The sequence below is a fragment of the Argiope bruennichi genome, chromosome 3, assembly GCF_947563725.1.
Source record: "Argiope bruennichi chromosome 3, qqArgBrue1.1, whole genome shotgun sequence".
Lineage (NCBI taxonomy): Eukaryota > Metazoa > Arthropoda > Arachnida > Araneae > Araneidae > Argiope > Argiope bruennichi.
The window spans coordinates 138,910,785-139,032,680 of NC_079153.1; the positions used below are offsets into that span (position 1 = coordinate 138,910,785).

Below are 121,896 nucleotides of genomic sequence, written 5' to 3' on the forward strand. Positions count from 1 at the left end.
AATCCAGAAATCAAGAATAAAGTGAATCTCTGTGTGTGCCTAAGTAGTGCATCGTATTACCATGGCCCTGTTTTTTTAAAAAAATGTTTTAATAAATAGACCCGAATTTCTTTTTAACGCCTTCAGAATTAAGCTGTGAAAGTCATATAAGATGGAAACAAGTAGTATTTTCTGACGGAAATATTTAAGCAACATGCATTGGGATATCGGGTAAGACAGCATGAATTGTGTTTTTTGCAAAAGTAATCTGAAATTCTGGCAAGACAGCGTGACATCGACCTATTAAATGCAGAAAATGTCATAATGCGATCTCAAGTTGTGATAGGTTCCTAAAAGGTGGAGTAGCGAGAGAGAGGGGCGTTTTACTGGTTGACTGGCGAACATTCGCCACATTCCAAAATAATCTAGGGAAATTCCCAAGGAAATAAGACGACACTAAACTTCGAGTGATAGAAGAAATGAAAATAGGCTCATCTGCGTATACTGTGTTCATCATAGCATCCCATCCATTTGACCTACCTGCCGATCTATCAACCACTAGACCATTCATTTGATTTACCTACTATTTGACCTAAAATTGGCAGCACAATTTTATTATAAAGCTCTGCGGCTTCTCAGCCAAACATTTTGAACAAAATGATCCAACCTGCGAACTTGGAAGGATTGATGTTTACATTCCTATACTCTGTCTTGGTCTTTCGTGAATTTTCCACCAAAAGTCACGGTACAACTCTTCCCTTGGGAAATACGTCCCGTCATCAATGGGAAGTAACCGATCCTCACCTTTTTCTGTATCCGCCAGAACGACGAGAACCTGCCAGCATACCAGAATCTTCTCATCCTCGATTATGCTTTCCAGCAGAAGTTCCTTATTGGTAAGGGGAAATTATAGAAAGCTGTTAAATTTTCAATTATTTCGTCTTATTGGATTCTTCTCACGACAAGATCAAGTCATAATAATTCGCATTTGAGTGGTGGGAGAAAAGAGAAAAGCCTACATGACGTAGAAGTTTAAATATATATATTTTTAATGTTTCATCATAAGTGGTGATAAAAATTATGAGTTGTTAAAAACGAGGTTGAATTAATTTAATTATATTTAAGCTCCTTTTTGAAACAACACGAGTGCTATTTTGTGAAGTTAAAATCGAAAGAAAATCTATATTTATCACATCTACAAATTGCTCTCTTAAAATAAGTTAAAAATGCTATTACTTGATTCCAAGACAGTTAAGTACTCAATTTTAAGCAGAAAAAAAGCATTAAATAAATTAAAAGCGTTATCAAAAATAACTTTAGTATAATTTAGATCCACTGCATTATTTTTAGGCTTTCCCTATAAATTTTCAGTGCCATTTGATCTAATTTCATAAAGAAAACTGCCCATTTTGAAATGGGCATTAGAAATCGTCATCTCTCCCCTCCCTCTTCTAAATAATAAAGCAAGTAGCACTTAATCGTTTACAAAATACTTAAATAATTTTTTCGGTAGAAGCCTGCACCTTCATATAAGACTGGTTCTGAATTTAATAACAAAAGTCCTTTTGAAGAGATCTCTTTGTTTGTTTTCATCCTATTTACTTAAGTGTGAGAATAGGATTAAGAGAAACAATAATAAAAAAAGACAAAAGAACATACAAAAGTTTCCACTACAATCGGATGGGAGGGAATAAAAAAAGAGAAAAAAAGAAGGGGGTCTGCAAACGATTACGTTAACAAAGCGGTCAATAGCTCTAGTGGTTCCAAAAGGGAAAAACTTTTATTGGAAACACTTTTCGGAACATTTGTTAGGGAGTAACAACTCTGGGAAAAAGAAAAGAGAACTTTTTTCCCTTTTTCTTTCCTGTCTTTATTTTAAACAGGTGTTTTTTGTCTCGTTTTTCCTTTCTCTCTTCCGCTGACGAGAAATAAAAGAATAAGGGAAATAAAAGGGAAAATGTTCTTAGGAATGATGACATCATTTCATTGTCGTGTAACTACTGGTTGTTTGTTAATAAAAAAACACGATAAAGAAAGAGATGAAACACAATAACTACGAATTATTCTGTTGAAGCAGTTATTTCATTCTGAATAATTTAATTTTAACTTACAACTGAGTGGGCTAGTTCAAATGTATATCTCAAACAGGATTTGTTTTTAAAATACTATGGTTAGTTTTAGAAGTGAAATGAATTTCCAAAAAATATTCTGTTCAATGAAAATGAAATGATTTTGTATGTAGATACATGTCTGATTTTGTATTGAATTTATTTCATTATTAAATTATTGTGATAGTTTAATTTTTATAGAAATTTATTTGAATACTAATTACTATATAATCGTTTACTTGCATCAGATTCTAGTACTTGCTGATTGAATTAATATGCATTTAATCGAATTTGGATACATTTAAATAAAATAAATATATGGTTTTAAGGATTTACGCCAGAAATCATCGGTTATATTTATTATAAAAAAAGAAAATTACTGAAGATAATTCATATCATAGTAAATATTTCGAAGGTTTGCAAAATTATAATTTCTACTATAAAAAAATATATTTTCCTATATAGATATATGTTTATAAGAAAAGGAGTTTAACCTCTGAGAAGTTGTTCTAGTTATTGGAAATCCTTTTTGAAATGTTTTGATAGAACCCTTAGTTTCAAACGGTCCGACCTATTTTCTTTTCCCTCTTCATTGCCCTCCTGGATGGAGTCTTAAGTCATTCGAAATCCGTTGGTTATCAAGCATCATTATCTGTGGATGCACTCAAAAATGCCATACCTTTTCTGAACACAAACTTTAATTTTGCACCTTTCTAAGGAATATATCTTACAGTCGATCAAAAGATTTCTTTTGATATTTTTTTCGGAGTACTCTTATAGTGAACAATTAAGCCTGCTGAAATTACATCTTTGGGACTTTTATCAAGTAATTGGCGAGAAAATTAAATTTTCAGAACACCAAAAAAGCATTTACGCTTCTGAACTTAAGCTTCATGTGAAAAGAATAAATATCAAAAGGAAAACTCTTTGTGTAGTGTTCATATCACTTTGCAGAAATATAAAATAATAAATGTTTCTTAACTATAGCCTGCATGTTTTATAAATTTTACGCATAAAGAAATTTCTTAGAACTGAACGAAGGAAGATAAAAGCAGAACATTTAATACTTTATTGCACTCAGTGACAATTCTTTCCTAGAATCATACAAAGGTGAAACGAATTCGAACCACCCACACGAGATCTAAGATTGGATCTTCCTGGAGAGGCGATGTAGGGACTAAATCACCTTTCCATATCAAACAGCAAAGCTCTAATAATAGAATCCTTTGTTTTGTATTCTTTTTTCGTGCTTTTAAATTGGTTTATAAAGGCACGTTGATGATGATGAAGCTATTCTGTTTAAAACTTCTGACCATCTAAATAGAAATAAGTTTCGGGTAATAAGAAATTCAGAGAATTTCTGTCAAAAGACGATTCACTGATTTTACAGGCTTACAGATGAAACTTCAAGTTCACGAAGTCAGAACTCCGTGGCAGGCAAACATATAAGAGGGAAAATGAATTTTGGTGTGATTCACGCTAAAGAGGACGCTAATAAGAAAGCTTTTAAAATGCTGCGAATATTGGGGCAAAGAAATATTGGCCATGGAAGCTCAACATGTATTCATGGTCTCATTCACTCGCAAGAATTGTATTTGACCCACTCTTCAAACTAGTATGGAACAAGGTTTTCTTTAATGGTCTGGCAAATATTCTTCATTCCAGGCAAGTAAATCGATTATTCTTTTAAAGAATATTTCTGCATACACAAATGCTGTTTGATAAATACTTGAATAAAGCATATGTCAACGACATATCGTTAACATTGTGTCACAAATAAAGTACTATATAGCATGATGATATGAATATAGTTTAATTTGTATTGGGTAGGGTTTTTTTTACGATTTTAAAATTATGAAATATTGTCATACACTGCTACAAACGATCTAATCAAAAGAAAAGAAAGTTGATGTAGAATATCATCAGTGTACAAAGAAAAGTCACCCACATTAGCATATGATAATGATGGACGCATTTTGATATGATGTACAATTTTTTTTCTCTTACGAAGATGGCATTTTAAAAATGCACCAACGCATGTTTCGTTTTCTCTTGATTTAATTACTATAGCTGTATAACAAAAAGATTTTATAATTTTAAAACATCCGTTGCAGAAATAAGAATTATCCATTTCAAAATTACCATATTCATAGAATTCCATTTCGCCATGCCATATGAATAGTGCTGAAATATTGCTTCTCAATTTAAAAATATTAGATTATATATTTCTAAAGATATTTCCAAAATAAAAGTTTAGCAACGAATATTGGATCTTATTAAAGGTAAAAGGAAAATTAATTTAGAGATAACTGTTGTTTCATTTTCTTTTCTTATATAACATTGTAAAAATAATGTATTACAAATATATCAACCTTTTATGATATGAGAATTTTTCGATAAGTTTCAACGCCTTTATTATTGCTAAACAAGAATTTCACAACCATAATACATTCATGTACATGAATTTTTCTGATTTCCGAATTCTCTCTCACTTGAGTGGATTTTGTAGAATCGCTTGATTTCTATTTTCAAGCAACCTGGAATTTCGATTCGGATAACGCGCGCTCTCTTCGAATGGACGGTTCACTTCAATATTCATATGTGCTGATAATGAAAGGGAATATGGCACATGATGATGAAATGTTTTTTAAGCCATATCCTCAAAAAATATTAAGGCATAAAGTAGTTTTAGAATGTAATAATAATAAAAATTTAAAAAATTATTTTTTAATGTTCGTTTAAATGTCATTCATTTTTTTTTATTAATTTTGAAAATAATTTTATGCATAATTTGCAATAATACATGTTTTGTTCCAATGAAATTCAACTCGTTTCAGCTCTTTAACAAATGTTTAATCATGTGCTTTCCTTCCACAATTGAAATTCGCTCTTTATATTTTTATATTCTTTAGCAATGTATCAATATATCTTCGCTTTCTAATTTAATTTCATTTAATTTATTGTGGAATCTATAAACAAAGCTTACTAATATTTTTAGCATATTAAGAAATCAAAAGGATGAGCTGAATGTATTTATTTACTATCCTTTCTTGTTGTTGCTGTTGTTTTTATTAAACATGTTTCAATCCAGCTTGCATGTGCTTTATCATCTTCACATAACTAATTAACCAGTTGGAATCAGCAACACATAAGAAAGTGAAGTTATAACACTGCGTAAAACAATATGATACATCAAATTAAATTTTCACGCCGTTTTGATAAGTGATTTGATTCAAGCACAGGTGTAAAGAAATGAAAGTAGTGCCAAGGAAATTCTTATTTTAATTTGAAATTTAATAGAAGCATGTAGAATAATTCATGAATATCAAAATTAATTGAAATTTCGTATTTATTAAAATCAAGCCTAACCAATATTTCAAATGAATTAGCTGGTCGCTCAAGACGACAGGTAATCAGTATATGAAACCTTTCACCTTTAAATGCCTCGGGCATGAGATAGTCTGAATCGCATTCTTTTGCTTGAAGGTTTTAATTGCAACTTCGAAATCAATCGAATTTTAACAATTTTCTGTTAAAGCTCATTCTGATCAGTTTTTGCAGTTAGGTGTAAAATGTTGTTTATTTAAATTTCAGAGGTTTTTCACAAAATCCAGTTATAATGAGTAAAAGGCAGAGGAGTTGGAGCTCAATCAAGCAATCAATAAAATGATATATTTTTTTTTCTCACGGTATCGTTTGCATAATCAAGAATAAATTTGTAAAAACAGAATATCAAAAGCTGAACAGTCGTAAAACATTTCCATGTTTTGATCTTTAGGACTAGAGGCTAAAATCTTCTCTCATTTTTTTTGGTAAATTTGAGATAAATTTAATGATTTTTCTCACACACGTATACTGAAATATATTATATGTCATCTTATATCATTTAAAATCCATAATACGCATTCTATCATGTAAATAAAAAATATATATATATGTGCTCTTAGAAGTGAAAAAAACACACCTTCAAAAACATTCATTACTCTTTATTGATAATCATTAATCTATTTGATACAAATACAGGACGGATACAGCATTGCATTGAAAAATTAAGTTTATCTGATGCATTCAGAAACGATTCGCGCAGACAATTTTTCCCAAACACCAAAACCGGATTGTATGAATCACATGCAACAAAATGAGCCATTCGAATTTCATCTCCTTGAATCTGCACTTCGAGTTTTCTGGCATTGAATGAGAACGTATTTATTTGATAAATGAACGCTTTATTAAAAGGTTCATTATTAAATAATTATTTTTTATGAACAAAAAAATTTAACAATTTCTATTTGTTCAATATTTTAACACATTATGTAAAAAGAGTAAAAAAATAATTTCACCCAAGGAATATTTTTAATACTTTGTTTTTGATCTAGACAAGAAAAGAGACATTAATAGAACAAAAAAATAATTTCATAACCACTTTGATTCGTATTTTGTTTCTAATAAAGGAAGCGCTCTCTAATTATTCAAAATAAATGATGAGATAGCTGAGAGAGAAAAATAACTTTCGTCTTAATTCTCGTAAATATTAAATAATGAAAAAGAAAATTTATAATGAGTGCTTAGTTAATGTAAAAAATAAGAAGATGGCAAAATGTGATGCCATCTTCTTATTTTTTTAAAAACTAAGGAACGTTACGTTTTTTTCTAATATGACAAAAAATAATATTTTCGTTTCTTTCTTTGTAATAGCTAAATGATGTATTCAGGCAAAATTTTGAATCACTAGAAAATGAAGTATTTATCGAAATTTCGCAAATATTGGAATTTATTTATCATCTTTTAGAAATCCATTTTCGACTTTTTTTAATAGACAATAATCCATATGAAAATATGGCGGATTCATTTTACAGAAATGTAATTGTCTTTTCCAAATAAAAAAAATAATGAAATTAAACTCAAATGTTGAATGCATATGCATCAATCTTTTAACAACAAACGTGAATGAAGTCAGAGCTTCATCCTAATGTCAAGAGAGAACATTTTAGATAGGTCTTACATTTAAAGGAAACGATTGTTTTGCTTGTGGTGTGTGTCAGACTTTCAGCACTGTGTCTGCACGTACTTTTGATGTGCTGATGGATTTTGCACTGTACAGGAGTTGACTGAAAAACAATGGATTTTGAAGAAAACATTTAAGATCCATTAGATGATTGATGAATAGTAGCGTGAGTCGGAACAAAGGAGCCAAGTTCTCTGCATACCAGTGTTTTCATTAATAACGCGAATTAATATGCGCATCGGTGCGTACACAGCCTTAAATTGTCAGCTACGATTATATTCGAAGAAGTTCACAAGGAGCAGTATGTAGAAACAGTTAATCTTAAGTTTATGGCATGTCCGAATTTCAAACATTATAGAATTTGCAGAGAATAGCAATATTTCTTAACACTTACAGAATTTGGATGGATGGATTATAAAAATGAATACACTCATTCCTGATGATGGATGCAAAATTATTTTGAAATGAAAGAGAAAAAAGAAATGATTCCTGTTGACCAACATGGGCCATAACAACCATTTCTGACTTGGAACATTTTAGCATGCAGGGAACGAAAAAAAGGACATCATTGAATGGTTCAAGAGGCTGTGGTTTGGGATTTTGAATCATCGGCCTTACATCCACTGTGCAAAAAGCACTGAATGAGAACATGCCATTTTCTGTACTTAAATGGATATCAAGAAAGGTTGGTCAGCTGATATCTCTTGCCAAATTTCATCGAGATGTGCTATATAAGCTAGTAAGGCAAGATATAAATGCCAAAAAAGACACAATAGACCATCTCGAACTTATTCCACAAGTGAAGCCTGGTCCTTCCATTGTCTCTTCAAGAATTCTTGAATGTGAGGAGCCAACAACTGACATCTTCGTCCACTGCAGACTGTAGCTCTGGACTCTGGCACGGCAGAAGAAACGAATGGATGGCCATTGGTTTTTGTTCACTACTCTTGACAATTATTTACTTGTTCAAAAGAATAAAAACTCTTAAAGATTTTTCAAATTATATTTATAGCCATATATTTGTCAAATACATTAAGTCATTTATGAAGTTGTAAATCATTTAACAGACGGCGGCGAAAGTGATTTTGGCTAATAGTAAAATCATCACTACTGTATAAATTTCTGTCTATGTTAAATTTGAATCCAGGGGCTGCACTTAAATTGGCTAAGTACATCACAGCATTTCTGATCTCCAATTTATTACATATTTTTTGCGTTTTATTTATTTCTGAGACAGAAATAAAAGGTTACTTCCTTCAATGTCATTTTAATCTCTTCAGATATCGGTAATAGCCAACTGCAATTCAGTACCAACGGGAATCAATCGCAATTTCACCGATTTAAACTGAAAAATAATTTTTACAATCGGCATGAAAGATGGGAAATTATGTTCCAAAATATATAGAGCTGACATTCACATTCTGAAGTAAACTCTGCTTATTCCATTAATGAAAAGATATGTGTTCTGCTCAGTTTTTTTAGAAATGAGTGCTGCAACAAAGGAAAAACCATTCAAGTCGGAATGCGTTAATCAGTATTGTTTATAAACATGATGAGATCGGTTTGGAAGGAGGCAAAAGACAGCGGGACAGTTCAGAAAATTGCCTCAACAGGAAGTGGGATTTTTTTTTTTTTGTTCTCGGCCGTATTTCTGAAGAACCATTAATAATTAAATGGATTGGCCTTGCGTCGCTCACGCAAAAATTTATATGGCATCCATAAACATTCCAAGTGCACTGTGAATTTTTCATTGAATTAAAAAAGCAATATTCCCGAAACAGAAAGTGTCATCCAATTGGATAAGAGAAAAAAACCCACACAAGTGTATGAATCGCTGACTCTGCAGGCGGTAAACTTTCAAACTCCTGTCATTTAAGGGCTGAAAATGATAAACGCTGTAAATACTGAAAGCGAAAATGTTCCGAAGCAAAATCACAAAAGAAAAAAAAAAAACACCTTTGTTCATAAAAACCAATTATTTATATATTCTTTTAGACAACTTAAAGGACTGTTATGCGTATTTCACCACATTACAAGGAATTTCTCATTTAAAATTTTAACTATAAAGCAGTGTTTTAATTTCTTTTTTTCCCCCTATTTATATTGTTTACCACAGTAAGTCTATAGTACAAAATCGCGTGCACATAATTTCTTTTAAATCGAAATAATCCTACGATGAAATGACACTGTTTGCATTATTATTTCAGCTCGGTATATTTGGGTCCGTATTTTTTTAAAACTAAATGTGTCTTCAGCACTCAGTTTCATAAGTTGAAGATACTTTTTGGTTCTCCGGCTGCTTCGAGGCTCCGATAAATGATGAAATGATGAATAGCATCATTCGAAAAGGTTCTTCGAGGAACTGAAAAACTGAACTCTAACCCGGACCGATATCAAAACTATGAAAAAGCTGCTTAGAAAATTAAGCTTAGATTGGTCACTTTGAAAACGAAAAGCCTATTTCCTAGTGTCTGCGGTCACTGGCAGACGATTTCATCCGCTTGGCAGTGTCCATCGGGCGCGGAGAGGAACAAACGACCGTTTTCGCAGGAGCACATGGCGTAGATTCCCTGATACGAACGACCCCGGCTCGTAGGCAGCGCTGTTCGAAGGTTGCGCAGTAATATCTGATCAGAGTCAAGCCAGATCTGCAGAAGAAAACAATTTCAGTATAAATAAAAACCATAAAAATTGAAAGAAAAACATTGGAAAAAGAAATACTGATAAAAAATGAGTGTTTTTTTATTTTATTAATAAACACTACGATTGACTGTCGAGACTACTTTTTAATGAAACCTGAGCCGATGTCAGCTTAAGAAGCTGAGAATAAAGGGAATGTAAAGAACTGTCACCTATGTGCGATATCGTATTGGTGCAATGAACTTATTTAGATCCGAAACTGTATATAACTTAGAATATTATAATTTTGTATATAACTTAGAATATAACTTTTGTCGGACAAGTTATTAGCTACAGAAATATTTGGGGATGCGTCATTAACAGTGCTGAGCATATTGATAGCAGTTTGGTAGTGCATACTTCCTGTTATGTTCTAATTTCTTTCCAACCTTTGGAGAAAAAAAAATCCTGAGCCATCGGACCTGTCCGATATCTAAATTAGACGCTCAGACTATCCAATTGCTATCGATGTATTTTTATTCGCTAAAGATGTTTCAAGTCTATTGCTGCTGATGACTCTTACAATAAAGAATTAGACGTATACACTGGACTTAACACTCCAGTATTGTTCTCGTTTTCTGAGTGCGATTCAAATTAATCTTAGAATAGTTTTGTGTTCAATAATAATTTGTAGCTGTATAATAAGGAACAGATCTTTAGAGAACAATCAGTTTCTTGGCATCTGTGAACTATTGAGTTAACTGTGTCTAACATTGATTGACTGATAATCTGACAGAAAAAATTATTTAATATAAGCCTTAATGTCAGTAATACTGATACTTCAACTTTCAATCTGAATAAATTCATGCTTTATAAGACCTGAAACTTGTAATTAATAAAAAGGAATTTTAGTATTCTTTCTGAGAAAAATTTTCTTACTCTGCCTTCTCTCGATTGAAGATGGAAATCTTTCAAACAAGTGGCGCTGATGTCACTTGTTTTGGACTCTATACCAATCCCTTCAGGAGCCTGGACCCGTAATGTGCGTGTTGGGGACTCGAGTCTGTACAAAGAAACAAAAGAAAAGAAAAATACTGGAACTCAGTGCTGTTTTTCATTAATTTAATCAGAAATTATTAATTCAAATTATTTGAATAAATTTATGAAGAAAGTGTGAAATAGGAATACAAAAAACTGAGGTTTTCCTAACCAAAGAATATTGAATGATACTCTGATAGAAGTATAATGCAAAGAAACCACAAAAGTATTAGCATTTTGAATCAAATTTAATAATGATCAAAATACTTCGTTAATGGCTGATTTACTAAAAGATATATATTTGAACTGCTTCATAACTGCGCTTAAACTTGAAAAAATATCCTTGCTGATTTTTAAAGTCATCAATAACAGTCTAAATTTCTCATTTGTTAAATGGCTGCCCCACAGTAAGAACATAGGAATTTTACAGGAAGAGCATTTCAGCTTACAAATATTCCATGTGGGCCCCGGAATCACAAGACACGGGCCAAACAGTAGCTAAATTCTTTCTACACATTTTACAGAGCCATTCTGTCTATATGGTTATTACTGCGGCATCAGTCTTATTCTTAGCTTTCCTAATTTTTTTGTTATGAAAAATATATAAAAAATATCCTTAAATTACAAATACAGAATTCACTAGAAAAGAAACAAAGCCAGGTACTTCTCATCAACACACCCTATCTAGAAATACGGAAGTTCATCTTTCAGGTATCGGCAAATTTGAATGCTCCAATGAGAAGAAGCCCCATCTTCTTGGAAGACAGGACCTTGTTGAAGTAACCCCCTCTCCACCATTATCAAACACTTGTAAAGAGCTCTGCACTGTCAAAATCACTGACAGAATGATGTTACAAGAAATGTAGAAAGGACGTACATGATGCGACCCAGGAAGCGTACATAGAACATTTGTTGCGTGTACAGAAAATCTGTTCGGCCTGTGTCCTGGTTTAGGGGTAGCGCGTCTTCCCCGTGATCTGGGCATCCCGGGTTCGGGCAAGGTTGTTCTTCCCTTGTGCTCTATCTGTGAGGTGCCTGAAAGAACCCCCACCCCGAAAAAAAGGGGTTCTGGAAGCGAGTGCGTGTGTGTCATCTTCTTGCGGGTGAGTGAATGAAATGCATCAATGAAGTCCGCCCCGTAAAAAGGGTTGTGAATCATGAGTAGCGACGACGTACTCTTGGCGCTACTGAAAACAAGAGACGCTCTCTCGGCTTAAAATCGCAGACTTTGTCAGCGGCCTTGATAAGTGCCTTAAGAAACAACAACAGCAGAAAATCTGGTAAGATTACGAATACTTTCAAGTATCATTCATATTTGTACGTGTAATATTTTTGAATACATAGCACTTTGAGAAGGAATGATGTTTTAAAGTAATCCTGTACAATAGTGAAATAAAGTTTGATTAAAAAGACAGTATATAAAGATTATTTTATGCAATTAGGAATGACTTCTTGAAAATAAAAGAAATTTCGAACACATAATTTTATTAATAACAACTGAAATCATTGTTATAAGACATTACTCTTTTCTCTCTTGATAAATAAAAAATAAATCCTGAATCTCTATTAATGACAATATCTGCAATTCAGAGCCCATTTAGAAATGGAAAGCAATCGAATGATTTAAAGCTTGTTTTACAGTTTATTAGTTTGCTAATGTTCTAATATTTTTTTTTATTTTTTTTTTCTCCATCAGAATTCCTTATTTTCAAACAAAGTACTCCCAAAGCAACTTGAAACCTTAAGCAATGAATAACATCGCCGTTGCATGCACTATTTACTTATCATATCTCTGCCTATTAAGATAGTGCCATATCGGTGAGACCATTTCATTCTTTTGTTGGGAGAGAAACATCGACAGATGTCAAAAAATACGTCATCCTCTGTCGATCATTTGACAGCTTTATTTCCTGCAGCTATCCGACCTGGAACGTGAGTTATGGTATTGGATTGATGTATTAAGCTTTCCTGCAACAAGTAATATTCATTTCACCAAAACAAATGTCATGGGGAAAGGCAACAAGACTAAAACGTTAATGCATTGCATTCTCCTAAATATGTCCGCCGAATGATCGAACGCGGGAATATGAATAGATTCGTATGATGCTCGACATGCCTGACAAAATGATGCACCAAAATCGGAATTCGTTAGAAGGTAAATTTTTTAAATCATCATTGAATAACAATTTTAGAAAGAGAAAAATGAAAATGAAGAAAAATTGCGACAAAGAAACGGGACAATATGATTGCAGATTCTAATAAAGAGACCCTATGCAATGTACCCTTTCCAAAAATGATTCATCAGTGCATAAGATGTCTTTTTTAAATTTTGTATAAGCCTTCAAATGAATGATTACTTTTCACAATTCCTATTTATGAAAATCAATTTTGCCTGCAGAAAAGTAAATACCAATATTGAAGCACCGCATTTTTACTTGTAAGGTGGATAACTTTCATTTCCCTCCGCTGCTTATTGCATTTTGAATGGCAGAATCCCCAGTGATGTCTTTTCAACCATTTAAATGATAAAACAAATGTTTCGAAACCACTATTATTTTGATAAAAGTCACATATTTTAAATTCAGTAAATCTAATGACGTCAAGTCACTCATATTCATTTACTTATTTTAATTTTTACTATTTTTTTATTTCTTTGATGATTAAGGAACTCTGGATTATTTAGTTTTAGTCTCCTAGATCTAACTTATTATTTCACATAATCAACATTCATTTAATTATTTAACTTTATAAAAATTATTATTATTATTTAGAATTTCAATTTCTTTGATGACAAGTAAATCCAAGAATATTCATTTTTGCTATTTTATGTTACTTATTATTTCACTTTATAATTTCACATAATCAGTATTTATTTAATCAATTATTTTAACTTTCATTATCTTTTAGAATTTCATTTTCCTGAGATTTAATTAATTTTGCAGTACTTCTTTTTTACTCCTTTATATTTTTCTGATTATTTTGTATAATTAGTATTCACTTTATTATTTTAATTTTTGTTTCAATATGTTTTAGAGTTTCAATTTCAATGTTTAGTTAATTCTGAAATATTTAAGTTTGCTCGCTTTTCAAATGGCCAAAGATAAATTGCCGAATATTTCATTTTTGCTATTTCACATTAATCTTGATAATTATTAGATTTAATAATGGTAATTTTAGTCACTATTCAAAATATCGAATTATGTGTAATTCAAAAAAATACATTTTTCTAAAAAATGTTTCCTGTTAAACGCATTGACTAAATTCAGCTTTTATCGATCCTTCGTTATTACAATATAAAAATTTTGATAAAGCCCGTTGCTTTCCCAGAGTAATAAATGATTGTCTAACTTTGATCATTCAAAATCAGGGACTTCGTTTATAAACCATTTGCTTTCAGAAATGGGCTTACATGAAAAAAATATATATATAATATAAATATAAGGAAGATAATGAGGATAAAAATATAAATATAATGAGGATAAAATGAAACGAAGATACTTTTGTTTGAAATTAACGAACAAATTTTAAGGGCGGTATTATTGGTGATCAATACCTCAGTTAATTGTCTTATATTAATTCAGTTATTAAAAATTAATTTTTAATTGATTATCCGTCAAAAAATGATAAATTTGCTATTTATTATAGTGTTTAATTAAATTAATATGAACTATTCTAATAATTAATTTAAAATAAATTCCTTCATTAATACGTTGGAAACAACAGAATTTTATTTTAAGGATTTATTTCATTTAAAAGAACTGTCACTCTCCATCCTACTACGGATTTATCTTTTTATCAAATTTCTTCGATCAGAGACTTGATCTTGAAATTTCTTAAAAACGGAATTTTTCTTAATTCAAAAATATGATTTTGAGAAGGGGGTGCGGTAGCGAGCAAAATCTACACTAATTTTTCTACTGAAACTTTATTGTCTTCAAACATAATGCGACAAGTAGAAAATAGTTCCCTTTTCGATTATTTATAATTTTTAAAACATAGCAAGTAAATAGCTTCCTGTAAGTAGACAAGTAAATAGGCCATAATAAATTCTATAGCAGGTAAATAGGTATTCTTGCCCAAAAGAATTTTTTTTAAAGCAAGATTTAAAAAGAAATCTCAAATTTTGTATCTTTTTTTGTTTGAAGATTTATTTGGAAAATAAAAAAGCCCCTCTAGAATATCTTATGAGACAAAATACATTTTTTATTACAGAATAAAACATTTTGGGTAAAGATACATTTTTTTAAAATAATTAACTTACTTTTTATAAGTTGGTTAAGATTATCTCAAAATCCAGTGAAATATTTATTTCTAAAAAATTAGTATGAAAAAATATTAAATGAACTCATTTATCCATGTGGTATGAGACGTGCTGATTATATAGGTGACATAGCCTTCTATATTTTTGTCATTTATTATTTTCATTTATATAAGACCGTAAAAGGGCTTCCGAGAGATTTTAGATTGTCTAAGAACTTTTCTCTCCTAAATTAGTTGCTAATTAAACTTAAATATTAAATATCAAAAGTTCTATAAATGAATAAGAGAGTAAAATATGTCACGATATACGAAAGAATAAATTTAGTTTTATCTACACTATTATTAATTTACTTCATTGAAATTATTAGTATGTATGACGGACTGAGTTGAATTTATTTTCATCAAAGAAACACGTTAATATCTTTTTCAGTTAAACTCTTAGCATTTTAGTCGTTTTGGAACTGCCAAAATAAATGCGTTTCAATATCAGAATTTTAAAAGAGGAAATACGTTTTCCTCCTAACTTGTTGGGTACATTTGACAGTTGAGACCTGCCATGCATTTATTTATTTGTCTAAGTTACAGCTGAAGAGTTTAATTCTTTATTGAAAATTACAATATCTACTATATTTACATTGATACGAACCTGTGATATTGTTTATTTGTCACATTCGAGATATTGCTAAGAAGAATGAATTAAAGGATTCTTAACAGAGACAGATAAATGAAAGAACAAGAGACCCACTTTTCCAGATATTTGAAAAAAGAGGAACTTGTAACAACTTACTACAGTAAGAACTTCGGTAAGCATGAAACAAATAATTATGTAACAAGTAAGTAATTAATAGCTCTTGTAAATTCTATAAAACTATGTCAAACTATTGCATCCCTCTTTCAAAGAATATCAATTTCTTATTTCTATTAATGAAATTCCTGTGGAATGGCTTTTGAATTATAAGGAAAATTTCGAAATCCAGCATCCTAATGCTGACATTCTCTCTAAAACACCCAGTATTGTAAATAGAATATTCAGTATCCACTGTACAGCGCGCCTTCAAAAAGTCTGGACAAGAAATAGACGTTTCAGATCCGTATTAAGTTCCTTAAAATTCCGTTGCCTCCCGTTTAAGGCATACAGTGACGCCTCTTCGTGACGGAAGGGCGTTATTAACTTTCTTCATTTGTTTCCTGTAATGAACGCACAATCGTGTTGATCAATCAATCTTTCTTGTTAGCAAGCACAATAGGCTAAGATTGTTCGATTATTTCATTGCAAGATGCTCATCTTATTTCTGTGTAGGAGGAAATTTCTTGAGCTTCACTTGATTGGAGGAGGAGGCATTTATTTTATGCTGTATCATATTACAACCGCTACACAAACAGAAAAATAATCTAAGAAATTATTTAAATAGCTTTCATGTTCCTTTGCATAGCTATTTGCTAAATTAAAAAAAAAATAATAATAACTTTTAAGATCCTTATTAGATACCCTTCTTAAATCAAAGAGTTTTCACGCCGAAAGGACACCATTCTAATAGATCTGGGCATGAAAATCTGTTAAAGCATACTTGAGAACTTTCAGGAAATCCTTGGATAATACATCCTGATCTCTTGTCCTCTTCTTTGAGATTACAGGACATAACTTTGAATAATGTGCACTAGTTGTAAATAAAGTAACCGTTGCTTCTTGTGCCTGTATTTCACTCTTCTCCAAGACTAAAGCAAAATTAAATTTTTGAAGAAAATTCTGTGCGAAATACATGGATCGGTAATATCAACTTTGTAGAACTTGCGTTTAAATTTTCTGACTCAGCATTCGTATGATGCCTTCAGTTTCCCTTGTATTTCTGTTTTTTCACCAGTGGTCATATTTAGAGAAACATTGAAGGTGCTGCAAGTGAGTTTTGCTTTTAATTATTTGAACAAGAATAGCTGATTCCTTCATTATTAGCACCAGTTCAGACACTTCAGTAGCAAGCAAACGAATACCTAACACGGATGTGTCATACAGTTTCCTTAATCTTTTAGTGTCGTCGCTGGAAAGACAATTTTAAAGATCCGTAGCGATACACAATTATGTGCATCAGTAAATGAAATTCGTTTCCTAGTACAAAAGTTTTTCAATTAAGCCAGTACCCAAGGGTTCATTTCATTATTCGAATTTAGTCTGATTCTCATATTTGATTAGGAAGAATTATATTTGAAGTTTGAAATTGTACTGTATTTATCAGATTTGTCGTTAAATGAAATTATTTATGCTTTTTTAAAAATAAATTTTATAACTTTTTTTTATCATTTGTTGTAATTTTAACTGAATAAAAAATATATAAAGGAATGATCACATTGTTGTCTAGCTTCTATGGGAAGAGTGCACTTACTTCAGTTGTCTCGAAGGCTCTGATCTAATCAAAGGTGTTTGAATAGAACCAGTGAATGCAACTCCTCCTTTCCCTAAAAAGAAAAGTAAAACATGCAGCGAAGAAAATAAATACGTTTTTATTTCATTTGTTAGAGGTCTGTATGTTGACTTCCATTACCTTTCGCATCTTTATCTTATTGATTTCTTCCCTGTTAGAAAATATGTCAGCTCTTTGATTCATTTTATTTGGAATATGAAAAACTTTATTCTTTTAACGAAAGGTTTATTTGTACAGACACATGAATATGAAAGTCGTTTCATTTCAGAATTTTCTCATTTAAAATGAACAAGTTTTATAAAGTCAGGTAAAATGATTTTCAAGAGAAAATATTTCAGGGAATACAGAGACCGAAAAATCACTTTGATAAAACATTTATGTCAATTATATATTTTTAATTCCTTTTTCTTATTGATTCAGAAAAGTTTATTTTCTTTCACATATACTTCCAACAACTAATTCTGTGAGAGAGAATTATTTGAATGATTGTATTTTTTAGAACATTTAAATGAATTTGCTTCATTCTCTTCCTCAAATACCATAAAACATACATTTTCCAAAAAACAATTCTTTTGCATTTACCTACATCTTAGGCAAGAACACACTAAAGATAGTTTATGTTTGAGCTTTATTTTCAATAGTAAGCTATTTTCCAAAAGCATACTTAAATAGAAAGTAGCATGCTTTATTTTTGTTTATAAACAGTCTCACAGTTTAAGAAAATATTGAAATTTCTTGTTTATTATAAAAACAAATTATCTGAAATCCTTTAAATCTATTAAGATAGGAAAATAAGTCTTCCATTTTAGAGATTTTCAGCATGCAAAAAAATTAATTTTCATTTTCCTTTATATTTATTTGTCCATTTTGAAATATGCACCTTGTTCGCTTAAAAAACTAAAATATACTCTGTACTTGAATTTGAGTACGGAGCTTTCGAATATTTTACAATGCAAACTGGCAATTTCAACTTAGAATTAATGAACTGTTTGAATGTTTTTTATATTTTTTGATCCGTAACTTTCATTAACATCCAATTGCCATTCTTCATATTTATTAAAATACTATTCTTAAATTCCCAAACAGTCATTTTATACTCATTTAATTTAATATAAGATAACATAATTTAGATGTGGAAGCATCTGTCAGTTTTTGGTCGCTCTACAGGCCAAATCACTTGGTATAAAATTTTCAAAAATAACTTTTGAATGATGAGAAAATGCACTTGTGCGTTTTTAAAATTTTAGTTGAACTTTTAATCAATTACAAAGTAAATTTTGATCACGAAACTCTCGAAAACATTTTGATTTTTACATAGCATCAAAATTATAAAAAATATCTTTTTTTTATGATATTAATTTAGTTGTACAAACTTCTCATAAATTGTTTAATTTGTATGTAATAAATACAATAACTTTTTGTACAAGTTCTTCGAAAACACTTTGAATAACAAACATAAGACAAATATATTTGCGTTGGTAGGAGGAACCTCAGCACTCGCGTTTTGACTATGCACAGTTATACTCCTCCGATTCATTTTCTAGCAGTCTGTTGCTTCCACAGTTCTGTCCTGGCTGCACTGACACATTCGAAAGCAGACGAAGGAAAAGGAAAATGCAGACTATTCTTACCTGTTACTCTCATTTTATCAGCCGCCATTATTACCTCTTTGCCATCTGTTTTTAAGAGAATGTCTCCTGATGGTTTTCTAATCGTAAATTGAGATGTCAACAAGTCTAATCGCCCATCACCTAAATTTGAAAATTTTTTAAGCTAACTTTCGTATATGAAAGACAATTAATAATTATTTTTTAAATATAGGGAGAATATTAAGAAACATTAAAAGAAGTATTTAGGAAGTGTTGTACGGTACCTAAATTTAATCTACTTGTTATTTTTCCCTTTGAATTCCTTGTATTGATTGTAATATTTCTGGCTGATTCAAGCCTAAGAGGCTGGTCCTGAAAAATGCCAAGAAATAAATCATTTTAAAAATATCATTGATTCTAATATTAATTAAAAAAACAGGAAAGTAATAACACAGAAATGAGATGAATAGATTTCATTTCTGAACAAAGATAAGTGCAGTTTTATACTAGTTTCGAATTCAAATTTTTAATTTGTTTAAAACTATAGGGCAGGTTTATTACTTCAAATTAATATTAAAATAACATTTACTTTGTGGAAGAAGGTATTCGTTGTCTTCATTTTTAATATAATTATTCAACAATTATTTAAATTGTGGACTTAAAATAATTCATCATGATTTTTCTTCCAAATAGTTCAGCCGATGATCGTGCAGCTATCTGAATGCTCTATCTTTATTAAATTTTTGGTTATATATTAATGTGTCATTCGGATACCTATGACTGTCTTCTCAGAAGTATAAATGAAGAAAATCAATGAGATATCTAGACTATTATGAATTCCATCTTATTTTCTTAACAATCATGCATATGTTTTTATTAAAGAAAAGAGTCAATTTCGTATATGTTTTTCTTATGCCTATGCAACTGTCAGATACAATGATAGTAAAAAACTTTTAAAAATAAAGTTCACTTTAAAATACAAAGACATAAATAAGGAAAAACATATCATGAGAGCTAAAAAAACATGCAGATAATTGTTACATAAAACAAAAGGATTTTATCATATCAGATCCATAATGTTTTATAATTCCCGCAAAAAATTTCATTTTCTATTATTTAAAAAGCTCATCTAGTAATGATATTATTTTGATCGTCTTTCGAATAAATGATATTCATAGTCTATGGTTCGAACTTTGGAGGGACTCACGAACACTGATCATCTCTAACACCGCATTTTTATAACGTTTTATAACAGAAAGAGCAGAAATCCGATAAATCTCTGAATGACATTAAGCTAACCAGCAACTTCACAAGGTTTCAGATGAGATATATAATTATTAGATTATGATTAGATCCTAATAATAATTTTAAATGTCAATGAAGAAAAAATAAATAAACAAGAAATCATAAAACTGCAAAAATGTTTTTTGTTCTTAATGAATGAATGCCCTCACGGACCGTAAAACTAAAAACTTTATATTACTTTTTTCCAATGCAAATATTAAGAGGCCAAATAAGGCTCCACTTCTGCAGTGAAAAACAGTATGCTTAAAGTGTTTCTTTAGTATTTTAAAACCGACTGTTTTCGATTAAAGAAAAGAAAAAAGAATTTGTAAGCAATAAAGGATAAATGAAGAGATATGAAAGGGGGAAACAAAGCTAGCAGTAAATTTTGGCAAGTATCGAGAAGAATGTCAGAGGATAAGACGGAACCTGAAAATACAATCCTATGTTCCAACCTCATAAGACATTGCATCTTCCAATTTCCTTCACCTCTGTTATTCATGTCCGTAAAAGCTTCTGAAGTCTGTGCAGAATTCTATTTGAAAACAGAGAGCACTTATTGCAATCGAATGAAAATATCATTGATGGAAATAGTTGACCAGTTTTTCTGTTGCAAGTAAAAAGCGAACGAAAAAATGAAAATGTATCCATTAATTTTACGCAATGAGCATTTGGCTTACAGATAGCATATTTTTCGCTAAAAAAGAAATCAACATTTTATTTGTTATCATTTAAAAACAATTCTTTCAAAAATTAAATTTATTACGGTCGAGTACAGTATCTTTTTGATTCGTCACCATCATTTCTTAAAACTTATTAAAGAACTACTTTTCCGACATAATCCGAAAAAATCCAACAGTATTGTTCCTCACGATGTCAAAAGCGAAAAGGTGACGAACCCATGCCAAATTCTGTTAAATATTCAAATCTTGACAAAATGTCTCAGACAGCAGAAAAAAATTATCCCAATCAGCAAGATTATTGTGACTGGTTTTGGAAACGTTTATTTCATAGTGATGAGAAGCAAAAAGTTTTTAATTTGTATATTTTTTCGGCTATTGGAAAATCTTGTTTAGGGAATTATTTTATCGCATTCACATATGTTCTATATATAGTTGCATAAAATCCAATAAATTAATTTCATTTCAAACCTTAGCAATAGATTCTTTTTTCAAATGGTGCCAATAAATTCAAATGTAGCATAACAAATTCAGACTTGATGTGTACAGCCAAATAATTAATTAACGAAAATTTTGGTATAAAATAAAAATAAAGTTCAATTTGCAGGCAAAACTGACAACTACTGCTTGCGTTTGGACAGAGCAGATTTCACTTTTCTTTCAAATTATAATGAAATACCAGGTTTTCTTTGAAAGGAAAATAAAAAAAAAATGTTTTCGAAATAATTGCAGCTTTTGTAATATTATCCAACATTTTAATTTGGGTTTTTTATTTCTGTTTTTTTTCACCCACTGTTCATTAAATTACTCCACAGTAAAAAATTCCGCGAATACCAACAGAACATTCTAAACAAATATTACAACTTTTTTTTTTTTTTTTACTTCTTCCATTCCAGTTTCGCCAGATGACAAAATTCCTGCCGGTCGCAGTGAAAGAGTGTAAAGAACGAAGCAAAAAAATATAATTACTCTACTCAATTTGGCAGGGTTTCAAGGCGGCAGAAAAGACACGAAAATGAAAGAAAAAAAAAACGAACTTTCAGGGGTGGACATTTATGAGTTATTTTTCTTGCCTTTCCCCGAGAAACGATACGTTTTCTGGAACCATAGTTGTTATTACAGGACAATTCAGAATAATAATAACAAATGGAGGGAAAAAAAGAGCAGAACAAGAGCCGATGGTTAGAAATTAGTGATCATTTATCGTTTGCACAAAGACTGTGCATTCTTGTCGCCAGAGGGCGTGACAGTAGTTGAACGAGGCAAATTGAAAAGACAAAACGCAGCTTCAAAATAAGGTTGGGGGAAGTCCTTCCATTTTAATTAAATACTTTCTGAGTGTGCGATTAAATTCTTTGTCTAAAAGATGGAGAATCTCTGCAAATTCACATTCATTTCGCAGTTTGTATTCCTCCCAAAATAAGTTTGAAATAAATGCGCAAAGATTAAATAAAAATTACAGGAATTATTTCATTGACTTTAACTTAATATCACAAAAAACTCTAGGGCGCATCTAAAAATTTAAATATATAAAATTTAGGAAATTTAACGAATTTTGAAAAATATTAAAATTAAATTATTTATAAATCACTGATAATTTATTGAAATATACACATATTAAATTAATTTTATTTAAAATTTATGCACTTTTTAAAAACAAAACTAACATGAATTGAAACGAATTCCATTTTCTATTTTATTTTTATGAATAAACCAGATTTTTCGAAATAATAGTGACTTAAATTGATCTGAATTTTTTTCTGTAATATATTTCAAAGTCTGTTACTTTAACCCATAGAAAGTTTCCTCTGTTATTGTTCATTCAATTTTTTTAAAAACAGCAGCTAGCATCCATTTTCAATAAATATTCAGTTCAGTAGTGCTTTGAGATTCATGCCTGCCACTCGACCATTAGCATGTAATGTTGCATTGTTTGTTTAAAAGTATTTTCATTCGATCACAGTTCATATTAGAGGAAAATATATGTCCAGTTTCATTTTCATTTCTATTATGTTTGGTTTTCATTCTACCTCTAATATTTTTGTTAAAAAAAAGTGAATATAGAAAAGTTTGCTTTTTTTAGTTTAAAATTCATTTAAATGATTACAAATATTTATTTTGTAATGTCTTAAAACAAAATTATTATCAGTGCAAACTGTATGTGAAGTTTTCTGTTAGGTTATTCAATATATCGAGTAGGTATAAAGTAGAATATTTATTCTTAGTAAACTAGAATATTAAGAGAAGACAATTTTCTCACAATGAAATTTTACATCAATACATTCAGATTTTTGATTCAAAATATTTTTTTCTTTCTTTTTGCTCTATATATATTACGCAATATTCCATTTCAAAAATATTTGGAATGCATAAAACTACAGCAGAAAAACTTTCCATCATACATATTGAATGGTATAAATTTTTATGTAATAAGATATTTAGTAGATTTTCAGAAAACATTTCCTTTCCATATCCAGTTATTATCGAGTGTCGGTTGTCGGTAGGTGCTATAGATTCTAATCTTGTATATGCTTAAACTGAGTTTAAAACTTTCATAGATTTGTAAATTAAAATGATTCCCCACTCAATTTAATGAGTTAGATTTTTCATTATGAAATATAATTTGGATTGGAAATGCCAGTTGTTACAATGGCTTCTTAAATTTTCTCATATGTTTAATCTACGAATATTCACTATTACATTTTTTCCGAGAACTTCCTAATATCATTTCACATTCCTCTAAGGACGTAATAGGAGAAACACTGACTTAATATGACACAAAAGTCTTTTTCGAGGAAAACTACATATGTATTTATAAATTTTAAAATTTTAATTAACGATTTTATTCAATAAAAATTAAATTTTTGAAACTTTCTTTTTTTGGACTTGTTTATATAGGTTTGCACAACTTTTGTTCAAAAACATTGCAAAATCAAATACTAAAGAGTAAATTAAAAGAAAGCATCGATTAAATAAAGGAAAGAATTACCTGCCTAGAGCGTATTTTTGAAACGTAAAGTGATTTTAAGAAGACGGACTGTCCTTCTAGTCTTATGCCATCTTTCCTCACTCTTAGATTCCCCATTCCATCCTGTAAGAACAAATAACCATTTTTTTTTTTTTTTTTTGTAATTGATACTCTTTAATACATTACCAACAAGTTTTTAGCACTTTAAAAAATCATCGCTTTATTGTTACATTACAAAAATAAATCATATTTACAGATTTATTTTTGAAAATAAATGAAAGCAATAGAATAGGAATAGGAATGCTTTTTGTACAACTCCAGAACTGAGATAGAAATAAAAAGCTTTACAACTATCATGACTACTTGAGAACGAATAAAGTAAACTTGATTTTTAAAAAAAATGAAATTATTCCGGTTGACACAGAATAGAAAAATTCTAAATAAATAGTTTAATTTAATATCAGTTCGTTAATAACGTTTGCTCGTAATAGACATATTCTTAATTAGCTATCAAAAGTTATGTAAATGGATATTTTAATATTATTTCTCTGATTTATCTCAGTATTGAATTAAAATTTTATTTTCAAATTTATCTTTTAATTTTTTTTATATTTATTTTTTGTATGTCTAGCAAATCATACCAAATAGCTGGATAATTTTACAAGCCTTCTTAAAGTAACCCATTCGAACCCAATGTAATTCTGAAAGTGCATACATGAAATATTAATATAAAGTCAGCTTCTTCAGCAAACTATTTACAATTCAAATTCAAAATTATTAGAATGATCCCCATTTATCTATTAAAAAAAAAAACTTTTTTTGCCTTTTAGAAAGTTATCAACTTATTAAAATATTAACTCAGCTTAATTAATTCTACAAACGCGATTCAAAGTTTTGAAAAACCTTTATTGATAACTAGAATGGATTGGAACAAAAAACTGGTAAGCCGTTCTAAAAGTCATGATAACATTTAGTGTTATTTCATTTGAAATTTTAGTAAAGCTTCTAAAGTTTGTTACTTCGTACACTTCATTTTGCTATTAAACTGAAGTATTTATTTATATATATATATACGTATATATGATACGCATCTCATAAGTCTGAAACCTGGCCAGAGAACAAGGAGGGTATCAAAAGTTGTTACCGCCGATCTGCAGTCCAAACTTCTACACAATACGAAAGAGGTTTGAACTTATGATATAAAGGTTCTCACGCACTTATAATACCAAGGCTCTTCGACAGAATCAAGTTTTAAATTCTAAAATATTCCGCACCCCAAACTGAGGCCTCATTACTAGGCCTACGTAAGCCTCCAAATATATTATAGAAAGTCCCCATCAGTGGATGTTCCGAGCTTACCATGGTGAAGTCTAATACTTTGATGATCCACACTGTGAGGGAGAGGTTGATGACCACTAAGGAACACAGAAGGATGATGAGGAAATACAGGCATCTTTTCCTCCACCCGTAGATGCCGATTCGGAAGAGATAGTGACTGAAGTAGGGGTCGAGACACACTTCGTGCTCGTTTGACGTGGGTCTACAGGTTTCATTCTCATTCCATTCCGTCAGATGGTGGGAGGGCATATGTAAGGCATGCCCCGAGGCCATGCCTGAAAAGAAATCAAAAATTCATTCAACAGGACTTTTGATCAAAGCTATGCATTTCTGCTATTTAAATGCTGTTTCTTTGTGGAGTCCACATTTAATGCAACTTTTTCAGAACTGCATCAGACAGAAAATGGAATGCAAAAATGTGATGCAGAAAATTTTTTCCATCAATGGAAAAATGAATCTGCATCACCTATTTGCATCATAAAAGGTAAAAAATGAGTCCGTTTCAGAAAAAATATGTTTTGTTGTATAAAAACTCACTTAACATATAATAAAACTATAAAAAAATGTATTAAACAAAGAATTCATAACCTTCTTATTCTTCATAAACGCATATAATTTATTTGCCTTAGGCTGCTATGCCGAAAAAATTGTGCACATGCAGTAAGTGATCAAAAGTATTGAGAGAGTTTCCAAATTCCTTCAGAAAGCTGTAGAAACTGACTTTGAAGTTCTACCATGTAATATATGTAACTCACATTTTACTTTGAACATTCGATCACAGGAGGCATTTGTTGAACTAATAATTAATTTCAATGTTGTTTTTTTTCATTGCTAAGCTACGAAATATCTCTGAATTAATATTTCAAGTCATTGTTTGTCATTGATGGCGGAGTCTATTATTTGGTTTTACACTCATGTCCATAAGTTCAGGGTCACGCGGAAATCGAACTCTAAAATACATATATTAACCGTAAAATGACTACACACATCTTCAAAAATCATATGCAAATTGAAGAAAGTCAGCAGATGACACCGATAGTACGTCACAATGACGAGAGTGTAAGAGAGTGATGTATAAGGAATACAGGCAAAGAAGTAAAATTATTCGCTAGCGCTTTATAAGCCTCTCAGGGCAATAACCGCAAAATTATAACACAAAGGACGCATTTGGATGATTTTTTACGTGGCAGAATTATCGGCCGTCTGGAATGTGGGCGTACCCAGCTGGAAGTATCCGAGGAACTTGGAATCGCCCAGAGTGTCATCTCCAGGCTTTAGCAACGATTCCAAGATGATGGCAATGTGAGTAGACGTTACAACATAGGTCGCCCCCGAGTTACAACGCCGAATGAGGACCGGTATTTGGCAGTTACTGCCAAAAGAAACAGACGGAGCACAGCATCAGACCTATCTCGTCAGTTCTCTTCAGCCACTGGTACGACAGTTTTAAGACAGATCGTGTACAGACGCTTAGGGCAGATTGGTCTATATGTTCGTTGGCTGTCAGATGTGTTCCACTTACTGCACCTCACAGTTACCTGCGGTTAGCTAAGAGTAGAGAGCATGCATTGTGGACACCGCAACAGTGGGCTTGTGTGATGTTTTCCGACAAGTCCAGGTTTAGCTTGCAGCCTGACCATGTAATATTGGTTTTTGTAAATAGTTTTTTTTTTTAATTTGCTTAAAGGAGCAAAAAATCGCAATTTTTATTAATGATATCAAACATTTAGCATCTTTTTTGCTCTTTACCTTTTGTTTAATAAATAGGCTTTACAAATAAGTCATCCTTTATTTATGGACATAAGTGTATTTAACCCATTTGAAAATCTGATCATCGCCTCTTTAATTTCGGATCACCTAGTGCAAAAACATTTTGAATGTTAGTTTTTTTATCATTCATAATGTATTTAAAGGTAAAGATGACATTCGAAATAACACATCAATTAATTGAACTAAACTAAATGATAATATATAATACTATCAAATAATTTGTAAGAATCAAGTAACAGTACTTTTGCTAAAAACAGACTATTTTCATACGTTCAATACTGATATTCATGGTTCATTTTTATAATTATTAGTGAGTTCTTTTAATCCATACAGTATTACCACGTTTGCAAAAAAATGAACTTAATTTTTTTTAATCTACAAGTAAAATGCCTTTATTCTTAATTTTTTTTCTTTATTTGAATATAAAATGCATAAATATGAATTATCTTCTTAATTCTGAAATTTAAATTTTATTTATTTAGATTGTATATATTCCTTACACACTTTTCATAAAGGCTTTTCCTGGAAAGCTTTCATGTTATCTAGGGAATAATATAGTCTTTTCCTATCACAATTTTTTTAAAGTAGAAATGCGAGAGAAAACGATGTTATGGTCGCATCGCTTTTCTTTAAGAAAACATTTATTGCGGGCTGAGAAAAAATTCCGAGAAACATACGCAATGTTATGGAGACTCGAATGGCAAAATGTGAGAAAAAAGCGATAAACGGAGTTTCATTCAGTTGGAATAGCGGTGGAATAGTCCCACAAACCACGTCATTCCATATTCCATTTACATTTAAATCACATACCAAACAACACAGGTTGAGAAAGAATAAGTATTCTAGAAATTTTGAATTGGCTTAAAGTTTGTTACAAAAAAAAAAAAAAAAACTGTACATAGAACAATAAGTGGCACATACTTCTCCCGCATTTCGCATTATTGTTGTCTGCTTCTCAAAAAGTGTTTCAGATGGAAAAAGAAAAAAAAATGCAGAAGAGGAAAAAAGTGGATAAATTTTCTTCACTTTCATCTATTTTTATTCTCGTATAATATATATTTTTATTTTTCATTGACCGTCGGCTCATGCTCAAATTAAATTGTATTTGTGAAATCAATTTCTATTATTTTTAAGATTTTCGAATAACAATTAAATAAATTCGAAAGGAACTTTTTATTTTAAATGCAAAAATTAATTAATAGTTTCCAACCAATCGATGAGACATTTGTCAACCCATCTATAAACAAATAGAATGAATAAATATAATAAGAGAATTTTTCACATTTAAATCTGTCCAATGAACAAATAATTAAAAAGAGAAATATCACTTGAACATGGCTGAGTATCTCGCGTGTTAATAATAATAACAGAAAGAAAATAATACTCGGAATCTAATTGGGAATTAGTAGGTTAAATTAGCGAACAATTCAAGCAATGAACAAATAAGATGTTTTAAATTAAATTTTTGTATTTAAATCAGCAAAAATATTTAATTTTGGAATACTTGACAGATAAAAAAAAAGCAGAGAACAAAAAAGAAAGAAAAGAAACGGAATGTCATATATTGGAGGTCCTCATAAAAATGAACAGACGAGTTACTATTTTGTTTTGCAAGAAAGCTTTGAAGTGCTAGTTATGATTGGAGTTTAAAAGCACACGGTGAAATACTGAAAGTTATCGGAGGAAAAACGTCATTTTTTACGAATGTAAAATTTATTAAATTGAAAAATAATATAAAATTCATACAGATTAAATAAAATAATGAAAACCAGTTTTTTGTTCAAAAAAATGTAAGAATTCGGATGGAGATATTCTCGGATCAACTTAGCCAATATTTGAAGATGATGTACCGAAAAGAAATCGTCATTAATAACATGGGATATCGTTTACCAACAGATATTCACGGGTGAAACGAGTATAACTAATAGCTAATCCATATGACATCAAGCTCGCGCACCACATTAACAGGTAACAAAATAGTCTCAGGGCGAAGAAAGTACAGTTTTATGGACTACAAATCACATGATTTATACCGTAAATAATCCACATGTCCGAAAGCTGTTAATAAGGAGATGTTTTATGTTAATAAGGAGAAGAGGTCATTACAAAGTAGACGCTGCTTTTGCAGCAGTGGCTAATTCACTGCCGATAACCCGACATGCAATATCTCAAGGCATGGTAGAGTCCCGACGGAAAGAACACCGAAATTTTCTTTGATTCTTATAAGTGTTCGTAACATGTCATTCTACAACATTTGCCAAATTTTCTGGAAGAAGTGAACATTTTCAAATTGAAGCATCACCAGTCAAATAATGCACTGAATGACATTTCGTTCGACAGATGAAATCATTGCTTAACAATCAATTGTCTTGTGATTGAGAACTACAGTATCAGTGTGAGAACTACAGTATTAGTGCATGCATAATAAATGTTGCCCAATCAGCTCTCTGAAATATATCCATAATTTTTCTATCAACATGAAAAACAACTAAATAAGGAAAAGCGAAAGCTGTTATAGAATTTTCACTTCAAAATTTTATTATGATAAGAATACTGTAGAGCAAAAACAAGATCAATAAATTGGAAAATATGAGAGTCCATGGAAGTACATCTACTCGTAATTGCTAAATAGAGAGAAATAGTTATCAAAATTCAAATATTCTATCTGTTGCCCACGAATAATTGATACTATCCGAACCCCAGTAAGTATTATTACCTTTAAAATCATCCATTAGGATGAAAAAAGCTGGATGTTGACCAATTAAAATATTGTGAATTTTGTGAGATGAGATCATTTGTTAGCGAATTAATGCAGCAAATAGTAAGTAAAGTTTTCACATAAATTTGAACAACCATAGTCTTCAAAATAGAATGTAGGTTAAGGGTGGTACTGCAATAAAGATTGGGATACACCTGAGGATGGATGATCTGTCAGCACTATTATCTTTCGCCACGCAATTGCATCCTTGTAGCTTCATATAAACATTTGGATTCAAAGATGTTTCTTGAAACATTAAACAAAAAGGATTTAAATTCTTAAAGAGAACTTTGATTTCAAATTTTATCTTATGCTACGGAACATCCAAGAAACCAGAAAAACATTATTTAAGAACTGGAGAGATATTTTTTCAACGCAAGTAAATGGAGTTGCTGACAATTCGTAACTCATTGAGAAATCACCATCATCATCCTCAAAAGAATAGATTTTAGAAAGCTTGGAAAATGACGAATTTCCAAACTTAGCAGATAAATGTTTGATGGTAAGGCCAGTTTTTCCTAAGTAAAGAACAAGTTATCGCCTAGATTTAAATATTATGATAGAAGTGTTTTTACTTGAAAATTTCAAAGTTAAGGTTTTTTAAAGATGTAGAAATAGATTTTTTTTTGTAATTGTTATATTATTTTTCTTTTATTAGATGGAAAGTTAGTTGACTCAAATCAAAGCCCGTAGTTAAAACAACAGGATTTGTTTGACTCCAAATGTTGAAAAAAAGTGTTTTCTTCAACCTTTCATAAGCATTGAGATTCGTACTTGATATCGAGTCTCAGGATATGTTACACCTTTTCTATAATAATAATGTTATGACTTCTATCTCTAGCTTCTATTTAGAGCGGAATTGAGAGAAAGGTAATTTTCCCTTGAAGTTTATGGCGTTTTCTTTTTTTTTTTATTTGCAATCAGTATTCTTCACAATTATTTCATTCAATTTAGTAACGGACACAAAACAGGAATTTGTAGCAAGTAGTTACTGAATGGCAGAAACGTTGATATTTGAAACATTTTAAAAGTTTGAGAATAAAGGCTTCAAAAGCTGCTTACATTTTTTGTTGAATTTTTTTTTATTTCCCTTATGTATTGTTGTAATACAAATGCATTACTCCTTTGAATCGTAGATCTTAACTGATTTCCTCCATGAAACATTAAACTACTCAATTCCTAAGATTATAATACCTTAGGAAGAATTGGGTATTCGATATGCTTTCACACTTACTGGAATAGCCATCAAAGTTTTTAATTTTAGTATTTTCTGGGCTTTCTTGCAATAATTCTACAATCAAATACCCTGAATGAAGTTTCTAAATTGATGAAACATTTCTGATCGCACTTGCCATTGCTTTGAGGAATAGCAGCGGCGATATATTTTCAAAAATCTCCATTGTATTCGAGATACGATTGATGATAAAAAAGGAATCAAATGACGTTACGGATGACTTGAAAGAGTTATTGGTATGTCCTCTGAAGGAACCAGTTCTCATTTACCCAGACCTGAATTCTTATCCGTATCTTGTGGGCAAATATGATCGTATATGGTATGAATAACATTCCATGATATGGACAAAAATTCATATCGTAAAATCCAAGGATGTGATCTCTTTATTGATTCCTTACAAACAAGCCTCCGAAATGGATATTTACCAGCCAAAATATTACACGAGGGACATAGCGTGCCATTTATCTAATGGATCACGCATGACCAACATATGATGAGTTGTGTCATTCACGGGAAGCAAGAAGCACACAGATCGACAACAGCTTCTCAAGGACAGCTTCCTCGTATGCCATTTTTTCATGACTCGCATTTTTATAAGATTCTCTTAAAAAACAAATCATATTAGGAAAATGAGGCTATAAAGCGCAGAACGTCGAGAACTGTGTTTAGTAGCGAAAGGTAATATCCAAAGTAGAAACCGAACAGATATCGGAAGTTGCAAAGTACTGCGACATAAATAAAAAAAGTCATTATCTCTGGTATTAATGGTAACATTATACCATTATCGCATATAAAAATACATAAAAGTTTTCATTTAAAAGTCGTAAGGAAGTAAAAGAGTATTGGAAATTACACCTGTAAAACAAAGATGTTTCTGTAATGAAAAAATAGAAAAGATTCTTTTTATTTCGATAAAAGAAAAAGATATGAAATTAGATGCATTTAATTTAATTCAAGAAAAGATTGCAAAAATTTACGAGATGAGAAATCGATTCCATTTTCGATCTTTGATGGAAAAAGCGAAGCTACTACTATTAAATTATCGAAAATTTAAAAGATATGATAGTAAATCATGTGGTAATGCATGGTAAGTCTGTTAAGGCAGATAAAGAAAAAGCCGAGTGCTTCAAATTCGAAAGTATCCTTACCCTTTTTGATTACACATTTATTTGAAAAAAAAAAGTTCGTATTTGAAGCGTAGTTCATTTTTTGAACATGTGAAAGCAGTAGCTTTTATGTTCAATTCATTTACTTTTTATTATTCAGAATATATACTACATGATATTGATATAACTTAAGCTAATTAGAATTACCAATGAGGAACGTTCTAATACTTCAAATGTACCCAAAGGGTTAAAAGAAAAGTTATTTCCCACAAAGAACATTCAGTTATGAGGAAACTGGTTTATTTTTCACATTTATGTTATTGTATGGATCATGAAAGACCGGATCATTATGCCAGGGAAGATCGTTGACACTGCTTTTGGAAGTTAATACAAATGGCAGTATGATATTTAAATGACTTTTCTATCAGTTTCAGAACACCGGAACATAGAAAAAATAAAATCGATAATTAGAAAAAGAATGGTTGTTATTTAAAAATTAAATAAAGAGCGCGACTGCTTAAAACTTGCATTTCCAATAAATTGCCATTCAGGTATAGTGACAGAATAAATAATACGCCAAGACAATAGAGAAGTTTTGCAGATTATATATTGGAAAATATTACGTAATTTATGGTAAAATGCCTGCTTCCGAAACATAATCCTTCCTATCCAATAAAAAAACGCAAGGGATTTAGCAAGTTTAAAGAAATTGTACACCCTCGTTGTGTTTTGTCGGTGTTTTAAACATGCATTTTTACACAATTATGACAACAAAAAAAAAAGCGTTTTGAAAACATGAATTTTGTATCTCTGAAGTTACCAGACTAATTTAATAGGAATGGTAGGATGTCACTGAAACATCTAAACTCAGTTTGATTAAAGCTTCATCTACCACGCACTCAGGACGTGGAATTGTGTTGAGGTAAGAATTGGAAATGATTGAAGAAGATTTTATAGAGATTATTGAATAAACAGAATGGCGCCAATACAAAACCGAACTGTACTTCATGACTTTTGCAATAACATGCCATAGATCGTATCTGAAAAATCCTGTTGAAGAAAAGAAATCGATGATGCACAAATTTGTTTACATTTTGAAGATTGGGAAAAACGCTGAATATTTAAAGTTATACATCTTTGTGCGAATGTACATACATCTTTGCAGGTAGGTGCATGCATTGTTATTTCAAATGTATAGATGGCATTATTAAACAAAGTTTTGGTAATAATTTTATTCGTTATGTATTTCACGCTCATTTTAACAGGCCTCATTTAGTCTTTTATAAATAAGCCTGCTTATTTCATACTATGAAATGAATTCATCAGTTGCATTCCATTAGATTTTCTTGCATATTCACAAACAGAAGCACTCCTGTAGTAAAGACATTCTTAAATATTTAAGTTAATACATATTTTAAAGATTTATTTAATATTCAGATAAAATTTTCTGGGGCTCGAACAGATATCCACTCAAGATAGGGAAAAAATCCAAAGTAAAATGCTCCTTTTACTTGGGTAAAGGCGATCATCCACCAGATTTCGTTTTTATTAAACATAGTAATAAAAGGACTACACATAAAAAAATGTAAAAACGTTTTGAGAATACAATCAAAGAAAAGGAAATTATTTATCGAACCGTTGATTAAATGCATTTTTTTATAACTGAATCATTGCTGATAATGTAATGGGGGGGGGATTAACATTGCGCATTAATTAAAAAATATATACAAAATGAAATTTTTTAATAAATAGGATATTTCGATATTGTTTTAATATATGACAGACTTTATATTTCAAAAGAAATTTTTATAGCAATCAGAAGGAATCGCCAGTGTAATATTAGATTGAGAATTTTAGAGGAGAGTCGAATTCCGTCATTTTAGAAGAACGCGCATGAAGAATGTTTGGAATTGTCTGTGAGAACACGTGTGAACTTACTTCTGAGTGGAATGTTTCGTCTTATAACAGAGTCGTTTGATAGGAGGTTGAACTCATGATTCTTCCAATCATTTTTCAGCAGTTTTGTAGAAGGGACATTTTGGAATATTAATTGCTACGATGTTAGGTTCAAATTTCGGAATTTTTCGTTATTTTAGTCCCATAGAAACGAATATCAAAAGATAAATACAAATGAACTTTATTCATCGCGATTATTTCTTAATATTTTCCATGTTTTTAGAAGCCCCTTTGAAGCCGTCTTTTCACTTTTGACCATTGAATTTTTCTAACTTCCTAATTAGTAGATAATAAATGCAATCCTTTCATAATAGAACACAAAATGTATCTCATATACTTTGAATAATTTTGGTCTTTCAAATTAAATGCTATTTTGGCTTACAGCTTTTTAAAAAAACTAAGCTGTTTTAATGAATTAAATTCATGAAAAATCAATGTAGTTTCATCAAGTATTAATAGTTAATATGGCATCAAACTTATCAAAGTAGTTTAATTCATTCTTAAAAATTAAATAATTTGGTTTTTAAAAATATCAGCATTTCAATGCACGTCAGATACGCCATTCTATGGGAAGGCATGATTCCAAAGTGTTTAAATATGACCCCTCAATAAAATAGTTGACAAAGACAAAATTTTCGAATCCACATTAACGCTAATGAACTAGTTATTTTGAACAGTTTTCAGGTAATGAAGACGGATCTGAAATGCCCTCCACCCACTTAAACTGTTACTCCATTCCAGAAGCATTTAATGAAGAATTTACACGCGCATTAATGGCAGATTTTCTTGAAACACGAGTGATTTATATATTTTCCAAACTGGCAAAGATGAATTCTACTAAAAACCTACTATTTTCCTCCAATTATATGCTTATACAATAGATATTTAATGCTCAATAGATATTGTTCAAAACCATGCTTCATGTCTTGATTATTTAGAGATTCCTTCAGAAATTGTATTTAATATTTTTATGATATTTAGAAATTTCTTTATATATATTTCAGTATAAATAAGAATATTTTATGCCAAATATTTCTGTAGGAAATATTTTGAAGTGTTGGCATAATTTGTGTTTTTTATGTCTGTATGTGCAATACAAAAATATGAAGAAAGGTCTTGAGATGCTACATTGAAAAAAAATTATTTTATTATGTTAAATGATGTTAGAAGTTGTTCAATTAGGCATTTTAAGAGCTGTTCAATTTAGCATGTTTCTTTACACATCCAGAAGGAATCAAATTTTAAAATAATAACCAATTTTCGGACTTATAGAAAAATACACATGACTATTTTTTGACAACATATATTATTGACTAATCCCTTTATTTAATAAAAATTTATCATACAACAGCGTTGCCACCTCATAGAGAAATTTTAGGTTCAATAATATTTATACTATTTTAAAATGATATACAAAAACCAAGAATCAGGCATCTAGCCTAAACATCCGGACTGATTTCGTCAATTTTTATTTTGTATGAAAACTGTTAAACCTTAAATATTTCCTATATGGTTTTCTGTTTTGTTAAAATGTAAAATTCTCGACGTTTTTATGTCGAACGCATATTTCTTAAAAAATATAAATCTAATGTTAGTAGTTTTTCTCCATAATTAATTGATGTAATAAAGACAAACTTTATTAATTAAATGAAACATAATCTGTAACTATTATGCAGAAAAGAAACTACTGAATTCTATTAAAAGTCTTTTAAGAAAGGATTTCTCTTTTTAAAATAAAGGCATCAATAAAAATATTTCATCGTTAATCGTGGAATTATGTTTAGTTTAAAACAAGAAATATTGTTGCTTTAAATTTTGCTCTTTATTTTAAAAATACGTATAGAATATATTATAGAAAGAAAAAGAAAATGTAACTCTTAAAATATTAACAAAGAATCCACATTTCAATTAATTTAGTACCAAGAAAAGTAAATATTTCTAGAAAGTAATTAACAAATCTTTTAAATTTTGCGATTCAATTTAATTAACTTGCAAAATAATTATATTTAGTTCATTTTCCATTAAGGAAAAATGCAATTATTCACAAAGAATTGTAACATGTTATCTCAAAAATTTATCTTTGTTTCCTTTATAAATCAAACAATCGTATTGGAAATCAATTTCTGACAGTTTTACATAATGGCAAAACGTTTTTGATCAAAATTGAACATTTAGAGATTACATTCATAAGTAACAAAAGGAAATTTTAGCAACAGTGGAATTTCATAAAAATGAAAAAAAATCTATAAAAGTTTTCAAATTATTTCTTCTTTGAATAGATTTTTTATAAACTACCTGCAAGTATTTGAAATCATACTTTGGAAATCTTTTTCGAACGGAAGAAAGAAAAAAAATAGTTGATGATTATGAAAGACCAAAAGATTTCGCCTCTTTAATCATCTCAACTCCTCTCTAATCATTCTTCTCTTTGTTCTTTTATTTCGTCACTTCTTTGTTCTTTACTTTCAGTTAAAAAATGAAATTCAATTCCGTGAGTGAAAGGAAAAAAGAACAGTTTTTTTCCACCTGCGACAAGATATCCAACTCTTTTCTCAGAAAAGAAATCTTTGATTAGGAAAATTCGATCTTGTGTTAAAAATTGAAAGAATAAGAAAATCAGTATTATAGTTTCTTTTTGAAGCCGCAAATATGCAGACTAATGAACCCACTTTTTTCTAAACTTTTTTTTTCGCGCTATGTTAGTAGAAGGTTTCGGCTTACGATTTTATAAGTAATCATGTGTTTTAAAGTTTTTTAGCAGTCAGAGTAAAGGATACCTCTTCGTATACACAAGCTTAATAAATAATTAGAATTGCGTGAAAAAATTTTCGATTAATTTAAAACTTCAACTCAGTTGCAAGAAAAAAATTTAATCCATGGAAAATATGTTCTTCCTTTCAGAGAAAAAATCCGAAAAAATTAAGACAAACAAATAGAGGTAAAATTACTTAGATGTGTATAATCAAGTTCATAAAGCAATCATAACATAAAAACTACAATTCATTTTTTTCAGGAAAGATATTTTATAAATAATACACACAAAAAAAATTTCTAAAATTCTTCATTTCATATAAATTTGATTGATTTTGAAATCGCGACTCTTTCAAATTATTGGTTTAGGGGAAATATTTTACTATCTTTAAAAAATAATCTATAATTTCTATAATTAAATTCGTGGGAATTTAATTTCCTGGGTTCCTTTTTAAATAACTTTTAAATAAATGTTTTTAATGTATTCAAAGTAAAATTTTTATAATATTTTTTTAAAAAAATAAGATTGTTGTCTTCGACATTCTTTTAAATTGAAAGTGAACGGCTGTAACTCTTCATGTAACTATCAACTAAAATGCTTACTAAATGAGAAAAATAGATTAGTAAGAATTCTGAGTCACTCTTATTGTTTAAAATCTCATTTATAAAAACTGAATTTTGATTGATCAGATTTCTGATAGATATTTGAGATTCATAAATAGCAATGCTACACATTTTAGGAAAAACGAAAGTATGAGAACCACGGGAAATGCAATAATTCTTTTAAAGTACATGTCTCACCCATACTAATTAGCGGCTGCTTGTTCCTTCATTATCTTGCTGTGCTTTTAATTAGTACTAATCAAAAATTGATCAAATGATCTGCTACAATATTCCTGGTTTAAGTCCACATGAAACACAAATACAAGTGCATTTCCCTGAATGTCCTTTAGAAAGGCAACTTATTCTTTTTCTATGTTAAAACAAAGTCGAAATTCTATCTCGGACATTCCAATATCGCTTCGACCAACAGAAAATGCTTCACTTCCTCTTTAGTAAGCGTTCGTATCACTTAACCGTTAAGAGCCACATAGCTAATCTGCTGATACTTTAATCATCCTGTAGAGGATAATTTTACTCCCATGCCTTTTTGTATCATGAAAGTACGTTTGCTGTATTTATTGTTAACAGAACAATTTTACAAAAAGAATAAAAAGCAAGAACAGTTGTGGTTCATTCTCGGATTCAAAGTTCTTTGCGCATGCATCCGGGGGCATTCATTTCTTCAAATAGGGGGTAGGGGGAGGTAAAGAAAAGAAGTTCGAAGATCTTTGCATTTAGCAATAGGGTGAACTTCGATTATTCACAGAATCAGAATCTGCTCATCTTTATCGCTCTTTAGTGTACCAGTCTAAGGAATTCCCAGAATTGGTTGACAAAGATAATGCGAATAGTAAAATTAGGATAAAACTACTTAAGAAATGCAAATTAAAGTTCTTATAGAAAGGCCCAAGAGAGAAAGTCCCTGTGATGTTACTGGGAAAAAGATAGTTGTCGGAGTAGCGTTTAAATGGATCTCAGTAAATATTAAGGAATTTTTGGGGCCTTCGAATTTGGCTCAAATGATAATTATTTGAGCAAGTTCTCTTGTCTTTCCCTTCTTCTCATCCCTACTATGTTTTTCTGCTCATTCCTATTAATAGGAATGGGAGGAATGATAGTGAGAATAAGCTGCTTCATGTAAAATTTTCAAATTTTCAACAATTAGATGATTTTTAACTATGATATTGCACAAAATACGGTCAGCAAAACCATGCATGAGCACATTGTTCAAACAATATTGAATATTATCGATGTATTTGGAACATTGATCAAAGTCAGTTAACCCATTTCAATGAATCATTTGTAGAATATAAAACATGCTGACGAGCACGCGCGCATACATACACATACACACACACACACACACACACACACACACACACACACACACACTCAAAGACATGCAATCAAGGAAAACATTTTTTAACGTTGTCGTAAAATCCTTCTTAACAGAAATTCTATGATTTAATGCCTTATCTTTGTATCTACAGTAAAAATGATTTGTTTCTGCCAGTCTAAATTACATTTCGAGTTTGTCTCACAATTTTCAGAATCTCTCGTATTATCAGAAATCGATTCCTCAGTTTTTATGCATTAAAATTATTATATAAAACACTTTGAATGGCATTTCTTGAGCAAAGATATTTGATCGAAGAAATAGATGTTGATTTTATTTTTCGTTAATAATCTCACAATTAAAAAAAAAAGCGGCCTCAAATTTATTTTTGTTTCTACCAAACAATAGAGGCCAACCAATCGGCGGTGCTTATCGGTGTTGACATATCTGGAGCCGATAGAAAAATAGAATCCAAAGAGAAGCTTCTACATTAATGTAATTGTTTGAGAGCCGTTAAAGTTTCAAACGCAGTTAGTGCCCTATTACTGAGAAGCGCCGCCAAGCGGCCGTGCTGCAGCGTTAATGGAGCCAATCTGTCACGCGCTAACAATCGCCAGATGTCGCGTCCGCTGCGAGCGAGAAATAACTGCTTGACGTTATTATCGTGCCGCCGACCGCAAGATGAGCCAATCGTAAGGGTCGAAAATTGGACTCATTTCGAATCCTATCCTTTTTGTTTTTGTCTCCTCACGATTGGCCAGTTTCAGAAGCTGTGCAAATTGTTTCTCCCTCGGCCGGGAGGGCAGTCCTTCTTCCTGTTTTTGTTTCGCTCCGAAAACTTGCTGCAACTCAATCCGCGACAGGAAATGAGGCGACGAAAAACACGATCGAGTGATTCGAACGTCCTCCAATCAACCGTCCAAACTTAGTTACCATTTTCTCAGAAAGAAAAACATGGCTGCAACGATTTTCATTAAATTTTCAGATCGTGGCCCCAGCTCAAATGAAGGGGAAAATATTTGTCTTCCAATATTTGTTGATAATTTCGAACAGGCTTAACACGTACCCAGTTATTGCAAAACGAGTTGCAGTTGACTATCATTCTTCGGACGCATACTCTGATGATTCATTTAAGCGAATGATTTTACATTTGCAACGGATGATGTACCGTTGCATATAAAACGACACTTAAAGCAAACAAATCTGTGTAGGACACGAAGATCGATAAGGGGTTCTTTCTCAGTATAGCATAAACACAAAATATTTTACTGATTCAATCTCTGCGTATAGTCACATTTAACATTATCATCAATTTATCGCAAAAATCAATTGGCCCTTCCAAAAAAATCCCTGACTTACTCGTATAGTGTGGGGTGTTTTGATGTTAGCCTCCTCGTTGTGTGATTTAAAAAAATACATATATTTTGGATTCACATATACATTTGAGGTATGCATTTGGACCTCTTCCCCCGCTGTCTGATTCATCCATTCAAATTTTTATACCGTTATACAAGACCGGGGATAACTGCAGTTTTGATACATCGTATTCGCATGCCATTGGATCGGCTAGAAGACCGATGCACCTCAAACGTATCGTGCAATCCGACTTTTGGCGTGAATTTGTGAGCGTTGCAGGAACCTGACCAATTCTATTTTTCCAAGCATTAATGATATTCATACATTTTATAAATCATAGAATTTGCATTCTTGCAAATTCCTCTTAGTTGACAACCAGTCTGTTACCTCTTCAATTGAACTACTTGCGTCCCAGGGCAAATGAACTTGACTGGGCAATCAAGCTCCGTGACTTGACTTGGATTCATAGTTTTGGGGATTTCTGATTCACTCTGTTTTTTTCTTTTTTCGGTTTCTCATTGTTTTTAATTTGAATAGTTTTGTTGATTTTCGATGCTTCCATACGCATTGATTAACTGTTCACAGACATGTTTGAATTTCCATGAATTCACTTGAAAATCTGTCCACGGTAGAGAAACCCGATCATTCCAAAACGTATAGGCGGGTAGATTACTAACAGTCGGGCCAAAGTCGGCATAGAAAGAACAAATCAGATAGGAACAGAAGGGACTTTCATAACAGGTCATATAAATTCAAACAATATCCATAAAATATAATACAAAATTTACATATAATAAGTAAAAATTTAGAAACTACGAATTCTACAATTTTAACAGAATTTTGAAAGAATAATGAAATAATAAAATAAAATGCAGAATAATAAACATAAGATGACACTAAAAGTATAAGAGGGAAAAAAGGAATGTATAAGTAAATATAAAATAGGACATGCCATAAGAGTAAAGAACAAGATAATAGTATACATAAAAGATTATTTAAAACATTATTAATAATAAGAAAAGTAGCGTATATACGATTAATATATGAAATTTCGAAAAACATAGAACCGCAAAAAATCTCAATATCTAAGTATTTTTTTATGCAAATGTTCTTGATCCCAGTTTTTCCGGTCTTATGCAGGATCAATTCCAAAATTTCCATAGTTCTATAATCATTCGGAAAAACATTTTCTGGTATTAGTTTGTACTTTGGACATCCATAAATATAATGTTCAACATTTCCCTCATCAGTACCGCAGTCACAATCTGGTGACTTTTTTCCATAGAAATGACTTTGATATATTGAGAAACAAACTATGAGTAGTCAAAATTTTATTTATATAAAAGTCTTCTTAGCATTTTTTTGAAATAATTGGGACAACAAGCCAAAAAAACTCTTGAGTTATTAGATAACTCCCATCTAGTTTGCCATTTTCGCATAACTGATTTTCTAATTTTAAGTTTAATCCGTGAATTAGGAATTTTTAGATGACAACCTATCGTTTCTGTCTCAATTGGCATGTTGGCTAGAGAATCTTTACCCATTACACCAATATAGGCCTTTGTCCAATGAAGGTTTGATAACCTATGTCAATATAAAGCAGTCAGTGATAATGATCTGAAGGACATTTCTCATAGGGCTCAGATTATTTCATTACGGCTTTGTATTTTACCTCAATAGAGAAAAAAGTAATTTCCGTTTTCTACTAAGAATGAAATTGCATTACAAACAAAGTTAAAACCTGCAAAATACATTGCATTCGGTTAGAATTGCATCATCTCTATCCGAGATGGATAAAAAAAAAATTCCTGGAATGATTAAATTTATGTTTGAGTTGGAAGTAGTGAAGCTAAAAGTAATTCGATTTGTCCACGTCTCAGTCGGATATAAATTCTTCAGTTGCCATGGCTACGAAAAGATAAGGTTTATTCAATAGACCGAATGATTTTGTTTAAAGATGAAGAAAGCAAATATAAAGCCATGAAATGATGCATTAAGATGAAAAAAGTACATACCTTTTGTAAAGTGAAATGTTCTAGAAAAATTAATGAAAAAAATAAACCAGATTTCTACATTGAGCAAAAATATCAGTATAGAGCGGTTTTAGAAAAATATCTCGGATTTATTCAAAAATGGTTTAGAATTAATTGAAGGCGAATTCGCATGTCACACATACACATGATCCCATTTATATCAATTCACGCGTGCCACTCCAATTTAATTTCGGAATATGTCGGATATCAAGTAAGATTTAAACCTAAGGGAAAATCGCCCCCCTCCTTTCGACTTTCTCGTATTCTTCAAAATACAAATATTTTCGAAAAGCGAAGTGAAGCGAATAGGCGCTTTGCAACTGTTTCCCTTCTCTTTGACTGATCTGTTCTAAAATTTGATAAGTATATGTCATTTTGATACCATGTTCACGCACAAAAATTTCCTACAAATACTTTGAAGTATTTTTGAATGAATACTCACTTAAACGCAAAATAGGTGCATAAAAATTGATGTTAGTAGTGGGTCCAAAAATTTGAAAAATGTCTATAGTTTTAGGTTTTCACAATTTCTTAAGTAGAATTTTCGGTTGCATCTTTTGAGTAAGCGAATAATCGGGCCTTTGGATGGATTGAGTGAAAAATTTGATGGAAATCAACAGTTTTTGTGTTATGACCTCGCATCAAATTTCGTTTGTGCAGTTCATTCCATTTCTCTAAAATTGTACCTTGATTTAAATAGACGTGATTTTCTTAAACTTAGAGGACTCTAAAATGTGGAGACTCCTAAAAATACTGCTGTCGAATTTTCCGACATTGCGAAATGTTTCCTTAGGATCTCTATAGTCGGCTGTTGAGTGTTTTCAGATCGGGGGAAAAAATCGAAAAAATTTCAATTAAAATCCATTATATGGGGAGACTGTTACTTGTTAAATCCTCGATGTAACTTTTTTATATTTTTAATTAGACGAGACTTTCTGCTTTGAAAATGTGTTGTCGATTTGATTCAACTGAGTGTCCACAGAACACTTGAAATGTTCATTGAAGTTTTGTATCGACTTTTGTATGGAACTTTTGTATCGATGACGATCTTTGATTATAAGCTTAAACTGTAATAATTCGATTTACAAACTACATTCGGCCAACACAAAACTATTAAGGACTTGGAAGGTCATACACTCTCCCATTGGTTTGTCGTGACAATCTGGAGAGGGAAAAGCTGCCCAGTTCAGATCTGTTCCCTATATTCCACGAAGACTCGAAACAGCTCTCATATTCTATCAAAACTGTACATTCATTTTACTAAATGAACCCGATATTCTCTTTGTACGCGAAAATCACTGCCAAAACAAAGTAAATGGTGTCAGGCAGTTGTGCATCAAATCCAATTATAAATGCAGAGAAAAAACCTAAACTGAGTTCATCGTTAAAGTAATCCTTTTTTTTTTTTTTTTTTTTTTTTTAAGTTCAGTTGTATCTTTTGAGTGAGTGAATAAATTTGAGAATTTTATTATAAATAAAATTTTACGAATTTCATGCACGTGTGAGATAGAAAATTGAAGATTACTGATTTTTTTTGAAGTCAAAGTTATATTGGCCGTAGTATATTTAGGAATTACCTAAAACCTAATTAATTACCTAATAACCTAAAATTACCGAATTACCTAAAACCTTGAAATCAACAGTTTTTGCGTTATGACCTCGCATCAAATTACCTAAAACCTAATTAATTACCTAATTACCTAAAATTACCGAATTACCTAAAAACTTTGAAACAGTTTTTGGAAAGGAACTACTTTGACAGTGTGGAATTCCAGAAAGAACTGCTGACTTTATAAGTAGACTTATAAGGAACTATAATTAAAGACTACTTTAAATAGTATAATGTGAGTAATTGGCCATTCGGTTGGTAACAATAAAAGTTGAAAATCTTATTCGGCATCCTGTTGTAAAAAAAAAAAAATCATGAATTGATATTATGGTTCAATTTTTTTGAATTGAAAAAAGGTCGAATCTTGATTGGGGCTTGTTGATCTTATCTTACTTTCCCTGGACTAATTGATTTCATTGCATTTTCTTGGAGAATCTTTCAAGAAAGCATATATAATTCGATAAGCATTTTTATTTGCAAAGAATAATTCAGGAGGGAAAAAATATCGCAATTTTATATAATGGTGAAACATGTTTCGTTAGGGCATGCATATTTGAAAGTGAATGAAACACTAAATATCTAAACAGAACTTCTTTTAGATATGTTTTCAAATATTATTTAAATGAACAGTGAAGTATAGTTCTAAACTGACTAGACATAATGAATTACACGAATGTTTTCAATCTATGGTTTAATATATTTTTTGAAAATGTGTCCATGGCCAACACATTTAATTAATTTATTTTGCTTATCATTCAAATCTTTATAATTTTAAAAATTCTAAGATGAAAATTTATTTAATATAAAAATATTAGTAATGAAACATTCTTGCTGCAATTCAACCCGCAAAATTCTTTGAATTCGGGCTTATACCGATTTACAGTCCAGAGAGCTGACGACATGCTAATTTCCATTCATTCAGCTCTTTACATTTTTGTATTTACGTTTTACGACACACATGGACAAAATTCTAAAAAATACTTTTCAGATTTAGAGAAGTTAATAAAATAGTTAAATAAATAAAAGGTTGCGACAATTATCAAGATCTTAAAATTGAATGTCTTGATAAGAATCTTTGTTGTGTGTTCTTCTTCTGCAAGAAATTATAATGATAAAAGCAAATCCAACAGTTTTTCAAATCAGTTGTTTTAGAAAACTTTATCATCAACTTTATTTTCAAATCAACATTATCAAAAATCAACTTTATTTTAGAAAAGTGTGAGCAAAATTTTTTGATAAAATGTGTAAAGTAAAAATTATGGATTTATTTTAGAGGTACATTGAAAGAGGAATTAGCGGCTTTTATTTAAGATTCCATACCATTTTCCCTAGTAATGGCCATTCTCCCAATTAAATGCTGAAATCTCGAGCCCAGTTCTCAGGGAATACCCCTCCTCCCCAAATAAGATTTGAAAACTTCTTAACAAGAAGTCAATCCATTACTGTTCTTCCCCCTACTGCATTGAGCTCACGATAATGACATTTAAAACCATACAATGATAAGAATTCTTGGCAATTTTGCATTTGAATGACGGAGGAAAAAAAATCAGATCCAATCGTTCTGATTAACCTAACCCTAATTCCCCGCTCATCAGAGCGGCAGCGAATCAATTAGGATTCTGGCCCGCCACAGAATCGGACAAAACCTGGGGAAAACTTTTCCGAATATTACTCTCTCGTATTATAAGAGACATTAGTATCAATTAGCACGTGAATGGACCCTCCACGATAGCTGTAATTAGGCTAATGGTTGAGTTGATCATTGCTAATGACGCGAGACCTTTAGATTCGTCTGAGCACGGGGGAGGACGGAAAGTGTCGTCTTTGCCTTCATGGCTCCCCGCTCCTTCCCCTTTCGAGATATTAGTGTAGTATGGTATATTGATTGGAAAATGGGCAAGGGGGGCTGCAGTTCGATGGGTTGCAGTTAAGGGGAGAAATGTTTTAATTTGAAAAATGGCAGGAACTGAAATGAAAAGAATGAATTGAATAGATGGATGGAAAGGCGCGGTAATCCGTTCGAAATCTTAAAATGATATTTCGGAATGGTTTTAAAGAGCATTTCGCTGATGGTTTGAAGTTTCTATACAAGTGTTTTTTAAGAGATTATTTCTGTCGTTTCTTATTTTTCGCCGCTTTGTTCCATAAATGGTAAATGCATTTGCAGAAGTTTCTTTTCGCTCATAAATTTAAAGTGAAATTTTGTTTTCCTCTTAGAGTGCATTATGTACCTGAATAGATAGTGTCTAATGAGCTAAAATGGAAACTATGACTATTGAACAAGCCACTGAGAATCATTTCTCATGGACCGATATTAAATATACCTTGGATAATTTGTATCTACTTGAAAGAATGGGGAATCGGATAAAATTCTCATTTAAGATTAATGCATGTTTGTAAATTATTTCATACAATTTCTGTCCACTCTTCATAAAATTTGCCACAGAGCTCTTCAAAACGAAGAAAGATCATTGGCAGTTTTTCAAAATCAAAAAGCTGATTAAAATATGAGTTAATTAAATATTAGATAAATTTAAAATGTTTTTCAAATGCATCATTCCAAAATTTTATCTTAAAAAATGTTTATTTGAGTGGATAGGGGCACACGCTGTTTCCCAGAAGAGTTGTAAAGAAATGTGGAGGAAGAAAAATTGTCAAGGAGGGGAAGTATTCATTACAATTTTCAGTAAGTGTAAGACAGCAATATTAGAATCTTACAACCGCAGAATAAAAGGCTTAAACAATGTTAATCGTCTTTTAAGCGATCTTTAATTGCTTTTTTAGCATGTATGTCTTCACGGGTCTTTTATTTTTACGTTTAGTGATGATTTGAACTTCATGTTATTAAATTTAAAAGCATATCTTTCCTTTATTGAAATGGATATTGAGGTTTAGGATTAAGTAGAAGCAGTTTTTATAATGATGATATGGGAATTATTTTTGAAAGAAAAATAAAACGTAAATCAGCCCTTGAAAAATTTTTAATAAGCTTCTAAAATCGTAATTATTTGCCAGATGCTCAAAATAAAATCCCTGATGTAATTCTAACTGATGACGATCTTCCTCTTTCATTCAGTCTCATGAAATCTTTTTCTGCCAGAGGCTTTAATAATAATCTATAATAGACTAGCGTTGCGCTGTAAAGTAGGGCGGATGTTAAAAATATTCCAACTCTTTTATCTGCGCGCATATCGGATGCGCAAATCTCAACTTCTTTTTGGCTCAGAGGGCGTTTTTTTGTTTTTCTTTAAAGCGACTGATTCATCGGTATGTGAATAAAGCTAAGCACGAATAAGAATTAGTCATGGGATGATAATCTTCTCGTTTCATCTATTATTGCTGGATTATGATGAATGTCAAGACGATGAGATCTTATTATTTTGTATTTATGCTGATTCGTTATATTCTCCCCTCGGAGACCAGTTGGAGTTATTGAAAATATTTTCTTTCAACATTTTTTTCTCAAATTTTGTATTTCTTATTGTGTTTTATTTTTTTCTGTAATAGATCACTCTTTGTTTCCATACTTTCTAGCAATTATTTTTGATTTGCGTGCTCGCGAAGTTTCTTAGTTCATAAAATTCAAAGCCTTTGATGTTTATTTAAATGTTTCTATATATTTACATCTAAGGTGGGCTAGAAATATTTTTTTTTTTTCATTTCTTAAACACTTTCCAAGGAGCATGAGATATTCTACAATTTTCACTAGTTAAAGTTTAAAATCAAGAATTATCTCCAATTATATGAATGTTAGAAAATTACTAATGATCTGTAAGGGAATTACAATTTTTGTAATTCCCAATCACCCTCCCATCCTCTAATGGATTGCGGAGGACATATTGATGTAGAGGATGCAAATAGCAGAAACACAAGGACAGGAGATGGAGGAGGAATTTTTCTTCGAAAGGCTTTGTTCTTTTTGAAAAAAAAAATGATAAAGGATTATTAGCAGTGAAATCTAAAGCTAAAGTAAAATGCAAATGAAAATCCCCTTTTTTATGATTATGAATTTATTTTTATGATTGCGATAAATTCTTATACAAAAGGAATGTGTTGTAGAGAGTGTTTAGTTTATAAGGAATTGATTATAAAGAAACAGTGCAATATATAATATATTTAGGCGATATTTTTTTTAAAAATTTATTTGTATAAAATCTCCAAATATTACATTTTATTTTGTATCAATATTAATTTTTAAGTAGCTTTATTGTTGTGCGAATTCTGTCCTGAAAGCATCTGTTGTCATCTATGGGGTTATAAGTTCAGAAAGAGAGCATTTTCGAACTTTCTACATTATTGAATCGCCATTCAAATCGAAAACGATTGGTTCAGTCAGACTTTGAGGAACAAGAGTTTCGGCGAGCTTTTTCTAATCCTCGTAAAACCTCTCTTAACCCATTTCGATGGTCAATAACAAGTATCAACACACAAAAGGTTTTTCTCACTTTGGAAATTCATCCGTGTGCCTTTTAAATATACTGCTCCTTGAAAAATGGGAAAGAAAATCTATGGTGATATAATTTATTAGAATTAAAAATCTTAGCAATATTTTCTGCGTCATACGATATATAAAGAGAGAGAAAGCTTCAGTTTTAGAATTATCTTAGGATACATTTACTAAAAAGAAATTTCAAAACAAATAAAGTGATTGAATATGGAGTTTCTGATATCAAAAAAACTTGTGAGAAAGGTTTTTGAAATTTCTGTCTGGTAGAATGAAATTTAACCGAAGAGGTAAATAGAAGACATAGAAACAATATAAGAACCATTTAACTTTACGCTCGTGAATTTCCATTTGATCATGAATAAAGATTATCTCACTTTAGCATTTGAATTTTACCAAACAAATCCAGTGTTAAGAGAATTTGTCCCCATAATTGAAAATCGTTTAAAATTTGCTCAAGCCTTCCCTTTCAAAATGTCTCAACCATTTCGTATGTGGCATCTAATCATTGTTAAATAAAAAACGGTTGCATGGCGAGATGCATTTCAGTAGAGAGCTTCGAAAGGAATAACCGATCTATCAAATCAAACAGTGTAGAGATTGGCTGTTTTGAAATTTAGAAGACAATCTAAGAATCTAGGTAGATGTTATCATTTGAAAAATAAAATTTAAATTAGCTGGTTCGTGTTATATGAAAAAGCATTTTTTTAGTCTGCATTCAACTCAAGGTGCCTCATGTACATTCATAATATCTGGTTCTGTACAAAATTAAAATGCCATTACCATACCCGATGAAAATATGTCGACGAATTTTTCTCATCAAAAGAAAATAATTATATAGATAGATTCTGTCTCAAAATACCACATTTTTGTTGATGATTAAGTTTGATAGTGTAAAATAAATTCTTTTATGGGGTACGGTGGACTCTAATAGGCGTTTATGTGAATTATTCACTTAGAGTTATGAGATTTTTAATGCATATGTGTTGAATATAAATAAGACAAATTTCTTTTTAAAAAACTTTTTAAAACAAACTATTAATTTTAAAAAATTAAAAAATGTACAATTTTTTTAAATTCAAAATATTCCAGGCGACTCAGTTTTTAATTTTTAGTATTATATTTTCCTTATTACCCAATATAAATTTATTTGGAATAAAATTTGGTTCTTCTATTAAATGCAAATTTTTTAGAAATATTTTTATGCCCACTTACCGAATTTTTCATGTAAATTTTATGTTTCAGAACTAAAATTGACTAATTATCAAAAAAATTCAAAATATAAAATGTATACCCTATTTTCTTGTAATGCTTAACCAAAATATTTATTATTAATTCTATTTAATTTCTGCAAAACTTAAGACATTTCAAAGACTCGGAGCATTTCAAAGATATTTAAATCTAATTTGACTATTATTTTGAGGAAAGTAATTAAAATGGGCTTTTATTCTCCTTAACTTTTTAAATATTCATTTTATTGAACAATAAATCTTATAAAACTATTTCGGTTTAATATAAATATATATTTTGGTGAAGAAACGATAAAAATAAAATTTCATGTTTCTGTCCATTTTTGCTTATTTTAAAGTTCACTGACCCCTTAAATGTTTTTTCATTCTTACTTTCTCAGAAATTTATATTCTGTCTTAATGGAAATATATTCTTTGTGTTTATTTTTATGTGTATGTTTCTTGAGAATGAAATTTCGAAAGTTCTAGAAAGTATTTATATTTGGAAAATTATATCCATTCAAGCTAAATTATTCATGGACAAAGCTGAACATAACTAACTGTATATTTTATACTCTTATTTGAACTGTATATCTCATGCAAATACTTTGAATTGGTGCGAATCAAAAAGTCAAGATTGCTCATTTGTCTTATTTGGTTCAATAAGGCTATATAGCAATGATTAGCATTAAAGAAAAACAGTTTCGAAGTGAAACTCAGGTTAATCATGCACTACTCTCCAGTGTGGAGAATTGCTGTAGCTAGTTTAGTTATCCCGGCCATTATACGATGGTCATTAAAAATGTTTCGTAACTATTCTGCAAAGTTGATCCGAGCAAATTCCATCTTCATGGTAAGTTAATGATTAATCCTTTGCGATTATCAAATGACACATTTATTTTATAAATCAGAAGAGAGATCACGAATTAATAAGTGGCATCTAAATACAATTTCAGGTGACAATTAATGTTAAACAAGATAATTTGTTCTAAAAGGATTTGTTTTGCAAATAAAGCAACTGACTTACGAATCCTGAGAAGACTTTCACTCTTTTCTCCCGAATGGTAAGCTAAGTGAACAAACAGAATAAATGAACACTTTATTAAACCTTGGACCTGTTTATTTGGAGTAAACAAGCAATTAAAAAGTGCAGCATTCTGTATTGCGGGTTGCTTTATATTTTTCTCGAGTTCAAACTTTGAACAGATCCAAAACACCGCCCCATGGAGAGATCTCGGCAGAACAAAAATGAAAACGAATAATGATAAAGAAGGAGGAAAGTTTCCCGCACTCTGCGGTCGTCAAAGTCCCTCTTGAACGCTTTTCATTTCATACATGAAGGACTCCGGCGGCGGAGACGGAAAGTAACTATTCCCGGAGCGCTCGCAAAACCGTAACCATCCTTAATCCAGGGGTTTAATTTTGTGTTTCTTTTTACAGTCGGTAAATGCCCTCTTGGCGCGTTTATCGCCTCTCCAATTTGCAATGGAAATAATCTCCCATCATGGCGTCTGACGGTAGAGGACACAATTTCCACCTGGGGGGATGGGAGAACAACTCTCTTATTTGCAAAGAGTAATATGATTTGTGAATGTGTTGTATTAGAATGTGAACTGGGAGAGGGGAAGAAGAACTTGGGGAGGTTTTGATTTATGAGGGATTAAAGAAGTTCGGAAGTTTCTGTGAAGTATGTCACTTTCTGTTTGTAATGATGTCAGAGAAATATGATTAGAAGCTCACATTTTCTAAATATATTCATTTTTTATTTTTTTTACAGTTTGAGAGGGCAAAAATTATGTTTAAACTTGCTTGGCTTTCAGGGATGTACTAATGAAAATAAACGATTCAAGATGAAACAGCAGAGAAGAAATAATAATTAAACCGCAACATTTATTCTAAATGGTAATATGCATCTTATTGCTGGAACAGGTCAGAATTATTTGGACGATTTTGCAATGCAAACTAAATAAGTGGTGTTGTGTCTAGAAGAGAAAAGTAATGTAATTAAGAGACGAAGAGAAAAAGTTCAGTTGTATTAGCATTTCAGTCTGATGGGATATCAGGAAGATCTCGTCATTTTAAACCGCGGTCAAATGAGGAGAAGAATACTTGAACTAGAACCCCATTCCAAATATTCACACGACATCAACGAGAAGAAGTCTGATCCACTAATAAGCACTAGTTCAATGACCCACTGGGATACTGGAATTAGATTTCCAGCTTGAGTTCCAGAACCAAATCCATGCCGCAAAAAAGTGGCAAATAAGAGATTGGAATATAAGATAAATAAATCAAATTGGGAATTAATGTTATATTTGGGGCTGAATTTAGTTATTTGAACTACGGTGAAATGAAAAAAACATAATAATCCTATGTCCAAATTTCCGCTCCAGCACATCTGTATGGTCAACAAGGCAAGTTGGATTGATTAGGATTGGGTTAATAGGTTGATTATCTAAACGACCTACTCATTCCAATGTCTTTATTTATTGAGCTGGATATCATGACGCTCCCAATGCCGAGAAAATTAATTACCGAATGTTCGATCTCTTTCAAGTAAAAGAATGCTTGATATTGAATTTATTCAGTACTGAAATCGAAATAATAGGTGCCGTTTATAAATGCTGACGCACCACGAAATTCAATAGGCAAAATGAAGTATTGTACTTTTTGCATGAACTACAACCAATACAAATTTCACAACATTTTCATCTTTTTAATTGAAATATATGGCAATCTGAAGTTTCTGGTGCAGATATCTAAAATTTGAGCCGCAAAGCCTGACAGAAGATAGAAATTAAAGTGATTTTTGTCAAGAACAAAAATACTATAAAGTACTGTCAAGAAAATGATACCTATTCAAGAAATCTTGATCTCATTACAGAATTTTATAATAAAATCAGAACATATAGCAACAAAATGCTTTGAATTATGACAAAATTCCTAAATCTCGATGTGAGACGCGTTGGTTGCGTTTAGTATTTTCAAATAATACTCGATTTCATATCCTGGATTTGAATATTTCTACTTATCAGACATATTCAGTTAACCTCAAATCTGTTATGACGAAGCATAAAAAAAATTTGTAACTTGTAATCATTTATAGCCAAATAGAAGGTTTAATCAAAAGTTTTCGAAATATTTAACTATTAATTTTACACAAATTAAAATAATGAAGTTACAAATATTGGAATCTTCATGGCTATTTTAACTCGAAGTCTAAAGCCGCAATCGATTTAAATACAAATATGAAAAATATAATGGAAAATATAACGAGATGAGAGAAATTATCTTCGTCAATGACTCAAAATTAAATCTTTCTGTAACTTTCCTAAGAAATTTATGTTTGATACTTGATTTCGTACATTGAATTCAAAGATAAATGTAAAAAATATATGAACAGAAAATTTAAACTATTTCTTAAACATCAGAGTTTCCAAGATATTAAAACTCATTTCAAACAATAAATCTGCAATACAAAATTTATTAAAGTAAAAGATTCCTGCATGGTTTTAATAAGGCAGTAATTTGCATATACAGTGGTGGCCAAAATTGTGAACATCTTTGAAAATTTTAATGTTTTCTAACTTTGTATGCAGAAATGTAACGTAAAATGTAATGTATAGAAAATGTAACGTTCCACAAAATGGAAATACTTGCATATCATTTTAAAGGGAATTTAATGGTGATTTCAATACCAAAAGCAAAATTAAAATATTTGCAATACAAATAAAAGTTGAGAGGCAACAATTATTGAGATACATTAGATGCTGATGACTGCAGTGAGTTATCAGTGCTTAGTAAGGTAGCCTTTATTTTTTATTACAGATTTACACTGATGTTTCATTGAGCAGACTACAGTTTTAAGCTCTTCCTTCGTTATTGCATGTTGCCAGGAAATAATTATAGACTCAATTAATCCTCTTTTATTTGATGAACGCTTCACATATATAAGAGTTTTCAAACGGTCCCATAAGTTCTCAAGAATTTTGAGTTTTAGAACTGTTTTCTGGCTATGATAACAATTCAATGCTCTTTATACTAAATCACACTTTCGATATTTTTGCTGATGGAAGGTGTAAGTTTTGGCTCTAGAATAGTGTCAATGTATTTTCTTGCATTTAATGTCCCATCGATAACATGAAAGAGACCAATACCATCTGCTGACATGCAAGACTAAATCATTACACTGAGTTCTTCATAGTTGCCTGAATGCAATCAGGATGTAGCTCTTCGCCTATTCTATATCTTACTTATTTTCGCCAGCGCTACCAAATAACAATATTTTTGTTCCATCACTCCGTATAACTTGTTATCACTGATAATCTGACCAATTAATGTGTTCTTTTTGCCCACTGTAATCTTCTTATACACTGTTGCAAATTTTTTTCGTTGAATTCCACCTCTTAGGTTAACATCTAATAATCTTCTCCTGATTGTTCTCGAACTGACATAAATGCCAGCATCATTCAATTCAATTCTGGTTGGCCGCTGATGACGTTCTTCGATCATGGAGACATACTCTTTTTATTTTTCTGTCGCAAAAAGATGTGATGTACCTTTTTAAGCCATTTCCTGTTTTGTTATTTATTGAATTTGTCTCCTGGTATCGTAAACAAAACTTTCGGATGCCATATATAGTCATTGAACCACCCACCTGTTTTGCAATTTCAGCATTGGAAAGACCACATTCATGTAACACAATAATCTTGGTTCTCTTTCTAAGTGTCCAATCTATACTTTTATTTGATGGCATTGCTTCATGACTAAATATTAGAAATATTTACAACAATTCCTACTAAATATTAAAAAGCTTAGCAAAATTTCTTACTTGTGATTTGATTACATAAAAAACAGTCTTCCTTCTACAGAAAAAAAGCACAATAATGACCTGTTCCAACTTTAAACATGATGTCATCTTCTTTTGGCAGTTATTAACATTTTATTGGTTCCCAGAATAAGAACAATGATTGGTCAGGAAAGTTAGAAATTACAATCCACTTCATCACTGCGTTTGTTATTCAGATTAAAGTAAGAATAATTTTTTTTTGTATTGAAAATATTTGAATTTTGCTTTTTGTATTGAAATCAGAATTAAATTCTCTTTAAAATGATATGAAAGAATTTGCATTTTGTGAAATGTAACATTTTCTATAAGCACACAAGTTTAGAAATCATAACGAGTTTCAAAAGTGTCCGCAATTTTAGCAACCACTGTATATATTTATACATGGATTCTCGAACTAAAAGCATTTTTCTCCGATTTAAATAATTTTTAATGTTGAGATGAAATACTCTACAGCTATAGAAAATATTTTAATGACATTTACAGTTGCAAAAAGTTATTTTTAACTTTATTTTTGTACAATCTGACGCTTAAACAAATCTTGTTTTACAATTTTCTTTGGTATAATGGCTCTTAAATACTTTATTATTTATTTACGAGTTTTCGTCAAAAAGATAATTCAAAAATGAAAATTGCATATGTTTCGAATATAAAGCATTCTTATTATCTTTACAAGAGGGTTATTTTTGATTACGTTAATCACCAACAACTTGTACGCTAGTTATCCAAAATCCTGAAGAAAAGTGTGCATTGCTTTCTAATATCACTTATTTAGCATCGTCGCTTCAAAAAAATTTTAAAAAAGGAAAGAACAACTTCCATATATTTAGACGCAAATTTAAATATTTTTATTACTTTATTACTATTTTATTTTATTACGCTAATTTAATACGTTTACTATGATATTATTATTTTATTACGTTAAACGTCTGATTTAATATTTATATAAAGGAACTATGATTTTAAAATTGTTTCCACACTTTTGCGTCCCTATGTATACAGTAGTGAAATGTTCTTAATAACTTCTATCTACCCATCAATATGTAATCATTCAAATTTTTCTTAAAAATAGAATATTTATACTATGTTTGACAAGACAAGACTCGTAAATAGTTTGAATAACAAAATAAATAAACATATTTTCTTCAATAATATAAAACTTAACTTACTAAATAACAAATTTTTCAAATAAAAGATAAAAGAAAACTCGAAAGATTATGCATTAATTCCTTAAAGTAAGTCAGCTATTTTATAGAAATAATACACCATAAATATTTACAGCATAAATTCGATATCTACTTCGAATTTTCAACTCCCTTTAAACAGTTCATTATTAAACTAATATAATCTAGCTCTGGCGAGTCGGCAGGCGTGTAATAAGAACTTCGTGATATCAAAGGTGTCTTTATTGTTATGAGAAAAGACTGACGTGAATAAAAATTCACAGGACCTGCTCCTTCAAAATAAGTAATTGATGATACATAAAGACAAAGAAGGGAAAAAAATGAACCCAGTTCCAAACAATCGTGTTTATTACAACTTCTATCATTCCTTCAAGTCCCGCTTTCTGTTTCATACTTTACACTCAATTTCTTAATCACTCTGTAACGACAATAATAACTGAAAAACTATTTATTGCCGTCGATCTCTTTGTAGCAAGGCGGAAAAAGAAAGCAGAGTGAAATCATCAGAGCACAAATGAAGTGCCGTCTTATTTAATAAAACTATTTCCACAATTATTAAGGACCGGTTATTTTTTCAAAAGTAGTAAGTGAAAAAATTATTGGCATAGTTTAGTCTTTTAGACCGTATTTCTTCGAAAAATGCTAAGAAATGCAACTCGGTTATTTAGCTCTTAATCACTTTAAGTCTCTAATTATGCTTAAGCACAAAGCTAGAGAGAAAGTGCTAAAAACTGATGAATTAAAGTTGATTTTTCCTGTCAGCAACAAAAGTCATCAAAATTTCTTTCCCCCTCATTCAGAAAAACAACAACATAAAACCGTTTTAAGCACACATAAAAAGAGAAATTTTCTTTTATTTCCATAAATGAGTTCAATGGGATCATGAGAGTTTAAATTACACTTTTATTTTAAAGTTTATTTTAAGAAAATGGTTTTTAAATTTCTCTTAAACTAGAAGAAGCTTTTATTTTTTGTCCTTTTCTTTGTTTAGTATTCCAGAAGGAAGTGTGCTTAAACCCATTCAGCGTCCATGATTCAGTTCTGTAACGAGAGAACACTTCATAGCATTTTTTTCTCTCCTTTTTTTATTACTCTTTATTTTCCCTTTTATATTTGCTGTACAAAGAAGAAAATTAACGTAAACCATTAACAGGATTCATTGTTAATCTCTATTAATTAAAATTCCTCAGATGTGTTTACCTTAATTTCTTATAATGAAAAGAAGTTTGGGAAAAAAAATACCCGAAGCAAAGAAACAGCAGAGTAAAATTTTCCAGGTCTTGTTTTGTTTTATTTTAATTCTCATTTGTAGAAGAATAAGAACACGTTTCATTTTTTAACACTTCTTAAAGAACATAACTGTCGTTTGGGTTTTTGAATTTTCCTAAATTGACTTTATCAGCTTCATATTTGTTTTTTTCTACTAGTTTATCCAATAAAAACTAAACCATGATAGTAAATAAATATGAAAAAATAAATTAAGAGATTTGACATAAAAATTACGATATCTGACTAGTAACCTTTCCTCTTAAATTGTAAAATAAGAAATCTCCTTATGTTAGTGCTTAAATGATCGTCTCATTATCTTTATTTAGAAGAAGTGTAACAGGATCCCTCTTCAGAGAGCTCTAGAATGCATTCAATTAGTCCAAATTTTACCTATAGATAATCCGAATGATGCGTTTGGCCTTTATTAAATGAAAAAATAGTGCAACATGTCGACAATAGGTAGCGCTATATTGTACATAAAACGTTTAATATATTTTATAAATGTTAAATAATATTGGAAAGTAACATTAAAACTGCTCAATATGTGCTACTTCATGTTCAACAATATACTCTGATTGCAAAACTATATTTTCCTCAGATGATCGGAGTAAATCTGCCAGAATATCAAGAACATGGCGTCGAATTTTGCATTGCAGATGTTGGCCTTTGTAAGTAGATGTACTTGTGATATTGCATCACACAATTAAGAGTCAAAGGAGGTGATTCCGAAGAATAAGAAAGCCACGCTATAGTAAAATAACGGCCGATCACCCACGCAGTCGTGAAATGCTAGCAGTTGCTTTACATGACGGTGCTTGTGAGGAAGCGCGATATTCTGCATGAAAATTATGTTCTGAAGACATCACACTTTTGAAGCTGTGAGATTACAAAATCCGTCAACCTATCAATGTACGTTTGACCTGTGACGAAACAGTTGTGGATTCCTTTTTGCAATTCTACTTTAAAAAAATACGGTCTACTGATAAAAATAATTGTAAAACCACACCATACTGTCACTTAGAGGATGCAAGGGTTGTTCCTGAATTAGCATTAGGGTTTTTACACAACACAAATTCGACGATTGTTGTTGTTAACTTGCCCATTCAGGCAAAAACGGGTTTAGTCACTTCAAAGAAAGTTCAAAGGGATTTCGGTCACCATTCCAGAAAGCAACTGAAATGCAAAAGTTTTAATAACCTCTGACTTATCCTGCAAAAGAGCCTTCAGCTTTATTTTGCATCGATAAAATGCAAAATCCGCCTTAAGCTATTTCATGCAGTGGAATACGGCATATCCACTACACGAGAAATTAATGGCAAACTCGCATTTCCATGCGACAGCTGACTTCAACGACTGCATAGGTGGAAGATGGAATTTGATTTCGCCCTCCACCAGGAAGAATGCGAAGTTCCCCGTTGTTTCAAATTTCCCTGTCATCTTGCGTAAGGCGTATGGATACTTTGGACCACTTGATGCGATGGGATTCTTTTAAAGCTGCAACCATCTCCGTTAGTTCTGGTAAAAAAATTTACCAATAGCGCGTTTTTTGCAACATATACATGATGTAGAGAGAAGTGACTAATTCTCGCACAAAATCCGCTTTTTCTAAACAAAGAATAAAATTAATAGTTATGTGCTGTGACACAAATATTGTTTCACATTTTCAATCTATGCAAATAAATACTATTTGTGTCATTGTACGTTCTATTGATTTATTTTGGTACTATTTTTTTTTTTAATTTAGCAAATGCTGGGTGCATCATTCAAATCCTCTACAGTTCAAATTTTATCTCATTTTATCTCATTCTACGCATTCTAGATGTCTCTGAAGTAAAGTGAGAAATTATATCTTGCTCACTCTGTATTGGCAATTCAAGACTGAGAATCTTAAAATTCGAAATATGATTTTAAAAAAAGTATACTAATGAAGTAGAAAACTTAATAAATCTATATAATCCATTTTTTTTTTGTTCTATGTCAATCATCTAATCATGTATTTTTAAAGTAGAAGTCGAAAATTTATCGTTTTAATTAGTAGATTTATCTTTTAATAAATAGTCTATGATATATCGTTAATAAATTAAAAGTCATGACATGTAAATTATAATTTATGTGATTTTAACTAAGAAACTATTCATAGATTTCATTTTTTTTTAATTTATTGGGAATCTGCACTTATTTGAGGCAAAATCGGAACTGCGATCGGCGCACTCTGTTTGCAGAGAACAATCAAATCCTCTCGGGGAGGGGGGGGGGGTCCTTGGGCAATTCAAGTCTCAAGGCACCACTTTTCTTTATTCAGAGTTCAAAACAAGATATTTTTATTTCTTCTATTAACCTTTATGTAAACAACTAACAGCAATTGTTTGACAAGCTGAAACAACAAAACATTTCATATAAGTTTGGTAAATCGCCGATTAAAAAAGATCAAAGTAATTTTAAATCAGTTTTAATTAAAAGTAATAAAATTTAAAAGTAAACGTAAGCAAATAATAAATAAAAAACTAGCTGACCCGACAAACGTTGTTCTGCCTTATAAATTATTTCTACTGAATACTTTGGTTGTTAACGAATGTATTATAAGTGTGTAGGGATGGGATCTATGACGGAAAGAGGAATGGAGCCCTATAGACGATGATCGCCGATAAAAACTAAAAAACACCAACCATTCATTTTCTCAATACAATGTATTTCATTAACGTAACGAGCATATACATTGTTTGATCACTTAAAAATTAAACGTAAAGTGAAAAAAGTGCTATATTTTTTGTCCTAAAGTATAAAAATGAAATAAAGAAAATCTATATTCATTTCGAAGAGCAATTGAGTGCACGATATTTTTTCTCAGTCAGTCTTTAGCCAACACAAATAAGCTCGATGGTTTGCCCACGCGAGAACATGCCACGTGTGAAAAACATGGTGTGCCCAAATCTAAGCTGCAAACAGACATCGCTTGGCCTTGAGACTTATTGATTGTCACTGTGAATGCGAATCTAATAGGAAATTGAACGCGTTTGAATTCGCTTGGTACGTTTGTGAGAATCATTGGAATTCGTGGCAGCAAAACATTTTCGGCTCGGAATTTATCATTCAAAGTGGTGGCTTCGATAACGTTTTTCATCAATTTTTTAATGACCAATCGCGTGTCATTGCACAGCCATGGTGGGTTCAAGCTCCGAAGTAAAATAACCGGAGATCCAACTTTCAGTCGTAGAAGGTGTGGTGGCATGCCTGGCAAATCCAGTGAGTTCAAGAACTCTATTGAATAATTTACAGCTTCGTTAGCATCGCAAACTCTATAGATCGATTTGTATGATACCAAGTGGCCTGGCAATGACTGTTGTATCTTGAAGTTTAAATAGTCGACGTCCACATTTTTTGCTGCCAAAATGGCTCTTTCTGCCAGCCAAGTATGATTTATGTATTATGTGCGTACATCGGGAAATATGCGGTCAATGAGAGTATTGTGCGAATCAACGATAGTGCAGAAATTTGTGGCCAATTTTATGCATCCAGTATTTTTATAGACAGTAACTTTTGCATCACCGATATCTAACAATTGGTCTGAGAATGTGTCAGCAGATGGATCTTGTAGCAATTGGACGCACGTGTTTATTTTTAGCTGGACTTTTTCAACATTATGTCACAGTGACGAGGATTTCAAGCAAGCGTTGATCTTCTCATCATACGGTGAACGTGGATAGGAACATCCTAATTACCTAGCGTTGTGAAATATACTTTATGACCTATTCTCATACCTATCAAATATTCATAAAAATTTTCATGAAAATCGGTCGAGCCGTTTCGGAGGAGTTCGAATGCAAACACCGTGACATGAGATTTTTATATATTAGATACAACACCATTGAAATATTATTTGATTATAAAATCGGACAGCTTTTAAAATAAACCAAGAGCAATATATCTTTCTAGAATTATATAATATAAAACTCTCAAAAAGGAAAAAAAAAAGAATGCGTTAAACAACATCAAAAAATTTAAGTGAACCACTTATGATGCATAATCCTTGCAAATGAACATTTTATGCAATGTAAGATTAAACCAATTTCCTTTTATTGCATAATAGGCAACTATTTGTTTTTTAATTCTAAAATACTGAAGCCTCAAACTTTTGCAAAAAAAACGTTTAGCGAACATAGTTATGCGATATTCTCTTTATAATACAGCCTTTCAAAAAGATCGACGTTTTTAGAAAGGGCTTGAGGGCAACAGGTTACTTCTAGGATTTTGAATTATATTATGCTTTTTTGAATTTCTGTGAGCGTATATTTCGAACAATTCAAAATGAAACTCGCTTATAACCATAATTTGCTGTTGCCATTTGTTTCAGGCACAGAAAAATCAAAAGTAAATCACGGTTATTCTATTGTGGATTTTCATGAAAAATTTGGGGAGGAGAGGGTGTGAGTGTGTATAAGTGCTCATCTTTTTTCTCTCTGTATCACCAACAAACAATTTAGGAAATGCATTTTTACACTCTTTTCAAACCGGACGGAGTGCGGCAATGATTTAGTGAAGAATTTTAAAATATCGTTTTCCTGATCGGCCAACCACTTATTGTATTTCCACCTATTATAAACATTAAAATGTGAGCGGATCAAAAAGCTTCAATTATGATCCTAGACACTCACGATTTTTTCCAGACATTTTACTTTTTCATTCTCCTCGAAATAGAATCAAAGTTTGTCTAAAAGAAGTCTTCGTGAAAAGAGCCTTTTGCCGCACGATTGCAGCCGAGCAAGGAACCAGCGGAGCGTCGCGAAGCAAGCTCGCCGAAATCGTTTAGGAAAGTGATAAATATTCATGGCTCTCGGAGTTCCGGGAGTTGGAAATGTCGGTGCAAGATGACGGATAGGCATTTTGGAGAACTCTTTTTTTTGGCGCGAAATCGCCCGTGCACGTCGCTACTGCCACACAGCGGCAGCGTGAAGAGATTTCTTTCCACGCTTTTCTATAAGCTCTGGACTTTCATTTTTTCATCTAAGTAGTTCGTGGGAGTTTTACTCGGATAAAGTAGTTGTTTTTGCGCATTTTTTCCCTCTTTGCATTCTAAACAAATACTTTGATGATGCTCGACGAAAAATCCTTTAGCTTTTAAAAAAAATGTCCTTTCGAGAAAATATCGAATAATCCTGTCGTAAAAAGGATAACTGAAGCTCAGACGGAGTTCTCGTAAATGCAACTGAAAGAAAAAAGATTTTCTTTGTGTTCGAACAAGAAAGGAAGATAATTTGAAATTTTATATTATCGGAACTTTAACAAGATACGATTTAATGACAACTCCGATTCGAATAAATGTTTTGAGTCAAGTTATTTAAAAAGTTTCTGTAACTAAAATATTTGAAATAAAGTTTTTCTTCTTGATATTTTGTAAAAACTATTTGTGTGTAAACGAGTATAAGATCATCTATTTTGCTAACTTTTAAATGCATCAAGAGTTTAAATGATATAATTTAATTTCTCGCATGCGTAGTATATAAAAAAGGAATCGTCAAAAAATTCGACTGGAGACTCTGAGGAATCTCCTCGCTTCAAACTTCCGTCATTCTCTGGTTTGCCCGTGAACATGATGACTCAAAAACGCACTAATGTAAAAGGATGTCGCGTATTCTGTTTAGAAGTTCGTTCGTCTTATAAATAAAATCTAGCTCGGAGTTTTAACATTCAAAGTGTGTATCCATGTCAGATTTTCATATACACTTGTCAAAAGATTGAATGCTTTGTATTTTCACATTCCGTCTAACTCAATAAATCAAAACTGTTCAACCTAGATAAATGAAATTTGGAGCACATCTAAAGTGAAGATTCCTATCAAATTTTCAGCGATTCTCTTGTTGTCTGTCTGTTCGTACTTTCGCAAAAGAACTTTGAATTTCATGCAAACGAAGCAACTGAGGTTGTGCACAATGGTTAAATAAACCGAATTTGGTTGGTGATCTTGCTACTAAAATTATTAATCCCAAGTCAAATTTCAGATTCATTCGAATGGAAAGAAGGGCATCCAAAACACATATTCGATTTTCTTTATTATACTAAGAATGAAAAAATCTTTTTACACAGAACTCCGAAAATAAAAATCTGAGCATTCGTGGCTTTTGCAGCCAATCCCAAGGATGACAATTTTATACGAGAGAGAAAGTTTCATAGAAACTTAGATTGTTTTCTGATTCCGAATCCAATGTAAAAATTCTTAATGGAAATAATTTGGTTTCCCTTATAGATATAATTCCTTTAATTTAAATTTGTGAAAAATTCACAACCTGAATATTTATAGAAAAATTAAAATGGAGTAAAGCATTAGATGAAAAGAGAAATAAACAATAGCCAATGAAAATGTTCTCTTCTCGGCATTTTTATATGTTTAGCACACCACAGAGCAATTTGTGTTTGGTTTCGTAACATAGTCAAGATTTCGGAGCCCCTTGAACCGGTTGGATTCCAAACTTAATAAAGATCTATAGTTTTGACAATAAAACTGTATAATAAATTTATCTGCCATTTAATTACCGTGTTCACGAGACAAGAAGGAAGGCATTGACAGATGGTTAATTCTCTTTTGTATTTAGTCTGACAGTTGACACAAATCAATGATTCATTTAATAAGGCAATAAGCGAAATTCCATCCATCTAGCTGGTCGATTTTGTCTCAGAATACATGTATAATTTAGATGTAGAAATAAGGTTTATGTGCTTATCACATTTGTTACCGAGTTCATTGACAGTAAGAAAAATAATTCCCAAAATGGGATCTCAGAAGAATTGATAAGCCGGAGATTTTTCGAAATCTAGACGTCGAATTTTTCTGCATTTTGTGTCATTTTTCACAAAAATGTTATAATACTACACTGTTTACCGTTCCTCTTGCATATAGTTTCTGTATTGTTTCTAGTTAATAGCCGAATGTAGGTTTGAAGGATATTAAGTGAGAGCTTGGAGTCACTTTGCCTGCAACATACACACCTTGAACCTACACCAGGATCTATGGTCTAAAGTGCTGTTTATCATGATAGCAGGAGCACTCTCCTCATTTTTAGACAGCAAATTAGTATTTCAGACTGTTGACTTAGCCGATTGCCTTCCCAATCTATGGGTTATTTTCCAACTAGTTAACGTCTTTCCGCAACACTGCTATCACCCAGTTAGCTGTCATTTCGGCATGTTGCCTTCTACAGCAAGATCAATGAATCGTTTTGCCGTCGACGTCAGCAAAAGCATATAAAACATTAGCAGACTACAAATGCAGCATCATCTACAACCAGCAGGGACCTTTGCTGTTTTGATTTACGGAATGCAATAGGCATAGAGCTTCATCCAGCAAAAAAGGGGTCTCTTCGACAAAAGGCATACATTTTTACATGACTGTATTTCAAGAAAGTGGCGATTACAGTAGTTTATTACCATTCCAGATTTTATGTGGCTATTTCCGTGCACACTTCTGCGACCTTGAAACGTTCATCAGATATGACTGATCAAAACAAATGCTTTATCAAAATTTCGATTCGCTAAATTAATATTTCCCTGGGATTTAATTTTTCATCCGAGTAAATAACATACATATATTTATTAATTTTTACAAAGTTGCTGCAAATAATCATACGTTTCCACTGATTCAATCGGACTTTGATGACATTTATTAAAAGTAAAATTTTATCAAAAGAATTCCAAAAATATTTTTAAAATAAACTATTAGAGTGTCTAATGAATCTACATGTTTTCTGGTAATACTAAACTGAAAGATAAAGTTTCTTGACGCAGTCGGGCTAGATTTTGAATTTTTACTGAATTTACACCAAAGGAAATACTAATGTGGTTAATTTTTTTCTGAACGTTCTCAAGATTTTTACGTTACCTAGATGTCCTGTATCATTTTGACCAACATAAGATGTCACACTTCCATTTTATCAGGAATCCTTGGCTCCAGGATTTATCAATATATGCGGAACTCATTGGGGTCAAATTTTAATCAAACCTAAAGTCAAAATAAGTTTGATAAAAAGTTTCTAAAATTTTGCTTTATGTATTAAGATGTGTGATTTTTATTTTAATTATTCCTTATTCTTTAAGTCTTCAAAATATACATTATCATAAGTGTGATGAAATCTTGAGATCAGATTTTTTCCTTATCTTCATTACCAGGTAGTGACATTGGTATGGGAGGAAAATTGAATGAATCGATTATCTAATAATTAAATTCTGAAAATTTTGAACCAGTGTGCCGTCATCGAGACTACACGTTTACAAAAATTCAAAACTCTAGTACATTATGGCTGGATCGAATTATTTATTTCAAAATTCTATATTCGCATTCATGAAGCAGGTAAAATTAAATAGAGCAATAAAAATAGCAATTGCACGTTATTGAAAAAGGGACATTGATGCAGCTACATTAAATTCAGATAAAGACTTACAGAGACACTTCAATAACACCTTGTGATCTCCAAATTCGGTGTTTTCTATAAAATAACTAAAAATTCTCAACATCGGCACACAAAAAAAGTGTCTTTTCAAGTTGGATATCGGTACATATTATCAGGAATTGAACACATATGCAATACTTTTTCTTTCTGCTTCTCCTCTTTTAAACAGAGAAGGCAACGAAACCAGACCCCGTGTTTGAATAGGCTTCGTAGATCCGCATGAGAAAAGCTACTCGCTGACCACTCAGTGGACGAGAAGACGGATAAGCAAATAAAAGAAACTATGAAAAATCTGAAAGATTTTTGCGCCCCTTTTTATCCCAAAGATATTTTTGAGAAGAAAAGAAAAGAAATCTGTCCTTTTTTTCAATTCAATAGAAAGATTCTTTTTCTTGAAAAAAAAATCTAACCGCATTGGATTCCGATGTGTTTCTATACCACTCAACACACGACACCACCATTTCCTTTCCTTATATATATATATATATATATATATAAAGTTAGGTTCTTTTTTTAATGTGAAACTTGTATCAGATTTACGACTTTTCTCCAAAGGCTTTTAAATAGTATCTTTTCCCATTGTCCAGCACCGGCGATGTGCAACTGTTGAAGGCGAGATCAATTTTTTTTTTCTCTTCTGTAAATATTTATCTTATTCTTATTTGTCGAGAGATATTTCTTCCAGTGGTAGTAAGTTAAATGTTCTTGCTTTGTTTTGTTTTTCAAGGGTTCTCTTCCATAAACAACTTCCATGCATCGATGAGTGTGCCAAAAAAAAGCGTTGTATTATAAAAGAAGACAGGACGGATAATTTTAAATTTAAAAAATAAATTTAGAATTAATGGAAATTATAAAAATCTGCATTTAACAATAATCACAAGAAATATAAATATTTTCACGATTTCTTTAATTTCAAAACCTAGAGCATTTGCAGGCACAAATTTGTTTTATTAAAGACAAGTTTATGCAAAAGAATCGGACGCTTTGTGATTTATCACTGTGCAAGATATGCAAAGTATCAAAACAGAGAATTTAGAAAACATAAAACATGGCGTCGATAAAACTGTGTTTAAAGTTCTCTTGCAATTTATTTTATTTGATAAAAATGTATTGCTTGAAAAGAAGCAGCCAAGCATGATTTTCCATTACTCCCAATTTCTGGAAGCTGTGCGAATATATATATATATTCCTAACTAATAACATTACAAAAGAATACTGTTGACTATTCAAATGCTTAGTTGATGTTGCGTAAATGTTATTTTGATTTGAAATTTCGCCTCTATTTTAAAACAGAATGTATTTTAATTAATGTTCTCTAAGAAACTATCAGTATTTTATCATAACATGCGCAAAAGGGCTATTTGTAGTTTGAATGATTTATATGGATCTGGGACAATTTTTAGAATAATTTTTTTTTTATTTAATATGAAAATTGCAACGTGCGTTTGCTATTAATCAATGAGATATTTATGTAAGTCATGTTTCGCAGATGAAATTGTGTCAATACGCTTTTAGCTAACCTTCTGCTTCAAAGAAATGGTATCACAGGATACTGTCAGCCTCTTGGAACATTGTAAACTTTTTATATTTATATAAGAATGACACATGGAAATTATTTAAATTAAATTTCTATTGTAACTTAGACATCTTTTTTTACTTTTGCAACTACAAAGTAATGAGTTGATATTCATTTTGTTCTAAACACTTTCATTGTTTTCTTTTTCAATAGCCATGAGTAACAGAATTATTAAATTATAGTTACCCAGTTTTGTCTTGTGTTGAAGTGCAGAAAAAAATAAAAAATTATTTTTTATTTATAGAGAATAAGTAATTGCTAGATTTTGCTACACATATATCAATTAACAGAGAACATAATTTTTATTTGCAAAGCTATTCTTTTTTTTTACCACAATTACCTCAGAGCGCCTTCATATCCACAAAATTTACTTGCCCAAATCATGGAGGAAAAATTTTAAAATTTCTTTTATTTACAGTCCCTTCCAACGCAAAAGGAAATTCTCCAGTGTTTTGTTTTATTCTTGCATAATTAAAAAGTTAAACAATTTTCGAAAATGTCTCAAATAATTTAAAATTTCTCTCAAATTTCCTTTTATTGTTTATAATTAATTGCGTAAATACACAAATGTTTTATGTAATCTTTATCTGAATATTCCAGAATAATTATTTAGCATTTCTTATTCTATGTGCAAATAAAACTTGTTGTATTTAAAAAAAGAAATAGTTCCTGTGATAAAGAGTTAAAGTATATAGAAAGTCATCCAAAACTAAACCGTCTTCGAATGACAATGTTCTATTATTTCTTAAAGAAAAACATATGATTAAATTTTATCGATTGTATTTGCTTAGTTTTAAAAACCTAATCGCATTCCTCTTGTTTGTCTACCTTTTGCAATTTTATCAGAAACTTTTGAAGATAAATATTCCTTTAACATTTATGGATAAATCGAGTTTGTTTCAACATTTATTCTCAGCTATCGATCGGATTTGTTTTCAATTATCTCTTCAAAGTATTTGCTGATGAATGCGCTTCGAGTCAACAAAAACTAGAGTCATTGTAGTTCTCGAATCTTCATTGCCTTCTGAACAAAACAAAACAAAAAAAAAAAACAAAAAAAACGCTCTTGTTTGAAAGTAAGTTTTGCACTTCTTATCATCATTCCAGTTTTTAAGGAAAATTTTAAGCGGCATTGGTTGTTTATTTGATTTTCAATTTTAATTTGTTATTTGTCTGTTTAATATTGCTTATCCAATGAAGTTCCAAGTGCATAAATTTTATAAATATTATTATTGAGATACAGTTGAAGTTCTTCTGTGGAATGCAGAAGCTTGTTTACAGTCATTTCAAATTGAAGCAAGAATGCATCTTTGTAATATTGGGTCAATAAACAGGGAACTGGAAGTTGAATATTTAGTTGATTGTATGGTGTTCTCACTTTGACATATGTTTGACTTCTCCTTGCAGTTGGTGGAATATTTCCCTTGCACCAGTAAACAATACAAAGCAAGCAACCAACATTGCATTGGGGGAAAATTCATTTCTTGTTTAACGCTCGAATCTTGCAGGAAAATTTCTTAACTGTTTGAATTTGAAGTGAACTTCATTTTTGTATAATTGTATTGGGGCTCATTTTATAAATGACTCTGAACATTGGCATTATTTTTTTATATAAAGCTAAAATCAAAAATATTAAAACTTAGGTTATGAACAACAATAGTATTATTATTATTATCAATGATGGTGGTAATAATGTGAATAAGATATCTTTTGTACATGTAATAGCCAAGGTTATAATTGTAGGATTTATTTTCTAATAAATAAACAGGAATTTTAATGTGTCGATATTAAAGGTGCAAGAAATTCCCACTATTTAAAACAAAGCATTTAAGAGTATCTGATGAGCATAATATAATCTATACATATACAAAGCTCAGTGTGTGTGTGTCTTGGCGCTCTACAGAAAACACCGTTTGACCTACAGCTACCAAATTTGGTACGTGTATACATTAGAGGGCGGGAATGTGCACCTGGGGTCCGTTTTTTTTTTGAAATTTTAATTATTAATTAAAAACTAACTTTCCCGCCCAAAAAAATCATTTCTTTCCCCACCGCCAAATGAATAAGTCTTCAGCATTTTTTCCCCACTCTAATGAGGCTTAGGATTAACATTTTTTGACCGATTATTTCAAACGATTCTGTTTATTTTCTTAATGTTTGATGCATTTAAAATTAAACGTTGTTAATTAATCGATCTCTCAGATTCCTTCTGAAGTACTTTTGAATTAAAATAAAACAGAATAAAGAAAATTAAAATTTTCTAATCTGCATAGCGTTACCCTAACTGGCGTAGAAAAACTCACGCATTTGCGTTACCATAACTGACACTGAAAATTCACGTATGTGCATTGTGTTCTAATTGTTTACATCTATTTTCAACGGAAGCGGACCAGAGAGAGAAGATCTCTTTCTCTGGGAAGCGGACTTGATTTAAATTATTTTTAGGTTAGTTGAATGCTTTTGTAAATAAATTGTATTTATGCTAGTTTAAGTTCATCGTTTTTTAAATAATTTTTTTACCTGTTTTCGAACGATTATTTTAAACTATTCTGTTTATTTTCTTAGTGTTTGATGCATTTAAAATTAAGCATTATTAATTAATAGACCTGCTCATGATGAATCTGAAAAAAATTTGTCGACAAATTCTTGAGATATTGCATAAATTAAGAAAGATATTCTTTATTGCCCATGAGGTTTAAATGCTCAGTGAATCAGTTTTCAGTTATCATATTACAAAAAAATGCTTTGTTTCAGTAAAAAATATTATTATATTAATTGCAGATTAATCATTTCCACTTTAATTTAAAGCATAAATTCTATGGTAGCTAACAGAAAATTAGACAGATACAGATATGTTATGACTGAAGGCCTTTATAATATTATTAGTGAATTGAAATTTGAAAATATTTTAATGAAGAAGCTATTAAAGTAGGAATTATATAAAATATTTAATTATTAAAATTTTAACGAGCATTAAGATTGGCGAACCGGCTGGTCGCCAAAGGCGGCCAGTTAATATTAAGGTGCAAAAAAAAAAAACAATCTCCAGGTAAATCGCAAGAAAAATGTATTGAAATTGAAGCATTATGCAATACAACCTTTCTATTACTTTGACGGTATTAGAAAAAGCATGAAATAATTTGTAGTTATGAATTGGCAAACAATGTTCTTCTAACATTACTCAATATTTATTCTTAGATGAACATATTTTGTACAAATCTGCCTCGTTAAGTAAAGGAAACCACTAGTGAATTATTATGAATCTGAAATTAAAACTCCTGAAACTTTAAGACAATTTCGTTTCGTTCTAAACCTTAAGTAAAACATCGCTCGGAACGCATGGGCAAATATATAACCGTGTCTCAATGAAAACGCCTCTTCAGCAACCTTGAAATATGCTCCACTTTTATCAAGTCCATTTATTGTCATATCTCTATCTCTATGGCGAACTCGATAACCGGTGGCAACTTAATTAAATGCTGAAGGTTATGGAATCTCGAGTTATGGTTATAACAGATTAATAACAATAAAAACACCCGTAATGGTGTTTATATATAAGGAAAGGTTTCTACCTCTTCTGAGTGGTAGATATAGATTGGAAAGTTATATGTCTGCGGACGATGAATTTACAACTGTCGTTTCCGTTATCTTCCTCCGCCAGGAGCTCTTTACTTCCGCACTCGCTGTGCCGAAAGTTGGGAACTTTCTGCCTCGACTGAGCACTTCGGTTTTGCGCAATAAAATAAAAAAAAAGTAAAATAAAACGGGCATGCGAAGAGTTTATTTTGTGATCCTTTCTGCAAATATCATAAAAAGCGAGGCCAAAAGTCGATAGCTTTTCTCATCCCTTGGGGTTCTGAGGCATAATTATATTTCGCGAAAATGCGATATAACTTTGAATGATTTCTTTCTTTATTAAGCTCTAAAGATATAGGAAAGAATGATTTAAGAGCTTATTAAATCACTTTTATAAGAGTGATTTATTAAAGTGATTAAATCACTCTTTTAACAGTGATTTATTAAAGTGATTAAATCATTTTTATAACAGTGATTTATTAAAGTGATTAAATAACTTTTATAATAGTGATTTTAAATGTAAAAACAATTCACATCTGTTCACATTCAACAAAACAAAAACATCTGTTTTCCTGAGATCAAACTATAGGTATATATTACTAAAAACATTTTAATAAACATAATGAAAATTACAATTTTAATTTACTCAACTCTTTACTACAACATTACTAAACTCGTAATCTAACATTACAATAATACTTTCTTAATTCATCAAACGCGTTCTGAGTTAATTAAAAAAATAGTTCGACTGGCAAAGTCGTTAACTCATTTCTTTGTTTCGTAAATAAGTAAAAAAGTTAATAAGTAATGTTAATAAGTAAAAAAAGAGTTTCTAGTGAAATTAAAGACAGAAAAATTCGCAAACAAATAATATTGTTTTGAATTTCTATAAAAAAAACTTTCATTTTAAGCCGCCGCATTCCACGAAAAATAGAAGCAAACTGTTTAGGTAATAAATTTCGTTTTTGAAAGCGTAGTTGATGTAGGAATTTCGAAATGACAATAGATTCAAATTTTATTCGTAATTCCGTTTCAATATATAGAGAAAAGCAACTTCTTCATTTAAAAGAAAGGAAAGCATTAATTATAAAGGATCAGAAATAAAGATCCAAATTCTGCGTTTAGCATAATATTCATTAATCTCGTGCGTAAGATCCTCCGACATATGTTAGTAAGGATAAATTTCCCCAATAGTTATTTTCTTGGATTATTGTTTTTCAATAAATGCTGTTAGTATAGAACATCCACCTGGATATGTGATGTGATATATATATATATTTCCAGCACCTGGAAAGATTCTTGGCCGGGGTTTCTCTAGTAACGACGACATGCAGACTACTGTCATACGTCGACTCCACTCTGGCGGCGGATTTCTTCGATGCCGGTTCAGAAAAATTGATCTCATATATGAAACATGCTTTAATGTGGGGGTAAGTAACTGATAAAGTGTTCTATATGTTTAATACATAACTATTCCAGATGATTTTGAGTTACAGTTCTACGGCCTCCAAGGAGCCCACTTTCTGAATGAATTATACCGAATGTAAAGTAAAATGAATATATTGTTACGGAAATCCTTCGGTGAGTGCATGGTGAAATGTTCAACAAATTCGGAAAACGATGTTTTTTCCACAAGAAAATGCGCAACATAAATAAAAATAAAACCGCAATCGATATAGGCAAACAGCCTACAAATAATTAGTAAACAACCGTAACAGTACAAAACGCCTAGAGTGATCCTAGACATCTTTCCAAAGACATATTTTTCCATACTTTGTAAAAGTCTGCGTTTAAACAGTTGTATCGAGTTTTCTTGCAGAATCTTTGAGAGAGCCCTATTAGAGATAATACCATAAATCATGTAATTTCTAAAACTTTCACTTTTGTCGTCAGAGGGCTGGCAAAGTTGAAGCCAAAGTCAAGGTATATTACTTGGCATCCATTCAAAATTCATTTAAATAACCGTTAAAACTCTTATACTTACTATGAGATGAACTACGCAAAGAAGGAATATTACAGATTCTTACTATTATGAGCTTTTTACAACTTTTAATAAAAACTGAAAAATTTAGTAGGAAGTACCAAATAATATATATCAGTAATCGTACATAAAGTACTTCATTCAAATAACAAATCTTTTTGATTACAGTGAGATAATAATGTATCTGCTGATTTCAAGAAAGAAAACATTTAATTTAAATAATAACAGTAATTGTTTTTAAAATGATAATATGTGATAGTGGGAAAATGTTTCTAAAGTTCTTTAGAAGCAATTTAAACATCAGTTTGAATCAGTTCAGATTTTGAATTCTTACCTGAACTGTATAAATTATCTCTTTCAAAATTACCTTCTTCTTCACTTGCACATGTTTGCACATTTTTTTATTCATTTTTTTTCCTTGAATGATCTTTGTTCATTAGGTCTAATTTTCGTTTCGTTTGTTTTTCCATTGTACACTTGCATACAGCACTTGGGTGAATTTAGCTGCTCTTTCAGATATACAAGGATTTCCTTTTTGTACTGCAAATCCAACTCAGAGAGCTGAAAAAATGCAACAAGTACTTTTAAAATGCGCTAGGTTACTTCTACTGTAATACTGATGCCACCCAAATGCTTCTATCATAATAGTGGACTCATACTCTCACATACTTCCCACAATATTTTTGCCCACATAGCACATTCATTCATTTGTAATGAATAATACTGGCTATCTTCCCTTGCTCCCAACTTCACAAATGTAAGTTATTAATATTTAAAATTTTCCATATAGTTTTTACAGGAAAGTTCATTGAAATGATAGCGCTCTTTTTTAACAATAATTTTTTTATTATTTGATCAAAACTGAAATTTAAAAATATGTACATTTATTTTAAGACTATCGTCATTCATTCTTTCTACTAACTTTTTGTCGCAAAATATCTATTTTGGGGGTATTTATCCATTCATCCAAAAAGCAATTACTTGCCTATTCAGGTTTTTAAATATGTTCCACCCTTCCCCACAAATAATTAGAAATATATATCTGTTCAATTCAATGTCGAAGAACAATATGAGGAATTAATCTTCTTCATTCTCAATTGTCCCAATCTTCACTCTCAATTGTGATACAAATAGGTGGGCAGACCGTATCTGCATTACCTGAATGGAGATTCTTCTAGTGGATTGCTAGACCGTATCTACATTGCCGGAATGGTAACTCTTCTAGTGGATTGCTAGACCGTATCTACATTGCCGGAATGGAGACTCTTGTAGTGAATTGCTAACTTGACTACCCTGCTATCCCATCAATTATAATCAGTGACCAAAAATTGTCTTTTCAATGCCAAATTTTACCGCTAAACCGTAGTACCAAAAATACTGTAATTAATAAAATGAAACAATAAATCAGTCAGCAAAATGAAACGGCCCATATTAACTGCGACATTATTCAAAGATACTGAATTAATCTGTTCCTTTTGAAAGCTAATTGCATAAAATTTAATCATAAAATATGTGCATTACATTTTTGTCTTTTGATAACTCTAGAAATAATAAATACATCATATAAAATTGGCAGCATAAATAAATAAAAAAATGCGTTATTTAGTTTTTATAAGTCAGACTTCTTTATCAAAGAAAGCACTTGTTTTGGTACTGATTCGATGAATATAATGCTACACTTTATCAAGCTCACACTTTCTCGGAAGTGAATATTACTTCCTTATATTTGTACCTTTCAGAAATTGCAGATTTCGAATTAAAAAACATTATTTGACTATAATGAATGCCAGCAAATTCCGAAATGAAAACTTCGTAAGACGGCTTGTTCTTATCATTTACTAAAAAATTTCCGTGTAAACAAAAGCAAAACAAGCAAGTAAGCAAAACAAAAGAATACTGATGTGAGAATGAAAAAAAAAATAATTTTTTAATAAATTTCATGAAAACACTGTTTCGATAATTTACTGAATAATAGATATTTAATTTCATATTTATTTTTTATTATTTTCTACTATTTAATCTTGATATCAAATACGTGCTGATCGAATCTGTTGTTTCTTAAATTCGGAACAGATCCTGGAACTGATTAAAAAAAGTAACATTTAATTATCAATTAATCATTCATTACACCAAGTTCTGAAAATATTTAAAATAGTGTAAAATTATCAAAAATCCTTATTTATTCCAAATTCCAAAATTTTGTCAAGTTAGCCTTTCAAAATTTCTTTTTCACAGTATGTAACAGGCGAAACTAAATAAAAATGCTTCATAACAATATAATTTTTGATCCGCTGATAAATGGGTATACTGTTATGAATGCATGCATTAAGGGCCTGAATTTCTGGGAGTGGGGGCTACTTTCTTGCTCCTTTCGGAAACCAATCTATTCAAATTGAAACAAAAATCATTACAAAATAAGTATAAGAACTGAATGTCAAACAATTTAGGATGTATCTAATTTTAAAAATGTTTGAAGAACTGAAATAACAGAATTAAATCTTTTTAAATAATTTACATTGAGTAGATTGCTGTTACTATTTGCCAATCATAATAAAAAGAATAATTTTATAAAATTCCAAAAGTTTTAGTAGAACCTTTGAATGAAGACCTAACACTGTCTCCCTCCAAAAAAGATTAAATAGTTGTTTTATTCACTTACATATAATTAATTATTTTTAGTTTTCTTGGTTAAAAAAACAAAAAAAATCTTTATTCACTTAAACAGTATCAAGGGCCTGAAAATAATATTTAATTACCGTCTGTTGTAGCAAAACGATAATCGTAATTTCAATAAAAAGAATAAAAATCAATTAATCAAAAAAATTTTCGATTTTCTTGTTTTGCTTTGAGCACATAGAATTGTTTAATCTTTTCAGAAAATTATTCATTCATGAATCTTTTTGTCGCTTAAATGTTTTTTTTTTTTTGACTAATGATATATAACATTTTTTTACACACAGAAAAAAAACACCGCAATAAATAAATTTTAGTTAATGGAAATTTAATAGTTTATGAAGCTGTTATCCATACAATTAATTTGTAATAAGAAACTAATTTTTTCTCTTTTCTAAACCTGCAAAATATTGAGAATGAAAGAAAGTCAAATCTTTTTTTAAAAAAAGTGCTAAAATAATTTTTCTTGTCATATTCTTTGGATTATAACTTGGGATTTAAAAATAAAAGAAACAGTTTAATAAACATTTTTTCTATTTTTGAATAGTAAATCATACTGCACTTCCAGAAAATTTAGTTTTAACGATAATGATATTTTTTTCAGTTGTTATTCAAGCTATCTATAACATGGTTCAATTCCTTCCACACTCACCGAACCCTAATATAATTAAAAGAGACAGAACGCATATTGAAGAATTTTTTATTCCTTGAAATTTGAGAATTATTATTTTGAGAGTTGAAGAATTATCACACTTTTCGAATGGCACTCAGTAAAATGCATGTCGACTGCTAGATTTCGCAAGTTTCGCATTTTATTTTATAATGGTATGTATATGCTGTATACAATGGATCGACAGCATACCCATAAACATAATATCTCTCTCTATAAAATTCTTATGTGAATGCAAAATCACAGTGAGTAAGTTAATCTTCATTTAGCAACAACTCGCTCTTTCGGGTTGTCTTTTTTGGTGTAAAATCTAAGAAAGCGAATTTTTTGGAGTTGAATAAAAAATATAAGTTAATACGAGAAAATGAGTTTAACTCGGACAGCTTCAATTATAAATCGAAAACAGGAAGTAAAGACAAAAGAAGATATTGAATCATTTATAACAAGATCCGATCGGAATGAACGAAGTAGAGGTCTGAAGCGTTTCTGTGTATGGAGCAAACTACGGAAGCATAATTGTGGCTCTTCCTATTCCTTTGGCCTAACAGATTTCTGTAAAAAAAAAAAAAAAAAAAAGTGAAAATACGCGAAATGTTGTCACGATTAAAAAAATCGTATTATAAAACCTTTTGCATCCAACGACAATGCTGAAACATTTATTAACCATGAAATTGACAAGATAAATCTTTCTGGCAACAAAAATCGGTGAAACGGACAGTAATGTAAATCGCTCGGAAATCATCAAGCCTCAGGAAGAAGTAATGGATTTCAGATTAATATAAATAATTTTGATTTTTAAATTATATATTTTAGCTTTCTACCATTTACATGCGTATCGCTCGGCAAACAGAAAATTGTCTTTTTAGAGAATCATGATTCAGTTTTGAGTAATTGATGAAAAACTAATGTTATCGGTTCATATATTTCGAAATAGTTTCAGTTCGGTTTTAGTAATGAATGTGCTAATAATTTCTTATTACTAGCAGAAATGCACGACAGAGTGGGCATCACGTGATAATAAATCTAATAAATTTAAAAGAAATTTAATTAGATTTAAAATATATTAATAGATTTTTGGAATGAAAGCAACTTTTCACTACTGCCGGAAATCTTAGAAACAATTGTATGAAACTTTGAATCTAAAATAGTTAATAGCATAATTTAAATAACTAAAATTTTGAATTAATTGATAGTAAAAAGCTTTTATATTAGTGAATTACTATACTAACTCAATTTTAGGGTGGTATCTGATTTTTCTGTAATATATCATTTTTTATTTTGTCTCAACAAATGTATTCGGAGCATTTCTCATTTATTATTAAGCGTTTTTTTTTTTTTTTTTTTTTTTTTTGCGCTACAGAGAATTTTATGCCATTCCCGTTATTATCGATTTTAATTCGAAACATAATATTGTTTTCCTAGACATACTTATACTTGAAGGTAGGAAAAAAAATTTAGAGAAAAGTGCGTGGGTAATAATTTTTATTCTTTTTTTGTTTTGATTTGATTTATTTTGTAATCGCCTTTTTACTCTTTTTCTTTAACTGTAGAGTTTGGAATTCGAACCTATTTCGTTCGCTCTAATAATATTTTTCAGAATTTGATCATCGTTTTACCGATTTATATAGATAAATTTTGAATTCCATATGGATAGAAGCATATCTGGTATTTAATTAAACATCTCATTTAAGATCACCAATATTTAAGTGGGTGAATTATAAAGCAAAGAATGAAGAGTAGAAAACAATTCGGGAAAAAAAATAAGAATAAAAATGAAAATATGTTTTTTTAAAACAGGTTTCATTCCATTTACTAACATATTAAGGAATCCCGAACGCAAAAAGTTAACTATAGTTAAAGTTACAGTTGAAAAGAATAAGCAGAAAAGGTTTTTAAAAGGACACAGAAGAGATAAATAGCATAAAAAAACTAGCAATGGTAAATGCAACAATTTTATTAAAATGCAAATCCTACACTTGTCTTTTATTTAAGGCGCACCGTGTGTCGGAAGCAACGCACCATCGCGAAAACAGTGCTTCACCTTTTTGGAGAGAGAACTGAATATTCACGTTCGTCGCTTGGCGTCTTCAAGTGCCAAGGCATCTTTTTGTTCCTCCGGCAACCCCGATGAAAGTCAATATTAGCACGCTCTGCGATAAACGGATATTATACGCAACTGGAAGTTAGTTAAGTGTTTGTGAATAGCAAGAAATCACCTCAATTTCATTCCTTACGACGCATTACCATCGCAGGAGGGGGGGGGGACTGGAGCCTAAAATCATTCGCTGCTCTTTATTTTCTCTGAAGTAATGATTTCCTTCAGAGCTAAAAAAAAAAAAGGTGTGTGTGCATTGCTTTCAAATTGCGCAATAATATTTCGACGAATAGAGTGTTCATTGACTTTTTATTAAGAACGCAAATATTAATTTTAATGACTCGGCATTTGTTTGAAGTGATCTGTAAACATAAAATGACTCCGTTATTGCGAATAATCGGACATTTGCAAGCTCATTTTAATTGCACTTATTTAAAACTGGAACGTTTCTGCCCTGTCATATCAAGTTCATTCGATTGTACTGAATCTATATAACTGAGTACATATTAGAATTATACTTCAAATTAGAATATAAACAGATTAAGAACAATGTTTCATTAATCTTCTTTAATTCATAAAAATAGAGCAAGTTCGAAGCATTATAACTTTTTTTTCATTTTCTTCTGATTGTTTGCAGTTGAAATATTCCTTATTACCTTGAAAAGTTATTAAATCAGAAACTGATCTGGTTTAACACATAATCATGCAAATTTTCTGCCATCCTGAATGGAAAATTGAAATCATTAATAATCCTCACATCAGTGAATAAAGGGGTCAGATGTTTCTCCTATTCATTGAATTAATTCTTTTTTTAATACATGTAATATAATACAATTATAAATGTCAATCATTTTGCTTAGGAAAGAGGAGTTTGAAAAATCATGTTTTAAAATAAATAGATTTTGTAACATCAAGATATTATTTTCACTTTCTCATTTAAAAAAAAATAGAAGGAATTGTTATCGTCAAGAAAATCGAACTCGAGATTCTGATGAATCTCCATGCTTTCTCTATATGCGTTAAGAAGCAAATTTACGAAATATGCCCATTTATCCCGTCCATCTGTCTCTCTGTGACAAAAATAACTCAAATACGCTTTCAGCAAAACAGATAAAATTTGGTATTAAACCAAATTTGTAGATTTCCATCAAATTTCGAACTCACTCCATTCAGGAGGAATTGTGTCCTCTCGATTACAAGTAAACACAACTGTAAAGCAAAGAGAACCAACTAAACGGATGAAATTCGATGCATGCATTTGATTTCTATAGCGTAAATACCTATCAAATTCTGAGGTAAATCCAACAAAGGGTTGAATGTCTGTCGGTCTGTACTTTCAGAAAAACATAATCTCGATTGATAAAAAAACGCTATATCAAATTTGATATGTATGTTATTTCGAGTCCCAGTTGTAATTCTATGTCAAATTTCGTTATAATGGGTTGGGAAAAACGCGTCTAAAATACAAAATTACCATTATTAAAGATTATGAGAGAAAGTTTTGGGGAAACCAATCCTTCAGGTTAGTAGCCCTAGTGTTTGCTTTAAAAATTTGACATTATTGTAACTAAACTGAACTAAACCCTCTGATTAATGATAATTATGACGTTGAATTTCAATTCCTTGATCCGGATTACTATGCCTCGTTCTTAATTTCTTTCGCATAATTAGGAAATTTGGAAAGGTTTGAGGCATTTCAAATAATTCCAAAATTTTCTTTATTTAGAAGGCAAAAATAAATTTTGAATAAAATATTCTTTAATGTTTTGTCACCAATGAAATTCAAATGATTTTTGACTGTTTCGTCAAAGTTTGAAATCAATGCATGTGTTCTTCAATTTCCTAGTACACTGCTTCACAATTGCTAAGGAACAAGTGATTTATGCAAAACTGCGTCTCAGACATCTGACCAATAAAAGTAAATTCAAGTTGAGAGGGCGTGGTAGACCAGAACTCGTTATATGTATAAAAGACATTGCATACAAGCTCATGATTCATATGAAAATTCATGTTGTTTGATGTCTGACCCAAAATAGTGCAGGATGTCATGAAAGTTTTTTCTCTGAAATTCTGTTTGTTCTTGCAATAATTAAGAGTAAAATGTCAGCAAGACATTATTTGAGTGCCTACAATCGTGGACGAGCAGTTGGACGATTGGAAGCAGGTCAAAGTGTCACCACTAAAATTACTGTAATGGGTGTATCAAAGAGTGTCATCTCGCGATTAAAGAAGGCCGATGAAAATGGAAATACTTTGCAAAAGCATGCCGGTGTCGTGGTAGGAACACCACACCTTTAGAGGATTACTATATAGCTCTCGTGGCAAAAAGGAACGGAAATTTAACTCCTGGTCAGATAACTGCAAACCTTGCAACCGCTACCGGTACGCATGTTTCTGCAAGAACCATCTCACGGAGATTAAATCAAGTTGGTTTGTATGCACGGAAGTCTGTTCGTTGCATCCGGCTTCAACCGCGCATCGTCGTGAGAGATTACGCTGGTGTATGGAAGATGTTGGTTGGGATATCTAAAATTGGTCTAGAGTGATGTTCTCAGACGAATCTCATTTCAGTGTGATAAGTGATTCTGGCCACTAATTACAGTGGAGTGAGCGTGGAACACGTTATGCACAACAGTTTGTTAGTGAACGTGATCGGTACGGCCCAGGCGTGATGGTGTGGGCAGACATCATGCACAATGGCAGAACACCGCTTCACATCTTTGAGAGAGGAAGCGTTACATCGCAAGGTATTGCAGAGAGGTTATTCTGGATCATGTTCGTCTTTTTAAGGGTGCTGTAGATCCAGACTTTTTGTTTATGGACAATAATGCGTAGCCACACAGAAGCGTTAAGGTATCGGACACACTGCAAAGGGAAAGTATTGTCCGTATCCAATGGCTTGCTTACTCTCCCGACCTAAATCCCATTGAACAGTGCAAGAGCTTGAAATCGCCTTGAGAGAGGAGTGGGAAAATATTCCCCAAGAAATCCTCGATAGTTTAGTGGAGAGCATGGAGAACAAATGCAAAATGTGCTTCAGTGTCCGTGGTCATCACACATCTTACTAAGGTACTCATGTTGCCCCATTCTGACCTGAAGATAAATTTTTGTGAGGCTGTTTGGAAATCATCCAAGGAGCATCTTTTTTATTTTTAAGTTTTTAATTCTTTGATGTGTCGATATCTGCACCATTTTGCACTATAATAAAGGCACATCCTCCCTACTAATATGTACTTAGTTTCATTTCTTCAATCATTGTTTATACTTAATTATTCCGAAAAACGTAACTGTTCCTTAGCAATTGTCAAGCAATGTATGATAGTTTCGCGTTTTGTATATACCTCCATCATGCAATGAAGGGAATTGAATGCAAATTTCGAGCACTTTTTTTTTTCTTTTGAGAAATTAATTTCGTATTTTTGATACGCATAGATAATATAATTATGGAATAAAAAGAGCACATATTAAATTTCATTTAGTTCGCTTGTTGCATTTTAAATTATCGCTTTTAAATACATATGAATCATAGACACACAAGATACTATTCAGCACAATTGTGTCTCGCTGGTTCGGTAATTAGTAGTTCTGCAAAAATATATCTATATAAGATATTGCATTTAAAAAAAATTATCCTTCTTATAAGCAGCCTAAGACTTTTAATTTCAAAGTCAGATATGAAATTCAAAATATTTCATAACAAGTATATGGCAAATTCTTCACAGTTTTGTCATTATACCATTAGGTGAAGTGATAATTCCATAGAAAGAAATATTTATTAGTCTGTCCCTCTCTCAAAACAAACCCTTTCATGGTCTGCTGTCAAAAACATCGATAACCTTAAGCTAAAAAATGAATATCAAATAATATGCAATAAATGATATGCAAAATTGATGACTGGTATTTTCTAAAAACACTTTTCATCTAAATAAGCATTTTAGAAAGTTATTCACGTATCTTTTTATTTGAAGAATGACAAAAGAAAATGAATATCCAATAATCGGGACGTGTTTCTGTGAAGACAATAATAATCAAAACCAAAATTTATAAATAATCGATGGTAGAATGAAAAGAAACCAGTGTCTCCTCAAAACTTTCTCGCATCAAGGCGAATTTCTGTTTCAAATGCATTTCTTCCCAAAATCATTGCAAACAAAATTGGACACAGAACTACGGCTGCAGACGCAAAATCAGTTTCGAATTGTATATACTCGAGTCATTCCGTTTCTGAGTGATTGCGTCTGCATGCTTCTGACCCGCAGGCTTTCAGCCCGTTTATTGGATTTGCCTCAACATCCGATATCATCTACATACTAAATATGTGTACCGAATTTTATACATCTAGCTGTTTCTGTTTTGTAACCATCGTCTTAACTTAAATTTGAACAGCCGGACAGATAGGATTCCCCCTCAATAGATTTTGCTCAAAACGATAAAAAATCTACAAATTGGTGTAAAGACCATATAACAAATTTCATCCACCCAGATCAAAACGTGTTTGCCACAAACAGGCATAATGCAAAAAAAAAAAAAAAAAAAAAAATGCACTTTTCGAACTCGGGGAAACTCGGAGATTCGTCAAAATTCCGAGTACTCGTTTTTTGACGATTCCGATACTTTCTCTATATATGCTTAGTAAACGGGAAAGCAAAAACAGGATACATCAGTTGCTTGCTCTCCACGCTGGGTCCTGTCTGACTGCAGCTCCAGTGCCATTAAATTTGCTTGTTTTTGGATTTCAGACAAATTCGTCAGTTGTAGACGACTTTGGTGCTTCATGGGTTGCTGGCTGCATAGCCCCGATGAGCGTTTCGCTTGTTTTTTGTTTCATTTTCTGTCATCATTTCAGTAAGCAAATGAAATTAAAAAACGAAAATATTGCTCTTAAAAATAATTTCGAGGGCCTCTTCAGTCCTAACGGAAGAACCGACACGGGTTAAACAGCCGACGGATTTGATGTATATCTGCAACTTTGGTGTAAAAATCACATTTTAAAATTCATCTAGCTTTTTGAGTTTTTCAGTTAGACAGTCAGCTTGAAAGGAGATTTATTTGAAAATTTATAAATCTTTTTATAAAATGAGGCTTTTTAGATATTGAATCCAGACAAATGAATTTTCCTGTGAAAGCCAACTGAAATCAGACTATATATCTATATTTTTAGTTTAAAAACCACTTACTAAATTTTTACTTCAATAACTAACTTTATTTTTCAAGTTATCGAGCTCACGGGACAACTGACGAAAATTCCAAAAATGTTCTTTCACGGTGAGAGAAATCTAGAATATGAAAATTCACCAGAAGCTCAAAAGATTTTAGAATAAAATACGTTCAGTTTACGTTCAAATACATAAAAAAGGAGGGAAATATGGCATAGTAAATTTATGATTACAAATACGTTCAATTTACATTCAAATGTCTAAAAAGAGAGGGGAATATGGCATATTAAATTTATGATTACAAATACGTTCAATTTACATTCAAATGTCTAAAAAGAGAGGGGAATATGGCATATTAAATTTATGATTACAAATACGTTCAATTTACATTCAAATGTCTAAAAAGAGAGGGGAATATGGCATATTAAATTTATGATTACAATACGTTTAATTTACTTTCGAAAAAAAAAGGAAGGGGAATATGGCATAGTAAATTTATCATTACAATACATTTAATTTATGTTCGAGTACTTAAAAAGATAAGGGAATATTGCAAAGTAATTGTTCGTGAATTTTTCCTTTTTTTTTTTTTTTTTTTTTTTTTTTACACAGCTAAAAATTTATTTCATTATCTTACACGACTTTAAGACATACCGGAAAAAAATCTTAAAATTTTTAATGACGTTCACAAAATATCTAAATAGATAAAAATACCACATGAACGATGTTGAAAATAAAAATAAATTACGCGATGTCAAATATTTCTTGTTGAAATCTTAAAATCAAAATTCCTGTTCGGAATAAAACCTGAAACTCTATTACGAACTTTTTTTTAAATTTTTTGCCTCTTCTTTAAAAATAGAAATGAACCCTACATTAAGAACTCTCAGAAATACAAGAACGGGAAAAGGAAATGCAACCCGAACTCAATTGAAAAGAAAACGTTGAGATTTGATGCGAGAAAAGGGCAAGACCTTCTGCGTCATTTAACACGTGCCCTTTGTTCTATTTGTGTTTTGCGTAGATGCTTTTACCGTGGCGTCAGCGCCTTTAAATCAGAGGGGGGGAAAACCAACAACGGATCCCCGCCAAATCCAGCGCACATGTAATGAGGATGCGAATCGGGGCTCTTCAAACAGCACTTGGGAAAAAAAGATTAAAAAAAAAAAAATAAGAATCTTTTGAGGCCAATAGGATGTGGAATTTTTTTGTAATGCATTAAAGAAAATCGTCAGTAGACCCATTGTCTAGTTCCAATTAAAATCTTATAATTATTATTCTAAAAATATAACTGCTATATCATTAATAATAAATATTTATTAGATGAGAAAAAAATGACCGATTTAGATACTGTATTTTCAAATTTGAAAATTATTATTTTACAAATACGGTGAATTTCGAAAAGCCTACACAACTTAATAATTGATAACACAGAAAAGAAGAATGTCATTTGCTTAGGAAGAATGATAATAGTTATCAGTTTTTTTATGCATGAAACAAGAATGAATCGGTTTCGCTATTTATTAATTAAACTATTATATAATTTCAAATTATCATAAATATGCATTGCACTGAGTAAGAGTATTAGTGAAGTAATGGCTTACAAATGTTTAATACAGTGGTTACAAACTAATATGTTTTAATTAATTTATTTAAAGTTATTGGTATATTGGTATAACTTTAAGGAAATATGTTTTAGTTTATTTTCTGGTGGATAATTCAGTCTGCTACAAGTTTACCAGTGTTTGATGTTTAGATTAAAATAAGGGATTATGTTAAAAAGCCGACATTTTTGCGAAAATATAAAGTTTTTTATTTAACGTTTAAGCCATTTCCTCTATAAAAATGTTTAAATTTTGTTCTAAGTTCACTTTTTTAGAAGTTGCGTTGATTTTTATATTTCATTGAAGTACGTTTTAATGCCATTTCACGTCTTTAAAAGCTATTTTCTCAAATTCTTGTCTTTTGCAGAATTTTCTTATGAAAACCTCATAAATTAAAATCTAACATAATTAGATTTAGTATAATTCATAATCATATCATATATCCACATTTGTTTATATTTCTCTATATACTCTGCAGCTCTTAAATTGCAGAATAAGTATTAATCCATAGTTTTCCATTCCATGGCTTTAATGCAAAAAGACGTAAAAAAAAAAAAAAGTGAAAATTTTATAATATTTATGAATCGAACCCTAATATTTATACAGTTGATAAAAATACCGATTTTTTTTTAGTTTAGAAAGTAGATAATATATATTTCTTAAGCTATATGACGAAATTTAAATCAAATCCTTTGGTACCAAAAAAAATTTTTTCTTCATACTTCTTTTTATCCAAAAAAAACTTTTTCCCTTAATTTTTTTTTAAAAAAATTGTCACTTAACTTTTGATTTATACGGGTTTTTTTTCAATCTTTTTTATTAAAAAATTCAAAAATATAATTATTTTAGAACTTTTTTTGCAAAATTCATGCCGAGTAGTAGCGTACTTTAAGTATTCCTTGCGTCATTTACCATTATTTCAGTACTTTATTAAAATATTTCAATGAAAGACTTTATTTTAACATTAATCTGAATGTTTCATGACTGAATTTCAAGACATTCTTATCATTAGTTTACAGGATACAGTGGTTTTAGTGTCTCTAGTTTTGTAATTTTTAAATACAATAATAAAAAAAATTTCGTGTGTTCATTAAACATTATTTTTAATGGGAGAATATATTGTTGAAGGCAAACAGTAACTTGATAATCATTATGGAGACTCTCCACCAGATAAATCAACTATTATTGACTGTTGCGCTGAATTTAAACCTGGTCGTACAAACACCGATGATACTGGTCCCTCTGGCTGCCTAAAATTGGCAATTGTTCCGGTAAATATAAAAAGGCTCACAAAATAGTTTTGAAAGGCCATAAAATGAAGTTGCGTGAGATACGCGACAATTTAAAAATATCCGAAGCTAGTGTGTCTGCAATTTTACACGAAAATCTGAGCATACGCATATAAGTTGCTTTAGAAGTGGGTGCCACGTTTGCTCCCACAGGACCAAAAGCAACAATGTGAGGACGATTCATAGCATTGTTTGGGGTAGTATAAGAGAGATTAAAAGGATTTATTACGTCAGTATATGACAGTGGATGAAACATGGAACCACAAACAGACACCTGAATCAAAAAGATCTTCAGATGTGAGTGGACAGTAGCCGATGAAAATCATCCAAAGCGACCAAAAGCTCGAAAGTCTGCTGGCAAGGCTATGACATCCGTATTTTGGGAAGTGCAAGATATTACGCTCATCGATTACCTTGAGAAAGATAAAACTATCAACTGCGAGTATTACATGGTATTATTGGATACAACCGTTTCATATGCAAAATAAATAAGTAGTATTCCACCAAGACAATTCCAATGCCCGTGTTACAAATCGATGAAACCGATAATTAAATTGAATGAATTAAGCTTTGAATTGCTTTCTCACTCATCGCAGACACTTCTTCTTTTTGCAGTCATCAAAAAGATGCCACAAGGAGAGAGATTTGGTTCAAATGAAGAAATGATTGCAGAAACTGAAGCCTATTTTGAGAACAAAGACAAATCGTTTTACGAAAAAGGGCATTGAAAAGTTAGAAAAACGCTGGAATGAATGTATCGCTCTTGAAGAAATGTATGATGACGTATAAATTCGAATTAAAAAAATTATTATTATTTTTAGTTAGACCGGATATTTATTGAATGATGTGATCTTATTGAGAAAAGTGATATATTTTCACTTTTTACTAATTTTTTCTTGCCCTTTTTATGCATGTTGCAGTCATTACCTTTTTGTGTGCTAGCTTTATATTAATCCCGAGGGCCTTACGTGCCAGTTTTTTGGTTGCAAATAAACGTTTAGAGACTCGGTATTATGTGCCATGGCTGCCACTGACCATTGCTATCGAAAGAACCTAAATTTCTCGTTTGTAACAAAACAATGTCAAAAGCTTTCCTCTTAATAGTTTTAACACAAGTGCAATATTTTTGCCTCGTTCTTGTCCATTTGACTCGTTTATTAAAGAGTTTCTTCGTTTTATTTCATTCAGGGTTTGTTGTTGACTCCCTTGAAGTCAAAGTCTCAAGACTCTAGCGACACCTCAAAGCTTTCACCAATAAATGTTTTAAAAAAATGAATGAATTATAGGACCGATTGATAACCTGTATACAGAAAGTTAAATCAAATTTTGAAATAATTGTTAATTCACCAATGAGAAGAGGATCCACACTTTTCAGATTATTAAGACGAACTTAATACTGTGAAGGAATGTGGTTTTTCTTTTGACAGGTATGTTCCCGATTGGCGGTGGCATTCAACATTTGTAAGCCATTATAACACTCGTAATCGTATCCTGTATCCCTCATCGCTTTAAATACTTTGAGTGTACCGAGAATTTCGCTCTATAGTTTTCGTCTCAGTCAGTTCAATCAACAGTGGATGACTGGTACTATCCTTTTCATTCTGCAGCATTCAGTCGATAGTGGTTTAACTGTTGCAGTTGAATGGACTGAAAGCGCAGGACTGATCGCTACAATTACCAGTAGCTAACTTATTGTACACTTTTCGTTCGGGCTACGTCAGTCACAGTTGAACTATCAATATAAAAGCATGTACCGATATGATCGATGGAAACGTGCTGACTTCTGCATGTCACTGATAGTGTTATTTTGCCTATAGAATTATTTCGGGAATGAACAGGGTCCAAGAAGTGCAAGGAAAATATTTTGAGCATGTTTTGTAACTTAAGAAGATGAATGAAGCAAATGTGTAAGTAGTAAGTGATGAATTATTAAGTGTAAATAAAAAATAGTGAATTGCGAGATTGTACAAATTCATTTTAATGTAAAAAATGAATTGTAATTGCCAAAAAAAGTATTTCTTTGATGCACTGACTAATAAATTTGTTGCAAATCTTAAGATTTTTTTTTTTTTTTTGCAATATCAATCCACAAATCCCTTTTTGGTGACGAGCAATTTTTATTTAGTTAAAATCGTACAACCAAATTTTAGAAATTTTTACTTCTTGTAATTTGATTTCCTATTGTCTAAATAACATGTATATGAAATTGTGTTATATTTGCCCCAGAATATTTTTTCAACTTGATCTCTAAAGTCTATGTAATAAATATGCCCTCTCCCACTTGTACTTGGTGAACTGCGAGTACACAATTCAATTTGGGTGGGGATTTTACACGATGAGCGAGGTGTTCATTATATTTGCCTTTCTCAAAATACGCTTTTTTTTAAATTCTGTAATTATTTGGCTAAAGCTTCTTACTATGTGATCATCATGTGCTGGTTCAAAACGATAATTCCATTTATAGAGTTCCATAGAAAAAAGTTTCCATTTATAGAATTTCATAGAAGAAAACTATGAAACTTTTAAAAATCTATTTCGAAGTTTCATAGAAGAATAAAAATAGCAAAATAAATAAATAAATAAATAAAGGAATCTACATGAAAAGTTTTTTTTAGTTGTAGATGGAAGTGGTCTTTTTTGAATTCAGTCTAATACATCTTTTTGTCCGAATTTCTTATAAATAAAACCAATTCTTCGAATGTCAAACCTTTTTCATATTACCTAGCTGGCGGCCACCTGGTTCACCACCGGCAGAGGAGGAAGGATGTTGTCGATGCATCGAGTGCCAATCTCAGATGAAGCATTGGTGCATTAATCTCACTTGAAATATCATAAAGATTAAAAAGAGAAAGCCATTTGCTTGAACTAAACCACTAATGACGAAGAATATTAAACTGTGACTAGTTATACAAATAGCTGGGGGCGAAAAAAATCATATCGTATGCACCCGGAAACGATTACATAATTACTTTTCATTGGAAAAATAAATTATGCATCGGTTCTGTTTACATTTATAAACCACCTCAATAGAAGCTTATAATTATAATGCCACAGTGCTATTAAAAGAGTAACTGTCTGGATCATTTATTAATTCTTACTGCATTATGTTTCATGATATAAGAATTTCCTTTTCTTATCAATGGAGAGGTTTGAAAATATCAGTTCCCTCTTAGGGATTATAAAAATGTAAAGTAAAACTTTTATTTCTAATTTTTTTGTTTATGCCTCTCTTCTAATATTCGTTATTTAATTCGAAATCACTTTCTTCATTATTATTTATTAAATCGTTAATTTTCCTTCATTTATACAAAGAATGCACTTTATTGTTGACAAAGCATGCTGCTTTTACCTTCATTGTTTTATTCTAAACACTGTTTGTTTCTTTTGCTATTGAAAAAAATTAAAAAATATTCATTTCAGTTTTTGTGTCTATCTAGATAGGCTGGATATATAGAAGTATCAAAACATCAAAATTTTGTATTGAATAAAAATAAAAATTGAAAAATTATTTTTAATAAATGTGGATTAAAAATGGAAAATGATCATTAATCATCAACTTATTTATGAATTATAATTAATTTCACTATAAACAGAGACTGTTGAGTGAATTAGTGAAATATTTATAATGTCAAAACATAAAAATAATACAAAAATGTCGAATTTTCCAAAGTAGTGAATGATTAAAAGATATGAATGACGTAAAATAAAGAAACATTACGAAAAATGTTGTTGTTGAAATGATGAATTGAAAATTATTAAAAATGCTGCCGCAATTAATTTTCCCGAATAATTTCTGTTATCAAAAAATGATAATATGAATTGTAGAGCAAAATAATTTCAAATATAATATATTTAACCAGAAGCATACCATAATATATGAATATTATAGAAAGATAATAAAAAAAATTATATAATTAAATTATAAAATAATTAATTTCTGAAAGAAGACACAACGACAACTATGGTTCGGTATTAAGTCATAACAAATAACATTAAAAAAAATTAATTCAATTCCTACTTAAGTCAACAATGAAAAATTTTATTTTAGTTACGTTTTATTAAATAATTATCAAAAAGATTATTAAATAACAAAAAAATTATTGATTTTCGCAAGTATGGAACTCGCATTCTTCACTTTCACGTGAAAAATACTGAAATCCTTTCATTTTACCGATTGAGCTACTGCCTGTTAATTTCAATTTTCCTTACAAACTGCTAAAATTGTATTTAAAGTATTATAAATTAATTAAATTTAATTAATGAATTAATATTTGAAAAAAAATGTATTTGAACTTGCGGATGAATAAAAAGTATTTTATTAACGATTGAACAAGATATATAAATATATATAGGGAGAGTGTGAACTAATAGTAGGAATTGAAAAATAAATAACAGTAAATATTAAAAACATCTAAGTAAATTTAACGAATAAAGAAACAGATATTACTGCAATGTCAATTTTTAATTTGGAGAATTTGTATTTAAAATGTTTTCATATTTTCATCAATTCATTCCAAAACTATATCCTTTCCAATGAATCAGATTTTATCTAAATTTGATTAGATGATATATTTATCTGCAAAGAAGTTTCAGAGCAGAAAATGACACTTGCATTACAAAAATTGTATCCAATAGGCAGATGCTGAATGCAAACGCGCATCAAACGGATTTGGCTTATCTTTCTTATACTTTATACTCTCTTATACTTTTGAAATAAAATTCCTATTCTTAACAATGTTTCGTAAAGGAAAACCGATTAATAAGAAAAGGTTTTTATCCCTAATCGAGAAATGAAATCGCTTCTATTTAAGTTCGTGTTATAATGCTTTTATGTACTAATCTCAAGGCGAGTCTCAATATAGTTAACGTTACTGGAATTTGTAAAAATGATAATAACTGGGTTGAAATTTAACATTTCATTTCAATTTTAATCGAAATCAGATATTTTAATGTTCTTCGAAAAAATACAGACCGCAACCTAATTTACATACTATGCGAACATTAAACATCTGTACGCACACACACACACACACACACACACACACACAAAAGTCTTGGCTTTGTATATTTTATTCACCAATTTAAAAAAAAAAAAATGTGAATTCGCATGTAAGTGTTCCTTTTTTTTGTGTGTGTGTTTGCATTTAGAAATCAAATACAGATATTTGTGGGGGATTGAAAAAGTTCGTTTATTTAAATGTTGAGAGCTTCGAAAAACAAGTAGATTTATTTTGCACAAAAAGGAACAAAACAAGAAAAAATAATTGAAGATTAAGTTGAACTATATTTTTCCAGCTGGGAAAAGATACAAAATTCATGTCAGTCAGATTATATAGTGGATAGTAATGCAGTAGTCACCACATATTTTATATTTCCATCGGCGAGCAATCAGTTCTTACTTACTGTGGTAAGCAACCCGCTTTTCGAACATGCATCCTCAAAAGTCCCTCCTTAATCTGAGAAGTAAAAATAGGCATAACTGTAAATCACATCAAGAATTCCGCGCGTTTTTTTTAATCGCCTTCCTCTAAAATTTATCAAAACAATAGCCATTTCTTTATAAAAGAAAACCAATTCGTAGGTGCTAATTTTGTGAAAGAAATTAGGAGGCTGCCGCATCCTGAGTACAATGGAAGCAAAATATATACTTTGCCACACCATGTGGTCAGCATGGTAGATCATGAATTATGATTGTGTACATATGCCACATACAAACGCATTCCATTTTTTTGGTTGTTTTCATTTATTTAATATTTTAAAGAAAGTGAAAGGAATTGTTTTAGAGTTTTCTGTGAGGAATATGTAACTCTAAGAAATAAGGTTGCGAAATCAGAAATTTGCCATTGACCTTGAAATGCGATATACATCCAATAGATTTCCGAGACCCCACCAGAATCTTCTGGGATGAAGCAATTGCTTTCAGTCTCTGTATCCCAAACCGTCACTACGCCTTATTTTTCAAATGAATTGTATTGGATAGAAAGAATATTTTATTCTTAGTTTTCAGCAATTGAAGAAAGTCACACCAATAAATATGTGTAAAAATTATTTGAATAGATCGGTTTTCCGCGTAACAATGCAATATCTCATTAGAAATGACTCAAAAGATATTATTATTATATTATTTAAATCAAAGTTTATAATTATTAGTTGACCTATGCAATACACCAAACTTATTTAAAATGTACGAGTATCGAAGGAATATCACAAGGAATTCTTAAACCTCATATCTGCCTACACCTTTTACAGAGCCTTCATGGAGACAAGATAGAATCTACAAGAAATAGTGATCCAATTTCCTTTCAAATTCTTTCGAAGCTGTAATTTAGACTTAATCGAACAAGACCCCACCCCAACTCCCAACCCCTGCTGCATATCTCGGTCTCTTCAGAGTGACTGATCACCGTAACCGCCTCTGTGAGATCGTTTGCCGATGTAATTGACACCCACACTGGTGACGGGAGGAGAGTTCGTTTCCATTATCTCTGGATAAGAATCTTCAGTAGGGGTCGACCAATAAATAAGATGATGATAACAGACAGAGCGATAGATTAAGATGAGCACATCAAGTTGAATTTTCGAATATTTTTGGTGTGAAACTTACTATCAATTTTGCATAAATTAGATTTTAGAAAAACAGTTTTTTTCTTGGATTTGAAATTGGAATCACTCAGAAAAGAATTTCAAAGTTGTAATTTTTAAAGGATGTCATTTGTTTCAGTTCATTTAAAAGTTAGTCCTGAGGTCGAAATCAGTATATGTTAAATTTGAGTCTAACTAGAATAAACTGTTGCATAGGATGAAATAAACGAGGAAATTTGGGGCTAACTCATGCAAATTTACGGTAATAACTATCTTTATATAAAGATCAATTATGTCTCAGCCATACGAAATGTTATGGTATCAGAAAAGAAAAGAAATGATTTATTTGATATTCTAAAATACTTTTTATGGTGACGAGAAACAATGATAAAAGCAAGGTTTAAAAATAGTGTGAAGTGAAATTAGAAATTTTTAAACAAGAACTACAAAAATGTATGCCTACTTTTCAAAAGAACTGAAAAAATGGATTCAAATAAATGTCCTTGTGTTCATTTTAATTTTAAAACATAATAAGTCTTCCACTTTTTTATCAGCTTATTAGATATTTATCCTGGCAAATTTGGGGACCCTGCTGCTAAAGAAAATAAGAGGCTTTCCCTAACCACATTTTTCCTCTAAATGATTCACTTTCTACATTCTCACTTAAAGCTAAAAGAATGCCAATAACCATATGCAAATGAATCAGTGAGCCCGTGGCTTTATAGCTTTAAATACCAGAAAGCTATTATTGCTAATATATTTTTTGGCCTATTTTATATATAAACCTGCGTAATTATACACAAATATGAGTCTATTCAAAGGATATCACAGTTATATTACAAAAATAAACTTTCACTCATCTAAAATAATTAGCTCAACAAATTCATCCGACTTTGCAATTCTTATCTTATATGAAAAAGCGTAATTCCTAAGTATCCTATTAGAGATTGTCTTCATTTTTTAGAGAACTATGAGGGATATTACTTCTCAGTGACTAAAAACCTTGACAAAAACATCTAACCATAACCAATGAACCACCTTCGAAAATTTTTATTTCGTATGAAAGCCATGGCTCCTTGATACACAAATGAAGGGTCACATGGACGTTATTATCCTGCTTTCTTGAAATATATTTCAAAATAAAATAGTGATGGAATTCCCAACATAGCCAACTAGACTCATTCCTTCAATGAATTTCGAACCTAAGGAAAAAGTAGCTAGACAAAATACCTTATATTTTTTTCTGCTAGTATAATTTAAACTATGGCTTTTTTGTTGCAATAAAATATAGTTACTCCAAGTTGGTAGACTTGACTAAATGAATTATATTAATATAGAGCGAATAGCAGGCAGCTAGTATTTAGTAATGCATTTTTCATAAAATCATTCAACCCTTCAAAGAATATGGCAGAGACTCAATTATTTCCTAAGGAGCAGGCGTGATTTTTTTCCTTTACAAAAAAACAATGACTTGAAAGTGTCGACTATTCGGAAGGGTTTTTTTCATCTTCTGAAATATAACGAAGACCTGTGTGAGTATTTGTAGAATAAAACTAGAAATGTCATAAAAATCCGAAGAAAATGGTTATTGTTAGAATATTTTATTTCAAATTGTGATGCTATTTACAAGAGTAAAAATTGTTTATCAAAGTTTATGAAACCTACGACAGTACTTCTTTAAGAAATTTTATCTAAATGTTCATCAAAATGAATTATTATAAAATATCCTTATATTTATCCATCATTAATAACGTTCATTTTATCGTTTCTTTTTCAATTTAAGGAATGCTATAAAATTTCTTAGATTAAAATGAGACAGCAGAAAACTATCAGCCAAAAATTTACAGCCATATTTTTTTTTAAATGGAATATTCTTTTACTAAAAGAATGATTTGTAGTAAACCTCAATGATTTATCATAACTATAATAATAGAGTATTCTTATAATAACTCGAACCACAGATTTTATTAAAAATCTTTTAAACTGAGTTCAAACGACTCTTCCGTTTTCTTGTAGGAAAATATTACATAATGTTTATAGATTTCTCAAAAAAAAAATTAAATCACTAGTGGCACAAAAATGACAATGTTACTAAGGTAAAATAATAATAGAAAAAATATTAGCCCTTCTGATGACATTTCTCGCACCCTAATCGGGTATAAGCAAATATTGAAAAGTGTGCTGCATATTGCAACATAAAAATTCTTAGGAATAAAAAATATATCTTTCAAAAATTATCTCCGTTTGATTTTTTGACAATTTTTAATATATTAACTGATGTCAAAACCACTGAAGAAAGGAAATGTCATTATTTTGGAATATTTGAAGTTTTATTACAGTCAGTAGAAATCGAGACCTTTATTTTTTAACATATTTAGAACTTTGATCTTATTAGTGCCAATGTCATGAAGATAGTGCAGACCAACAAATGATAGTGATATAAAGAATATTTTTTTTAATTTAAAGTATTGACGGAAATGTAACAAAATTATTGCGTGCAAATATAAATTTCAAACTCAAAACAATTTACAGGCACAAATTTTTTTTCCCGAATTAAAATATAAAAACGTAGAATAAAACTTGACTATAAAAAAAATTCGTCATTGAAAGAGGGTTTTTTTAGATGTTATTGATGAAAAAAAATGAAAATGATTGATGTGAAGACTTGTGTATAACATGCAAAAAAATTGAATTATTCTCCACGATTTATAGTTTAAATAAGAATCAAAAGAGCAATCTTCTGTTATTCAGAATTTAGCATAAACTTTACTCTAAAAAAATTTTAAATTTTATAATAATAGGTCACAACCTATTTTTTTAAATAAAAAATGAGAAGGTTGAATGATAAAAAAAAATTCTTTTGTAAGTGATAATGAGCATAATTTTAAACACCATTTAATATCTGTTGAAAATAACTTTCTGTTAATATTTATAGATATGGATTTAAAATTATTTATACATTCAAATTTCACGTTATCATTTTGCTGGTTATTACATTTGATGAAATAAAATGATTTAAAAAAAGCAACATTGGCTTGTTTTTTATCTTAAATACACATTTTAAGAAAATTGTTGAAATTTTTTTCAAATTGGAATTAATAATAATGTCTCTGGCCAAAATGTGTTGAAATACCATATATTGTTTCCTGCGATTGCTTTACCATAGCAAAACGTATTTTTTTTTAAAAAAAGAAAATAGTTTGAGTGCTAAAGACGAAATTGAAATTCTCAACTGGTATGAAAGTTTACCGAAACAGAATCAACACAACAGTAGGGAGCAATGGAAAATTTCAGAGGGATTTCATTCAAAAAAAATTATTGAGTTTAAAAAAATTATTTTTAAGCAATAAGGATTGGTGATTCCGACAGGGACAATTATGTTAAAGAAAATTTTCCAACAAACACCGAAATAAGACAAGCACTTGAAACTTGGTTCAATCGTTCATCATTTTACCATTTATCGTTTTAAAAAATAATACAGGTGAGAATAATATTAAGTGAAGTGTTAAGAATCCATTTCAATGAATGAAGTCTTTTTATTGTTATTTTTGAAATAAATTGCAGATAGTCCTGAAGTAAGCGTCTTTTTCTTTTTTTACTTGATAGAATTAAAATACTGTTCACTCCATTCGATTATTAGTATCGAAACTCTGAAGTCACGAAGTACTCGCATTAACCTGCAGTCACCTCAGCAAGAAACAAACGAATTCTGTTGAAGTGATTTCTTAAAATGTTTCTTAATACATAGCGAAGTACGTTTTTTTCTAGTTGGCTAAAATCGAGGCAACATGTGCTTTTCGTCACTCGTTTCTTAGATTATGTAATATAATTTTAGACATTTCAATGGTTATCATTCCATTTCTGAAATGATATTTTTGATATAATTGTTCACTTCTCTTAGACTACTTTTAAAAAATTCAGCTACATACGCAAGCTGGAAATGTTTAATTTTTGAGAAGTGAAATAAATAGCTGACGAGTCTATGCATAAAAAATAATCCTGATTTTTTTATTATTATTATACGTACACTATTTGTTTTAATTACATATAAACTGCTCTTTTCGAACTGTGGATTAGCGAGATTTCGTAGTGCTGAGTCTCTCGCAACATGTTACGCCATTAAGGATTCAGAGATGGTAATTCCTATATAATTTAAATTTAAAAAGATCTACCATTTTTTGGTTGTTTACAGTAAGCGTCTAAGATTTTTATTTCTTTTATCATTTATTGAAAGTTTATTAGATGAAACTTATTTGCATTTATCGTTTTTATAAAAAATAAAGGATTATCTTTTAAAATTGATATACAATAACTTTAATAAGAAAACGAAATGAACTGATCTTTTTCCCCAACTTTATTAATATTACACTCATAGAATATCTAATAGTATAAACGAGTATTCATTTGACGAAAGAACTGAAAAATAAGTAAGAGAAATTTTTGAAAATTCATATTTAAAAAGAAAAATCTTTATAGGATGAATGCATTTTTTTAAACGTATATATATTAAAAACTATTAGCATTACGATTAGTGTTTAATGAAGGAATTCATAATTCAAAACTTGTTTCCTTTTAGGATTCCTAAATATAACGGATTTCTGATTCACAAATATCTGAATAAAGTACAGTGTGGTTATTCAGACACGCCGCTTATGCAACAATTACAGTAAAAATATTCAGTTTTCTCAAAATTGTTGAGCCTTTTTAAAAGTAAGAGACAATTTTATTGAATCTCTCAATATTTTTTCTTAAGAAAAAATATAATATGATCCATTCTTTTCAATTGTTTATAAGCATCGAAACTTTCGTTCATTTATATAAAATGGACTTGATAGATCCTCAAATGCACTGTTTTTAATTAAATTATATTCTTTTGCAAAATTTAACAATCAATAATCACATTCTATTTTAAAAATACAGATCCGCCAACTAATTAATGTTATAAAGTAACAACATAATTCACAACTTTGATGGAAGTCACAAAATTCTATTTCATTTCATAACAATATTTTATAAAATTATTATTTATTACGAAATGCATCTTATTGTAAGAAGTATTTTTGTTCTGCAGACGTAACTAATGATTGATCTAACAACATACAAATAATAACAAATATTGAACAATTGAATTGCTGGTCAGTTACGAATTAAATTTTCCAAATATGAAATTCAACTTATAAAAATTGAAACATGCTTTGAACGAAACCAGCAGCCTCAACAATTAATTCACTGCTTTTGAAACAAATTCTGTAACCCCCCCTCATCACAACTGATCTGCGCGACTTAAATATCGAATGACACCATTAAAGGACTTTGTACGAGTTGTTTTTTCACTCACCTAAATTTCTCTTGACTTTCGTTAAGTGAATGGAAGTGTCTGTCTGTCTCCTCAGGTCTGCATGCAGAAAGTTCTGCTGTTTACTTTTTACTTCGCGCTCAGCTACAAAGCGTGGTGCGCAATGGTTGCCGGAGTCCGTCAAAAGTGATCCCGGATTGTGTGAGGAGAAATCCGGCAGACTAGATCGGAGCAACCGCAGATCATGCGAATTCTAGAAGAGATGCACGAACTGCGGGCTTCGTTTCGGATCCACTAGGGGACGCTGCTGTACAACTAACTTACTCAAGATTCTTGTTATTTAATTCTTATTCTGCATCTTCTGTACAACTCGGGAGAAAGTGCAGTTAGTAAGATTGCGATTGCTCATGTCTTTCAAAAATTTACATCTCAAATCCTTCTTTTGAATTTTTGTCTCAGGCAAAACTATAATTTTCTTAAACTATTTTTATTATTATCGAATTATATTCCATTTTTTTCCACTTACAAACATTAGTTTCTGTCGCTCAGGAATTTGGATACATAAAAATAAGGAATTTGTTTTTGTATTCTTTTAGTTTTTAGAATTTTTTTCAAAGTGTAAATACATTTTAAACTTAAAATTAATCTCTGTCTTACACGGTCAAGCAACATTTGATTAATGATTTTTTTAAATAAAATTTTATTGATTTTTGGTTTATTCATCATATATCCTTTTTATTACAGTTTTGATTTGAAATATGGAAATTTCTTCTTAAAGATATATTAATGTCTTTTAAAAACTTCTTTTTAATATCTGTAAATATAAAGTGGTATGTAGTTAATTTTGAATTTTAGGGTTAGATTAATTAATAATCTCTTCATTCTAAAATTTATTGAAATCGACTCACACAAATAAGTAGAATTTTTTTTTTTTTTTTTTTTTTTTTGGAAAGCTAAAACTGTACACACCAATTTAGAATCAGCAAAACTAATCGATAGCATTTTCAAACATTATAGATATAAAAGAATCTAAAATTGTACACATGTGCTAATATATGATTATTAGCTCACTCTAGTTTTAATACTATAAATGCAATATTACAATTAAAATTACAAGAAAAGAAAGAAAACAAGGAAAATTGTATTTCCCTTTCATTTTTTCTCTTCGAGTATTCTTTTTTTCTTAAATCTGAGGAATATTTTAAGGAAAATATTGGTTGTAATAAAAACAGCTATTCGTACTTTGCTCCAACCATAACTTGATAACGAGCAAATTTGAAGTCCTTTGCAAGATGATTTCAAAATAAGGTTTTATGAAATCACATAATTTATATGTCCTTAAAGAACCTTAAACATGCAATCAAAGTTGTGTAAAGCGATTTTTTTTTTGTATTATACTAAAAAAATTGCATTTAGTGATGTAGCGGCATCGTGCAAGGGGGTATAGATGCAATCGATACAAATCTTAGGGAACGCGTAGGAGGAAATCATTAGAGGGTTTAAAAACAAAAGAATCTCTTCTCTTTCCTTCTTAACATGAGTTAGCCTCCTTTGACGACCAGTTTCGTCCAGATTTTTGACTTTGTGGACTGTTAAACGTTTATAATGGAATTCATTTTTTTTTATTTCAGTTAATTTGAGAAGCAAACAAATATGAATTTAACTGAATGAATGTACAAAAAGTTATACATATTAAAAGTGCATTTACTAGAAAATGAAAGCAAATGAGAAAATCCTATGTCGGAGTTAATTTCCAAAGAAAGTTTTTTTTAATTCTAATTTTAACATTGGCAAAAGCACGCAATATAAGGTTTGAAGACAAACCAACATCATTCTAAAAGTATATATTTCGAATTTAGGAGGTTCAAAAGTGTAAAAATTCTTCAAAATCTCGAATTTGAATTCTATGACGAATGCAATACTTTTAACGATTACAATTTTCTAAACATTGTATATGAGATAGTAACACTCTTTCGATGTAAGGTAAAAAAATAAGAAATTTCTTAATATTTTGAAAAGTTTAATGCTTATTAAACTTTTAAAAATATTAAGAAAACAAAAATTTTAAAAAACTATTATAAAAATATAAAAGATATATTGTTAAACTATTTTAATTCCAATTAATGTTTAACATCTATATTAATTCATTCAAAAGTTTAATATCCTCTGTTATTGCGAAGAGTATCCAATATATCTCCTTGAAGATAATTCTATCCCTCGACCGGAATTTTTTTTCAAAGTCACTACTAGGTATCATCATGAGTCTGAATCAAAATTAACCAAATTAACCAAAAAAAGTATGATAAATTAAAAATAGTATGTATCTACTAATAACTTAAAATTGTAGAAAATTTCAAATTTCTAGATGGAAAATTAAAATTGATTGAAAATTGATGGGAACTACAATTCCCATGAAGCGATTGAAGAATTCTCGTTTAATGAACATGAAACATGGCAAATTAAATAAAAGTGTATATTGAAATAGAAATAAAATATATTTTATGAAAAATAAAGTACTGCTATTGTTTCCAATGAATAAATGTTTTTAAAAAAATTAAGTGGAATCGGTTTTTCTTAAAACATTGAAATGTTCCTCACATTTCAGTGTAAACGTAAAAACATTTGCTGATTTTGAGTCAATAATTTTCAAAAAGCTCTGAAGGCAAACATTTTCTTCTCATTTTTTCTCAATCCAGGCTCAAATTATTAGTAATTCTGATTTTACCATCAGTATAATCAGGCTATAAATCAACTCATTTGCCGTTCATGTTTCACTTCAATCAGATGATCTTTAAAATGAGTTATGTGATGAGGTAAATACAATAAAGACAAGACGATCTTTAAAAGAAAATTTAAAAAAATGTAATATCATCCGGACACACGAATGATCAGAAGTTACAAAAACAATCATCATAATTAAGAATCTATGAGAAGGCATGATCCTCTAAGACTCAATCACACCACACATATTTATTGCGGTTGAGCCGATTTGGTGGATTCTTAAAACTTAATTATACGGTAGTTAGAATGACCGTTAGTTTTCTGACCTCTTTAAGCGGACAAGAAAACGACCGCAGCCACATTCTAATTGATGAATTGACATTCTAATAACGAGTTCAATAAATTCAAAAAAGGTTAACAGATAGAAATCTTTCCCATTATGACTCCCAATCGAATTTCTTTTTGAAGTTAATTTTACTATGAAGTGTCAGCGAATGAATCAGTTGGATTCTCCCGCTCTATCCCAAAATTTGTCAGAGATTCGACGCTCTGTACATCGAGCTGATTTTGGTATCGGACAATAGCTCCCTCTGCATGTGCTTCGGCACACTACTTCCAATTGCAGGAAGTTATTTCTGGGCAATGCGGCTCTGATCATTTTACTTGGGATTGTAGTAAGGTTAGCTGAATAAAATGCGTCTATTCAAAACAGAGATACGGTGTTGATATCATCTCTGAAATAATGCAGTTACTTGTTAAACTTACTTAAAACAAATGGTGTGACTCGGTGAATATGTGAGTGACACTTGAATGTCAATGACTCCCGAGATGCGTAGACCTAGAAACACAGATGTGCATTTTATTTCCATTAAAGATCCTTACTTAATTGCTTCTTTTGTGTCTTGAATAGTGAACACCATGGAAAGGCCTCAATACTGATCTAAAAGAAATACCTGTCCAAATGAATTTCTTAATGAAAACTAATTTCACATTTAGATATAGTACAAGAATACTGTTTCTTTATTGTATACTAGCCGCCTTTGGCGACCAGCCGGTTCGCCAATCTTAATGCTCGTTAAAATTTTAATAATTAAATATTTTATGTAATTCCTGCTTTAATAGCTTCTTCGTTAAAATATTTTAAAACTTCAAATTTCAATTCACTCATAATATTATAAAGGCCTTCAGTCATAACGTAATCTGTATCTCTCTAATTTTCTGTTAGCTCCAGTAGAATTTATGCCTTAAATGAAAGTGGAAATGATTAATCTACAATTAATATAATAATATTCTTTACTGAAACAAAGCATTTTTTTGTCATATGATTACTGAAAACAGAATCACGGAGCATTTAAACCTTATGGGCACTAAAGAATATCTTTTTTAATTTATGTAATATCTCAAGAATTTGTCAACAAATTTTTTTCAGATTCATCATGAGCAGGTCTATTAATTAACAATATTTAATTTTAAATGTATCAAACACTAAGAAAATAAACAGAATCGTTTAAAATAATCGGTCCAAAAAAGGTAAAAAAAATTATTTAAAAAACGATGAACTCAAACTAACATAAATACAATTTAATTACAAAAACATACAACTAAACTAAAAATAATTTCGCTTCCGTTGAAAATAGATTAAACGATCAGAACACAATGCGCATGTGTGAATTTTCAACGCCAGTTACGGTAACGCAAAGGCGTGAATTTTTCTACGCCAGTTGGGGTAAGCCTATGCAGATTAGAAATTTTTAATTTCTTTTATCATGTTTTATTTTAATTCAAAAGTACTTCAGAATGAATCTGAAAGATCGATTCATTAATAATGTTTAATTTTAAATGCAACAAACATTAAGAAAATAAACAAAATCGTTTGAAATAATCGGCCGAAAAATGTTAACCCTAGCCTCATTAGTGTTGGAAAAAAAACTGAAGCCTTACTCATTTGGCGGTGGGGAAAATGAAAAGATTTTTTTGGCAGGAAAGTTAGTTTTTAATTAATAATTAACATTTTAATTAAAAATTTAAAAAAAGGAACTCCAGGTGCACATTCCCGACCTCCAAGGTATACGTGTACCAAATTTGGTAGCTGTAGGTCAAATGGTCAAACACACACACACATTCAGCTTTATATAACTGTAGATTTCAAGAATTTCCAAATTTATATTGCTAGTGTTTATTTTCAACCACATGATGATATCATAATTTTATAATTGTCTAAATTCTATTAACTACTTTGAGTTTATTCCGGCAGATGCTTCAAAGGCCCGTCCGAAATTTTCGACTATGCTATTGAGAATCACTGACGTAAGGTTACGCCGGATCTTAAATTCAGCAATTTGTATTCAATCAGAACAAGAGTCTTATTTCTATAGCATTAAAAAATATATCATATCGAAATTTATTTTTAATTTTTAGTCTTTTTCATAATGTATATTAATCTGTCTTTAATATTAATCTGTCCCTTAGCTACCATCATACAATGTACAAATCAGTGGTAATTTCCGGCTTTCTGATTATTTTCTCTTCAAATTTAAATTTGGTAACAGTTTAAATATTTGAAGGATTTATTGAAATGATCTTGGAGTATAAAAAATTGCTGACATATTTTATCAAAATCTAATCCAAATATGCGACTGCGCTTTTGACTCATTTAAAATAATCGATCTCTTCTAAAAGTTTATCGTGTGTGTGTTCTACAGATCAGTCCGTTTAACCTAGAGCTACCTCATTTGTCACATGTTTGCTTTGTCAGTGAAAATATACATCTCGGCACTTTTTTTAATACTTTTAATTTATTCAAAATTTTGCCATTTATGCAAGAAAATTTCCTACAATACAAAAACGATATTTACAGCATTTTAAAATTTGAAACATTTTCTTCCCAAGAAGGTCAGTAAGGACAAATATTTTTTCTATGTATAATTCTTTTTTTAAATACTTTCCAACAAGAATTCTGGACGAATATAAAATATGTGGTGAATGATATACAAAAACTTATGTAAGAAGAACAAAGTTGTTGATAAAATGTACTATTAAAGTGGCATATATATATATTTTTTCTGTTTCATATTTCTAATCAGTGCAACCAATATTGACAAAATAGATTTCATGAAAGCAAAAGAGCAAGCAAATCTCAAAATGAATCTGGAAAGTATCGGTAAAATATTGAAAGTGTTATTTAAAACACAATTAATATGAAGAAATTGTCAAATTTTATATTGTTTTAGATTAGAAATTAGACTACATTGTTGAAGAATGTGCATTTTTTACAAATTTCAATAACAAAAATTAAGGGAAATGCTTGGTAAAATGAAGAGAATGCCATAAGGCTTCCATAATAGTATGAGTTATATGATTATGAAAATTCGAAGCTTAAAAATATTTTCATGAAGAATCTATTAACAGACAAAATCACATAAAATATTTAATACAAAATTTCAATAAACATTGATGCCAGAGATACAACTTGTCGTCATAGGTGGCTTGTTATACAATAAATTATATTGTGAAATTAACTTTCGATTTCCTCTCCCATTTTCAATCTCACTGATTGCTACCATTCTCTGTAGAAGAATACCACTCTTCGAGATACCATAATTAAATTCCTTGGAGCTTCAAAATCAATTTGCCGACACTCTGCGGTTGACCGAAAGTCTATTTGATGTCACACCGCTTTACATTCTGGAAGCTTTTCGCGGAGGATCTCAAACACTCACCACATTCCCCCCCCCCCCAAGCCTTCTCTCACTTTTTTTTACTATCTGGCAGTACTTCTTTTCCCTTTGTTCGAATTTAACTGCGAACAAATTACTTTGTTCGGAAAGGTGACACATTTCGGTTTCCTTTCCGCTTGACCGGAACCGTGACTGGGATTCGTATTGGCAAGAGAAAAGGAAACCAAATAAACGTTCCAGGAATTCGAAGCAGAGATCATCAGCGACAGGAAAAGTGAAAAGAATAAGGAATTGTGGTCTGAAAACACACGTAAGAAGCTGTTGTGTACTTCGATGGAAAGAGCAGTTTTCCAACTTTCTTCGGTACAGAAAGGGGCAATTCTGGGCAAAATACCGGAAATAGTGAGCGTTCTGGAATATCTGCAGAAAAGCAATTTCACTTGCGTGGTTCCAGCAAATACTATTCCAGAATTTACTTAAAAGAGCTTCCAGAAGAATTATCTTCTCCAAACTTAAAAAATATGCTTATAAAAAAATTTTAAACTGTTACAAAATAGTTTTATGATCATGAAAAGTTATCCTCATAAAATTTCTTCATGAGAAAATTCATAGGAATATTTTGTGGGAAAATAGGTATTTTATACTTCCACAGTGGATATATCTCTATAAATAATAAAATCCCAAAGTGTTTGAGTTCTGTTTTTGCAAAATAGTTTGACCTTTGGGAACTAAAGTTGAATGAATTGGGAGAGCTGATTAAATTTGGGAACTAAAGTTACTTAAATTTGGGAGCTAAATACTAATGAAAATACATTTACTTTAGACGGTGAGAATAAGCAAGCATCTGAGGAGACGGTGTTTACGAAATACCATTCAAAACTTTATTTGATTAAAAAGTAAGCAAAATGTCGATTTTTATAACTAATCTAGGAACTTAAGCATATCTCATCGAATAAAATTTAAGCGAAGGTTTTTCTTTTTCGGTACCTTAATTCTGTCATTTTAAATAATATTTCAAAAGACATTCTCCCTTCTTTTTTATATATTGTGTTTTTATGAGTTTTATTATTGTTTTATTTGTTTAAGAATATTGTGTTTTAGTAATCCAGACACAGACGGTGGTGTCATGAGAATTTTTAGGCTTGGATTTCATGAAATAAGAATCATTTCTATATGACGCTTACATTATATATTACAAAAATTTCACAAGTTAAGAAAGCTTTTATTTAATTTTTTTCTTCTAAAAAATACTATAAGATGCATTTTATAGATCATTGTATTTATTATATCATTTTAATACAACAAACATAATTACTGATAAAAATTTGTTGTATTTAATTATAAAAACTAATAAGCAATCATAGCTCGTAAGTCTCATTTGTCACATTAATGACCGCATATTTTAAATTGAAAAAAAAAAACGTATAGAAAAGAATGTATTGCCTGAATCACTTAATTAAGGGTCCAGTGTGATCGTCATAAGTGCCACACCCCTCCTGCTAAGTGGTGAACTTTGACTTCTAAATGAAAAAAGAAATTGAATGGGATGTGGCATTTTTTTCATTTATTCCTAGATGATTCAAAAGCGATTATTCTAAAAGAAACATGTCATTCTAAAAATTCAAAAATAAACTGCAGGGCGTAAAATAAATACTGAGATTGTATATTATCTTGCAAAATGACTTGTCCCAGCCCTTATTAAAATTTCAATTGATCTTTCCAGTTTTCAAAAAAGATGGATCTTACTTCCGAAAGATGAGCGCAAACGGTCAAATGCATTTCTATTTAAGGCTCTGAAAAAGTATTTACTTATATATGCATATATATATATATATCTATATATATGTTAGTGCACTGGTGTGGTATGGAAGCTTGGAGTGGGAAATTCAGCTAGTCTGTGGTGTATTTAAATGAGCACGATTCAAAAGTGTCGATTCTCAAGTGTATACCAAAATAATTTCTATGCAGTTTCTAAGCGGGATTTTTATCCACTCTTTTAAACAGTAGCGGCCAAGCTTACCAAATTTACTGTTATATTGTGAAAAACTTGAATAGGAAAAAAAAAAGAGAGGCCGGTCTGTGGACTCTACACTTTTCATTATAACTTTTTTGCAATCTTTAAACTGATCTCAAAATGACTCAACATTCTTTTGCGCATTTTCTATTTTCTAATTTCTTTGGCATGGGGTAAATGGAACGGAAACTACACATTTTTTTCCACTTCAATAGTTATGGTAACGTTTCATGAGAATTTTTAGGGCTGAATTTCGTGAAATAAGAGTCATTTCTATATGACCGTTACATTATATATTACAAAAATTTCACAAGTTAAGAATGCATTTTTTAAATTTTCTAAAAAAGTATAAGATGTATTTTCCAGACCATTGCATTTATTATATCATTTTAATACAACAAACGTAATTGCAGATAAAAATGTGTTGTATTTGATCATAAAAACGAATAAACAATGATGGTGGGTCCGTCTCATTTGCCACCTTCATTTCCTTCGATGCCAAAGATTGATTCTCTTTTTTGGAGATTCCTTTTGCTGACACGGCATTTAAACGGAATTGCTCATGACATATTGCAAAAAAAATGCAGAAATTTGGCAGGAACAGCTTTAAAACAGGAATAGGAATGCAGCTTTAAGTAAGAACAGAAGTTATACTCAAAAAGGAATTTGGAGCAGGTAGTTGCATTGTTCGAAAAGGAACTAAAAAATCACGTTTCAGAATCCAACCCTATTCCACATTATTAAATTTATTTTCGAGCCATGTTTGCACCTGGTAGAAAAACCTAAATAAATGGTGTTCAACTGTGTCTGAAGTGGGTATTTAAATTGACTGCTTTATTTTTATATCGCTGCTCTGATGAAGCATCGATATCGATGATCATTCATTTAACCACTTGCGGTGGAAAGACATGCCATGCGCGTCTTTTGTTTTTATCACAAAATCGCCAACGATGTGCTACACACATCAGCAGATAATTGTCACAGACATTAAAATGATGTTCTCGACCTGTCGACTGAATTTGTTTGCCAGGACACAGTTCACAGGAGCACAGTCTGGGGCGAAATTTAATCCATTTGAAAGATATAAATCTTTATCCTATTTCTATAAGGTATCGGATACTTTGTGTGGCCTCCATTGAAGTTGCATTAGACTGTTTTGGCACATGTACTAGTGGATTTCTTGCCATCACAAATAGGTAAGTTCCATTTATTGATGCGCCGTATAATCCAGATAAAATTATATGCCTTTCTCAGTTATTTTTGACCGAGAAACATCACACTGATTAAAAACCTGTGATGAATGATGCAAATACGGATGATTTTGCAATAATTTTAAGACTGCTAAATTTTTCCTTTTGGAAAATTGTAGACACTCTATCACATACAGAAAAAAATGAAATTAAGTATACCTTCTTGATGAGTCCCACTGGGAGGCACCTCGTCATTGAGGATGAGAAGCTTCCGGTATGATGGTTGGTTCTCGCCACTCCTGTGTGTACACGAAAAAGGAGGGGGGAGGGGTCTGGCTTCTCCCATCTCTGATGGGACGTACTTCCTTAGGGAAGGGTTGTACCGTGGCCGGTGATGGCTCTTTGGACTCAACTACAGTTCCCGCCAGTGTTGCTGTTGCTGTTGTCCGGTCATTCAAATTTTTGGTGGGCTTTCCGGCGGGTTGGAATAGTCAGTTTGTCATACATTCTCGATGAATAAACCTTTTGTTCCTTCCTGCCTTTTTCCCGCTTTAGAAAAAACAGTTCCATATGCGGGGGAATACAAGTTCTCACGATTACTAATGGATCAATATCCTCACCATCAATATATGTAGAATAGGATGATTTTTTTAAGTTTTGAGTGTGGTTTCTAGAATGACTGAGTATATCAATATTATTCTCAACTTGCTTAACACATACGCAATTTATGTTTATATATGTTAAAATATATGTTTCATTTATTTTCTCAATTTTTTTATTTAATTTTTATTTATTTATATTTTTCTCTTTTTAAAATTCTTTTATTTTTCAGTTTGCAAACTGCCTTTTTTTGGTAAGTTTTTATTATTTACTAATTACGCTTCAATGATACTGTTATTGTGGAATATTACGTAGGCTTCTGGTTGAGTCATTTAGATTTTCACCACTTTTTCTTTTTATGCTTTTTTTTTAATTTTCTTTAGCTTCTCTTTCATCTAGTACACATGCATATGAAATATTTTTTGAATGGTTACTCCTTTGTTAGCTATTTAAATTTTATTTTTTATTTTAATTATGAGCTTTTCACCGATGTAAGGCCACTTTTGGCACGCACCTAATCATCATCAGAATAGCACGTATGCAAGCGACTTCGGATTTATCCGTGAACAAACCAATCAGCTTATTTTTGTTATTTGCAATGATTAGGAATTTTTCCCAATTTAAACTCGCCATTACATTTTCATCAAATAAAATGTCTGTTGATGCTGCTTTTGAACTTGCTTCATGGCTTTAATATCTTTTTGTATTCCTACTCTATCCTTGAAATACGATGACGGAGTTTTGGCCATAGTTTTTCTTGGACATATTTCACATACAGATCACAAATTTTCGTGGAAGAATTATGCCCTATTTCTGGTCCCGAAATCAGTATGAACAACGAATTGAAACTTTCGAATAGGAGAAACTTCTTTGTTTCTCACATTTCACCAGTTTCAGCAAAACGTGCCATCCAATCAGAAGCCAGTTCCAAATATAACCATACTCTAAAGTCATAGCCTGAACTTTTGTTCATACTCAATCATTGAAGCAACAGCATTGGATCAACAAGTGCGGTAACGTCATATGAACGTTTGAAGAGAAAGAATATCTACACGAGAATATTTCCTGCTTTGCACATTTGCACAAAATATTTTATGCATTTCATGACTTTATGAAAGATGATAATTTTCTTTAGGTGAGTGGAAATTTTGTAGAAATATATAATAGTCACCGGGATATCGCCGAAAGCTTACAAGACTTAACATTGGAAAAATCATTTTTCAAAACCCTTTAAATCTCGAAATTATCATCAGAATTCCAGACAATTTTATTCAAAGGTTAATTTCATGACGAAAGACTGATTCAGTATAAAAGAGAAATAGTTGTAATGGAAAAAATTCAAGATAGTTGTTAATTAATCACGTTAATTAACTCGTTAATCAGTTCGTGCATCTCATCAAACCTGATCCCCTCGAGTTATTTCCATCGACACCAAATTTGTGAAGATGCGATGGTAAATAACAATTTACAAAGGCTCCTGGCGATTATACTAGCATATAAATGCTTATGAAAGTAAATATCTTAGCATAAAATATTTATTAGACAACATATTTGACCGTGTGCTTGTTGTCCGCAGGAGGAAAAATGAATTTTGCTTTTAAAAATTGAAAAAATCATTTTGAACTTTTAAGATGTCACGATAAAATAAATAAGGTATATGTGAAGAAAGACGATGGCCACCCATTCTCTGACTTAAATTATTGGACTAAACGATGATTGTCTAATATATTATGGTATCAAAAAGTTTTTTTAAGCCTTCATAAAATACAAAAAAAATTTAATGATAATAATTTAGCACAGTTAGTGAAATTTATTTCTTAATTTTAGAATTTTTAAAAAATCTAAACGAACATTATTTATAATATTACTTTTCATGTCGAGAAGAGATTACAGTGTTTTCAGTATTTATACAAATATCTTGTTATTTGTTTCTCTTCCCTTTTTAAAAGCGTACGAATATTTTTTTTTTCTTTTTTTAAAATATTTTTAGTAATTACTAATTAATTTTCCTTTTTTATTTCATCACATTTTTTGGGGAAATCCATAATAAAGGTTTCCCAATTTGTGAGCATATTTGGAAATATACCAGATAAACTGAATTAGGGTGTTTTTTTTTTAAACTAGAATGTTTTATTCCAACAAACTAATATAAGCAGTTTAATATAATAATAAGCATATAATTAGAATGATGAGAAACAGCTTCATGTTTTGAGTAAGAAATAAGTAAAAGTATTATTGACAAGATACTGTTTGATGCTAGAAGACGTAAATAGTAACATCATTTATTTGGCTCCGTTAATGACTTTCGTGTCAATAAAGAACAGAAGAAGTATAAGGCTACTAAATTATCTTTAAATACTTACTATATTGTGAAATTTTCGAATATTTTGTTGAACGAATTGAAAATATCCTATTAATAGCAATAGATTATTTTAAAAATAAATCAGTAATTCTTGTAAACGGACTGGTCGATTAAAGCAGCAGATTTAAAATAATTAAACTTTAAATTAACTCCAGACTTTATTTAATTTTATTCTAAAACCAAGAATGATGTCAAACAGAATTAACAGTCTTTTTATTGAAAACAGCTTTAATAAAAGTTATTTTTAAAGCACACTTTTACCTAGGTACTAAAAAGCATATTTTATTTGTTAATCATCTTCTTTAATTTAATTTTTAATTCATTACTATAAATATTATGAAATCTGCAATTTTTTTTTAATTCAGTACTAGGTGGAATCACGTAAGCATTACTTATTAGATATTACATTCATTATTTGATACTACGTTTTGAAGCTTGGGATATCAAATCATAGATATACAGAAAGAAAGAAAAAACGACAATTCCGATCTAAAACCGAGCATTTTGAGTAAATCATTAATCCCTTCGGCCATCATCATTTGTAGCTTCTGCATGGGAGCTCGAATTCGGGCTGCACGCCGAATGCGCTATCTGTTCGAAAAGCCCCCCTCTCGGCCGTCAAACAGAGTCTAATCTAACGGCCTCCGCTCAGCTGCCTTTTCCGTCAGACGCATCCCGCGCCGTTCTCACAGCACAACATTCCTTGCAGGAGGCGGCCCTTATCAATAAGGCTTCGCTGCCAGTCCATAAACAGTAATTACAGTCGCCAGGAATAACAAGTTTTAATTTAAATTCGCACTGCAACCCTCGCCTTGCGGTATGTGGCGAAAATCTTCGCCAATTGGAAAACTGCTTTGTCATCGATCAAGGCCACCAAGTGTCTGATATGTAAATACTTCACCCCTCATCCAGACAATCCGTGCACGAGTCCCTTTTGTTTTCGGGCTCGCAGTTCGATTCCGCCTTGTTCTTCGGAGTTAATTTAAGAGGAACGCGGTAAGAATTTCACTGCATCTTTATTTTGTTCTTGGAAATGCTTAATGCTTTGTCTCTAGTCGATCGAAATTAATTTAACATGGATGGCTTCGAGTGATACACAGCAGAGGCACATTTCAAAAGGTTTTTCTTCAGGGAAGAGGTGCAAAATATTGAACCGAGTATTTCAGGAGAGAGATATTTTCACATATTGCTTGTTTTTCCGGTGATTGAATTGAATTATTAAGCTGTTGCTTAATATTTTCCGGCTATTATGTGTTTCGCAATGCAGCAACAACAGTCTAAATAAATGTATACATGCTCTCAATTTCAATGCAAAAAACTACGTTTCGGTACGGTTCGGTTATTTTCGAAATTTGGTAATCTAGAATAGTATTCAAGCACCGAATTTCTACCTTCGAATCCATGAAAACCTGATAATGTTCATCGAATCTCGCAGAATATACAAGGCGTCAAGTGAATATAAAATATTGGCAGATACTTCAAAATTGTATTTGGTTCTTAATCGGCAACTATGAGTGAAGACAGTAATTTTATGAATCACAAATGCGACCGATGTTTTCACGATCACAGTTCATTTTGAATAGTTAATATTAGGCATAGACATCTAAACGAAGAATGATCTAAATGAAGAAATGGATAATATTTTATGCGGTTTGAGTAAATAAATGTTTTGATGAATTACGAATTTTATATTTCTAACAAAATCTAGGTCCTTGCATATTTAGTAAATTATTCTTCTGATATATTTCAAATAAAAAGAAAGGTTTATTCTGCTTCGACTAATACTGAGTGAATTATGTGTCTTCGCGATTTTACATCATTACACTGATAAGATATGCTAATACTTGTTAATATTACTTAAATAAGATACGCCAATCAAAACCCGGTTAAGTCTAAGGCTAATTACGCTAAAATACTGAAATGGATGATTGTTCTAAAATGATGATGTTCAAAACTCGTTTCGAAACTGGTTGCAAAATATCGAAATATTTCTTTTTAATCTAAGAATCTAAAGCCTTTGATCTCAAAGTTGGAGTATCAAGAGTATTTCACTGAATACGATTCTTTAGAACCAAAGGAATGCCTAAAATTTAGGTTTTATAACTTTTTCAAAGGTGCATTTAAAAAAAACGAAAATTAGTATTATTTATGCCATTTAGATCCTTATGAAAGTAAAATTAAAAATTGAATTTTACGATGAGTTAGAGAAGTTTTTATTGAATAATCCTTTCAGATAGAGTCTCAGCTATATAAAAAAAATATTCTATAGTACATATAGGAACGACATCGATGTTGAACAATTCTACTTTCTTTACTGGTATTTTTTAAAAACATGTTTCAGAAAAAAGTTTTTGCTTTCAAATGAAATTTACTTACATTCTCTTTAATTTTAATTTTATGTGAGATGACTGAAAATGGAAAGGATACATAGCTCAATAAGCTGGGCAGTGTAAAATATCTATAATAGAATGAGTTATATTACAGAATCAAAATTTGAAACGAAAAACTAACTATTTTTCCAAAGAGGCTATTTAGAGCAAATTACCTAAAATATTCAAGTAAAATCAGCATTCATCTCGGCGAACCAGCTGTCCGAACTGAATTGCATTATATTAACCGTAATGTATTCCTACAAATTTGTAATGTTGTTTCTGATTGCCGTAAATCACCTAATAACGAAGATAATTTTGCGGATAGCTCTGATGGATGATGAATCGGAGCAATGATCAGTGGCCTTAGCAATTATTTTGCGGCTTGGCAAATATTTGGTGACTTTGGCGACAAATCGGAAACTCCAGATACTGCTATAAACTTGGTAATAGTTCCATTAGGAAGCAAATTATCGCTATCTTCCTAAAGCGTTATTTGTCCTTTCACGGAAACTGTAAAAAGTCTGTACACAGAGGTGAAGTGAGTCGCCATTGAGTCAGTAGCAGACTGGCAAATGATTTCAGCTCAAGTGAGTAGTCAGTGGATATCAGTAGACGATCGAAAGACTTGAGTACTTGTGTGAAGCATCTCGTTTGCAGATTCTCCCTGCGCGTTTTGTGCTGTTACATTATTTATTACTGATTTTGCTGCTTCTGTGCTGCAGTTTATTGTAAATTCTGTTCTGTGTACGCTTCGCCTGTGCTTTGTTAGCTGTGTATTAGTGTTTCCCATATAACTTGTTATTTGTTATTGAACCGTTGGTCGCTTTTTAATATAAACCCACTCTTTCTCTTTTTCTATTTGAAAACGAATATATATAAAACTATAATCTAGTTGTGGCAGTGAAAACGTTGATAATGAAGAGCCAGCCGAAACGAGTTGAGTTTCTTTTAGTTATTCCTCAGTATTTGATAGCAAATCTATTCTTCAAGTTTTTAAACCAAAACGAGAGTTAATGAGTCATTTTCTATCTTAGTGAAATTCAAATTGTCATCCATCGTAGGGAATCCCCAAAACGTTCGAGCAGTTCAAACAAGATCTCGGCGATATGCAGTTATAACTAACGATGTTCTAGAGCTTATAAAATAATGAATTAAAGTTTGGAGTGAGATATAGAGAGAGTATTTTCATTAATTCATTGGTAATAAATATATTTGACTAATTCGAAATCTAGACAATAGTTGTTCTTGTGATGTCTCCTGACAGCAGGGCAAATAAATGAACTTTCTACTACCTCCCTTTTTATAAAGATGTGGTTAAAAAAAGTAGCAAGGTGAAGAGGGAATGATCACAGCAGATGTCTGAATCTCGATGGTAAGGAGATGATCTGAGAAATCGGGAAAATAATGGAGATTTTTAGCACTTCCTTAAATGAATGCTTGCTATGAACATTTAGAATGTTCGTATGTAATAATATTCTAAAGAAGAGAATCAAACATCCCTTTTAGCATTGACTGGGATACGTAAAATGATTTAAAATACCAATTCTAAGATTCGCTCTTCCGTGAAGGAAACAACAGTCAATAGATTCTATATGGATTTCACAATATGCATCTTTATTCTCTCTTACGTGACCCCAATAAAATCTTGTCATCAGTCGACTGTTGGACATCACAGAGACAGAAACACGCAGAAAAAGAAAGAGGGGAGAATTTGTTAGATTCCACTGACCATTATCTACCTTCCTCATTTGTCCTAGACTAAAAATTGTCTATTAGTGACAAGAACTTTTTCATGTTGACTAAACTTCATTGATATCAAGGCGTCAGTGATTTTTTTCCCTGAGCGATGATCATCAGACAAAATAAGCGAATATCATTCAAACACCTTCACTGCGAGATTCACCTCACCCCTGCCACTGTTCAAACTTGAAAGAAAGCATACATTTTTAATCGATTTTCTTTTAATCGCTATGAAAGAAGTTTTTAAGTAACATATATTATATATATTAGTATATTATTTGATGAGCTCTAATTTTACTGCAGTGCTTTGTATGCTCAGATCATTCTTGTCAAAGTATTTTTTAAAAGAAAAGAGCTACAGTAGACTCCCGATTATCCGCGCCTGCCGCACTAAGTTTTTATTTTGCTTCCAAGCAAAGAGAAAATGCTTCCAAAGCAAGAAGTAAACACAAATGACTGATTTCTTCAAAAAGGTGTAGTTTTACAGTTATGCTTTTGTAATTACATAATACATTACAGTATTAAAACAGTACATATGTATTCATTTTCTGTGTATCCTTGACGCCTCTCGTAAGTACAAAGCACTTTTCTGTTTTCATTAACAAAATGCATTTTAGGTTAGTTTTGAGTGATATACTAAAACATTAAGCTTTCGTTAAACATTTCCTGCTGTTTATTTTACGTTTTATTGTACATAAAACGATTTTTCAAAGTTGGAATGACTGTTTTCTCTTTTGCTACACCCGTTTTTAGCTTTTTTCGGATTATCCGCGATTTTTGTTATCCGCGGCGGCCGCGTTACACAATTCCGCGGATAATCGGGAGTGTGCTGTAATTGGAAGAATTGAATAATTTGATGTTTATTTTACTTCCTGCGTTCATTCATACATTCATCTTTTTGGTGAGGGATTAAATTCATATCAGCTGATAATTATTATTATAAAGCAAATTCGGCAATTAAATTCTCTTCAGATTTACTTCAATGGAATGTGAAAATATATGGAGCAAATTTCAAGCTATTATACGCCAACTTTAGAGGATGTGCATCATGCTTAACTCGAACTATTAAGAAATGCTTTATATTATGAAATCACTGAGTTATACTAATCATCAAATTATCACTTCAAGCAGTATTTCTTTAAAAAATATTGAAGTGTCATCAGTGAGACTCTTTTTCCAAATATTGAGGCTTTTCCAGATTGTAAAATGAAATTGTCCTTCAGCAGTATTTTAAGTACAAAAGCTTTTTGTATTTAATATTAATTTTGGTCATTATTATTAATCATTAATAGGTCATTTGGTAATTCAGTATTTAATTAAATCAATCAGTAACACAATCGGTAATAACAGCTTTTAGGCAAAAATTATACTATTTAACTTTAGTAAAGAATTATATAGAAAGGTTAAAATTATACTTTATATTATTATTAATGTCAAATAAAATTAATTAAAAATAGAAGTTGATCATCACTTTCTTCCAGGCAGGCTTTCACTTGACAATTATTCAAATGAGATACCAAGTATTATTTCATCTTCATGCTCGTTAAAATTTTAATAAATATTTTATGTAATTCCTACTTTAATAACTTCTTCATCAAAATATTTTAAAACTTCAAATTTTGATAATCATATAATTCACTCGTAATATTATAAAGACCTTCAGTCATAACGTAATCTGTATCTCTCTAATTTTCTGTTAGTTCCCGTAGAATTTATGCTTTAAATTAAAGTGGAAATGATTAATTTGCAGTTAAAAAATAATATTTCTTACTGAAACAAAGTATTTTTTTTATAATATGATTACTGAAAACAGAGTCACTGAGCATTTAAACCTTATGGGCCCTAAAGAATATCTTTCTTAATTTATGTAATATCTCAAAAATTTGTGAACAAAATTTTCTCAGATTCATCATGAGCAGATCGATTAATTAACAATGTTTGATTTTAAATGCATCAAACACTAAGAAAATAAACTGAATTGTTTAAAATAATCGGTCGAAAACAGGTTAAAAAAACTATTTAAAAATGATGTACTTAAAATTATAAGCATATACAAAAAAATATAACTAACATAAATACAATTTAATTACAAAACAACTAATATCTAAAAATAATTTATATCAAGTCCGCATCCGTTGAAAATCACTTCAGAATGAATCCGAAACATCGATTCATTTACAATGTTTAATTTTAATGCATCAAACATTAAGAAAATAAACCGAATCGTTTGAAATAATCGGTCGAAAAATTTTAAGCCTAACCTCATTAGCGTGGGGGGGGGGGGGGAATTGAAGCCTTACTCATTTGGCGGTGGGGAAATGAAGATTTTTTGGTTAGTTGGAAAGTTAGTTTTTAATTAATAATTCAAAATTCAAAAAAGGGACCCCAGGTGCACATTCCCGACCTCCAAGGTATACACGTACCAAATTTGGTAGTTGTAGGTCAAACGGTCTGGCCTGTCGAGCGCCTACACACACACACATTGAGCTTTATAATAAGTTTTAATTACGCTGAATGCTCTTTAAATATTTCACCAGTACTTGAAACAAGAAAAATGGCTTCCTATCAATATATCGAATAATCACTTCTGGTACATTACAGTCTGTGTATTCAAAAATAAAATGAGCTTGGTCTTAAATCATATTCGTAGAAAATAATCCAACATCATTATTGCTACTTCAGTTATAATTTGATTTATCAGGACGTATAATTTAGTCTTGAAATACTAGGTACTTTGAGGAAAATATTTTTCCAGGCATATTGCATTTCTTTTGATATTTTCTTCTTTCTCCATTCTTTGAACGAAATAAAAGTAAATCAATAAGAACCATTTATGTGTGTGTGGGGGGGGGGTCTGACTGTCTTAGAAAAAGTCCTTAATACATTCCCATTAAGATATTATATTCTAAATACATCTGCAACTTTATATCCATCTCCCATGATTTTCTTGCTCGTTTGCAAGAAGAGAAGCCCCAAAAGAGGGCACTTCGTTGGAAGACAGACACCTCTTCTGAGGAAATGGAATTCAATCCTTTGAACGACACTCGCCATTAATCTTCTCTTACCATTGCGAACAGTTAGTTGAAATATCAGGCCATCATAACAAATAAATCCCAGCAAAATCAAACAAACAAAAAAAAAAAAAATGGACTCGACATCCATCGAAAAATCTCATTCCATTACGTAACTGGAACTGCAACCTTTCATCTAGGATTAAGAAATCCCCACGGCCATTCTTTTGTGGAAGTCGGATGGCAAGTACAATCTTGTGTACACACACACACAAAATCTATATCAGGCAAAACTTCCATTACGTTAAGAAAGTTCGGTCGAATTTCCGTATATGTTCGATGATGGGAACTTTGGGAGGAGAGAGAGAAAAAAGATTCAGTTCTCTGCAACCCCCCCCCATCCGCCTTTTATTCCTTATCCATTCCTTTTTTTTTTTCATTTCACGGAGTTGGAGAAAAAAACATGTGTAAACATCCCAATTCTATCCAAGTTGTTGTTTTCTTCGTAAATAAATTCGCAGTTGAAGGTGAAGAGGTGTTTGGTGTATTTGACGTCTCTTTCAATGGCGACAGCTTAATAGATTTATATTTTCATTCCGAAAAAATGTGTTCTAGAGTATTTAATGTTCTTTCTTTGGAATATAGATATGACTTGTCATTTTGAAAGTAAGCCAAAAATTAGAAAGCGCTCTAAACACACCTCTAAAACACACATTTTGAATTAAAAAAATTGCCAAAAACAAAGCATAAAGTGTTTAAAGTTTTGCTTTTCGAACGGACTTTTTACTTCATCGTAAATATTCTACTGTGCAACGGATACATCAGTTTTGCATCTCGCTTCAAAGGATTTTAAGTAAGACCGACTGGAACGGCGAGCTGGAGAAATCGTGAACATTCATAATTTCGGTACATAAAGTAATACTGAATATTTGAAACAATGATGAATGCGTTTTGCCTTTTTGAACTTGCTATAAAAATTTGAAAAGAATGATCTAATTACGAAGATTTGAATACCATTTATGAAAATGCAAAGTATTTTTTATCAGTCACAATTCTGCACAGTAATGCGTTTAAACAACCCATTTTATTATTAACATTTTTGAAGTAATAAATATATAAAATGGCTTTTGATGAAGAGGAAGACAAGCTAAGGAATTTGTTTCTTAAAAATAATTAAAATTTAAAGCTGTACGACTCCTTCACAATTACTCCACCGTTTTCAATTTTTGAGGTCATTATGAATAAACCTTATTATTATAATATAAAAATTTATTTGAAAATACTCCTAAAAATTGCTATAAAACCGAAGTGTGAATAAACTTCACCATATATAAACTATCTGAAAATGATAGTTTTTTTCTACTATTATTTTAAACTTACTTTCTAAGACAAAATTAAGAAACTAATGTTTTATGTTACAGCTGGAAGACCTGTGAGCATTGATGTTGTTTATGGGTGTTTTGGGTGTTTTTTATCGCAAGAGCCATTCTTGATAATACTGCGCCATTGTGAGCACTGAAAAATGAGATAATATATGGGATATTTGTGGACAGTTTACATTTACAAATATTCTCACATCTTACAAAGGTAGCACAGGGGTTCCAAAACTGAATTCGGGATGAAATTTGGTACTTTGATAGTATATCAGTTCAGTGTTCATACATTAAGATATTAAAGCGCAATAGCGAACCAATTCCGGGAAGATGTCATAAATATCACTTTCAGTATAGCTTATAAAATAACAATTTATCAAAGATGATGAGGGTCCAGACATCTTTTTTTATTTCCTTTCAAAATTATTTCAAATTGTTAGCATTTCCAGTAGAGCATTAGGTTTGTATTCGGGGCAATCTTTTTTATTTTTATTTTTTATTTTTAATTTCTTCCAGAATTATTTCAATTTAAACTAAAAATTTAGAAATAGTTTCAATAAATATGTTACTAATTTTGTACTCTAATTATATAACAATACCACTCGAATTTTAGTTATAACTTTAATAGTAATTCTTATACTTGAATTATAATTGTTATTTAATTTTTAAACATTAAATAAGTTATAAATATAGCTTTAAAGATGTTAAATAATTTAAATAACGATTTTATCTTGAAACCATCAAAGGTTTTAAATTTTTCATTCCCCTCTTCATATGACTGTTTGGTTTGGTTCTTCAATAAAGGTAAAAAAAAAAATAAAAAAAAAAGAGCGTTGTCTTATATGCGATTAAAAATCCTGTACAGTCACTGTAAAACGATATATGCCGCTTTTTGTGATCACATTGTGTTTGCATTGCAGGAAAAAATCTGTGTTGCTTGCCGCCACTGTCATGCAGGGGATGGTGCCTCTCTCCACTTTGCAAGTAAAACCAAGAGGGTCCTGTTAGATACTTTCACTACAGGCAGAATGATAGTCAAGATTGTAAATTTAAATTTCCCTCGCGATCGCCAAACATGGCCTCGGAACATTTTTGGTTGTGGGGATGCTAAATGCCTCGCGTGTACCGAGACTCCCCAGTCATTTTTGTGGAACTAAAAGATGCCACTCAACGGACCTTTAGTGATATCGATGCCGGCATGCTACATACAGCTGTGATGCGACTCACTTGTTTAATACCTTGTGGTTGTGGTTAGGCTGAATTTCTTTCCCTTTAAAATAAATCCCCATTATCATGTTATTGTAATCTGCTTTATTGTGTGTTTGTGTTTGCTTAACATATCTCAGTATGACATGAGAGTGCCCTCTTTCAGTTACTTTTAGAATATTTTTTTTTATTCATGAGGTAAAATTAAAATGCCTACGATCCTATTCGAGCAAACTGTAGATCTTTTTAGGACATTTCTTCATTTAATATGAATTTTTGAAAGCACCTAGTTTATTGGAAATGAACGAGAGCAGGTAGTATCATTTCGTCAATGCTAGAAATATTTCAGTTTGGAATAGCTGGTCGCCAAAGACGATACGCTGTTTCTTCAAAATTAAAAGTCACTCATATTTTCAATTATTTCAATGTATATTAATTATATTAAATGATCACTCCATTTTTCAATTATAGAGAGCAACGAACACCCTTCTGTTCATTGCTCTCGACATTCTCCTTCCATCTCTTAACATTTGAGCTTTCATTTGAAATAGAAACGAATCGACTTCAAACTTACACAAAAACTTTGAAGCTGAATTCAAACACAATTTTTTAAAAATATGAGTACAGAAAACATAATCGTTAAGTATTATTTGTTTCAGAATATTTTTTTCATTTATTTAATATCTCAGAGAAATATTCAATAAAAGCTTTTCTGATTCTACATAACGATTCATTTTACTACAGTAAGAAGTTATTTGTTAAATTTAGTTTATTGTAGCGACCATCTGTATAAAAATAGGAAATGAATAATCCATTAGAATAATGATCGATTCAAATCACACACAAAATATATCACTTCATTTATACCCTTTTTTATTAGCTGTTTCATCTTTATGTTTAGGAAGGACTACGATTAGAAGGGAATCTTGCGTGTGTTAAACCATGCTTGTCTACAATAAAACATTTGACTAATAATATGCATATTTTCAAAGATCACACATTTTTTTTCTTATATTTAATTTTCTGGAAAACATCATGTTTTATATTTATCTCTATATATACTAGAGGATTCGCATCTCAACCGCCGATCCCTGTGCAGTTCGATACTCTACCCAATGCTCGTCAATTCCATTTAGTAAGATTTTAAATTCCACGTTCAACATTGGAAGCTTCATCTTTCCATGACGACAACATGAATTGGCAGATGGGCCTTCTTTCGATTCAAAACTCAATGAGAACATTCTTTGCTCCAATATAGATGGCCCTTCCTATAAGATCCCAGCAAACGTTTCAGATATCAGTCATTGAAAAGGAAATGTAGAAAGCAAGTGTAGAGTATTGAGTTCATAGACAGATAATCCAAAATGCTTCATGACGGTGGTTACCTGGTACTCTGCCCAACTTTCTCATGAAAGACAAATATTTTTGAATGTAAATGAAAGTGTTTCCCCTAAGATTCTTGCTCTTGTAAAGAATTATTTTTTGTCAATAGTGGGAGATGTCAAAAAGCATTTTGCTTTGTTATTATAAACGTCGCAAAATGCAATAATTTTATTATAATTAGTATCCTGTATTTTGTATGTCATTGAAAATCAATAAATGTACAGTAAATTTCCAAAATTGTTGAATGCAATTTTTTTATGATGTTGACAGATATTTTTACCATTTAAATGATGATAATTTTTCTTTTTAAAAATTAAATTATTATGCAAGTATTAGGTGCATGGAAATTTATTCTTTACTTAAAAAAGAGTGATATAATAATTCAAACTATATGAAATTTGTTAATTGAATTTAAATAATTCATATCAAACATAACTAAATTCAGGACTATTTAACTTTTAAAAATTAAATTATTATACAAGTATAAAACATTTTTTCGTATATAAAAAAAGTACAATATTACTTGAAATGATCTGTAAATT

At 30.8% G+C, this 121,896-nt stretch overlaps 1 protein-coding gene across 1 annotated transcript; it reads right to left on the reverse strand.

Moving 5' to 3' along the window:
- Window positions 1-6,077: 6,077 nt before the first annotated feature.
- Window positions 6,078-97,961, reverse strand: LOC129963769 (zeta-sarcoglycan-like). The gene is made up of 8 exons (XM_056078317.1): window positions 97,748-97,961; window positions 25,307-25,560; window positions 23,969-24,070; window positions 19,300-19,387; window positions 19,058-19,177; window positions 17,388-17,460; window positions 10,651-10,774; window positions 6,078-9,740 (listed from the first exon to the last, which is right to left on the reverse strand). Exons 2-8 carry the CDS (start codon window positions 25,556-25,558, stop codon window positions 9,570-9,572), a joined length of 930 nt encoding a protein of 309 aa, XP_055934292.1. The 5' UTR covers window positions 25,559-25,560; window positions 97,748-97,961; the 3' UTR covers window positions 6,078-9,569.
- Between the last annotated feature and the right edge of the window lie 23,935 nt (window positions 97,962-121,896).

What these genes read in the sequence shown, in the direction of transcription:
- LOC129963769 (XM_056078317.1), bottom strand. Translation starts at nt 25,558, where the DNA reads ATGGCCTCGGGGCATGCCTTACATATGCCCTCCCACCATCTGACGGAA. An exon ending in AACAAGTAGATTAAATTTAG is followed by an intron (nt 19,178 to 19,299) that starts GTACCGTACAAC and finishes TTTCAAATTTAG; the next exon opens with GTGATGGGCGATTAGACTTG. An exon ending in TGATAAAATGAGAGTAACAG is followed by an intron (nt 17,461 to 19,057) that starts GTAAGAATAGTC and finishes TTTTCTTTTTAG; the next exon opens with GGAAAGGAGGAGTTGCATTC.